This window comes from Hibiscus syriacus, unplaced genomic scaffold (genome assembly GCF_006381635.1).
Source record: "Hibiscus syriacus cultivar Baekdansim isolate YM2019G1 unplaced genomic scaffold, ASM638163v2 tig00000329_pilon, whole genome shotgun sequence".
NCBI lineage: Eukaryota > Viridiplantae > Streptophyta > Magnoliopsida > Malvales > Malvaceae > Hibiscus > Hibiscus syriacus.
Window position 1 is genome coordinate 1,774,988 of NW_024061782.1, and position 144,179 is coordinate 1,919,166.

General features: G+C 34.2%; 3 protein-coding genes, 2 long non-coding RNA genes and 2 pseudogenes across 8 annotated transcripts; 4 read left to right on the forward strand and 3 right to left on the reverse strand.

Moving 5' to 3' along the window:
* Positions 1-7,378: 7,378 nt before the first annotated feature.
* Positions 7,379-8,805, forward strand: LOC120176511 (annotated as a pseudogene).
* A 2,928-nt stretch (positions 8,806-11,733) lies between these two features.
* Positions 11,734-20,850, forward strand: LOC120171690. Of its 2 annotated transcripts, none has more exons than XM_039179437.1 (8): positions 11,734-11,833; positions 12,003-17,158; positions 17,281-17,531; positions 17,610-17,754; positions 18,333-18,507; positions 18,588-18,917; positions 19,010-19,695; positions 20,074-20,850. In XM_039179437.1, exons 2-8 carry the CDS (start codon positions 12,110-12,112, stop codon positions 20,641-20,643), a joined length of 7,206 nt encoding a protein of 2,401 aa, XP_039035368.1. In that variant the 5' UTR covers positions 11,734-11,833; positions 12,003-12,109; the 3' UTR covers positions 20,644-20,850. The 2 variants fall into 2 exon arrangements, with proteins under 2 accessions (XP_039035368.1, XP_039035307.1); XM_039179376.1 differs by having other exon boundaries at positions 11,735-11,833; positions 20,014-20,850.
* A 9,521-nt stretch (positions 20,851-30,371) lies between these two features.
* LOC120176609 (B3 domain-containing protein Os01g0234100-like) lies at positions 30,372-32,406 on the forward strand. Its single transcript, XM_039183036.1, has 2 exons — positions 30,372-30,759; positions 32,066-32,406. Exons 1-2 carry the CDS (start codon positions 30,372-30,374, stop codon positions 32,404-32,406), a joined length of 729 nt encoding a protein of 242 aa, XP_039038967.1.
* Positions 32,407-48,988: 16,582 nt separating this feature from the next.
* On the reverse strand, positions 48,989-49,475 carry LOC120166229. Its single transcript, XR_005519909.1, has 3 exons — positions 49,370-49,475; positions 49,147-49,264; positions 48,989-49,039 (listed from the first exon to the last, which is right to left on the reverse strand). It is a non-coding gene; the product is annotated as an uncharacterized LOC120166229 (long non-coding RNA).
* Positions 49,476-53,454: 3,979 nt separating this feature from the next.
* LOC120176718 lies at positions 53,455-64,968 on the reverse strand (annotated as a pseudogene).
* Positions 64,969-67,781: 2,813 nt separating this feature from the next.
* Positions 67,782-71,629, reverse strand: LOC120171940. Of its 3 annotated transcripts, none has more exons than XR_005520930.1 (11): positions 71,542-71,629; positions 71,316-71,451; positions 70,768-71,159; positions 70,589-70,683; positions 70,004-70,100; positions 69,697-69,748; positions 69,547-69,559; positions 69,252-69,457; positions 69,019-69,182; positions 68,450-68,928; positions 67,782-68,225 (listed from the first exon to the last, which is right to left on the reverse strand). It is a non-coding gene; the product is annotated as an uncharacterized LOC120171940 (long non-coding RNA). The 3 variants fall into 3 exon arrangements; XR_005520923.1 differs by having other exon boundaries at positions 69,252-69,365; positions 69,458-69,559; XR_005520922.1 differs by having other exon boundaries at positions 69,252-69,559.
* A 67,026-nt stretch (positions 71,630-138,655) lies between these two features.
* On the forward strand, positions 138,656-142,747 carry LOC120172061 (BEL1-like homeodomain protein 4). Its single transcript, XM_039179652.1, has 5 exons — positions 138,656-139,925; positions 140,019-140,407; positions 141,322-141,382; positions 142,037-142,336; positions 142,406-142,747. The coding sequence occupies exons 1-5, from the start codon at positions 138,684-138,686 to the stop codon at positions 142,541-142,543; spliced, it is 2,130 nt and encodes a 709-aa protein (XP_039035583.1). The 5' UTR covers positions 138,656-138,683; the 3' UTR covers positions 142,544-142,747.
* Positions 142,748-144,179: the final 1,432 nt, after the last annotated feature.

Here is a 144,179-nt window from a genome sequence, read left to right on the forward strand (position 1 = left end):
ACCCGAACTGTTTACTTTTGTCAGAGTTGACCGTTGACTTTGACAGGTCTGACCTTGACCGTTGACTTTGACTGAAAAAGTCAAATGTTCTGAAAAACTCTATTTTATGTTTTTCGACGTACTGAGTCTGATTTCGAAGTATGTTTTGCCAAATTCACACCCAATAAGCCATTTTTCAAGGTTTTATCTTCGGATTCAATATGGTTTCCAAATTAAGTTCAGTTTTTGATGTTAATTCGGTTGCTTTGTATTCGAGAAATTATTAGAAGTTGGATTCAAGTTCGAGAGTGATCGATTGGAGTTTAAATGTTTGATCGGTGGGGTACAAAAATCGAGGTAATATATTTCTACCTTATGCATGATTTATGGAACATGTTGGAAATTGATAAATATAAGGATTGATATGATTGGTCTCATCTATATAGTAAACTATTCCTAAACTTGATCCGATTACGACAAAAAGTCAGTAAACGAACATGACTCATATGGCTCACGTAAGAAAATGGAAGGTCATTCAGAAATAATAATAATAAGTTCGGTGATTCAATATTAAATGAATTAATTTCAAAATCCGTAAATTTTGATAAAATTTCTTTAAAGGTTAAATATCAGGATTATGTGGATTAGAAATTACCAAAATAGCCTTTTGAGGTAAAATTACGAAAATGTTATTGTACAGTAAAAGACCAAGACTTCCCCGGAAGGTGTAAAATAACTCCGAAAAGACCTACTGGATCAATTATTAGAAAAACTACATAGGATTAAATTGAAAGGAATTACTAAAATAACGTCGAGATTCGTAATAATTATAATAACCCGAATGATCAAAGGAATAAATATCATGAACTCTAAAGAAACTAGAATACTTGAAGCCTAATATATCAGAAGTAATGTCACTAAAAGATTGATATAGATGATAAGTTCAAATTAAATAAAAAGACTGGACATAAGAAAAGGATTAAAGTACCCTGGATCCAAAAAATGACCAAAATACCCTTATAGCCTAGAATAAGTGAATGTCTTCGATTAATTAAGGAATCCAAATAAGAATAGATGTTGTACCAAAATACCCTTATACCAAAATGAACTCTTTCGATAATGATTCTAATTTCTAACATTTTACCTATATACTGAAGATTTGTGTTTCTCTGCCCGATAAGATTATCCTGTATCTCCGAAAAATATCTGGAACATCTAGTGTGTTCCCTGATCACATGGATGTTTTCTTTGATATTTGTTCTGATCTCTGCTCCGACTTCTTATATCTCTATTTACTAACAGAAAATGTGTTATTTGGGGTACTTTGGGATCTGTATGAAGACTCTGGCAGGTTCAGTCGTTGCTGGTAATTCCTTGTATAGGTTCTGCATCGACTGGTAATTCCTATCTCTGACAGGTTTAGTCGATACTGGTAATTCCTTTTATAAGTTCAACACCGACTGATAATTCCTTATAGACCTAAAGCGACTCTTGGGTAGGCTCCTAGGCTTAATGGGCCTAGTGATAAGACCTTATGGACCCTAAGACACTCCCTTATGGTGGCTCCTCTACTGTGTGCATTGGGTAAGTCCTTATGGGCTTTAGGGCACTCCCCTCAGGTAGGCACCTATGCTTCGGCTAGGGTAAGACCTTATGGACCCAATATGCTCCCTTAGGTTAGCACCTACGCCCTTTTGGGCCTAGGGTAAGTCCTTATGGATGCAGTTATGGGAACTACATATTGGCGTTCGGTTGGAGGGACTTACTATGGTTTTTGAAAAAAATAATAATAAATACGTTTTAAACTGTTACTGCTTTAAAAAGAATCTTTACATTTTCACTGGTTTTGCAGGAACACATTATACACCCTTTTCTGATCTCCTGAACCTAGTCCTCTGAACGTTTACTCTGAACTGGAATCTTCCTCTCTTTTACTACCTGAGATATCGGTAAGACTTCCGCTCAGCATAAAAATCTATAGATGCCTGAACCAATAAGAAAATTATACTTACCTATTATCTGTATGTTCTTCAGCATCTGCTGGTAGTTCTATATTACTGAGATTTCCAAAGCTCACTCTGTTACTCACATTTTCAGGTAAAAATGATTGATTGAACCAGTGCAAATATCGACATCAATAAGGGAGTTCCACCGGTATTGCTTGTGGAGTACAATGCATGTGATTAGGGGCATGTAACTTGTATTTTGTTTTTATATCCGAGTCTGAAATATGTTTTATTTTTTAATAATGTTAATATTATTGTTATGTATATAAATTGATTTTATTATTTTTACATGTTTTAATAAAAAAAATTAATTTTGCTGAGATTTTTACGGTGGATCACTTTGGTGGCCCTAATGTGACACACCGGATCGGATCGGGCCACCCACATCGGTCTGAGGGGGTTACATTAGCTAATTGAGTTATTATGTCTGGCAACTCTTTGTTTTTTGACTCGATTTGTCCTAAGATTATTTCGAGTGACATAATAGATGATGTAATTGATTCTTGATATATGGCAGTTGGACACCCTTTTCCCTTTGTTAAGTTTAGAAGAGGTTTTTAACGAGGCCCGTACATGATTCCCTTTAAAAAAATTGTTTAGCATACACAATAATTTAATTTCAAATTTTGTGTATAGTCTAAATTTGTTGGCAAAGTAGTGGTCACACATATTTATCATATCAAATCGTTTTTTTAAGATAAAATCTTGAGTTAGGTCATTTCATATATTGTAATTAAATGATAAATTATTTTTGTATAAATAATTTTATCATTTATAAACTCTATCAAAAATATAATTTTTAATACACGCAAAATCTTTCTGTTTCCAAATCCAGATACTAAAAAAAGAAACTTAAAAAAGATTATATATAATTTATTCTAATAAGATTTCAAATCGTGTAGAATAATGAAATTTCATACTGATTTACATAAAATAAGAAACGGAAGTGTGAGCATGATGGACATGTACAAAGCACATGCATTACCATGCAAACTGATTGGAACCTTCCAAAAATGAACCAACTCAACCAATTACCTAATTCTAAAATCCAAATATATCCCACAATTTTCAATAAAAAGAAAAGCCAACGGCCCAAATGAAAACGAATCATGCATTACCATGTATTTGTATTGCATTTAGGTCCGTTTGATTGATTGTAATTGATTTATTGGAAAATGAATTATTAGAATTTGAATTACTGAAATTTGAATTACTGAAAAATAAATTATTGGAATTTGAATTCTGGAAAATGATTATGGAAAACGTTTTACGGAAAATGTTTTATGTAAAATGAATTACATTTTTTTTGAAAAACATATGAAAAACGTTTTATGATGTTTGGAAGATGTTATTTAAACATTTTTTCCACTAGTTGATGAGTTTTTTTTTAAATTATTTATTACAAATATTAAATACAATAAGTAATATTATTTATCATAAAACTTAATATTATTATTTTAAAATATTAAAATACTTTATTTATTATTAAATATTATTTTTATAATTTTATTAATGAAAATATTAATATTGGTATATTTTAGTGATATAAAAATATTATAAATTATATTAATTAGTGTTATATTATATTTTTAAAATATTAATTAGTATATTTTAAATATCTTTATTAAAATATTATTAGATTATATTAATTAAATATAAATAATATTATTCATTATTAAATATATAAAAATTATTATATATTTATTAAAATAAAAATATAATATCTTATATTATAATATAATTAATTATTTTATTATAATATTAAAAATATAATATTATATATTATAAATATTAATAAATATATTTTAAATATTTTAATAATTAATATTTTGATGAAAATGATATTAAAATATTTTATTAATATTAAATTCATAAAATAAAATTATTTTGAGTATTTATTTTTTGAAGTGAAAAGTTCGGAAAATGACTTACGGAAAATCAGACCGTAAGTCATTTTCTAGAAAACACAAAGGAAATTATGTTGACCAGGAAAATGAATTACGTTGACTAACCAGTTTTCCTCCAACTAAACACCAGAAAACATTTTTCGGAAAACGAATTACATGAAACAAACACGGGATTTCAGGAAAAACTAATTCCGTAATTCATTTTACGGTAAACAAACAAACCCTTATTGTAATTTCAAATATAATGAATACTATTGCAATCACTTAGGTATCATTAAGGACGGGCGTAAGATTTTATATTAGAATTGTGAACTTTTAAAATTTTAAGAATTGACAAACTTATAAAATTTCATGAGGGCGAAAACATATTTTTAATATAAATTACGTAAAAAAATCTAAAATATATGATAAATTTTAAATTTTCAGGGGGCGACTGCCCCTACCTGCCTCCCCCTAGGTCGATCTTTGGATATCACAATCATACAATAACGATTTCAAACAACGTTACCATTATATAAAGATCGCCATTTCTTGTAAAATGAGATAAAGTGCATGAATGGATTGAGAGGTGTCGTTGCGCTCCTAGAAATTTTATTTTCTTATTATATTTTAAATATTTTATTTATATTTTTATTAATTATCTTATTTTATATTTCCTAAAATTTATAATTCCGCATCCCTACATTTTTTAATATAAATTCTTTAAGTTTGTAGACCTTAAAAATTACTGAATCTGCCCCTGATGGAGTGGGTGAGCAAAGCATCACCTCAGCTCTACCCTGTGCGCCTCGAAGCTCGATCTCGTCCTGGTTAGGTTTCCTTTCACTTTCCAATGCCTTATATGTGTTTGATGTTATTCCTCGATGATTTCAATTTCACGCGCCAATGTTTATGTCGTCTGTCAAACTCAAACATTGGGTTTCGCTGCAGTAAGGCAGTGGTGCTTGAACGTTCACATTGTTTTAGTCCTTATATTATGCTCAAATTTGAGATTTAATACTTATTTTTAAATTGACATGATTCGGTCCTCTAATTTTATAATGTCAATTAATCCCTTCAGTTAACTATTTCGTTTCATAATGTTTTTGGGCTCCCGGTGTATGTTTTTTACATTGGTCTTCTTCTTGGTTTGTGGTTCTATGAGATTTCTTGATTGTTTACTTTCTCGATGCATGGTTTCTTTGTTCGTTTGTATATGACATTTTTGTTGGTTTAAATATTTGTGCCAGATGAAACTACAATTAAGGGGGATTTGTTTTTTCATTTGTCTGTTTTGGATATTATTCAGATTCTCCTCCTCTATATTTAGTGTTCGCGGATATCAAAATGTTTCGTCTCTATATGTCGATGCCTCAACTATTCACGCTCTTGCTAATTAACTTATCACTGGTCACTCACCGTTATATTTTTCTTATGATAGTCATGAATGTATTTCTCCGACATGTATATGACCAGACATTGTTGATGGTGCTTTATTTGACTAATAAATATATCACAATCCTACTTTCAAATAGAAAATAAAGATAGAGAGTTAAATTGTACTAAAATGGAATAGAATTACTAAATCTTAAATTGAAATATAATAGAGGAACCAAAGCCAGAATTTGCCGAAAGAAAAGCATGGGGATCTTCCCAAAAAAAATTCTCTGTTGAGCAATGAGAGGAACTGAACTGCCGACACAGGGACAAATTGGCAATTCTCTCATAATATCCCTCTAAACTTGCACCTTTCAATGACAGCAGTCCCATTGAAATTAGGCCGCGACACATTTTTTAATTCCTTTCAATTAATGGACCAGCCCAAACACATTAATGAGCAAATAACACTTTTTTTTTTTACTTTTATTAATATGAGAAGGTGGTGATATCAAAATGACAAAACCTAAATATAATCTTCGAAGTGTAAACAGTAAATCTGAATACATTAACTACTAATTGGTTTAAGAAGATGATGTTAAGTTTTTAAATAAGTTTTGGAGTTTAAATAATGTTATAGAATGAAAAATATTAGGTAACGAAGACCATCTTTATAATGGATTTTTTATATATATAATATGAATTAATCGATTAATATATCTAAAATGATTATACATAAAAATAAATAAATCTTAATACTTGAACGAGTGTAGGTAATTTTGTTTATTTCTACTACTTTTGGTAAAACTTTTGCAATTAACTAGAATTATGCATTCGCTTACGTTGAGGTAAACTTTATATTATATATATTATATTATATTATATTATATTATATTATATTATATTATATTAGGTAAGGCTGACAACTTACCGAAACATGAAGAGCCCGGACCCAATCCAATAGAGTAGAACTGATAAATTTGACCCGTATTCGATTATCCGAATCGATTTATTCGATTCGAGATTTGATATAGACCGGAACAATATGATCTAAAATTGATTCTTCAATGAATCAATTATAACAGTTTTGATCTATTTATCTCCATCAAAAGTTGTAATATATATATAGATTATGGTTATTGTTATATAGGGTGCATGTGGAGGGGAGAAATCTAATTACGAAATGAATGTTTGTCAACGATAAGCATAAAATAGAAGTAAAAATTAAAAATAGATCAAATATAGAACTGATGGTCACGTGTAATGTTGTTATTGAGACTAGTTTGTGAAGATCAATGTGGTTTGCATTTAAGGATAGACCGGGATGAGCCGTGGGAGTTATCCTTCTTTTAAATTTTAAAATTATTATATATTTTATTTTTATTAAAAATTTATTTTCGTTCTCCTAAAATTTTATAAGTTTGTCTATTCTTAAAATTTTAAGAATTTATCCTCTAATATAAAACCGTGAGTTCGTTTGTTGTCATGTGTGCTGTAATGTATATTAGGAGGCGAAAGCGAAGGCTCTTGCGAAAAAAGGATGGATTATGCATCTTGATTCTAGGTGGTGTAGCGTGGAGCGTCTTGCCTTGTGTTACATGGTTATGGGCTATTTGGCGCTGGTCCATTGAGTGATGGGGTATCACTGATGAGCAGTGTGCTGTGGGCGATGTAGTACGGGACTCACGGTAGAGTTGAGTATTCAATCGAATTGAGATGAGTCAAGTTAAAAAAATTGAAGTTAATTAAGTTGACAAGGTCTAGTTATAATTCAAATTTGATTTGACTTTTTTTTAAGTCAAATCGAGTTTATAAAATTGAGTCAAGTTGTTCGAGTTTTTATTTAAATTTAATTATAAATATTTATAATATTATGATATTATTTAATTTTAATTTAAATGTTTTTATATCCATATACAATACATAATTTTGAGTTACTTGAATATTATTCGAGTTATATTTTATAATTCGATTCGATTTTAATTTTTTTCAAATCAAGTTTGTGATTACATTTCAAAATTAAATTAAGTCGAATTAAATAAAAAATTAATTTTTTTCACTCGAGTCAAATTTTGTTACAAATCAAGTTATATTTGGCAATAACGACAGATGCCACAGTTTCAAGATGCCTCAAATCAAAAAACTTGTTAGTACAAGGTTTATGCCAAATTCAGAGTGTGGTTCCAATTATGCTTGCTGTTGGGGTTTGTCAAATTACATGTCATATTAATCTTATATTTCACCCTGCTTCAGTAGAGAAGCTGTTTTTTCTTCCTGTGTTGCAACCGCTACAGTCGAATCCATTATATTTTACTTTTAGATAACTTTTTCTTCATGATGTCGTGTGCTTTCCTCACATTGATAACGAAATGCTATTGGCAGATCTCTCAAATTCTTGACGATCTTAGAGCTGCAAAATTTGTCCCTGATGAATTTGAAGAAGAGGCCGGGAAGGTTGTTAGAGAATTGCTCCAGAGGGGAGCTGCTGCATCAGATTCAATGGAGTATGCTGAAATTAAAGTTCTTCAAACAGCAGCGTCCAAACTTCGTATTACATCTTTAATAGCCATCTTACTAGAGAAAAGATCTATTAAGAAGTTGCTGGAAAAAGTCTGCGACTCCGACCAGAAAAAGAAAAAGATCTTAATATATCTTTTGCATCTATTGAGGAAGTATGCGAATCAGATTATCGAAGTGCGAACAGACACACAATTGTTTGGAATGAAGGAGAATTCGGAAGTAACAACCCTAATACTAATTTTATGCATGCTCACTCCTTTAATGTGGAGTCTCGTATGGAGAATAAGCAGAATGATGCTCCTGATAATAAGTTAAGTATTGCTACTCTTCCTGAGGAGTTTAGATGCCCCATTTCTTCAAGACTGATGTACGATCCTGTTATCATCGCTTCTGGACGAACATTTGAAAGGATTTGGATCCAGAAGTGGCTCGATGATGGTAATGATACGTGCCCGAAAACGGGAGTGAAACTGACCCATCTGTCACTAACTCAAAGTGCTACCATGAAGGATATGATATCAAAATGGTGCATGAAGTATGGAATCACCATTCAGGACCCTAGTATGCAACCTAATTTGCTTCACTTGCTCGAAACTTCTTCCACTTCCATACCTAGTTTTGGCAGTTGTATAAATGGTTCGCGCCTTCCATTGGACATCAGCAATATATCACTTGGTTCTTTAGATGCTAGCTATATTTCGGATGGATCACGTTACAAGAACGGACATGGCTCAAGTTTGGCACCAGAGCAGAACAATGATGATCTTTGCCGAGATCATTCTTCGGGACGTGCAAGTAAGATGGATTTGGAGTCTCTATCCAACCTTGCCGATCTTGATTGGGAATCACAATATAAGATGGTTGAAGTTATGAAAAATAATTTGGAATCCGATGATCTAGCTTGTTTTTCAACGTCATCCGAGAATTTCATCGAGCCTCTAATCAAATTTTTGAGCAGCGGTCATGATTTACATGATATAAGAGCATCAAAAGCTGGATTTCAGTTGTTATCAACATTTCTTAACCAATACAGGTAAATATGCTAACGACTCCTTAAGAGTTACCGACTACAATGAGCAACAATCACGATCCGACAATGTTGCAACTGGAGATGCTAACAACTACGCCAGAGACAAGAAGTCTCACAAGGAATTGTTTGGAGTGAAATTTCCATTATTCTCAAAGAAGAAATGAAACAAGGACTCTTTCTGCTCTCGATTAACATTGGGGTCGACAAATATTCGACCCGGTAACACTCTTTCCCTTTGCCCGGGTGGCTTCTAGGGCCTACAATCTATGTTAGAGAAGGAACCAAAGTTATCGTCGATGTTACAAACCATGCAAAATATAACATTTGTAAGATAAATTGAGTACAGAAAAAGAGCCGATTAGGACTCGCAAGTAAAAATGATAAAGTGGAGGAGATGATGATGTTGCACTGCGGTAGTCTACGGTCCTAGAAGAAAAATTGTATGGCGTAATCGCAAAAACGAACGATTCCAAGATTAACACAATACTCTCTTATTCATATATACGTTCTTATTGCCAATCAACATAAACAAAAGCAATAGAGGTCAATTACATATACGCTAATGATTGTAAGATTAAAAAATTTAAAAATATTAAAAAACTCATAATATATTTTTGGAAGTTATATTTTCTTATCAAAAAATATTATAGTTTTAAATGCTTTTAAAAATAATCTCAAAACTTAAAATGAAAAAAAAATCCTTAAAATTAGAAAATTCTGAAAAAGAGGCTCAAGTTTCTTTTTATACTTTTCTATTTTTTATTTTAAGTAATTTTTTTTTACAATTTTATGGTTTTTATTTTTTAAAAAAGTTAAGTAAAATTATATTTTCAAAAAACATTATAATTTGATAAAATTAATTATGCTTTTTTTTAAAAAAAAATTGTGAAAATTTTAAATATTATCTACAAAAATTTTAGGGTAAACTACGCCAATGGTCACTCATTTTTGTGGTAGTGTTCGTTTTCACCACTAATGTTTAAAAAGTCATAAATCGGTCACTAACGTTATCGTTTGCTACAAAATGATCACTTGACGTTAACAGCCGTTAGTAGACGTAATGGAAATCACACTTGGACCGTTATATGCTAAGTTGGATCGTTGATCGCCACAGCTGAACCATTTTGATCAGTTCTTCTTCTTCTTCTTCCTCAACCTCACCCCATCTTCTTCCTCAACCTAACCAAGAATGCTATCCAAGGTAGCAGAGTTTGGAGTTAAAGGCTGCTGCAATATTTGTCTAAACAAGGCAATAGCCTCCAACCCCTTCCCATTTTTGGTCAATCCCGTTTTCATCGTACCCCACAAAACCACATTCCTTTCACTAGCCTCTTCAAATAATTTCATTCCAAAATCAACCAAACCACATTTCAAAATTCAAGTACATATCCATAATGGAAGTCAGCAAGTAAACATTGGAACAAACGTTGAGCCTGTAACCGAAAATGACGGAGCTGTTGAACCCATAGAGAACGATACACACCAAGAGTTTAGGCCTCTCGCTTTTTCGATATATTTTCATATTTCTTAGATCTAAACAGTAATCGATAACTACCACAAAAAAGAAAAGAGTTCATGCAAAAACACTTCGTAAAAAGTCTTACAACTTCATATTGCTGGTGCAAATTATCTGTCCGCAAAAAATGCACGTCACTGCTCAACAGAAACACAGTATTAGGATTCACACCAAGAGATGAAATTCAACAGAAATAAAACAAAAGTTGATTCCTCGGTTTTAAAAGATATCTACTTTAGTCTTAGATCACACTTAAGAATCAAATTTACATGTATAACACAAGAAACAAACTGAAGTTAATTTATTTAAAACTTGCTTAAATCTGGAGAAAACAGATCCAGACAATCAGCTTCAACTCTGAAATACTTGAGGATTCAATAATGCCAAGGATAAACGAAAAGGACTTAAATAATGAACATGCTTGAATACTGACCTGTCCTCCATCCAAGCGACACTGTACAAATCTCCCAAGCAGGTGTCATATTCTGGGGGAGGACTTGGGTAGTCCGGGACAATAGGTTCCCCAACTACTCTCCTCAGCATTCGATGCTGTAGTGGCATAGATATTCAAACCCTCAGGAAGGAGACCTCAAAGATACTTCCTGACTCACAAGCTTCTAAGTAGAATACCTACAAAGTTACATGTACACATGAAAATTAAGCACGGCAAAAAAGCAATAAGAAATCGAATGTGGTGAGCCTGGAACAAACCTTTGGTTGATTGCGGAGAACCCAGATGGATATAGGCGTCGGTGAGCCTGGAACCGAAAACGACGGAGCCCTTGAACCCATACAGGACGATACACGCGTGGATTTGTTGGGTGAGAGATGGAGTTTTGGTGAGAGGGAAAAGAAGTTGGGGTTGGAGGCATTCTTGGTTAGACAAATGTTGGGTGAGAGATGTTTTACGCCTTGTTTAGACAAATGCTGCAGCAGCCTTTAACTACAAACTCAGCTACCTTGGATAGCATTTTTGGTTAGGTTGAGGAAGATGTAGGTGGGGTTGAAGAAGAAGAAGAGCCGGTCAAAATGGATTAGAACTCAACAAATAATGATACAGTTGTGATTTCCGTTACGTCGAGCTACCATTTTATAACAAACGATAACGTTAGTGACCGATTTGTGATTTTTTAAACATAAATGGTTAAAACGAACATTACCCCAAACATGAGCAACCATTGGCGTAGTTTACCCAAAGTTTTTTTTTAGTTTTTATTATATTTTAAAATATATTATAAATGATAATAATTTATTAGGCATATCATATTTTCCAACAGAAAAATATGAGAGACTAAGGTAGTAATAAGTAAAAATAAAGAGATTAAATAATAAACAAATTAAAGTGAATATTTTAGTATAGTATATGAAAGTTTCATATATTAAGCGTTTTGTTTTCTTCGTTTAATATTGTAAATTGTGTAAAAATTGTGTAAAAGAAAGAAACATAGAGCTAATTTCCTCGTATTCTTTCTTCTCCGTGGTGTTAGCTTCCATCGTCTCTAACCTGCGCCCCCATGAGGTACGCCTTTATCTTTCACTCCAGTTTCTTCCCGTTTCACAGCTTCGCATCAATGCTAAAATCCTAATCAGAAACTGGAATAACTTTCTCGTTTGTTTTCTGCTTTCAAATTGATTTATTTTGTTAATTTATTAACTATTTTGGGTGTTTTTCTTATTATTTATAGCAGGGAGTGTTAGGGTATTGGTTGATCTATTATCTGATCATTTGATTTGCTACGAGAGATCCGTTGAAGGAAGTAAAATCTAGGGTTAGGGATCTATCGGATTCCATTTAATGGGTAAACATGACGGGTCTAACCCTCAGCTGGCATATTCCGGAGTTGGGAATAATTTTGTTTCAGTCAACCTAAACAAGTCCTATGGCCAACAATCATCTAAACATCACTACCCTTCACATTATTCAGGTTCTTATGGGTCGAACAGGGGTCGGACCGCTGCTGGTGGCAGAGGAGGGGGAGGAATGGTGGTTCTTTCGCGACCTCGTAGTTCCCAAAAGGCTGGGCCCAAGTTATCTGTTCCACCCCCCTTGAATTTACCATCCATGAGGAAGGAACATGAAAGATTTGATTCGCTGGGGCCTAGTGGCATACCTGCCGGTGGAGGGATTTCTGGGAATGGGCCAAGACCTACATCATCGGGGATGGGATGGACAAAGTCTGTTATAGTCGCTTTGCAGGAGAAAGAAGGGTGGCATGGCAATCATGTGAATGCTGGGGTTGATCAGGGTTCGAATATCGATGATGGCATGAGTAGGGGAAATTGTGGTGTTTCTGTATCACCTTCGGCTAGGCCAGGTTTCGCAGGGCCAAATATCTCAGTGTCTGCTTCAACTCAAGGCTTTCCGCCTCTGGATAAAGCTACAGTGTTGCGGGGAGAGGATTTTCCTTCATTGAAGGCAGCCTTGCCTATTGTTTCAGGGACTGAAAAGAAACACAAGGATGGTCTGAGTCAGAAACAGAAGCCATTGGCAAGGGAGCTGTCTAATGAGCAAAGAGATGGTTCTTCGGTTATTGATATGCGTCATCAACTGCATTCGGGAAGAATTGCTGCTGACAATGGCTTGAGTGAGAAGGGTAGTGAAGGACATGGTGTAATTGGTTCTCGTTTATTAGAGCAAGGCAAGAAGCCTGATGATTATTTTCCGGGTCCACTTCCACTGGTTCACTTGAATCCAAGATCTGACTGGGCTGACGATGAGCGTGATACAGGTCAGGGTTTTACAGATAGGGGAAGGGATCATGGATATTCAAAAAATGAAGTCTACTGGGATAGAGATATCGATATTCCAAGGGCTGGGGTGCTGCCACACAGGCCAGCACATAGTCCTTTTGACAAGTGGGGACAGCATGATAATGAAACCAGACGAACTCCTTCCTCCGAAGTCTCTAAATTGGACCCTTATAGCAGAAATAGAAAAGTACCAAGCAGAGAAGGGCGTGAAGGAAATTCATGGAGAGTTTCTTCCCCTCTTCGTAAAGAGAGAATTGGTTCTCAGGAAATTGCAAGTGACAAAAATACTTTTGGATCAATGTCTTCAAGTGGGAACAAAGAAAAGGAGAATAAATATATTTCGTCGCCGTCAAGGGACAATGATAGGGATGATATTGGAAAGAGGGATGTCGGTTATGGAAATGTAAAAAAACAAGCTTGGATCAACACAACTGAAAGGAATTTAAGGGATCATTATGACAATGAACAGTACAATAGATACAAAGGCGATGCTTTCTATAATAATTCCTTATCAAAATCTTCTTCTTATGGTGGTAAAAGATTTCCTGCTAATGACACTGGACTAAATCTTGGTATGGCAAAACGTCCTTTGTCCAAGAATGAAAAACCTTATTTAGAAGACCCTTTCTTGAAGGACTTTGGGGCTACTGGATTTGATGGACGGGACCCATTTGCCGGCAATCTTGTTGGGGTCATAAAGAGAAAGAAAGATGTGCGCAAACAAACTGATTTTCTTGACCCTGTCAGAGAATCATTTGAGGCTGAACTCCAGAGAGTGCAGAATATGCAGGAGCAGGAGCGGCAGCGAATTGTTGAAGAACAAGAAAGAGTTTTGGAGCAAGCTCGTAGAGAAGAAGAGGATAGACTGCAGTTGGCAAGGGAACACGAGGAGCAGCAGAGGAAGTTAGAAGAAGAAGCTAGGGAAGCTGCATGGAGAGCTGAACAAGAGCAGTTGGAAGCCTTACAAAGGGAAGAAGAACAGAGGATTGCCAGAGAAGAAGAAAAACACAGGATTCTTATGGAGGAGAAAAGGCGGAAACAGTCTGCTAAACAAAAACTCTTAGAGTTGGAGGAAAAGATTGCCAAGAGGCAGGCTGACACATCTAAGAGTGGTGGTAATATATCTGCTGGAGCAGATGAGAAAATTGCAGGTATGGAAAAAGAAAGAGACGCATCAAAAGCAACGGATGTGAGTGATTGGGAAGATGCTGAAAGGATGGTCGAAAGAATAACAACTTCAGCATCTTCAGAATCTTCTGGTCTAAATAGATCCTTTGAAATGACTTCTCGGCCTCTCTTCTCCAGTGCTTCGGAATTTTCAGATAGAGCTAAGCCCTTTCATTCATGGAGGAGAGATGTATTTGAAAATGGAAACAGCTCTGCTTTCACTGGTCAAGAGACAGAAAACGGTAACCGTAGCCCCAGGCGAGATGGGTCTATTGGTGGTAGACCTTTTCCAAGGAAAGAATTTTATGGAGCACCCCCATACATGTCTTCTAGGCCTTACTATAAACCAAGGGTTCTGGAGTCCCACATGGATGATTTTGGTCAGCCAAAGGTTCTTCAGAGTTTGAATGTTTCTGCTGATGGTGACTGCCATGGCAGAAGTACTGCGATTGAATCTGGATATCATGACAATCTAACTGAGAATTATGGTGATGTGACACGGGGGCAGCATTGTCGTGGTATTATTTATCCTCCTAACCCTGAAAGATTCTATAACAATCCTGAAGTTGATGGGCTTTCTTCCTTTGGGAGGTCACGATATTCTGTGAGGCAGCCTCGTGTATGGCCTCCTCCATCTATGTCTTCAATGCAGAAAACCTCGTATAGAGGTGAGAATGCGTGTCCTGGTCCCTCAACATTCCAAGAAAATGAGGGACAATCTACTCATGCAAGAAGTGGATTTGGCTTGGAGGGAGTTTATGATAGTGGTCGTCAAGATGATCTTGGACAGCATAAAATTATAGTTCGTCAAACTGATAATACCAATAATGAAGCCCAGAAAGTGGGTGACTCTCAGTCATCCCTATCTGTTTCAAGCCCCCCAGATTCCCCAATACATCTTTCTCATGATGAGTTGGATGAGTTTGGAGATTCTATTGTATTATCGGTTGAGGAGGGTAAAGAGGCTGGGTTGTCAGTGCAGGGGATTGAACCCTTTACTGTTGAAGCTGGGAAAGAGAATGTTCAGATTGCATCAAGTTCTATTTCAGCTGGTGAAGATGACGAATGGCCTATTGATAATAAACAGTTGCAGGTGCAAGAAGAATATGATGAGGATGAAGATGGATACCAGGAAGAAGATGATGGCAATGTTGACCTGACGCAAGAGTTCAATGAAATGCATCTAGAGGATAAGCAGTCTCCTGACATGATGGACAACTTGGTGTTAGGCTTTAATGAGGGGGTTGAGGTGGGCATCCCAAATGACGAGTTCAATGAAAGTTCGAGGAAGGAGGACTCTGCATATGCAATATCACAGATTTCTGTTGGCACTGTAGAAGAGAAGATATCTTTTGATGGGATAAATGGTGGTAGAAAACCCCTTCAGTCCATGGATTCATCTTTCCAAGGGAGTTTAGATAATTCTAGAATTTTCCAGGAAACTAAGAAGCCAATGCAGGATCTTGTTATTCAACCTACTGCTGATCCTAAATCATGTGAGGTAATGGATAATGTGGATGCTACTGGTAGCTCCAATGAGTTGGCTGAGCATACTCTCCCCTATTCTGTCGTAACTGCTTCCCATTCATCTTCTGGTCTGAGTGGCACACCTAATGCTTCTATTCCTACTAATAAGGATGAAGTACCTGTAAAACTCCAATTTGGGCTGTTTTCAGGCCCTAATTTAATACCTTCCCCAGTTCCTTCCCTAAAGATTGGTTCAATGCCTCTTAATTTGCATCCTCAGGTTCGAGTTCGACAATCCTCCAACCAAATGCACCCATCACAGTCTCCTCTCTTTCAATTTGGTCAGTTAAGATATACATCTCCTATTTCCCAGGGTATGCTGCCGTTGGCTCCACAATCTCCGTCTTTTGTCCACCCAAATGTTTCAGCTAACTTGCCCCTCAACCAGAACCCTGGAATCCCTTTTCAGCAGTCAAATCAAGATACTTCTGTGCATAACCTAATAAAAAATGAAGTTTCATCTCTTCTGGAAAATCAGTCAGGTCTTCCAAAGTCTTGGGATTTATCACATGGGAATGCGATGAAAGAGGAAAGTTCCCTACCAGCCAGAGAAAGCAGAGAGAATGTTGTGACAAAACATGGTCATGTAGGGATATTAAATATTGGTGAGAATACAACTCGGTCAGACTCAAGTTTCCTTTCAGAATATCAGGGGCACCAGAATTCAGTTTGCAGGGACTCCAAACCCTTGTCTGCTAAACAGGCTGGCGGTGACATTCAAACTGTTCTGGCATCATCCCAGTCAGCTCCAAAAGATAAAAATTTAAGTGGAATAAGAGGTCGAACTTATAATAGGGGGAAAAAGTATGCCTTTACAGTTAAAGGTCCAAGATCTGCTTTTCCATCTTCTGAGGCATCTCGCCAAGAGTCTGCTGGATATCAAAGAAGGGCTCGCCGTCCTCGGTCGGAGTTTAAAATTAAGGAAAATTCTGATAAGAAACAGTCTTCTAGAATGGTTTCTTTAAACCAAGTTAATCAAGTTGAGCTGGCTGAGAAGTCAAGTGCCAATGGGAGTTCTAGATTTTCTACAAGAGAAGGGATGAGGAAAGTCATTGTGAATAAGTCGAAGCAGACAGTTGAATCAGAATATTCTACTTCAGTTCTGGGCAGTTACCTGGAGATAAATTTTGGGAACAGGAATGAAAAGGGGTTGGGAAAAGAATCATTGATGAGGAGTTTGAATGTTCCACACTCTGAAGAAAGTAATCTTAAGAGGGACATTGAAAAGGATGTAGATCCTCCTTTGGAAAGTGGCATTGTGCGCATATTTGAGCAACCTGGAATAGAAGCAGCCAGTGATGGAGATGACTTCATTGAGGTCAGATCAAAGAGGCAAATGCTGAATGACAGGCGTGAGAAGAGAGAAAAAGAAATCAAAGCAAAGTCTCGGATCACAAAGGTTGTAATGCACTTTGAACTAAAACCTTATTCATGACTTTACAGTCAGATGTTCCCTTTCTTTTTGCTGGTTCATTGCAATAGGACCATGTTTTACCATCATATTTTTATTTTATTGGACAGATGCCAAGGAAACCTCGTTCAATTCCACAAAGGTCCACTGTCTCAGCATGCTCCAATAGAACTGCTTCAACCAGTGGCGAAGAAACGAAAAATGTCCGCTCTGACTTTGTCGCCACTGTGGGACGTAATCTGTCAAATAATGAACCAGCAACAGGATTCGTTGCAACCACAGTATCCCAACCCTTGGCTCCAATTGGCACTCCTGCCACTAAAATTGATACACAGGCCGATATAAGAATGCAGGCACTGAAGTATATACCTATCTTGAAATGGTGATGTAGATATAAAAACTATGCATGCAAAGTGCTAAATCTGATGATTTTCTACAGGTCACTCCAGACAAGCTCCCTTCCAGCCATCTCTGGTTGTGGACCCAACCTAGGAGCAGGCTTAATGTTTGGGAGCGATAATAAGGTTCTTGATAATGTTCAGACATCTCTGGGTTTGTGGGGTAATTCATGCACCAATCAGCAGGTACGGTTACAGTTATTGACATGTTAGTTTCTGTAGGAGTTTAGAGTCCCTCTGTTTCCAGATCTCTAGACTCTTTGGATTCAGATTATTTCTCAATTTTGTCTTTTTTGCATCTTCTCACCAGTTTTCATGGGATCTCTATTCTCTTGTTTTATATTCCGACTGATCTGACCTGCATAGCTCCCATGGTCTATGTTATTTTTATCATTACTTTGGAATCAAATTGATTTTACATGCATGCCTTCCTATTATTTTTGGTTGCTTTCTTCTCAACTTCTCTTCAACATCCTTAACTTAGGATTGGAGGAGTTCTGCAATTGTGGTGCCCTAATTTATAATTTTATGCATGTCTCTTGTGATCATCTCCATTCTAGATTGCGAATTATTCAACTTAACATTATGAAACATGATTGAACTGTCATTTATTTTCTCGCTTGTCAGTCTGATTATTTATTTATTGATGTCTTTAGTATGGGTTTATCCTGAATTATTTTGCTTGTAGATGCTGCTATTCTTTCTTTAGTTTTTTGGATGGTAAATCTGAGAAATTCTAAAATGAATTTGGCTGCAACATGTAGGTACTGACACAGGTCCAACATGATGATGCATTGAAGCCTTCTCAAGTTAATACTTGTGCATCTTTTGGAGATCACACTAGCCCCATTACTGATCCTAGCATGTTATCGAAGGGCAAGTCATCTCCTGCTGCAAATCCACTAAATAATTTGCTTGCTGGGGAGAAAATACAATTTGGTTGGTGTATTCTTTTTTTCTGATATTATATAGTTTTTTAGAATTATTGATATGGTCTAAATTGTATGTCATTTATACAGGAGCAGTTACATCTCTGACAGTTCTCCCTTCTGGTGTTCGTGTCGTTTCACACGGTATTGGCCCTCCAGGTCCATCTCGATCAGAAATTCAAATGTCCCACCATGTTTGTGAAGCCGAGAATGATTGTAGCTTTTTCTTTGAGAAAAAGAACTCAAATGAATCTTGTGTTCATTTGGAAGATTGTGGAGCTGAAGCCGAAACAGCTGCTTCTGCTGCTTTTGCAGCCATTACTAGTGATGAGATTGTTGGGAAAGTTACGAGTACCTGCACTGTTTCTGCTTCAGATGATAGAGGTTTTGGAGGTGCAGCCATTGATGTTATCAGTGCAGGTGATTAATTATAATAGTCTGCAGTCACAGGAGCCATGTATGTTTTTGCTTGTGCTGATGTTAATAACTGTGTTGGATTTTTTTCTTTGCAGGTGGTGGTAGTCAGCAATTAGCAAGTCAATCCAAGGCAGGAGAGTCTCTCAGTGTTTCTCTTCCTGCAGATCTTTCTGTTGAGAATCCTCCAATATCTTTTTGGCCACCTTTAACTAGTCCACAGAATTCAAGCCAGATGATTTCTCATATTCCTGGAGGCCATCCTTCACAAGTCCCCTTCTATGAGATGAACCCCATGATTGGGGGTCCAATCTTTGGCTTTGGGCCACACGAGGAATCTTCATCTAGTCAATTGCAGTCCCAGAAGAGTAGCTCTCCGGCTTCAGGTCCCCTAGGGACCTGGCACCAATGTCCTTCTGGAGTAGATTCCTTCTATGGTCCTGCAACAGGATTCACTGGCCATTTTATCCCCCCACCTGTAGGTATCCCTGGGATTCAAGGCCCACCCCATATGTTTGTGTATAACCATTTTGCTCCTGTTGGACAGTTTGGACTAAGTTTCATGGGTGCAACCTACATCCCATCTGGCAAGCAGCCAGACTGGAAGCACGAGCCTGCTTCTTCTGCAATTGGTGAAGGGGATGTGAATAATTCGAACATGGCATCATCACAACATAATTCTTCTAACATGCCTACACAAATCCAGCATCCTGCCCCTGGCCATGGGTCGCCTCTTCTGCACATGGCTTCTCCACTTGCTATGTTTGATGTTTCTCATTTCCAGGTAAAATCACCAAACCTCAAGCTATTAAACTGGCTTCATGAATGCTTAACGGGTGCAATTTTTTTGGGAGGCTAACCCCCCCTTTTTTTCCCCTCAAATTAATTTGTGTTCCCTGCTCAGAAGTGAGTTGCTGATAAGGGATGTTATGGTAGTAATCAATGCTTTTGAACTGAATTTTATTTAATTGGTGTATTTTTAATGCTGGATGATGAGAAATGTCGTAGTTTTTTTCTTTGGCATGTTTTGTTGACGGTTTACGACTCTATTTCCCAACTTCTTCTCTGACCTGGATAATGCACACCACAACTTTTTCTTCAGTCGACTACAGACATGCCAGTCCAAGGTATTTGGTCTCACATTCCTACTTCACCTCTGCAGGCTGTTCCATCATCATTTCCATTGCAGCAACAGGCGGTTGTACTACCTTCTGGGTTCAGACAGGGCCCTCCTGTTGACATGTCATTGGCTAGCGATAGATTCCTAGGGACCCAAACATCAGCACCCTCTGACGCTATTCTGAAATTTCCTGTGACGACAGGAGCAACCGTCACCCAGTTGCCTGATGAACTAGGGTTGGTGGAACCATCTAGCTCCACCATTGCTACCACTTCCGCACAACACGTTTCTAAGAGCTTGTCCCTCACCGAAGTTGCAGATACTGATAGCCAAAATGGTGGTGGTATTAGAAGTAATTGCCAGACTACGATCTCTGCTGTCAAGGCTCCATCTTCCCAGCGAAAGAACATCTCAGCTTCCCAGAATTATTGTAATTCATCTGGGTACGGTCATCAGAGAGGAAGTGGAGTTTCACCAAAGAATGGCTCGGGTGAATGGAGCCATCGAAGAATGGGGTTCCAAGGAAGAAACCAATCCATTGGCGGAGACAAGCACGGCAAGGTAAAGCAGATTTATGTGGCTAAACAAACCAGTAAAGGGACATCAACATGATGATGGGAAAATAAGCAAAAGAAGCTTATCGAAATAAAGTCGAAAAAGGTTGAAGGAGTGGAGCATTTGGTAAATGCTCGGTTTTGGAATTTTACCAGTAGGAGCCAAGCTATAAAATTGCTAAGTTGGTTTCCCAGATGAATATTTGCTATACTGGTTAATAAGTAGCAGTTTTGATTTCTAGCTAGGAAGAGATTTGGGGATTTATTTGATGTGCCTAGTAGACGCTTACCTTTTGTTTCTGTGAAGGAGCCTTCATTTGTTAATCATATTTCAGAGAGTTCCATCAAATTTTATATGAAACATCACTTGTGATGGTGTAGAGCCACACCAGAATAATCCAACAAATTGAATTTTAAACCTTTTGCCGAGCACGAAGGATTGTTGTTATCTTTTGGGGTTTAGGGTTCAAGTGTTATATTTAAGGGTATTTAATTGAGAGTCAAACAAATATTATCTTTATTCGCTGCATACTAGTAAAAAAATATTTTGCTGAGCAAGAAGTGTTCCAACTTAATGTTCAATAAAAGTTTCAATAGAAGTTTAGTAAATTATTATCCCTGCAAGTCATCTAACTATTAGTATGCTTTTGTTTTGGTCCTTGTACTATAAAACTTTCAATTTTATAACTAATGGTTTTAGTTAGTTTTGTTTTGGTCACATTTCGTTAAGTTATTAATGAAATTGTTGATGTCACCATTTTAATTGGTATAATAATATATTTCATCCTCAGTTCGTCAATTTGTTTTTAACTTAATCTAATCATCCATATTTATAAGTTTTTATCAATTTTGCCTTCATTTTACTTTCACCCAGTTTCTCAATCTCTTCGTCTTCCTTTCAATCTGTTTAAATTCTTCAACTAATTTTCTTTTAATGTGAAAGCATTTTGGTGATTCCATTAGGCTTAATATATGTGACTTTTTGCAAATATTATACCTGATATGTTCCAAATTTTCCTAACAGTCGAAAAGTGTCGTGATCGGCAAGTGCTAATTGTCGGAACCGTCTTTCGGTTGGGTCCGAAATTGGGCTTCGACTTGAATGAATTGGGTTAGAGTCGCCACCGACCAGTTTAAAACGAATTTAGGTGGGTCGGACACCATCTTACCTGATATGCGTTGTACCAGAAACTTGTCGGGATCGAGAGTCGGTTACGGTCAAGGAAGGATTATTACCCTTGAACCGGCCTTTCGCTACAATTAATTTTCCGGTTGTCTTAATTGCGAAAATTAGAAATTTAAATTAAAATTTGAAATATTCGATTCGAATTATTACCTTTGATTGATTGAAATTACCACTGAAAATGCCAAAAAAATGTTAGATGATAAAATAAAAATATATACGAGGGAAAAAATTCTAAGATAAAATAAGTAGCATAGATAATTATTTAGTAAAAAAATAAAATAAACAAAAAAAAATAAAGAAATAAAGAAAATAAAATGAATAAAGTAAAAAAAAAAAGGTAAAAGGGTTAGTTAAGAAAAATAAGAATAAGAATAAGAATAAACTAGAAATAAAATAAAATAAAATAAAGTAAATATTTAAACTTAAACTGTGAAAGGAAAAAAATAATAAATAAAACAGAAATGACTAAATTAAAATAAAAGTAAAATAGAGAGTCCAAAGAAAAAACAAATGCAACTAGTGACCAAATTGAAAGAAATAAAAGCATAACTCCATAGCTACAAATGTGGAACTCTATAATGACTAGTGTCATAATTAAACCAAAAAATCTATGAAACTAAAACAAACCCTTATTTCACGCGTGAATTCTGGATTTCAATTGTGCTTTCTCCTCCTCTTTTGTATTCTTCACTGCGGCGTATCTCCACCACTGTTTTTGCACCACAGAAGCTCAGAACGATATGGGAAAGGTCGAAGAAGCTTCGTCGGGAAATGGGTATCTCTCAGGTAAAGAACTGAACCCTTGAAAGTTATTTTGTTCTTCGTTCGAATGTTACAAAACTTCTCTCAAATTTCAACTTGCGTATTTCTTAGCGATTTTCTTATGTAAAAACTCTCTGTGGTATTGAATGTAATATCCCCCTTGGTTTTTCCAAATCGTTGAAATCTCCCTCATTTCTCTCCGTATTTTTTTATTCGAATGAATCCTTTTGGGTAACTTGTTTCGAATCTGCTTGTGCTCTCTCTTCCTCTCATTTTTCTTGTTACCTCTGAGTGTTTTGATTGTAATTTATTGTATATCCCCCTTTTTGAATGTGAGATTACATGAGTATTTATAGTCTAAAAAATAGCCTATTTTTAGTGTTTGATTTTGAGTGGGATTTTAACGTGGTTGTTTGTTGATTTGTGGGTGGTTGATGACGATGAAACTGTCGGTTGTTGTTTGTTGCCGAGAGAATCGACGTGTTGAGCGGGTTGTTGGAGAAGTCATCGGATGAGGGGGGATGTGGCAGCGAATATTTAGTGTCTACAGCTGCCCCTCTTTGTCCTTTTTCGTGAAACGAAAAATAGGACAAAGATAAAATGACACAAATTTTCGTTCGGTGGAGTTGAAGAACAACTCCCTGTCGAATTGAGTTGCGGATGACTCATCTGTCGCGAACTCTAGTCCATCTTGAAATGTACCTCGAGATTTGAATCGGGATGTGGCTTTTTGTTGCCAAATTGTGGTCAACTTCGGCCTTCTTCTCGATTGAAAGACCTTAAAAATTTGACTGGAAAGTAATTATTTGATTCCACCCTGTGGTTGATAGACCTTCGAGCTGGGTGAAATCGAACTCGAAAGGTCTTCGTTGACAGATAACTTTTCTCGACTTAAGTTATGCTGTTGGAAGATGGTTTCTTGTCACAAAGGTACGGTTAACCCAGGTTTTCTTCTCGACTTGAAAAACCTCGATTGCAACCGGAAAGTAGTATGATTGAGGTGTCATTGAGATGAATGGAATCGAACTTGACAATTTTATTGACAGATAGCCCTTCTTGCCTTGAGCTATGCTGTAAATTTGACTTGCCTCTGAGCTGAGTGTAATCGAGCTCAAAGGTTTTTGTTGGCAGATAACCCTTCTAGCCTTGAGTTATGCTGCAAATGATGTGCCCTCGAAGCTGAGTGTAATCGAACTCGAAGGTATTTGGTTGACAGATAGCCCTTCTCGACTTAAGCTATGCTTCAAATGATGTGCCTTGGAGCTGAGCGTAGTCGAACTCGGAGGTCTTTGGTTGGCAGATAGCCCTTATCGACTTAAGTTATGCTGCAAATGATGTACCTTTGAGCTGAGCGTAGTCAAACTCGAAGGTCTTTGTTGGAAGATAACCCTTCTAGCCTTGAGTTATGCTGCAAATGATGTGCCCTCGAAGTTGAGTGTAATCGAACTCGAAGTATTTGGTTGGCAGATAACCCTTCACGACTTAAGATATGCTGCAAATGATGTGTCTTTGAGCTGAGTGTAATCGAACTCAAATGTCTTTGTTGACAGATAACCCTTCTAGCCTTGAGTTATGATGTAAATAATGTGCCCTCGAAGCTGAGCGTAGTCGAACTCGAAGGTCTTTTGTTGGCAGATAACCCTTCTAGCCTTGAGTTATGCTGCAAATGTTGTGCCTTGGAGCTGAGCGTAGTCGAACTCTAAGGTCTTTTGTTGGCAGATAGCCCTTCTAGCCTTGAGCTTTGCTGCAAATGATATGCATTGGAGCTGAGCGTAGTCGAACTCGAAGGTCTTTTGTTGGCAGATAACCCTTCTAGCCTTGAGTTATGCTGCAAATAGAAAAAATTGGCTTCCATTCACAAGTCTAAGTCGGTCTTAATTCTTCAGGTGGTTCCACTGAGCGGGTCTAAACCAAGTGATATGATTTTTGGATGATTCTCCTTCACAGGAAAGCCCACTGATAAATTCTGTCAGCCGGATATCTTCCGTTATGGAATTGAATTCTGGCTGGAAACCTGCTACTCATTGTTGAGTTAAGCTGAAATGGATTCATTCTAAATTAGTTCTCGAACCCATATGAAGTTGATTGTCAATCTTTCAATCTGTTGAGTTGGTTGAGGTGTAACTTCTCACTGCTGAGTTAAGCAACCACCATCAATCTTTAAAGGTGTTTTTGAATCGAGTATCCTTCGTCTTAAAGTTGAAACTTGACTCTAAAAGCTGTAAAAAATCATGTATACGAAAAATAATAAATGTGATGCTCTTAAATATGCCTAAGATGCATACAACATGAATGAGTTATGTTTTATCTCTTGGATTGGAGTCCCATGTTTTGTCTGCCAATCTGGTCCTTGGAATCGATCATGCTCCATTTGCTTCTCGAGCTTTGGCTTTACAAACCTTTCATATTTGAGATTGTCCTATTTGAAAATGTTTTTCTCCTTTTTTCTTGTTTTAGGAGGGAAAATGATAAAAATTCTGTAAAATATTGTTCGCAATTGAATCAAATTGTAAACATGAGTTCAAAGTATATAAAAAGAATCAATAGCTCTTTTTAATGCTTTCAGAGTTATAACTCTTTAACAAATGTTCAGATGGATGAGTTGACTTCTGGTTGACCTAAGGTTTCAGCCATAAAAAGGTCATTTTTTCGGTTATTGCAACATGTTTTTCTTTGGCTTGGCATTTTAATTGGATGCGGACAAAATGACGTAACTAGCATTATCAATTACTAGACCTTCTATTTCGGTTCTCTGAAATCTTCTATTTGTTCAAGTTTTGTAAACTCATCTAACAAAGGTAGTGCAAAAATATCGGTCTAAAAACAAAAACTCCTTATTTAAATAAATTTAATTCGCCATTTTCTGGCTAGCTGAATCCATAAAGCCATGGCGTTTGACCGATTGCTCTAGAGGGACAGCTCAATATGTAAACACCTTTATCAGGTTAGTTGAATATTATCCATAAAGCCGGGGCGTTTAACCAATTACTCTAGAGGGACAACTCAAGCTTTATTGTATATTATAATCACATTTATCAGGCTAGCTGAATCTTATCCATAAAGCCGTGGTGTTTAACCAATTACTTTTGACGGACACCTCAAGCTTTATTATATATATATAATATTATAATATGGGTATACGGGTCCAATTTCTTAAGTATGTCAAGAAGAACCTGTTATAGTCTAGGTGTTGTTAAAAGTCAATGAATCTCATCTTTAGAGTTCAATTTCCAAGCAACTGACCTAAACTAGATTCATCTACTCGACTATTCCATCTGTGAAGATCATTATCATCACGGAACGTCTTAAATAAAAAGTATAGTAATCGTCATATGCAAACGATGCCCCATGTTGTCTGCACCTATGCACATCTAAATACCAAGCCTTATGAAGAGAGAAGGCTACATTGGTTATTTGCAAGAGAATGGTAAGGTGTTTAAGTGTATCTTTCTGAAGTAAGGCCAAAAGTCCTTGTTTGATCAGTTTTTTTATCATGTTAACTTGTCAAAGATCTGTAACTCTGAATTATTTACGAAGTTTTTTAATTCAGTCGATATTCAAAGAATTGCAAGTTTGCAAATGTGATTCATTACTCAGCATAAATTCATTGAAATATCCAAAGAAAGTTCAAAAACAAGTTCCAAATATGAGAAAGTTCAAAAAACAAAATTCAAACAAGATGCCTCAAAATTAAATAGGGCCTCATCAGGATGCCCCACTTGCCATGACTCTTTCCACTTTGGGAGTGTCATTGACTTCATCGTAAAATTTCATCTCTTTTCTGTCCATCATTAGCTGGATCAAGACTCTAAATTCGGCACATTCTTGTAAATTATGTTCATCTTCTTCTTTTTTGAATAGGGGTTATGAAGATGGGGCGTGCCAAAGGCTTGAGGTGGTGTATACAGTATGTGTTCCCTTTTGATGAGACATGCTTTCGTTAGTTAATGCAAATGCAAAGGAATGAAAATAACAAAATGCAAAATATGTCTAAATGCATGATGCATGAAATGTCCAAGGCATTGATCCAAAAATGTGTATGTTATTATGAACAATTTTTATTGGGGAAAAAAGTGTTACGTCTGGAGAGACAAAAAACATTTTGATGGTATAGATCCCGAACAGCTTCTGACAAGTTTATTCGTCTTTCGTCCTTTTTGTTACCGGTTGAATATCCAGTCGAACCGTTTCGACTTTCAGTCTCTGCCGATCTTGTTTATAACGAAAGTTCCATTAGAGCCCTCCATCCAAAGTTTATCGGCTTGTTTCTTGAATTCATCATCTTTTCTTGTAGTTCTTGAAAGGAGCGTTCGGGTCAGTAACATTTTCCTCGTCTTGCCCTTGCGACCTTTGCCTCTGAGTATTCTTTGACCACGACTGGACTTCTGAGTTTTTTTTATCTCTTTGTATTATAACCCCTTTATCCATTAATGCAAATTATTCATGTTTAACAAACACATTTTTGGTGGATCAACACCTCTTTTAAATGATACGAATGATGAAAACAAAAATAAAAAGAATTAGTGAGGTAAATCAAAACAATAATAAAAATAAAAAAGTCCTACCCCACATGATATCTACCCCACATGCTTTAATTCCTACCCAGACATGATTTCTATCCCGCATGCTAATTTCAAACAAATCTTAACCGCATATTTGTCTAGTTCGTATGATTTGAACAGAAAGTAAAACAGGAAATAAAGCAGTCTAGGGTTTGGAATGAGGTTTCGGGGTGGGCTCTAATTCCATGTACTCTCCCGATTTAGGTTCTAAAAAGGTACTCGAGTTCTCCTTGCTGGTGCCCCCTTGGGCTTGCTAGACCCTTAGTCTTAAGCCCATTACAAGCTTATGTGGACTAAGTTAAACTCGAGAGGAAACATTCCCTTATGCCCATACGGAGAATAAATTCACACGGAGGCATAAGGTATATGAATCCTGAAGGTTACTTGCTAGGCCTATACGGAGAATAAATTCCCACGAAGGCATCGCTTTCACCCCCAATTAAAAGGGTTTGGAGCTCGGGTATAGAGTCAGAGATGAAAACTTTGAAAATTTGAAATCATTAAAAAATGTCAGTACAACTATTTATTTGAAAAATAATCAAAGATAAATAATTGGAATCGAATAAATAAATTTAAATTCAAATTTACCATTTTCGCATCAAAAGACAACCGAAATTTAATTTCGGCCTGACTCACTTACCTGTCCCCAGCAGAGTCACCAAGATGTCGGAACCGTCTTTCTGGTGGGCCCGAAATTGAGCTTCGACTTGAATGAATTGAGTTAGACTCGCCACCGACCAGTTTAAAATGAATTTAGGTGGGTCAGACACCATCTTACCTGATATGCGTTGTACCATAAACGTGTCGGAATCGGGAGTCGGTTACGGTCAAGGAAGGATTAGCACCCTTGAACCGCCCTTTCGGTGCCAATTAATTTGTCGGTTATCTTAATTGTGAAAATTAGAAATTAAAATTAAAATTTAAAATATTCGATTCGAATTATTACCTTTGATTGATTGAAATTACCACTGAAAATGCCAAAAAATGTTAGATAATAAGACAAAAATAAATACGAGGGAAAAATTCTAAGATAAAATAATTAGCAGAGATAATTAAAAGTTAGTAAAAAAAGAAAATAAAGAAAAATAAAGAAAATAAAATGAATAAAGTAAAAAAAAAGTAAAAGGGTTAGTTAAAAAATAAGAATAAACTAGAAATAAAATAAAATAAAATAAATATTTAAACTTAAACACTGAAAGGAAAAAATAATAAATAAAACAGAAATGACTAAATTAAAATAAAAGTAAAATAGAGAGTCCAAAGTAAAAACAAATGCAACTAGTGACCAAATTGAAAGAAATAAAAGCATAACTCCAGAGCTACAAATGTGGAACTCTATAATGACTAGTGTCCTAATTAAACCAAAAAATCTATGAAACTAAAACAAACCCTTATTTCACGCGTGAATTCGGGATTTCAATTGTGATTTCTCCTCCTTTTTTGCTTTCTTCACTGCGGCGCATCTCCACCATCGTTTTTGCACCACAGAAGCTCAGAACGACATGGGAAAGGTCGAAGAAGCTTCGTCGGGAAATGGGTATCTCTCAGGTAAAGAACCGAACCCTTGAAAGTTATTTTGTTCTTCGTTCGAATGTTACAAAGCTTCTCTCGAATTTCAACTTGCGTATTTCTCAGCGATTTTCTTGTGTAAAAACTCTCTGTGGTATTGTATGTAATATCCCCCATCGGTTTTTCCAAATCGTTGAAATCTCCCTCCTTTCTCTCTGTATTTTTTGATTCAAATGAATCCTTTCGGATAACTTGTTTCGAATATGCTTGTGCTCTCTTTTCCTCTCATTTTTCTTGTTACCTCTGAGTGTTTTGCATGTAATTTCTTGTATATTCCCCTTTTTTGAATGTGAGATTACATGAGTATTTATAGTCTAAAAAACAACCTATTTTTAGTGTTTGATTTCGATTGGGATTCTAACGTGGTTGTTTGTTGATTTGTGGGTGGTTGATGCCGATGAAATTGTCGGTTGTTGTTTGTTGCCGAGAGAATCGGCGTGTTGAGCGGGTTGTTGGAGAAGTCTTCGAATGAGGGGGATGTGGCAGCAAAATTTTAGTGTCTACACTAATAATCAGTCATTGATAATAGGTTATGAGTCTTAAATTCTTTCATTGTATAGAATGTGTTGAGATTTAGGGTTCAATTGCATTAAACCGAAATAAGAAGGACTAAATTATAAAATGGAGCAAACTTGATGGATAAAGTTGTGAATCAGACTATAACAGTTAATAAATAGCAGTTTTGATTTCTAACTGGGAAGAGATTTGGGGATTTAAGGAGATCATGATTCAAAATTAGCCAAGTTCCAATCAAATTTTATATGAAGCTATGATGATGTAGAGCGGTACTGGAATAATCCAATAAATTGAATTTTAGAGTCTATTAATTTCAAAATTAGCTGACCCTATTCCCATATGTAATGGGATAAGGGGGAGGCAGGGTAGTAAGTTGCCCCCAACACTAGGTTGAGAGCAGCTTCCGTGGAAGATCTCCGTTATGAATTGTTCTCAGTGGAACTCAATCCCACAACCACAAGATTAAGAGCCTTGTGCTCTACCAACTGAGCTAGACGGGCAATTTCTATTAATTTCAAAATAAATTCTGAAAAATAAAAATAAATTATATATTTTTGAAAGTTAATGTTTAAAAATCATTTTATGGAATTTGGATACTGCTATGTAAATTATTTTATATTTATCATATTAGTAGTTTTTTAATAAATTATTTTAATGATGGTTGATATGGGTTGCTTGGATTTACTTGTATGTTCTGCAAGATCATTCCCTTTTGCAGATTGGGGGGTGGTTGGGCGTGGACAAACTTTATACAATATTCAAGTAACATAGATGAGCAAATAAAATTGGAGTGAAAAACAAGAGTAAGATTGCTGGAGCTAATGTGTATGTTGGAGGCAAAATTTAGTTGATCATCTTGAATAAAATTCTATATTGCACATGTTGAAAAGACCTTGAGGAACCATGTTCCGAGTTGAGAATGGTTACAATTGTCGCAACATAAGAGACATTCAGAACATCATACATGAAATGGGGATAGAAGGGTATTTAAAATTATAACCATACTTGATGAGCTAGAAACAAAAGCACTTGCAATTTCTTCGGTTGCTGTTTGAAGAGAACCATCCATTTATTTACCATGCAATTCACAGATTCTTTTTTATAAAGAAAGATAGAAGAGGAAATTAAAGCACCCTTTAGTCTCTCTTATTTGTGTACATCTTGATTCATCACCGACAAAAATCTTTATCGATGCCGCTTAAAAATTCTAGTTCCGACACCAAAAACTTCTTTCGAAGAATCTTACGAAATTTCAAGTCTTTCTTTAACATTGAGATTTTCAATGACGCACTTGCTTCTGTTCGAAAGAAGAACAAGAGGCATGGCCTACAGGGATTCTCTTGTAACATCGGGCAGCCAACAGAACAATCTGAAAATGATGGTGAAGAAGTTGGTTCAGAAGTTTTGGAAGATTTCAAGCGAACCGTGCCGACAGTTCAATTCAAAGACATAAGTTTTGAGAACAACATATCGGTTGATGGCTTGGTTATAGATCCCGAGCTCTCGGAAGATATTCGCAGTAAATACTACCGGCTATGCTTTAGTCAAAATGCTTTCCTGCATGAAAATATCATCCAGGGTATAAGTTTTAAATTTAAAGTTGGAATTATTTCCGAAACTGTCAGAATTGCTGACATCATTCAATACCAAAAAAAAAAAAAAATTCAAATTACCGACAGAAAAATTCCGACGAATTTAAAATCTGTCACAATTTACCGATGAAAATAAATTATTTCGTCACAAAGTTATGATCTGATTGTAGTTTTTGACAGATCCACCTATTCCGTCACAAATTTGTGAAGAGTTTACATGTTTCATCACAATTTTTTTAAGATTTTTTTACCCGCTTCCACTTCCTTCAATTTCCCTTCATTGCACTATAAAATTTTAAATTTATCTATTTTTTAACCTAATTTTTTCCTATTTAAACATTTCTACACTCTTTTTCTCTCTCATTTCTTTCTTCTCATTTAATCTCTTCTTATTAACTCATTTTTCTCCCAAAAGTTCTTTTCTTAATTTCATCCTCTTTCATTATCATTATTATCAATATCGATGTAATTTTTAGTTTTTGTTCAATGTAATTTCTTTTAAAATATACTTTGTTTATTATATTATTTTTAATTAATCACTAACATCTTTCATTATATTTTGTAGGTTGCTTGGAAATTTTTAAATGATAACAATTCTTTAGTATGCAAACTTTGTATTTTACTCTTTTTTTTATTATTGAATATTGTATTTTTTATGTATAGTTTACATTCATATATTTATATTTATTAGAAATACTAAATTATGAAATATATGATGTAAATCCCTATTTAATCTTAGTTAATATGGTGAATTTAATTTTTCATCATATATTATTATTTTCTTATTAAGGAATTGTTATTATTATTATCTATTTTTTTAAATTAATGTAATTATTTTAATTGTATTATTATTAATTTTTGGTACAATAACTAATTAAACAAAAATTTGGATTCATAATATTTTGGAGTGAATGAAATTTTTTCCGGGTATAATCCCGATAAAATTTCCCTCATTTTTTAAAAAAAATTAAGATTTAAATTTCCTACAGAAAACATGTAATTCATCAAAAATTAAAAAATTCATATTTCATTTTATATTTTTAAATATCCCAATGAAAAAGATATGTTCGTCGGAAACATAAAATATAATTTTTTTAATTATATATAACATTCCAACGGATTTTAAATTTTCTGCCAATAAACTTCTGACGGATTACTTTGTTCCCTCGAAAATATTAGTTTCGACCAGTATTTTACTGACCACTCTCTTTTCTCAGAAATTTCGTTAATAAAATCAAATTCAATCACAATTTCTATTGGAAATACGATCAACGATTACACTTGTTTTTTTAGTGATTAGAGGTTGCAAGTTCACAACATCTCGAGATGAATTTGATAGATGGGACAAGACATTGAAAGCCTTTGAGTTGTGTGGCGTAAATGTTGGATTCTTACGATCTCGGCTACAGCGTCTGGTAAACCTTGCATTCGAGTCGGAAGGCGCTGCTGACGCAAGGAGATACTTTGAAGCTAAAACAGAACGAGCTCAGACCGAGAATGAGGTAAGAAACCTTGAAGCAAAAGTCGCTAAGCTGAAGCATGCCTGCAAGACTTTGGATTCGAAATTAGAGTTTGCAATGTACAGCAGAAACAATGAGCCGAGGTTTGAGGAAAAAGTTAAGGATCCATGGTGAGATTGCTGAAAAGATGTAATGGTGATTCATATCTGCAGTTACTTGCTTTTCATGTATGCATAATCTGCAACTCTAGCAAGATGACAACACTAGTTTGTATCAAAGATCTTGTCTGGAGATTGCTAGCTAGTTTTATTATTATTATTATTATTATTATTATTATTATTATTATTATTTTTATTATTATTATTATTATTATCATTATTTATTCTTTAATTTTCTAAAGAGAAAATAACCTCAGTGATCAAAAATGCCTTATAATATACGATTTTAACCAATTTTTTTTGGATTTGCCAAAATGACCAACAAAATCGCAATGCGAAATAAAAATCGCAACGCGATCTCCAGAATCGCAAATCAGTTACCAGAATCGCAACGCGATTATTAAGAATCGCAATGCAATAGTACAAATTCGCATTGCGATTTTCCATAATCGCAACGCGAAAATGAAAATCGCAACGCGAACATATAAATCGCAACGCGATTCTGACTATCGCAACGAGTATCCGTAAATCGCAACGACAATACGTAAAATCGCAACGCGTATCCGTAAATCGCAACGAGAATACGTAAATCGCAACGCGTATCTGTAAATCGCAACGAGAATACGTAAATCGCAATGCGTATCCGTAAATCGCAACGACAATACGTAAAATCGCAACGCGTATCCGTAAATCGCAACACGATTTTTAAAGCGCCATTACAATCGCGACGCGTATTTTATTTTCAAATTCCAAACACGAATATTAATTATCGAAACACTGAACCGTCCACAGTATATCCCGTAATCGCAACTCATAACCTAAAACCTAAAATCACAACTCAGTCCCATCTCCATCTCTCACTCTCTACGGCGAAATCCGTCCCCATCTCCGAAGATTTCCGTCCCCATCTCCGGCGAAATCCCTCACAACCATTCACGGTCAGAAATCCCTCACAATCATTCAGAAATGGAAAATCAACCTCCGAGGGTTAGTTTTTTTAATTATTTTTATTTTGAAATTTTTGCATTATTTTAGGTTTTTCATATTGAAATCGATGATAAGTTTACTGGTAATTTCAATAATAGATTAACCATTTCACTTAGATTTCTTATTAAATTCATTTGATTGCTGCCAATACTGCTAAACTGTTTAGTCTTTAACCCTGTGAAGTTAGTATTTGTCTTTGTTTTGTCTTTTGGTTGAAGTAATGCAATCCATTAAAGTTTCAATTTGCAGAAGAAGAATAGTTTCTAAACTTAAAATCGCAACATAAAAATGAAAATCGCAACACGAAAATGACTATCGCAACGAGAGAAATGAAAATCGCAACGAGATAATCGCAACGCGAAACCAAAATCGCATTCCGATTTTCCTTTCGCGTTGCGATTCTCTAGTTGCGATTTTAATTTCGCGTTGCGATTTTCATTTCGCGTTGCGATTCTCTCGTTGCGATAGTCATTTCCGCGTTGCGATAGTCATTCTCTCGTTGCGATTTTCATTTCAACCAAAAGACAAAACAGTGTTGCAAATTTTAGTTTCAAGAATAAACTACTACTCTTTATGTTTATTGTTTTTGGTATATCTTCACAGTGTAGTTTTTGGTATATCTAACTTGGTATGTTTATTGTTTTTGCAGAAATTTTTTTCGGCTTCATTGACATTAAGGAATAAAGTTAGCCTAGCCACTACAATTGCTTCGAAGTTTTCACCTGCACAAAGAAATTTGTTTGAGGAAACCTGCTTCGGGCCATGGCTGAGAGTATAGCATCCGGGTGGAGATGCTAATTTGACCCATTTGTGGCTTCAGACCATGAATAGCGATCTACTCGACAGTATACAAAGTGGTGAGGAAGAGATATGGTTTCATTTTCCACCAGCGTATACTTGTTTTGGGCGGAAGGAGTTCTGCTTAATCACTGGTCTACGATTCGGACACGATGATGTAGGCCGGTACACTCGTCATATCACCCGCCCATCATGGTTATCCCGGGTTTTTCCTGATTAGTCAATAGAGAAGCCAAATTTACACGTCGAAGACCTGAAGAAATTGTTTAATAAGAAAGATGGTTTTACTCGGATGAATGACGTCGATGTTGTCCGAGTATGCCTTCTAGTACTTTTGTATGCCGACTTTTTAGGCAGAGAGGCCAGACAACCTATTCCTCAGGAGCTAATATTATTGGTAGAGGACCTAAATGCATGGAATCTGTTTCTGTAGGGTTCGTATATATGGAAAGCTACCTGGACTAAGTTGTCGTCTGCCTTTGATGACCGCAAAAGTTTGCGTGGCGATGGGTCGAAATACATTTTGTCAGGCTTTGTTTGGGCCTTTAAGGTAAGAATTTCTATATAATGTTTTCAAAATTATAATTAATTATTTAACAATTACTAATGTTTGTTATTATATTGTTTGTAGATTTGGATATTCGAGGCTTTCTCCAGCATGCAGACATATGCATTAAAAACTTCAAATGATATTCCTAGGGCTATTTCCTGGAAGAGGAAACGTCTGTTGGATTGGGAAGACTTAATACCATATGCGACAATAAATAATGTAAGTTAACACAAATACTATCATATATAAACAAGTTATTAATAGTAGACGTTTAACTTTGTTTGAGTTTTTATATTTTTAGGAGGCCAACACTCCATTACAGAGACTGACACCCACGGAGGCTAAGCTTGCCACTGATTGGTGGTAAGCTAGTCAGCGTTTTTTTGATGGCACGAATGATGAGAAGCCTCCACTTCCTCCACTTCGAGAGCCATCACCTCACCCAGAGCCATCACCTGATCGACCCGACTATACACCTCTACAACGAGAGCCATCACCTATCCCGTCACATCATCGAGCCTCTTCTCCACCATCACCTCATGATAGGCGACCGAAAAAGATGCCACAACTTCTATCTCCCTGTTCTCCACCTCCACGGGATGAGTTAAGGTAGTTACGTGATGAGGTCAATGCCTTGCGTGAGGAGATCGGTACTCTACGCGATAACGATGGTGCATGGCGTGTGGAGGTGTCTACTTTACATAGTGAGGTTGTCGCACTACGTGAGATGGTAGTATCGTTGCAGAATGAGGTTCATACTCTACGCAACGAGGTAAGTTTAAGATTTTCCATATTTAACTTGATGATAAATATCATGTCTGTTTATTTACTGATTTTTGTATTTAATTATTTAGCAGCCCGATAAGGTGGATGCTTTACGTCGGGTTTTTCTTGCACGACGGAGTTCACGCATCAGACGGCGTGCACGTGCTATTAAGTCTCCGTACACCCCAATAGTGCGAAGACACCGCAATAAGAAGCCCGACTCGCCTGTCATCCCTCAAGAGTCCACTCCTATCATTGAAGAGGCCCCTATCATTCCTCGAGAGTCCCCTCCCACCGTTCAAGAGGCTAATGTCATCGTTGAGGTCCCTCCCACCATTCAAGAGCCCGATTCACATGGCGTCATATGTAAGATTCTTGAGAAACCCTCTGATGTGCCGGACATGATGGATAAGAGTTGGCTCTCGTATGAGTTACCGGCCAGTACCATTCTGGTATCTGAAGTGGAGAGGAGACAACTACCGGACACAATTCTGGATAACACCCTTTGGGCTAAGACCGCAGTTGATTTTTATATACATGAGCGGAGCCAGGGGTGTTTCACTGACATATGCAAGCTCAACGATGATATCTATTTGTTGCTTGATCGGTCTTGGTGGGCCATATTATTAGGGGTCGAAGACAATGGCTATTTCGATGGAGAGGTAAGTCTTATATTTTTCTTATATATATTTCAATTTGATTTTTTTTTTTTAAATTTATGTAAGTCACTAATATATGTCTTTTTTTGTAAAACAACATATCGATGCGTGGGTGTCACGTCTTCTAATAATTAGGAAACTTAAGGAAAATAAAACAAATACACGATATACAATTATGCCGACGTCTTTTAACGTCGTTCACTTGAAGAATCAACGAGATGAATCATTTGCGTTGGGCAATGGACAAGCTAAACTTTATCCTGCATGGTGGGAGGTCGATAAGGTTAGTATTTATTTTAGATTGAGTTTAAAGGTATTCATAAATAAGTGCGCAAATGAATGAATTATTACTTATGATTGCAGGTGTTTATCCCTGTTTTGGAACGTAAACATTGGCTTCTCGTCGAGCTTCAGCTCCCATCCCTTAAGGCAATAGTATATGACAGCATGATAAATTACATATCATGGGCTGATTTAAGAGATATTATTAAGGGATGGAGCTCTCATTTGGCTAAATTCTTGGATGCAATAAATTATTGGACTCGTTCTGGAAACAAGAAGCCAAAGAAGCTCAATATTACAGTTAGTAGAGACGAGACCGCACCACAACAAACGGAAGGAGTCAGAGGGGATTGTGGTCCTCTCGTATGCTTGGCGTTGGAGCGTTTGATCACAGGAAGTATAAAGTATCTACCTCCCACCGATAGAGATAGAGTTGCAGTAGGCTTGTGGTTTCGGCATTATATGGCTAGATCGATATATACGAGACGCTGCCTACCTGCATCCGCGTTATAAAAATGTCCATAAACAATTGGTAAGTTTATAGGCTTTTGGTTTGAAAATGTTTGGTTAAGTACCTAGAATTCAATAATTTGTTGTTTATAGGTTTTAGATGTGTAGAAAGTGTTGTTTGAGCAAATGTTTGGTTTCTGCAGGTTAATCTCAGAAGTGAGCTGCGTGAAAATGATGTATGGCTGCAAAAGTTGATTCAATAGTAGATGAGGAAATAAGAATTATTACTTATTTTTTGATTGTTTAATTGATTTGTAAAAGATGATTTGTAAAAGTTGATTTGTAAAAGATGATTTGTAAAAGTTGATTTGTTTAATTGATGTGAACATAATTCTTATTTGTGCTTGTTTAATTGATTGAAATGTAATGGTTGATTTTGTTGATTTCAATCTGCATTATGTTGAAGCCAAAAATGACTATCGTAATGCGAAATGAAAATCGCGAAGACAAAATCGCAACGCGAAACTAAATTCGCGTTGCGATTTTCATTTCGCTTTGCGATTCCCTCGTTGCGATTTTCATTTCGCATTGCGATTCTCTCGTTGCGATTTTCATTTCGCATTGCGATAGTCATTTCCGCGTTGCGATTTTAGTTTCGCGTTGCGATTTTGTCGTTGCGATTTTCATTTCGCATTGCGATTCTCTCGTTGTGATTTTCATTTCCGCGTTGTGATAGATATTAAGATGATTGCGAACGTCATTTCCGTGTTGCGATAGTCAAATGAATGCCTAATAAGTGATAACAACTGAACATATCATAGCAATTTTCAAACTCAAGTTACTAATACATGCCTAACTGAAAATGTTAAAAGTTCACACATAAAATCCACATAATACAACATTTGCATTTAAAAATCACCTAAGTTAACAGTCCCAAAAGGTGAAGCCGGTTGTGATTGGGATTTTAAAGATGATTGCGATTTTGATTGCCTTTTTCTTGACACCATATGAGCTTTGGATTTTGATGAAGATCCATATTTTGGTAGAGGAAAAGATGATTGTGATGGCACTGGTGATCCATATGTCAACTTTATATGACCACTTTCCTTGCACCGACTACATGTCGATCTCTTCTTCTCTTCACCCTTAGACTTTATACGATCGTGACTTTTTGGTCGGCCAGGTAGCCTTCTGTCCATGGCTGGTGGCAAAACTGTTTGTAAGTCATCTGGTATGTCCCACTCAGAAGGATGTAGAATAGGGTACACAATCTCGCCATAAGTCTGTCGATATACTTCTGTAGTGTAGCAATCCATAGCGTATGCGCTTGAATCATCTTGGTTTAGATGAAGAGAAACTTTTATAACATGGCCACACGGATAACCAGATGTTTGCCATTTCATACAACTACACGTCTTTGCATTTAGATCGACAAGGCCATTTAAGTTATTATCCAGTACTTCAAACAAAGTGTTTGAACATGATTAAACTCTCCATGACGTTGACTTCAGAACACGTTTCGTTATCTATTTTTCTGTCCATGGTGTAACACGATGTTCCAATGTTCCTGTAAATTTAAATAAATAATACTTAGTAAAATATATGATAAGTTACAAATTTAAAGAAATAATACCTGCATGGTTTCTTTTCTTGTAGTACCACTGTTGAATAGAGGCTCGAAAAAACTCTATTAACACAGTAATGGGTAATTTCTGGGAATGACGACTTAGAGCGTTGATTGATTCTGCACTATTAGACGTCATGAAACCATATCTTGCTCCAAGTTGATGTACTCTTGACCATCTTTCAAACCCGACATCTTCTAGTATTTGAGCACACTGAGGCAAAACACGTCTTAAACAGTTTATATGCTTATTAAAATCCACTTCCCGATAAGCTTTTACAGTCTTCCAGTATGTCCATTTGTGATTTTTTATACCAGCATACCTTGATTTTAGATTTCTATACAAATGAACACCACAAAGTCCATGAAAAGCATATGGGAAACACCTTCTAACAGCGTTGTCAATTGAGTTTGCCCTATCGGATATGATTGTCAGATTGCTAATAGGACCTATGCAATCCCTAAGATGCCCCATAAACTATGTCCATGGATCAGAGGTTTCAGATTTGCCAACCCCGTAAGCTATTGGCAGTATCCCATTGTTAGCATCCATGGCTACTGCTAATAAGTTTACTCCAAGGTATCGACCTTTTAAATGTGCTCCGTCAACTATAATAACTGGGCGCATACAATTAATAAACGAACGAATCTACAAAATCATATACACAAGAAATATAATCATTTAAATGTGAAATGCATGTAACTAACAAAAATGAGTCAACAAAATTATATTGATTTACTAACCGCAGCACCAATGGCGATAAACAGTAACTCAAAGCGTCCATCTCTATCTGTTTTGATATGAGTTACCGACCCAGGATTTTTCAGCTTTAAATTGTGACAATAAGCCGGCAGTTGGGCAAACGATGCTTCTGGCGACCCCCTCAACAATTCCAAGGCATAACATTTGGCTCTCCAAGCTTGAGAATATGAGATACTAATCTTGAACCGAGCATTCATGTCAGTCATAATTTCATGTCCCCGATATACCCTACCATTCAAAAACATTAACTCAGCCAGAAAACCACCCAACACCTTTTTGTTTGCCTGTCTATGGTGAGGAAAAACTTGGGTTCTTGAACATGTATGTTTATCAATAAAAGTCCTAACTTGAAACATTTCACAATCTTTTATCCTCTTTGCAATCATACGCCACATACAGTTTTTTTCAATCATACACCTTGTTTCGAAACGATCTTTGCTTGATTTGTTAACTTTTAGTTGATAGCCATCTTCCACACATTTCGTATACAAAGCTATCTTCAAGTCTTTCTTTGTATCAAAACAATCATCTTTCTTGATACGAACAATTTTTGTGTGACAATCAACTGCTATCTTTACCAACTCTTCTTTCGGTATCTGAAGTAATTATGGCATATTCCAGTTATACTCCCGTGGCATTTTCTTCGGGGACTTTTCTTTGGGGATTTCTTCTTCTTCTTTTTCTTCTTCAGTGTTATATGAATTACAGAATGGATGTTCAACATGTTCATTTACAGTCGTAACTTCCTCCTCATTATCATCAACAACATCTTCCTCGGCAACGGCTGTTTTATCATCAAAATTCGGGTATTGACCAATATCAAAATCATTACACGCAGGGTCTGTTTCTTCTTCTGAAAAATCATCAAAATCCGAGTATTGACCAAGATCAAAGTCCGGGTATTGACCAAGATCAAATTTCGAATACTGACTAGTACTCACAATTTTTTTGTTGGCTCATCATCGTCTAACTGGTCAATACAAAAACCGAAATTTGGTGCTGAAAGTTGATTGGGATTTGGATTAGGGAAAGGTTGTGGGTTTTGAGATTGTGTTTGGTATTGGAAATGTGGTGAAACAATATTTGCTTGGTGATGAAATTGTGGTGGAACCATTAAATTTTGAGCACCATAAACTGGGGTTGAAAAACTTAGTTGATTACTACCCGCTACTGGCCCAACTTCACTACTTCTAGGTTCAATAACATACAATGTAACATCATCACTTGAAACACTAATGTAAGCAATGAATCGTTCAACATCTTCATTTTCGGTTAACAAATAAAGTTTACCATTTCTCTGATAAGATAGCCTAAATCCACTTAGGGGCTCTAAATTCAATTTATTTACAACACGTAACATTAGAGTTTCATAAGTTAACTTTTTTAATGACAGTTTTAGTTGAAGATTCATGGGTAAAGGCATATATTGTAAAACACCATGAACATTCTCCCATGACCCTCCAAAACACAAATCTATCCAAACATGATCAACATTAGATGATTTCATTATTGTAAATTAATTTACTAAACAAACGACCTGCGAAACTAAAACCTATTGCCGGATGGGGAATGATGTCGTTGGATATAGGAACGGATGTCGCCAGAGAGAGTGATAGATGGAGATGTAATGAGTTGCGATTTAGGGATTTAGGTTATGAGTTGCTGCTGCTACGTAGTTATATACCCAAAACATTTGTGTTGCGAAATTAAAACCTGTTGCGAATTCAGAAATCGAGTTGCGAATTTGAAATTCAGTATTGCGATAGTCAGAATCTAGTTGCGATTTACTAAATCGCAACGTGATTACGTAAATCGCAATGCGATTACGTATTCGCGTTGCGATTTACGTAATCGCGTTGCGATTTTCCAAATTCGCGTTGCGATTTACGTATTCGCATTGCGAATTAGGAAAATCGCAATGCGAATTTGGGAAATCGCAATGCGATAGTCAGAATCGCGTTGCGAATCTGGAAACTGATTTGCGATACCGGAGATCGCGTTGCGAATTATCGATCGCATTGCAATTTAGTTGGTCATTTTGGCAAATCCAAAAAAAGTTGGTTAAAATCGTATATTATAAGGCATTTTTTGTCACTGAGGTTATTTTCTCTTTTCTAAAAGGCTTAAATAGGAAAGTTCATGTTCAAACGTGAAAATGATAATGGATCCAAAAATATATACAAATACATGGATTAATTAAAATGTCGAAAATATCAATATTACTCGCATTTTAAAGAAAATGTGACCCTTTTAATTTAGGGTAAAGTACAAAAATGGTGTTTCGACTAAAGGGTGTTGTTTTATTGAGTCCCCTAATTATTGAAAGTTATAAAATGATCCCCTAACTTTTGGTGCACACTCTGTATCTGCCCATATTAAATGATTTCCATAAGTGTCGTAATACCAGTTGGGGCTCGACGATTTTAGTCTTTTTGTATCGGGAGCTTTGCTAGGCTGCAATCGTTTATCGGGATTGAAAAGTCGATGTAGCAGGCTGTCTAATATTGCTACAATCTTAGACTTGGTTTCGGTTGCCTTTTTGACATCGATTACAATAGCCCCGGTTGAGTTTCCTCTAGTTGCAAGGTAAATTTTTAACTTCGCTTTTATAAATGATTTTTTAAATATATTTTTCTTATGTTTTTAATCTTTTTTTTAATTTTTTAGATTGTGCCATAAAATAATGGAAATGAAGTTGTCGCTATATACAGATAAGGATTGACATTGTCGGTCGACATGCAGTAAATATTAGTTCTTAGTTTTTTTTTTGAATTTTTTTAACTTTATATATACTAACTTTTGTAATTAATATGTACAATTTTATTGGCTTCCGTATTACGACAACGAGATCTACTAGTTATTGCCACAGATTTTTTTAGGGTTTCGATTTATGGTGCACTGTGACGCCTATATTACATTTTCTGATTGTTGAGATTCACGCCATTGATAGAGTGTTGCGACAATTTACGTCTCATCAACTGATTCCTATGTGTTGAGATTTATGATGCTCTATCGATCAACAGAAAAAGTGCAAAGAGGGGGTGAATTGGCTAAATAAATTTTTTTGGGAGTATGGAGAAAAATTATAGAAAATTTGCACAAGTATTTAGAGTGGTTTAAATTTATCAATGAAGTTTACATACACTACCTTAGCTCCACACTAAGAATTTCTAACAAATTCACTAATTGTTCTTTCTTTTTCTAGGCTCAAGAGTAACCTTTTATAACTCCTTAGTTTTCAATGGCTAAACTAGAAATCAACCCCTTTTTCAAAAGGATAAAAAAATGTAAACAACAAACCTCTCAAAGGAAGGTGTTTACAAATTAAGTTCACTAAAAACACATTATTTACAAGAGAAAATGAAGAATAAAGAATGAAAGCGTTTCTCTTGATGATCAATGCTTGGATAGGTTTGTGTAACCTTCTTCAGTGTCTTGAACTTTATTTTATGTGTTTGTGATTGTTTCTAGCCGTTGAAGATGTTTTGGATCCATTGGAGATTTAATTGATGTAAAATAAAACTGCCCAGACCAGGGAATATCGGTACTCATGCTTGGAGTATCGATATTGCACTAATAAAAACTAGTCGTTTTTCAACCGTTGGGTTGGGAGTATCGATACTGAGGTCATGGTATCGATTTTACTATACAAAGTAGTATCGATACTCCTTTGAGTATTGGTACCAAAAATGTCTACTGGAATCTGAACACTTTTAAAACAGATAGGCACTATCGATACTACCATGAGAGTATCAATACTTCCTTTACCTTGAGTATCAATGCTACAAGAACAATATCGATATTATTCATGTGATATCAGTATTGTAAGAACAATATCGATACTTCTTTTCTAGAAAATCATTTTTGTGTTCAAATTCAAGTTTTATGGACTTTGAATTATTTTTAAAATTTTTGAATAAATTCAATTTAGTCAAAAAAAAAAACTTTTTTCCCTTAAAATTGTTATATCAAAATAGGTTCAACAATCTCTCATTTTTTATATAACAAAACATTTGAGAAATGGTTTTGACAAAACTTCCCCTTAATAAAACATTTAATGAAAATGAGTAATATGTTGGAAAGATATTAAAGCTCCCCTTTTTCATTTTTGAAATTGAATTTTTCAAACATATATTTCTCCCCCTTTTTGTTAAATCAAAAATAATTTAAACATTTAAGTTCAAAAACAATAATGGAGAGTAAGTAAAAATTTTAACATAAAGACCATTTGAAAAATCAAAAGCTCTCCCTCAATAAATGCATTCCAAAAAAAAAGTTGACTTTAAAAGTTTGACACTTAAAAACTATTGAATTTCAACAAAGATGAGCAAACATGTTAGTAACACATGAAATTCAATAAATTCAAGTATATACTACGTTATGCAATATTAACATTATACATTTAAAATTCATATGCATAAAGCTATCTAAAAATGTTATGCATTTGAAAAAAAATGATATCAATTGTTAGAAAGACATCATTTGTAATAAAATCACATGCATAAACATTTAAATTTAAGGTCAAAAAGTAAAATTTTGTAAAAACAACACATTAAAAGCAAATTTGACCTCAAAAAAAATATTATGGTGAACTAAAAAAATTATTAAAACTTTAAAATGCTCACCATAACACATTTTAACATACATGATATAGAAAATAACATAAAATCATTTGTTTAAAACTCATGCATGCATAAAACAAAATAGGCAAACAATATACAAAAGCATTAAGCTTCGAGGTTCCTCATTTTGTGTGGTTAGAGCATTTGAATTTCTTCACTTGTGACACCATTGCTCCCACACACCTACAAGAGACATTCATCACCGGAGTTGTCTTCATCACTCAAAGTCATTACAAATGCCTTCTTTTTGCTTGATCCATTCTTCTTTAGAAGAGGTCAAAAATTAAAATTTGTAAAAGCAAAGTATTAAAACTAATTTTGACCAAAATTCATTATGATGAACAAACATTTATGAAAATCATTAAAACTTTAGAAAATGTTCATCACAACACTTTTTAACATACATGAGATAGAAAACATAAATTATTTAAAATCAAAACTCATGCATGCTTACAGAAAATAGGCTACCAATTAATCAAAACAAAAACATTAAGCTTAGAGGCTACCCATTCATTTTCAAGTGTGACTAGAGCATTTGAATATCTTCACTTTCATCACCATTGCTCTCACACACCTTCAAGAGACATTTAAGTGGATTTTGGTATCCAAATTGCTTTGGATCCTTGAACATTAGTTTCAATGTCCCTTGTTCCCTTAGGAACCCATACTTGTCTAATTTTAAAATGTTTTCCTTTCTTTAAAGGATAAATATATTCCTTGTGACCATGATAATGACAATATGAGCATTTTATCATTATGAAATTAGATGAATTATTTAAAATGATTCCTTTTATTTTGTTAAGCATTCAAGCTTAACTTTTAAATCAAAGCATGCTTTTTAAAAAATTTCAATTTTTACTTTTGAAAGCCTAAATACTTTTTCAAAATTTCATTTTGATTTTCAAAATCCATTTTTTGCTTTCAAAAGAAAATCGTTTTCAACTTTAAATTTTGAAATAAATTTTTTATATTTGGAGTTCATGGTCTCAAACTCTAAAAATAATTCATCGTATGCATCTTGTAACTCATTAAAAGAGTATGAATTAGATTCACTAGAGTTAGAAGATACATCGGGCTCTTCAAGAGCCATTAAGCACACCACCTTTGTTGGTTCTTCTTTCTAGTTTCCATGAATCTCATCGAGATTATTCCAAAGCTACTTGGCATTTGAACAAGAAGAAACTTCTTCATAGACATCGGGACCAAATGCACAAAACAACATGTGCATGGCCTTAGCATTTTGTTGAGTTCTCTTCCGTTCTTGGGTACTCCACTCATTTATCTTCTTCTATGGAAAAGAGTAGTCATTCTCGATCATCTCCCATGCATCAAGATCATTGGATTGAATGAATAACTTCATTAATTTCTTCCAATGATGGTAGTTGGTTGTATTGAAGTGTAGAGGCTTGTCGATCGATTGGGAGTCTTCCATGTGGAACAAGTCGGAGGTGGAAGTCATATTCTCAGTTGCTTCGAAAATAGATAGAGTTTCTTTAAGGATCGTCTCAAGGTTGTTAAACCTTCTAATGAGTCAAACTCTGATACCAATTATTGGGATTTCGATAAAGCTTAATGATCAACTGAATGATTTGCCGAGAGGGGGTGAATTGACTTTTTGAGTTTAGGGAGTAAGGAGTAAAAAGACATAGACAATTTACACAAGGATTTATAGTGGTTCGACTTCTCAACCAAGTCTACATCCACTACCTAAGCTCCTCACTTAGGATTTTCTAACAAATTCACTAATTTGTTCTTTCTTTTTACATGATCAATAGATAACCTTTACAACTCTCTAGCTTTTCAAAGGCTAAGCTAGAACCAACCCTTTTACAAAAGGAATACAAGATGTAAACAAGAAAACCTCTAAAAGGTAGGTGTTTACAAGAGTTAAGCTCACAAGAAAACAAATAAAAGATTTACAATGAGCTCAAATACATATGTATAACAGAAAAGGAAAAATAACGAGTGAAAAGCTCTTCTCTCATGTTTGATTGCTTGGATATTTGTTCTAACCCTTCTTCAAGTGTCCTCAACTTGTTTTTATATGTTAGAATGAGTTTGTGGCCATTTCTAGCCATTGGGGATTAATTTTCTATGAAATAAAACTGCCCAAGACATGGAGTATCGGTACTCCTTTAATGAGTATCAATATTTCCTTTGTAATATTTACATAAACTAGTCGTTAAAGACCGTTGGGCTTGACCAATATCGATATTATGTTTCATGGTATTGATACCACTGTGTAAAGTTGTATCGGTACCCCTTCGAAGAATCGGTACCTACACTACAGCAAAACTGTACATTTGCGGCATTTTTTTTACTTATAGCGGCGTTTTTAAGCGCCGCAAAAAACACCTGCGGCGCTATGACAAACGCCGTAAAAAACGCCGCTGAAAATAGCGTCGCTAAAGTTCGCGACGTTTGGTAACAAAAAACGCCGCAATAGGTAATGATATATAGCGGCGTTTGTCCAACAAACGCAGCAATAGGTGTTAATATTTAGCGGCGTTTGTCCAACAAACACCGCAATAGGTGTTGATATTTAGCGGCGTTTTTCCAACAAACGCCGCAATAGGTGTTGAGATTTAGCGGCGTTTTTCCCACAAACGCCGCAATAGGTGTTGAGATTTAGCGGCGTTTTTTTCACAAACGCCGCAATAGGTCTTGAGATTTAGCGGCGTTTTTCCCACAAACACCGCAAAAGATCTGGTATATAGCGGCGTGTTTTATAACAAACGCCGCAAAAGGTCATATCTATAGGAGTTTTAAGATATAAACGCCGCTAATTACCTCTCTATAGCTAAAAGAAATTGATTTTGCAAATTAAAACTAATTTGTCAAATGTTGTTTTCTACTCTTTTATTACCCAAATTTAACCTGTAGCATTTTCCAATAAACTTGACATCATAACAACAAACTTAAAATCCATAACAAGAAAAATGAAATCCATAATAATAAATCAAAGTTTACATTAACGTAAAATATAATGTAGTTCAACATTATTAACTATAATAAACAATAATATCTAAGATATTTTGCTTCTAATCTTACACATTCTTCAAAACTCTTCTTCACAATGAGGCGCTTAAATTCAAAGAGATAAATCCAGTTTATATGGGAAAACAATGATACAGAGCTAGTATCGTCCTGTCATTTCTTGCACAGATATTTTGCTTCATGAGGTCTTACTCCAATTGGCATACCACTTGAAAAGGCCCCATCCATGGCAATGCAAACCCGATCTCTAGTTTCATATCCAAATAAATCATCAGTTTATATGAAAATTCATTATATCTTACGTTAAAAAAGTTAACAACACATTTCTGCATAGTCAGTCCCAGCAGTCAACAACTCTATGGCATGGGCAACCATTATGATGATAAGCAAAATATAGAGATAGATTTTAATAATTGTGCAGAAACATCCAAGCTTGAATTTCATGATAACTTCTAACAGCTTATCGGACCAAACATATTTTAAATCAATAGCACCCAGAAAAAGGCTCCAAAACTATATTCCTAACAAACAGAAAGATATAAAGATGGAAATATGACAGCTTACCAAGGACCAAATCCTTTCAAGCATTCTTCTAAAACAACCTGAGAACAGACAAAAGCACAATCTAACTTAAAGATAAGGAAGCAAAAAGAGAATTTAACGGAGATTGTAAATTAATATTTTATCCCCATTTGTCACCTCAGTATTTTCCCCAATAATTTCAATTATAAGCCCCATCAACTTATGTGCAGAGGCCATTGGTTTCAATTGAATGCTTTTCTGTGCCAAACTGTACATGCTTTCTAACCCCTAACAGAAGAAAATAAATAAACGAGATATGTAATACAAGGAAAGTACATACCACTGTGAATGGCCTGATGTATAACAAGTGAGAAATATATAATTCTATCCAATGGCATGTTGCAGAGCAGAGACTATTAGCATTACCCAACATTATTTGTAACATACTTCTCAAACCCTGATGAGTCTGCTGGTGATTACATTGAACATTATTTGTAACGAGTAGCAGCATTTGTAACATACCTCTATTGTTTTTATCAGCCACATTCCACAAGTTCATCTATTCAATGGAACATCTCAGAGATTAAAATTTCTACAGTTCTTGAACAATTAATTATATAGATTATTCCATTAGAAGAAAAAAAAATACATTCAGCACCTACTAATATAAATCAATTTTATCTTTGTTACTACCTCATGTTTGCAATAGATTTAGCAGTAACATCAAATCCATATCTCATATTCCATTTCGTACAGAAAAAACATGAAAATCTATCCATAAAAAAGTTTTGCAATACTAGAAAGGAACTCAAATATATTATTTTCACAGTTGCTAATTAAAGGTTTTGCAAAGATCCTACCAGTAGTTGAGGGTTCAGGTCAAAACCCCACACAATATCGGACCAACCGAGGCGGATCTAGCAGACTTATCTTGTGTCCATAATGAGAAAATATTTTCTTCTATTGAAACATCCTTTGAACCGAATGAAAGCTGACAAAATAATCTCCAGAGCCCCTACTAGCAAAACCGGGTTCTTCCAACGAATACAAAGTAAATTATATTTATCATAATAATGATCATTATTTCATCAACATCCTATGCAAAAAAGAGCAAGCAGATTTACATGTTGGAAAGGGTGGTAATGTACCACATGGCACACTTCTAAATGATGATCTAAAACAGTTTACCATGATTAATGCATAATAATGTACTGATTCAATGGACTTGCAAGTGAAACATATATGCCTCCAAAAGAAAGATTTTTAAATGTTACAGTATGGTTCCATGCAAGAAATAAAAAAGTGACAATGAAAAGAAAGGAAAAAGAAGTCATGAATCCTAATACCCACCATGCACATAAACATGAGTTGATGGCTTATAAAAAAATTCGAACTCCTGGAGTAAAGGACCCACTCCCCATCAGGGTACATGATGTGATCTTGACTAGCAATACCCAACCCAAATTTTGTAATGGTCTCTGTGTTTCTTTTGAGCCATCTTTATCTTAGATGATAGGATGCACTAAGGACCTAATTTATACGTGGATCAGGATGCAAGCCCACGTACCAATCTTTACGAACTTTTATACGTGGTACCTCTAATTTATCAGTCATCAAGTACCCTAAAGCCCTAAAAAACCAACCCTTGGATAAATTAGCATTCCAACACCACAATAATGAGTTCCTCTACCAAATAGAGATCATTTTCGCTAAAGTGCCATAATTAAGAAAAACAACCTGAAAAAAAGCACTTCACCATTGTAGATAGCTAGAGCGATTTCCCTCACACCATCTTTATCAATATCATACAAGAGAGGACTAGAATGCACGGTTGACTGTTGAAAAGCAGGCCAACCTGACAAATTATTGAAAACTCAATGACATCAACTTCGATCGGATTGCTATAGATTCATCGATAAGTTCGATTTAACATGATCTAGGGAAAGCGAAGCACTAGTACCTGGCATTTTATCGCCATCAGAACCTTCTAAAACTTCAAGGTAGTGAAGAAATGAGGGAACCACTATGACAAGCTTCCCATCACTAAAAATTACACAATCTGGCGGGAGTTAGTTAAATTATTCTGTATGATGAGTTTACTCAAAAAAGATGAGCAGATTTTCGAAAGGGGAAATGAAAAGAATTGAGATTTTTAACATAGTCAAAGCATAGATGCGATGAAAACACGAACTCAAAAGGTAAGAGTAAACTACCTATTGATATCAGAAATTAAGGGAGTTGTATAAATGCTGGAGCTGACCTCCGTTTGCCATCTAAGTTCTAAATTCTTTGGGCACTGTGTATTCAACAACGCATCCTCATCCCTACACATTCATATACACAAAATTTGTTTTAAAATAACAATAACTCCTGTGATTGAATCGAAAATGAAAAATAATAAAAATAAAATTGAGATAGAAAGGACTTACAGTTCGGGATAACCAAGCTCGTCGTCGGTGTCCTTTCGTTGACGAAATTTATTATTGGAGTCATCTCCGAGCAGTAGTATGAAAGGACCCTTCAAGCAGCAACGAGTAGCAGCAGTTGTTTTCGATAAAATTAGGTTTAGAATTCAATTTCAAGGGGGGAAATGCTCTCGCAGGATTTAAGTAACACCTATTGCGGCGTTTGTAACAAAACGCCGCTAATGTACTTATCATTAGCGGCGTTTTTGGATATAAACACCGTAAAAGGATAGATATATATCGGCGTTTTTAGATACAAACGCCGCTAAATACCTTTATTTATATAAGATTAATATATTTTAAATATTTCATTTCTTCTATAGATAACCTAAAGTTACAACCATACATTTTAATTAAGACATAAGTACTTATGCATAAAACTACTTAACAACAAAATACATTATAATTTAGAAACATTAAAGTACTTATGCATAAACAGTCTTCACTATACATTATAATTTAGAAACATTAAAGTACTTATGCATAAACAGTCTTCAACATATATTATAATTTAGAAACATTAAAGTACTTATGCATAAACAGTCTTCACTATATTGTTCAGTACAATTTAGTCTTCATTGCTCCTTCGTGGGGAAAGGACGTAGGAAAGATGTTTTCCTTGTTTGACGACACATCGTTAAGTTTTTCCTCCGTGTAAATTCTATATGGAGAAACTCTTCATCCATTTCACAAAATAAATCTCCTACCTCCGGTTCACCAATAAGACTCCTTGCGCGCTTCAGTGCTTCACTTGAAATAGATAACGACCCTCCACCTACAGTATAAAACTTGATTGGAGGTGCTTGGGAATTGAATCAAACATTAAAATATATTTAAACAGATGATATAAACGTTTACTTGGAGTAACTGTAGAGGCAACATCGTCTTCATTGAGGATCGATACTGCTTTTGCAATTGAAGATTCTTTCAACGCCACAGAGGTACCAAATTCGTTTCTAAACATAGGGTATTTATCCATTTCTCTATCATCATTCTCAATAAGCTTCGAAGATCCTACATGCGTACGATCTATGAAATTTGAGTGACCGTACAAAAAGGGAAATATAGCGGCATAAAGATTCATAGAATTTTACCTTCAAGTAGGAGATCGGCCATGGAAGGGTATGGAGCAATATGAGTTCCTGTCGAGTCATCATCGAGTTTCGACGGCGAAACCGGACCGATAGCCTCCCAGCGATAATTTGATCCATCGTCAGAGCAAATACGCCACGTAGACATTCCGACGATAATTTCTCTTACTCAAGGCAAGACCTGTTCTTTTTTTCTCAAATATGTTAGCTGTTAGCTTTCTGGGTTTTCCTCATTTTCAGAATACCAACCAAAACAAAATTGAAAAAGATCATTAGTGATAAGAGGGATCAAACCGTGGAATTGTGTTATAGTTCGTCGGTGAGAGGGCCGATTTGGTCGCCGGGATAGACAAAAGACGACGTCGCTTGGAATCGTGTGAGGGTCGTTGTTGTACCAGAGAAGAAACTATGAGGGAAGAAGAGTTGAAATGATTTTAAGGACAATATATTTAACATTTTGCGGCGTTTTTAAAAAACGCCACTATATCACATGTTTTTTACGGCGTTTATACAAAAAACGCCGCTAATTTACCACTCTATTGCGGCGTTTTTGGTATAAACGCCGCTAAATGTTAAATATATTGCGACGTTTTAGCTAAAACGCCGCTACATGTCTACTATATTGCGGCGTTTTTACTATAAACGCCGCTACATGTCTACTATATTGCGACATTTTTACTATAAATGCCGCTATTGTTTAACCTTTCTGTGGCGTTTGTCTAAAAACGATGCAAAAACTATTATTAATTACGGCGTTTGTTGAAAAAACGCCACTATATACCATCCTATGGCGGCGTTTTAACAAAAACGCCGCTATATTTATACTCTATTGCAGCGTTTTCACAAAAAACGCCGCTAAAGTCTCAATTTGTGGCGTTTGGATTGAAAACGCTGCTATATGTAATACTTTTGTGGCATTTTATCAACAAACGCCGCTAAAAACGCCACTACAGAACAGTTTTGCTGTAGTGCTATTTTGCATTATAGAATTTGAGCAATTTGGAAAACACATGGTAGTATCGATACTATCTAGAGAGTATTGATACTTCTCTTACATTCAATATCTGTACCACGTGAATAATATTGGTACTGTTCATGCAGTATTGATATTGTAAGAACAGTATCGGTACTACGTATCCAAAAAAACTATTTTGTGCTCAAATTCTAGTTTAATGGACTTTGAATTATTTTTGAAAACTTTGAATAGATTCAATCAAGTCTAAAAACATTTTGCCTTATTTTGTTATACCAAAATATTATATAACACGGTTCAACATGATCATACCATATATGGTAAACAAGGTAGCCAAGTCGATTCAATAACGACAATGATGACGTCAAATACCATAAGTCCATCCACGTATTTCGAAGGTGGATCTCAGAGTGTGTTAAGTACACCTCCTTTTTTTCAACAACCAACACAAGATGAGAATGATGAAGATGACGACAACGGCGATCAAGGCCAACGATCCCAACTTACTCGACGAGCCCCATGCCATTATCATTCGACCACTCCTTGACATCGTCAAGAACTTAGGAAATATAAATAAATTTTATTAGTTTGTAAACACTGTTATTTTAATAAAATTATTAATATACTTTGTAATTAATTTATTTTTTTAATTTAATCCGGAAGAACTAGTCACATCGAGGTGACGAGTTTCCTGTGACAGTTGCTCAAATGACTGTTGACAACATCTACAAAATAACTAATTATTTTTTTTGAATTCGAAAGAACTCATCACCTCGATGTGGTATATTATCTTTTAAAAAAATTAAAATTTTTTCCCAACACTTAAAACAAATAATAACAATTTTTTAATAGACTCGTCATCTAGAAGTGACAAGTCCTTATAAATCAATAAATTAATGGTCTATGTGGGGTCCACTTATCCAAATCTATTAAAATAATATATCTCAAGAAACTCGTCATCTCAAGATGACAAGTTCACCTTACACTGTAACAAATATCATAAATCCTAAATTAAAATACAAGGTGTCCCGTTTCCGTATTTTTTTTCCAGACTGCCCTATCGAGGAAAAAAACCACATCCATCAGTTGCAGATGGTGGTAGGCTAAGGATGAAGAATTGTATAATGAGGCTTAATGAATTGTTTGCATTAAACCGGCCACATTGCAACTGATCAATCAATTCAAGTACACAAATCAAAATTTACTTTTTCAATTGTGTATTATTACACGAGAATGAACCAAAAAACAGAAAAAAAACGAAAATAAGAGACTGTGGAAACCTGTTCATGTCACTGTACAATAGCATCCTTCCAGGAACTATCTAAAAACCACAAACAAAATACGATTATTCATGACTGAAATCTGATATACGAAACAACAAAGAAGGGAGGAGAAGAGTACGAAGAGAGGGAATAGAATCATATACAAACAGATGAACAAGAGAAATTATTTACCTTGTAGATGCTGTTAAATCCTCAGGAGAGTTTGATAGGCTATAGAAATGACAGATATGAAGTCAGCCAAATAGTGAAGGTACTGGGGTTGCACTTCCTAGTGCATCTGATCTTTTAATATGCTTCCCATACCACAGATGACGCATCCGGGAGTTGAAAGAGCTGAAAATTTGGCACCACGGAGATCGCAAACATCATATCCGATAGTGGACAGACGGCTGAGAATGGCGGCACAGAAATGAGAGGGATCTTCCAGTGGATCAATTGACTTGTTGGTTAAACCCCTCTGAACACAAATGTCAATAAGGCTCCTCAATTCCTCTTGCTTACTTGGAGGTGCCTTAGACAGCAGAAGTTCAAGCATCTGCTTCGCGTAAGCATACTTCTGAACATCCATATTTCGTTTTATGGCGGTACGAATGCAATTTATTCGGTGCTTTGCCTGCAGAGGCAAAGAACCTAGATATCTCGATAGTCTCCCATCTCATCTTTTGCACTAAGTGCTCTTGGGCCATGAACTTTCTGCATCTTCATAATTTCCTGGAGTAGAACCAAAGCTACATCCAATCATGAAAGAAAATTTTATATTTGAAACTACAGAAATATGGTCGAAGGTTATTAGTATTATTATCTTTTGGAGAATATGGGAACAAAGTAAGCAAAAACTACCCAGCTTGTTTTTTTTTACAATAGTAATTGATTTATCTACATATGCTGAATAGGTTCATTATTGTTCCATAGATATCATAGATCAGATCATTTAACTTTTATGATCTTTAGTACAGTGAGTGATTTAATATATTCAACCTATATTGATATTTTGAAAACCTATACGAAGCTTATTACTCTTAGCTCCTAAAGCAGTAGTTTGCCTATTGAATATTTTGCCAAAACAAAAAGTCCACACAAGATGATAAACTGCTTAATATTTGAAAAGTCATAAAATATTATCTTCAATGGTCCATTCTACGATTTAGTCTCTAGTACAAATAAAAGACATGCAGTTATCTCTGATGCTTAGCTCAAGTTCAAAGGTAAATGGTGCAGGGAAAAAAAAATTCCTTACCTGCAGAAGGTTTACTGCTATCCTGTTCTGAGCACAAATTGTAGCTTGAGCTTTAATATCAGCTTCACGAGAGTTATCTTTAGCCAGAGCCAGAAAAGCTTCATCAAAACAGGATAATGAATCTGGAAGTTGATTCTGCTCAAGGTGAGCAAGTCCAGCCTTAAAACATACGGAAGATGGAGCCCCACGTGGAACCTATCAAGAGAAAAAATACGGTAAATTTAAGAACAAAGGAAACTGCAAAATAAACCCATTCCAGAGAATCAAAAGTATAGATTATTGTTACAAAACAAAATATGTCAAAAGAACATTTATTCCAAATACTATTAGAAATTATTTTGTATTTTCTCAGGGAAATAAGTTAAAGGACTTGAAGTTATTAAAAACAATCAGCTATGTTTAATATGTTCAAAATGCAATGGCCTTCTAAAACCAGGAGCAAAAAGGAACAGTGAAAAAGATGATATAATGCGCATGTTTTCCTGTCCAGGGCGTATAGATGCTGGAGCAGCTGCAGAGGGAGTAGGTTTTCCAGACTCAGGAGAGTTTGGAACTTCGAGAGCACTAAGATCAAGAGGCTGCGTGGATAGATGAGTCTGACGAGGTTGAACTTGAGGCCGTGGCATACCAGCAGCCAGAACCGAGAATTGTGGAGGAACACCGCCATCAGGAAGTGCAAAAGACTCGGGAGAAATAGATTGTTCAATGGCTTGAGGTGGAACCCCATCCTCAGGGAGACCAGTATTAGCTCCAGGTGTATTTACCTTGTCAGGTTGCACCTTTCCGCTAACTTCAACCTGTTGAGAAGTTTGATCCAACTTTGAAAGATAAGTTCCTGGAGGAGGTAAAGCAGCTGCAACCTGGAGGGATGGTATTGTGTTCTGGAAGAAGTCCTCCGGTATAGGTCCACCGGAAATTCCCACACCTTTGGTGGGCGCAGGAGTTGCTTTTGATGCTAATGTAGGTTTTGCCCATGACTCAGTTCCAAAGAGATCTCCAGGGGCAGAATAAATTTGTTGTTGACTCTGACCAAGATCCTGAGAAACACCGGACAATAATTTTGTCCTAGGTCTAGGTAGGGGCAAGCCATCACCAGGTCACTTTGTTGCTTCTTTAATCTTATCGACATCCACTGTGCCCCATGTCGGCTTGTCTCGTATTCTGATCTGTAACTTCTTAGTTTTTGATACCCCCTCATCATCACTGCTGCTATCATTATCAGCTGTGCTATACATTGTTTTCTTAAACTCTTCTGCTGCTTTAGCCTGTTTATCAGAGGTAGTGGAACTGTCATGTGATTTAATTAAAGTTTCAATACCCATCAAGGAATCATCCTTGATTCCACCACCCGAAACTCCCATAGAGTTGTCGACAAATTTTGCCACAGAAGTATGGACTCCATTTGGCTTATTGTCAGCAGCTGCAGGTAAGACCATGCTACCTTTCCTTCAACAACTTTACATCTTCCTTTGATTGAACCAAGGTAAACACTAATGGAACCGTTATCGGTCTTCATGTATGGCATAACTTCTGCAGCAAGATCCCATTTGGGTATACTCTTTAAGGTCATCGTGATTTCCCAGTTTCCACCACCCCATTCAGGTCCTTTAGGAACCATACTTTCTGCAGCAAAGCTGGCAAAAATGCCTTGTGTCCAACCGCTTGAGCGGATTCATAAAATCCTCTCACTATATTGCCTCATTTCTGAATCAGAACCTTCTTCCTCCAGCCGCTGAGCAAGACGTCGCATTGCACTGGGGTTGAGGTGGCATATAAACAGGTCAAGCACTCAAGCATGCTTTCATAGTCTGCTACGACTTCAAAAGTTTCCTTGGCACTGTCAAACTGACCATACCTGAAATTTAAAACTTCAGTCTCATGATAAATATTTACATCTTTTAAAAAGAGTTACTATCTTCTCAACCTTATAAACATTATTTTACTGGCAAGAAGTTCATTAAGAATGTTTATAAATCCCAGAACCCAAGCAGTGAGAGTAGTGGTCGACGACTATGATTGTTTACTTGATACAGGCATGTCCCAAATCGCGGAATCGGTGGAACAAATGAGAGGTTGGTGGACATTTTGGATAATCTCTAGAACGCACAAACTCATCCTTCAAAACAGATAAAGCAGTAGAGAAACTAAGTGCCTTGATTGCATAAACTCCTCGCAGCACCTAAGTTTGTTTATAGCAAATTCAGAATCAAAAGTACTAAAAGGGTACTGAGATGTTAAAATAGCATATAACCATTCATCTACCTGAGTGAACTGTGGACCTGCTTGGGATAATGACACTGCAAGATCTCCGCAGACAGGAGGACCTCTAGCTAGAATATCAAGTGACTGACGAGTAATACGTAAGCTGTCAAACCTTTAAAAAGGTAAAGCAGTAGAAAAGTCGCATATAAGTTTCATGTACCAGCCGAATTTGATATAATATAATGCAAAGATGGTAACTGAAGAAGCTAAAATTTTACACATCAAACGTGAGCAAGACTTAAAGGCATAATACATACAAAAGAAACCAAAAGGGAGAATAAAACCTTGATGTTATTTGGTACAATATTTCAGAAAGGTCTAGCTTCGGCTGATTCCACGAGATAATGTTCTCGAATTTTTTTTTTCACGAGATAATGATTTGGACATATTATTTACTGAGATAGGGTTAATTCTACAGTGACCAAAGAGGTCGCCATGCACGCCCAACGACCAAGGAGGTCGCCATGCACGCCCAACGACCAAGGAGGTCGCCATGCACACTCGGGGCGACCAAGGAGCGGGAGCTGCATGGTGTGCATGGGGGGGGGGAGATCGGTGCATGCATGGGGAGATCGTGTATGCATGGGGAGATCGGTGCATAGGGAGATCAGTGACCAAAGAGCGGGAGCTGCATGGTGTGCATAGGGGGTGGGGTGTAGGTCGCCATGGAGTCCCGGCGACCAAGCTGTGGAGTCCTGCACCACGACCAAACTTTAACCCTATCCCTCATGCATGCGTTGCATCCATAGCTGGGAGATTCCTGCATCGTGACCAAGCTTTAACCCTATCACTCATGCATGCATTGCATCCATAGTTGGGAGATTCCTGCATCTGTAGCTGCATGCGCTGCATCCATAGCTGCATGATTGCAGCATTAATTTAGCTGCTAAATTCAGCAAATATTGATGTTCAATTGAAGCCTTTCAATTCTCAATAGTTATACGATTCAATCCTAATATTATTTTCTTCGATAGTCAAATTTAATGACTCTGTACAACGCTTTTTTGCTTTATATAAATGACATGGGGTTTAGGGTAGAAGCAGAAGCAGAACCAGGAGCATAAGCATAAGCACATATAAACTTTGCCGAGAGAAAGAAAAGGAAGAAGAAGAAAAGAAGACAAAGGATCAAACATAGTTCGTGAGGTAATTTTTTATTGTTTAATTTAGTTTATTATATGAAATTATTAGTTTGTTAGTTTAGGGTTTAGGGTAAAACTAAAATCTAGTTAATTAGTTTGTTAGTATAAATTATTAGTTTGTTAGTTTAAGTTATATATTATAATATATAAAAAATTAGTTAATTAGTTTATTAGTTTAAGTTATTAAATATAAAAAAATTAATTAATTTGTTAGTGTCTTTAAACGTATATTAGGCTGTTCTTTGAAGTTGAAGTTATATTATAAAAAAAATTAATTAGTGCTTAATTATTGTGTTATTTTAACTAAGTTATATTATAATAAAGAAATAGTTTATTAGTTTAAGTTATATTATAATATATTAGATTATATAAAATTAATTTGTGGGAGCTATTGTTGTTTAAATAAATTAAACGGTTTACATGTACAGGGCATTATTCCACAACATTTGCCCATGTTCAAATTGATTCGAAAAAAGAAACAAAGAAGGAAAAGAAAGGAAAGGAGGAAGGCATAAATACATGAGTAATTTATTATTTTTTGTTGTCCATTTTTTGTTGTTGTGTATGTGTAAATTAGTTAGTTAGTAAGTTTATATTAGATTATATAAACTAATTTGTGCTAGATAATTTCTGTTTAAAAAAATATTGTGTTTAAAAATATTTAGTGTTGTTTTAAAAAAATATTTTGTTTAATTTATATTGTATGTGTAAATTAGTAGGGAGTAAAAATTAATTGAATGAAATAATCCGGCCAACGCATTATCACGATATTTTGCCTAACAAATTTGTTTAATATTTTTAAAAAATAAAAACTATTATCAAACTAATCATGATTATTAGTAATAATTACTAAATGATTAGTATCAAATCTAAATCATTAAATATTTATAATAAATAATTATTAGTAATCATGACTAAATCATATTATTATTAAATCATTAAATATCAAATCATTAGATTAATAATAATTATTAAATCATTATTAGTAATATTAGTAATCAATCAATTAATCAAGTTAAATAACAAATTTTATTTGATCATTAATATAATATTATATTATATTATATTTAATGATTTAATGTTTTATGAAATTATCTTATCTAATATTTTAATCTAAATTAATTTATTTTTTTATTTGTAGAGAAAATGAGCAACAACTTTTTCACGATTGTCCATTATAATGGACAGATTATGGAAAATGATGTCGGAGTAGTTTTTCAGTCTGAAAAACCAATAAATTTGATGTTCAAAAAAGACATCACATTTATAGAAATGAAGCATAAGATAGAAAGAAAAATTCGAGCTGCAGTTGATGGTTTGAGGTATAGGTTTATGATATGCCCCAACCCAGTCAGATATGCTGCAGTTCCACTTGAAGAAGATGATGATATTAGAACTATGGTTGGATTACATGAGTCAACCAATATAGCATTTATTGAGTTATTTGTTGATGTGCGTAACATATGTTATGTTCCTAGATCATCAAGAGGTGTGGCTCAAAATCCATCTGAAATGGCTTTATATAGTCAGTTTGAGGAGCCGACATACAGGCTCCTGAACAGTTTTATGGCACTATTGGAAAGTGTAAATGAAGTCGGGGGACATCTGCAACAGCAGAGTATGAGACGAGAAACATACCGAAATTGGTAATGATTTCTCGCACATAACTAATTTACCAAGATATAGGCCTCATCATTAGTAATCATATATGTATTTCTATGTATTTATCCGGATTATGTGTGGTTCAATTAACGCCATTTTCGTTACATAACTAATATTGTCCTGGCATACATACCAGCGTTTGTGCAGTCTGAGGCACCCATTTATTATTAATATTTAATGATTTGATAGTAATGATTAGTAATAATGAAATTATTATTAATATTTAATTATTTGATAGTAATGATTAGTAATTATTAATAATAATAAAATTATTATAATAATGATTTAGTAATAATCATTATAATAATGATTTAATAATGATTTAAATATTTAATGATTTGATGATTTAGTAATGATTTGATAATAATCATTATAATAATGATTTGATAATAATCATTATAATAATGATTTAGTAATAATCATTATATAATGATTTAATAATATTTAATGATTTGATGATTTAGTAATGATTTGATAATAATCATTATAATAATGATTTGATAATAATCATTATAATAATGATTTAGTAATAATCATTATATAATGATTTAAATATTTAATGATTTGATGATTTAATAATGATTTGATAATAATCATTATAATAATGATTTAGTAATAATTATTATAATAATGATTTAATAATGATTTAAATATTTAATGATTTGATGATTTAGTAATGATTTGATAATAATCATTATAATAATGATTTAATAATAATCATTATAATAATGATTTAATAATAATGATGATAATAATGATTTAATAGTAATTATTTAGTAATGATTTTATAATAATAATTTAATATTAATGATTTAATAATTATTACTAAAAATTATAGAATAATAACAAATGAGTGTACAAGTGTGGACTACTCGAGTTTAAATTTATACATAGTCGAATTTATTAATAATATTTAAATATTTAATGATTTGATACTAATGATTTACTAATTATTATTAATAATGATTTATTATTAATATTTAATTATTTGATACTAATGATTTAAAATAGTCGAATTACTAAATATTTAATTATTTGATACTAATGATACTAGTAATGATTTGATACTAAAAATCATTGTTAAGGTTAAAAAACTAGTCTCATTTCAATATATAATTTGTAATAAATAGCAAACGAGTTTACAATTCTTGTCTATGCCGGGGTGTTGTTGAATGATAATATCGGGGCGGACGTCTGATACGTTTGGCCGTTGGGGTTGCTCAGGAGTATTGTACCCATCCTCCTCATTCATTGGGGGCATTTGAACTTCCATGTGTTCAAAGTCATACATCGACGAAAACGTAGGAGAATAGATGGGTGCCTCAGGATGCACAAACTCTGGTATATATGCCGGGACAGTAGAATCATCAACTGCATGATGCAACGATTCCGCATCGCTGAACGGTTGTGGTGCGCTATTATCCACATCGGTCATTTCCGCTTCAGGTTGTAGAGATGAACTCCCACTCGGTAGAGAGTATTCATCTTTACCAAATCTTTTCTTAAACCTCAAAAATAGTCGCCTCTCTACCATTGTTGTGAGGAACGGCTTTCCATTATCCCAAAAATAAGCAAGGTAAGCCGAAGTCTCAAAATTAAAGTCGTCGTCTTGAATGGCATCAAGAGTTGACATGAATGAAGCCCTATTGTTCCAAGCATTAATGTAGGTTGCATGCTTCTCAATCCAATTAATGCCTTCTTTACGACGACCATCAAATCTGTGCAGGTCGTCATACGTCTCAACCCAATTCACCGGACGACAACCATCTAAGTTTTGGAGGAGGTCATGATCCCATGGACTCCACGGAATAGGTTGATGGAAGTGGAATTGCCTCAGCACTCTATCCCCAAATTGGATCTCAACAAAAGCAAAATTGATCAATGGTGTAACAGCACATCAATATTAAAACCCATCTAAAATATCGTGCGGTATCAACGCAAATAATTCTTCATTCATGTATGATCTCCAATTAAACTGTAAAATTACAAAAACAATAAAATTGATTTAAATCAAATAATATAGTTAATTTAAATAATAATTAAAAAATACAGATTATACATACCTCCTTTTTGGCCTTAATGTCGATCTTCAGCCTGAACTCTTTAATGTTGTTGTGCACCAACCCCGTGCCTTCAATTTTATACCTCCATCTGTATATCAATCAAAACAAAAATAGAGACATTTTGTTCAATAATTTTAATCAAAATAAATTTTTCTAATTAATATTTTATATTAAAATAGAGGATTCATATTACCTTCCGGCAAATGGAAAGTCAACCGTTGTCCGACTAATCGGTGTCAAAAACGGAAGTCTATGCCAAGCCCATGATTGTAGCAGCAACAGACATCCACCAATTTCTGCTGTATTATTATCATTCACGACTAATGACGCCTTGCACATCTCACGATACAAGAACGCCAATATCGCCGAACCCCAACTATATTACCTACAATTCTCAAAATTTGTTAAAAAAAGAAGATATTGAGTGTGAACATAACTACCGGATTTATCAGGCATCAAAATTCCCCCAATCAACTGTAATATATATGCTCGTGTTGCATATATAATTTCGTGCTCCGTACTATTTGGTTGAAGTTGAAATTCATTCTTCAACCATGACAACCTCACCCGCCACCCTTTACACTCTGGTGGTATGGGCGCTTTCCCAAGAAGCAAGTTGCAAAGTTGTGCCACATTTTTAAACTCATGTGACATTACCACCGGTATCCCATTAGTTTGGACCCCGAGTTGCATTGCCACATCCTCCAAAGTTATCGTGCATTCGCCACAAGGCAAATGAAACGTGTGCGTTTCTGGTCTCCAACGTTCAATCAACGCACTGATCAAACCTGGGACCAACTTGTAATCTCGCACAAATGTTACATACCAAAATCCAGCCTCTTGCAAGTTTTCTTCTATTAATGGGTGTGGCTTGGGCACTTTATGTAGCCGAAGACGAAGGACTCGCTGCTCGTCCTCCTACAATTAAATAATGCAAAACATTTATCACAATCACCATAAAATAATATTCAAATATTTATTAATTATAATTCATTAAACAAATATTTTTTCACCATTATTCCCAAATGACTTGAAATATGTTCATTGTCAAGTCTCAGCAGTGGAATTTGGTCAGCCATTGGAATGAATCTGTAAAAAAATTAAACAACAGTATTTAAAAATTTATTTAATATAATCTAATGTTAAGTAACTAACTAACTAACTAATTTACAACCCAACAAAAAAATTTAATATAATAACTTATAATATAATAAACTTATAAAGTAACAAACTAAACTTTTTAAAATATAACTTAAACGTGAATTTTCTTTAAACAACTAATAAACTATTATTTAATATAACTTCAACTAATAAACTATTCTTTAATATAACTTAAACTAATAAACGATTTTTTAATTATAATTCACTACTAAAAAACTAATTAACTAAATTTTTTATATAATATAAATTCAACAAATCATATGGCAACTTAACTATTTAACTGACACAAACTAATTACATATTTTTATATATAACTAACTACTAACAAACTAACTAATTAAGTAAATTTTTACCCTAACCCTAAACTAACAAACTAATAATTTAAAATAATAAACTAATTTAGATTAAATAAAATGAAAATTTACCTCGATGTTTGCTTGTCGGACTCCCTTTCTTCTTCTTCCTCTTATTCTTTTCCTTTCTCTCGACACTCTTCTCCCTTTCTTTCTTATGCTCCCTTAACCCCATATCATACCCCCTATATATTAAAGGGTCGGCTGCCATGCACCAATAATTGAAGAATCATGAGCCGTTGATTCTCGTGGATTGCAGCAATAATTGCTGCATGAAGTAGCAAAAATTATGCTGCAATAATGCAGTGAATAAAGGTGCATGGAGTAGCGGGAGAAGGCGAGCATGCAGTGGGGAGCAGGCGAGCATGCAGCGGGGAGTCGGGCCAAAGACAAGGTCGCGGGGTGTGCATGGCGACCTACCATGTCGCCTGGCGTGCATGGCGACCTCCTTGGTCGCCCGGAGGGCATGGCGACCTATGTTTTGGGTTGTGCATGTCCCATGCGACGTTAATTCATGCGACGTTAATTCGATCTTTGATCGTTTTGAAGATGTCACGTCGTAGGTCGCCCGGAGTGCATGGCGACCTGCGGCCAACACTGTGCAATTCGCCCTATTTGAGCAATTAATCTTGAGAGTACGTTATCTCGTGAAATAAAAAACTTGATAACATTATCTCGAAAGTTTTACCTCTAGCTTCTGCTCAAAATTTTGCTTCATGGTAGCAAAACGAATAAGAAGAGGTTCGAGGAGCCCAACAAGGCATCTCTTAATCTCAATCCCCTTCTTTTGTCTTGGATTTATATCTGTAGGGTTAGCGAGCAACAACCGGTCATTTAGAACCCCAAGCAGAGCTGCAGAGTAGAAGATCATCTTAGTAACTCCATAATATGGTTTAAAAAGAGACCTGCAGAGAGTTATCTTTCATATAATAAAATGGTGTAAAAAGAGAAAAATAATTCAAGGCTGTATTTGGCATAAAAATGGAGAGTACAGTCCTCACTTTTCCATCCCATCTTAAAATACAAACCGCAGTTGCAGTAGAAAACAGAAGTGAAGGTCCAACCCCCAAAAGGGATCTAAAGTGTACAGGAGTTAAGAAGTAAAACGAATTTATTAACCTTGACTAAATACATTTCATACCTGAAATAGTAAAAGCATGCATGCAAAACATATATGAGTTTAACCTCATTTTTTTATTTATAAAAAGAAAATAAAAACCTTGCATCACTTGAAAGATAAATGAGAGCTGAATTTACATTGGTCAAGTTCTGACATATTTTTATCCTTCAAGCAACATTGGTGCATATTCAATGGGGAAATGGTAGGAAGAATCAAAAGAGTACAAACAAATCAAAGGGAAAATTCTCAAGGTATCAGCAGCATGCACGCCATGTATGTATTTTGTGCTAAATCTTATGTTCCATTATGCATTTAGCATATTTGAGGATTTTGTTATGGTTCGAGGTAAGTAGAAGAGAAATTGAGAAGTAGGTAATAGGAATAGAGAGAATTTAGAGAAGGAAAAACTTATTCATTCTTAACATACTGGAAAATATTTACTCAGCCAATTTATTTAGTTACAATGATAACCGAAGGATTGCCAGCTGGCTGTCCTTTCTAACAAAATATAACAACTCCTAATAATTTGTCTTCTTCTGCAGATATTGGTCTAGTGGACTTGGGGTGCTCTCATTCTTCTTGGGCCTGCTCCAACCACGTCTGATCTGAATCAGCCTGCTCCACTTCAGGTAAATCATTAGCCCCTTTCTTAAGTGCCTTAATCCCTAATTTCTCTTGCTTAATCCCTAACATTCGTGTTTCTTCCCCAAATTCTTCCTCGTGTTCTCGCCCTTCTCTTCCAACCATGACAATACCCACCCCTCGAGAGGATCCTTGTCCCCAAGGATTAAAAGAGGGAAACTGGCCACGTAGAACAGAGTAATCCTCTCAAGTGTCGTTCGAGTCATCGAGGTTAGTCCATCTCACCAACAATTGAGTAACTGGTCGATTATTACGATTGACAATTCTTCTTCCCAAAATTTTACTTGGCTCTATGCGAAACTGACCCACTTTATCTACCACAGGAGGCGCTGTTGAGGCTATTACTGTAGTGCCAATATGCTTCTTCAACAGACTGACATGGAAGACAGGGTATAATCGAGACGATTCAAGTAAGTCAAGTTTATATGCCACTTCCCCAATTCTTTCTAAGTTTTTGTAAGGCCCGTAAAATTTGGCTGCTAACTTCAGATTCTTCCTCAGGGCAAGGGATGTTTGACGATACGGTTGTAGTTTTAGGTAAACCCAATCCCCTATTACAAAGTTTCGTTCAGATCATTTTTTATTTTCCTGCTGTTTCATTCTGTTTGTAGCATTTTCTAATTGTTGTTTCACAATCTGCCTGGCCTCTTCCCTGCTCCTCTTTAGTTCCCCAACAGATTGTACTGTTGTTTCAGTCTGCCAAACCATTTTAGGAGGCTTATAGCCATATAGAGCTTGAAAAGGTGTTAGGTTTAGTGATGTATGATAGGTAGTATTGTACCACCATTCAGCATATGGCAACCATTTAACCTATTGCTTTGGTTGAAAAAAACACAGCCCTCTGAGATACTGCTCAAGGCATTGATTCACCCTTTTTGTTTGACCATCAGTCTCAGGATGGTAAGTAGTGCTGAATAGTGTAGTAGTGCCAAGCTGCTTCATTAGTTCACTCCAAAAGAGACTAGTGAATGTCTTGTCCCTATCTGAAATAGCTAGTTTAGGCTGACCATGTAGCTTGTAGACATTATCCAAATACAACTTAGCTACCTCAGCTACAGTGTAGGGGTGGGACAATGCCATAAAATGGTTGTACTTTGTAAACTTATCTACCACCACCAATATACAGTTTTTCCTTAATGAAGTAGGCAAGCCATCAATAAAATCCATAGTAACCACCTCCCAAGCCTGTTGAGGAATAGGTAATGGCTGTAGCAATCCTAGTTTAGGCACATGTTCTACCTTAGTTTGTTGACAAACTTTACAACATCTGGCATAAGTGGCTACCATAGATTTAAGCCCAGGCCAATAAAAATAGGATCTTATCCTCTGATAAGTAGCCTGAATTCCTGAATGACCTCCATGAGGAGAATCATGTAATGCTTGCAGAATTTGAAGCCTAAGAGACCCAATAGGACCAATGTAAACTCTGCCTTTAAATCTTAGTATTTCTCTGGAAAATTTCCATTTAGGATCAGAAGTAGCATTCACAATTAATATATTGATCTAATCAATAGCCAATTTGTCATCCTTATAACTGCCTTCAACTTTTGTCACCCAACTAGGAATTATCAAAGTAGTCCCCATAGCCAACAGTTGACTATGATCTTCCCATTGCCTAGACAAAGCACCTGCCACCATGTTTGACTTACCTTTTCTGTATTGGATAGAGTAATCAAGCCCCAGTAATTTAGTTAGCCCTTTCTTTTGAATTGTGGTGGTCAGTTTCTGCTCCAATAGATACTTTAAAGGAAGGTCTCAACTTTTTGTTTTCAAACTCCACAGATAACTCATAGATCTTAGCTTGTTTGCATGCCTTAGATAAATTTTTAGGATCTAGAGCTTTTACTCTATGCTTGTTGTCTTCTCTAAGTCCACTTATAAAAAGTGACACAAAAAAATCCTCACTCAAGGTAGGATTTTGTAACAACATGTGTGGTTGTAACTCCTCAAACATTTCTTGATAGTCTTCAACAGATCCTTTCTGTGTAAGCTTAGTGAATTCCTCCACAATGTCAAAAAATGACCTATCATTGAATCTATGGCACAAATCAGCTTCAAACTCATGCCAATTTACATGATGTTTCTGCATAATATAGCCATCAAACCATATTTCTGCTTTTCCTGTAAGATACATAGTAGCCACTTCTACCCTTTGATCTACAGGAACATTGCATAAGGAAAAATACTTGAGACACTTCTGCAGCCACCCCCTAGGATTTATCCCCTCAAAAAATTGCAATTCTATTTTGGGTCTATGCCACATAGTCCCTGAACTGCTAAATGAACCCCCTGGTCCCCTATTTTCAGTTTCCAATCCCATCATAACAGGTTTATTATTACTGTTGTCACCCATTTGGTTCTCAAGCCTAGAACTGTTCTTAAGGGCTAAACAAGCATCATGCTTATCCTTCAAAATCCCAGGTTCATCAGTCTTATAAGAAAATCTAGATTTATCCTTAACTACAGTCACCAAAACAGGATTTTTCTCCCCATTTTTAGAACTATTAAGAGTATATACCTGATCCCCTGCAGACTGTTCTTGTTCACCATTTCTTCGAGTTAAGATCTTCAGTATATCTTCCACGTAACTGTGATTCGTGGTCACCCTTACCTCCAATGCAGTAATCCTTGTTTCCTGCGTCTCCCCCCATTTAGGTGGATTAGTCTCGTTCTGACCTTGTTTTACCAAAGCAGCAAGGTTTTCAATATGTTTATGAATTCCAGCTAAATCAGAATCTGCCATAGATTGGTTCTTCTTTGGCATGCCCTCAAAAAAAATTGCCAGAATCGTAGCTCTGATTACCAATTGTTATGGTTCGAGGTAAGTAGAAGAGAAATTGAAAAGTAGGTAATAGGATTAGAGAGAATTTTGAGAGAATTTAGAGAAGGAAAAACTTGTTCATTCATAACATACTGGAAAATATTTACTCAACCAATTTATTTAGTTACAAAGATTACCGAAGGATTGCCAGCTGGCTGTCCTTTCTAACAAAATATAACAACTCCTAATAATTTGTCTTCTTCTGCAGATATTGGTCTAGCGGACTTGGGGTGCTCTCATTCTTCTTGGGCCTGCTCCAACCACGTCTGATCTGAATCAGCCTGCTCCACTTCAGGTAAATCATTAGCCCCTTTCTTACGTGTCTTAATCCCTAATTTCTCTTGCTCAATCCCTAACATTCGCGTTTCTTCCCCCAATTCTTCCTCGTGTTCTCGCCCTTCTCCTCCAACCATGACAGATTTCCTTTGTCAAATTTAGAGGAATTGCTAGCAAGTACATCAATATCTGCTGAAACTATAAGCACTCTTTGAGTAGTTAATACTCCAGCAGCATAGCCTCTCAGAGTTTGTTGCCAATGGACCTATGGATATTGAAACAACATATATTGTTAGAAATCATACCCATTAGCATATTGTTTTCACGAAACGTGCAGTCAAACTAGAATACTAGATATATGGAAATATAATATCTTAAGCATATACGTCATATTCACTATTTAGTTGCAACAAACAAACAAATTTTCTTTTGCCCCGAAAAATGCAAGTGTTTTATAGACCATATCTACAGAAAAGTTGAATTACACACCTGAAGCACAATCTCATTTGCGTTTAACCTTACGTACTTTTTCCCTTCTGTTTTTGTCGATATATAGTGACCATCAGAATTTGGAAGCCAGGACCCTTGAAACAACTTTGTCAAACCAATTTGCTTCCCATTACAAGCAAACATCAAAGTGGACTCTACAATCGTATAAGATATTGATCACAGTATGTGTGACAAATGATGGCATCCGATATGTAGAAACAAATGTCACCAATCACCTATAGAAGTGGAAAATATACGACCGACTTCTGTGTCAAACATAAATGGAATAGGACCCTGAACAGAATTAGCTTTTGCATCCACAGGTTCATCAGGTAAAAGATTTGGTTCATATGCACCAATTTTGTCATTAGCTTCTTGTAAAGCTGCACCAGGAAGAATATACAGAGCCATTCCGGAGTTATATTCATCAAGAATAGCAAATTTATTGTCATTGGGACCGATGAAAGCTGCATCACATCCTACATATTCGAAAGGAAAATATCATAAGTAAATAATCTTTGGGCATATACAATGAGAAAATAGCAGGTAAAACAGCCAAAGAAAAATACCTTGGATTGTGCTTCCTTTTTCTGTTTGAGAACTTGAAATCATTATTTTCCCAATAAAGGACCACTTCGTTTGTACTTCCTCTAAACTCATAAATAATGAGAAACAGATTCCGCTTCTTACCATAAATCATATGTTTAGGATAGTATTCCACATTCCCTGGGAACTGAAAGCAAAATCTATTGTTAAGATCACAACCTCATTATAGCATTAAAAAATCTCTTTAAGCATTTACCGATGTTCAAACTTTCTTGTAAACACTATGTGCTCCAGAACAAAGATTGTAAGCCATGATGTTCATGCCATCTACATAAAAAGCCCCGACAGGGTAATGAAGAACTCGATTCTCCTTGTTGAAAAAATTGAGCTCCAATAAAAGTCAGCCAGGTGAGATAAAGTTAAACTAAAGGGCACATAGATATTGATGCAGAACCAATTCACCTGGAAAACAGGAATATCCTTCAGTTTATTTTTAGAATCCATAATAGTGATGAGAGGCAGCCTAGATATAGGGGCAATTTTAGCATGACCTTCCATGAAATGCTGCAATAACTGATAAAGAGTTAAAAAGCAAATCAAACAGTTAAGAGCTCTTGAAAATGTATTTAACATATAATTTAGAAAATAATATATCAGATAAATAACACCATTTGAAATGAATCAATTTGAAAGAAGCATACACTATAGAGGAATGCCTTCCGAGCAATGTCAGAAATTGTAAGACGACTTTGGCTGTCATGAAATACATAAATTGTCAAGAATGATGCATGATTAAATAAAAATTCTAAGATCGTATCATCAAATAGAATCATATCGAGGTAGGAATTTATCCAGAACCCTAAAGAATACCTCTATTTGTGTGATCATTAATCCGAATTAAACATTTCAACATCCAATCTAAATATGTTTATCTGCATCCAGATTCCTAAACCCCAAAGTGCTTATTAAAATCCTGTACACTTGCTTGAGAGAAGAAACTTAACTCACCCCTTCATGTGTTGTTCTTGCAGTTTCACTTGAAGATGATGATCAGCTAAAATACCAGAGGAATCCATGGATGAGAGCTTCTCCTTTAAGATAGATGCTGCACATTTATCACCTTTTCAGCAGATATAGTCAAAGAATTAAGTAGACTAACACCACAAACAACAATCATAGTGATCTTCAGAAATATAACATAATGCAAAGAGAAATTTTTTAAAAAGAATAAACAGCTCTCCTTTTTTTCTAATCGGAAAGTTAGGAAATGTAACCAACATTATCAACATAAAAACTGAGCAACTGCTCAAGAAAACATGAATATAGATTCTTTAAGAAAAGCACCCAAGAAATAATACATTTGATTCTATTTCGATCACATCAACAAGGTGCAACTACTAACTTTGCTTAAGCTTGTTCCAATAAGAAATCAAACGTCATCCTATATCGGAACCATTTTTATAACATTCTGTATGACTTCACACTTGTCATCGAGGTATATTAAGGAATATAGAACTGGAATAAATTACATAAAATAGAATACTTTCTCTGTATGAAACAATGTAAGTGTAGGAAGATTAATTAAACAACCACCTGAAGATCCCCGGCACTTTGCAGAACAGCAAAGAGCTGTTTCCTTCCCTAGCATAAGCAGCTCTATTCTTTAAGTTGTTGCCACTGATCATACTCTGTAACAAAAAATGCACATTATTCATCAGAAATTAACAAACAATTTATATAGCAATGAAATAGGTGAGGCGAGTGCCCTTAACTGCGAAAAGCAAAGCTGCTAAGTTCAATTTTGATTGAACTTCAAAAGCTCTGATTCTTGGTAGGGGATAAACTGCTTCCCCACCCTGCTGAGAAAGAAGGCGTGGGATTTCCAATGATTCAATTGCTGCAAAGGAAACATCTAAAGACCAGCATATGTGATTTTTAATTAGGATACATATATATAATATATAGGTATATCCTCCTACTCCCTTCCTAGAAAGTCTGTCCGTAAGCAGGCTCAAAGGAATTTACTTGCGCTGGAAATATATTATGATTAACTTCCAATCGTGTTTTCCAAACTTGTAGAGTTACATCTTTGGAAAGAATGACAAGTAAACCCAGCGGTGAAAGCCAAGCAACTGATGCGATAGGCTGAGAACCCACCTGAGTACTTCATGGCAAAAACATAGTACCTCAAAAAATGTGCCTAGAAAGGCTAGAATTTCTTCCTCTACCTTATCAACACACATAACACATAGGCTTGCAAACAAGGAAAATTGGTGATGAAATAGCATACTAAATAAAAATGACAGAAAAAGTTGCTCACATTCCAATCATAATAGGTCTTTCTGTTGATACGTCCCATGCAAGAAGCGTACCACGTCCATCACCAACAAAAGTCCATTCCAGCATCGGGTGAAAAGCAAATGCACCAGCACCAAGGAGCTTAATGGTACAATCAACTGAAGGAAGCAAGACAGAAAAGGCAATATGGTATAGTGCAGGAGTAATATAATAGATTAAAGAAAGGATTCATTTTTTCCTCGACTTACGTTGTAGTGTATAAAGAACCGCATATGTATGAATGTTGTATGCCCGAATCAAACCTTCTGCACATGCTACATACTATTTTTTTTAGAAAGAAAGATACAAGAACCAGAAAACAAACAACTGTTCAGTACATTCTTAATCATAATTTAGCAGTTATATAATGACTGATGTAGAAAGATAAATAAACCAGCTATTGGTATAACAGCAATCTGATTAGCTGGATATGTCGCAACAAAAAGATAGGGGGTAGTTATTCAGAATTTCAGAGGATATGGATAGAGTAGGTTTTTTTGACTGTTTGCAACATGATTTAATTTGATATTTTGGAGATTCAGTTCCAGCCAAAATGAAAAGGTCCATTTCCACAATTATTTCATTAGAATTAAATGTAACAAGCATTCTGTAAACACCATTTTTTATCCAGCATTGCAACAACCATCTCGTGCCCATACTCTGCTGTTCCCCACGCCAATGCTCTGCCCAACCACAGCTAGCACACCACCAAATGCCAGCCCATACCCTGTTGTTTCTGCACTAATATTATAGTAATGCAGCACTAACTCTATTATGCTGCCACCACTAATATTTGTTGGCCACTCATGCTAGTAGTGCTCTATTATAGATTGTTTATTTTTCTTTGTAATGGGTATTTAACCCACACGAGAAAGCAATGAAGTGGGGGGAGTTCAGATTCGAAAAATGTGAGAGGGGATTAGAACTAAACAGCAGATTGTAGGGGATTTTCTCCCCATTTTTTCAAGAAATCAATACAACATTCAGAGGTGAATTTTTCTTTTTTTTTTTTCTGTGAATTTTGTTAAAGCCTTAGCTCTATATATTATATTTAGGGTTAATTACCACATAGGTCCCTTTTATTAGACCGTGTATATGCTTTTTAGTAATTGGTTTGAGCTGTTTTGATCTTTAGTTCGAATTTCTGGATCTAATGTGCTATTTACCTTTATTTAGTTTGTTTAGAAGATGCTCAGGTTTAAAATAGGGTGAATCTCGTTTCCGTCCCTCATAGTTAGCCGCATATTTATATTTGGTCACTAATTCCATCTTTTATCTATTAGTTTCGATTTATGCTACATGTTTTGTTTTATTTTATTTCGGTCATTTCTCATATTGTTATGGTTCTGCTGGTTTTTATTATTTATATTTTGGTCACTATTTTAGTCATACTTTATTTGTTTTTTATTTCATTGTAGTCACATTCTGATACGCCATTTATTCGAATATAGCAATGAACTTTACTTTATTTAATTGTAGCCACTAATGAAATTTATTTTCTTGTGATTTGGGCATGTAATGATTATTTTATTTATTTTGGTCCTTGTTACTACCGTGTATGTAATTTACTACACGTGTGATTCCTTTTGGCTTTGGTATTTATATTTATTTTTTTAATTAATTATTATTGATTTATAAAATACTTATTTTTCTTCAATAATATTTTAAATTCACTCGAATATTTTCAAGACTAACGATTTGTAAAAATGGGCGTGGAAAATATCGCTTGATTGAAGTGGTGTAATCTGATACGACATTCGAACAAATGTGAATTTAAAATAAAATTGATTTTTATTTTGCTAATTAATTCTTTTATTTAAGTTGAACAATGTGATGCATGTTACTAAATAGCAATTTAATTTCACGCAAATGTCGATTTTCATTTTATATTCGATTCACATTTTTTAATATTAATGAGGAGGGAATATTCTTTAACTGATAATAAATATTCGAGTTAGCTTTCCCGACGGAGGATTGCTAATTTTGAGATTTCTTTTCAAGTTAAAGAATTTTCTCTAATTATTTAATTTAAGTAAATTAATCAATGTTCTCTAAATAGATCATATTTTAATTTTATATTCGATTTGTAATTTCCACCATTTACGACAATGTGTAAACGACACAGTGCCAATTTTGGGCATTGTGGGGGTGCTTACCCTTCCCCACAAGTAATCGACTCCCGAATCCATTTAAATGAATCTTTGGTAATGCAGACCGAATTTTGTCTTAAAAAATTATTTTTCTTAAAATTGTTTTTAAAGACGTTTTTAGGTATTCGACCTACCTACCCAAAGGTTGATGGCGACTCCCTTTTCCATTTTATTTCAATCAATTCAAAATCACCAAATTTTCCAAATTAAAGTCGTAATCGTTTTTTAAAACTATAAATAATGGTTTCACCTAAAAATGGTTATGACAGCTTGGCGACTCCGTTGGAGACGACTTTTACAGAGTCAGACTGTAGGTCGTTTACACATTGTCGTTGTGGTGGAAATTATGAGTTCGATTCTTTAGTTACTTATGATCGTTTTATTGAAGTTTTTAATTGCTTTATTTTTAATTGTCATACTAACATTTGAATTTTGGCTTTCATAGATCTTTCCAAGTTTTTGTCGAATGTTTTCTTTTCAGTCTTTTGAGTCGAAGGTAAGTACGCTCATCCTCACACACATCACGTGCAATTGCATGACATGAGCTCTAGATACGAGCTCTGAACCCTTTTAAGTGGGGGTGAAAATGACACCTTCGTGGGAATTTATTCTCCGTATGGGTCTAGCAAGTAACCTTCGGGATTCATATACCTTATGTCTTCATGTGAATTTATTCTCCATATGGGCATAAGGAAATGTATCCCCTCGAATTGAACTCAATCCGTTTAATCCTATAATGGATGAGGATTGAGGGTTTGGCAGCCCATGGAGGCACCGACATCAAGGACAATTTGAGTACCTTTTTTCCGCGTTAGAGTCGAAACCATACATATAGTGAACCGTAGAACGGTCAACATAGGTATAGTCATATCGAGCCTCTGTCCGTCAGTAGGTAGCCAAATTAAGTATACACAAAGGAGGAGCGTTTCTGAACCTTTCCTTTTGCTTTAATTTTTGAATAATAACATGCGAACTAGATACCATGTGGTTAGGATTAATTTCTTGTAAATACATCTTTGTGGGTAGATAGAATGTTTGGTTAGGAATGTTATCTAATAAAAGCATGCTCGGGTATATATCATGATGGGGTAGGTGTTATATTCATCTTTGAATAACACTTTTATCTGTATCAATTGTCTTACCTATACTAACTATTTTCCACTTCTTTTGTTTGTGTACACTAACCTATTTTTTCTTTTGTCTATATCATATTTCATAATTTTTTGCATTACATTGCATCGTCATAACATAATGCAAAAGTGTTGATCAGCAAGGGGATATTCATGAGAAAATCTTCACAAGAAGAGATAAAAGTTTTCAATTAAGCAATCACATACACAGACATACACCAAGGGCTAAAAGAAGTTCTGAGTACAAGAATGAGACTTGGTCGAAGATCGTGCAACAGTCAAGACTGAAGTGATGATTCACTGATCCAAGGAGTAATACAACAGAGGAGTCTTATCTAAAATCATCTCATCACTTATCACCAAAGAGCAACGCATTGGCTTCAGTACAACTGAGGCATTAACGGAGTTAGTATACAGAGCATTGATGGACATCAGATCCAAATACGAAGATCCTAGACGAAGCAGTGAGCTCGAAGATTGCGCAACATTCGAGACTAAAATGATGATCCATCGATCCAAGGAGTAACCCAGCAGTAAATTCTCATCTACAATCATCTTATCGCTAGTTATCAAGTAGCGACGCACTGACTTCCGCACCGCTGGGGCATTAACAAAGTTAGGATACAGAATACTTGAGGGGTATTTTCAAGGAAGAAGGTCCAAGATGAAGCGGCGATCCACTTCAGAATCAATATCTAATCGAAGGCATGTCTGTAAAGTGAATGTCTTGTAATGTGAAAGCTTTTATTTCTGGTGAAAATTATTCTAAGTTATTCATCGTAGGGATCAACATTTTTGCATTTTTGCATCTTTGCATCTTTGCATTTTGCATATGCATTTCATTTTAAGCATTTCCACATAAATAAGGAATTAATGTCATGCACATATCCCATATCCCAAGGACTACGATGTTAATCTCGTGCACAGTCACCACATAGAAATCTCCAGACATTCCTCTGAGAAATGTAAGGAACTGAAGCGCAAGATCTAGAACCTGATAAATTCAGGGGCAATGACAATCAAAGAAGAATGGGGGCATTGCATTTACCATTTTCATTGAGAGCATTATTTTGTTTGAACACGTTTTTGTTCTAGCTTTCATATTTGTTTGATCTTTTAAACGAATGAATTTATGTTACCTTCTAAGGTGGAATAATTGAACGAGTTTTAATCTTTATTTCTTTGAATATCGAATGAATTAAGGATTCTTTTAATTCTTCAAGAATTATAGATTTTTTGACATATGACAAGATTAGACCTTTCTTATCCTGTCCAAAGCCAAAATAAAATACCTTGATTCTTTACCCATAATAATTCATAGAGATACAAAGAGTCATACCCTTACCTTTATTTGAACCAATAAAGTCACACCATTGTCTTCTTAGACGCAAAACCAACATTTTTTCTACCAATAAAACCTGTAGACATTGAGCACAAAATGTTCACTGGAACATGAACCTTCTTACCATAAGACACAACTTGGGGCGTCTCTCATCAATTTTTTGAAGTTGAGCTTGAACAATTGAGACATGTTGGGAGAAAGAAGCAAAAAAAAATAATTCGAAATAATTCTATCATGCATTAATTACTTTGTTTTCATGTGAATAAAATTTAATCCTGAAAATCTATCCACCTGGGGATACCTCTTTTGCAAAGACTCCTGTGTATGAGATGATGAGCGTCTTTGTTTCATTTATCCATATATATATATATGTATATCCCTTGTTGTCCCCTTTTGAGCCTATAGTATTTTTCTTCTGATTCAACCCTAACCAAGGATCACCCTCCACACTAAGGGCATTGTGAATGAAATCTGCTCGCGTGAGTAAAGACATAGATTCAGATGAAATACCGAAAGGTGAACCAAATGCCAAGTGCGAAGATCCAATCAAAACAAAAAGAAAAGAAGCAAAGAAAAAAAAGAGGAAAACAAAGAAAAAAACAAAGATCAAAGATAAAAAAAACAAAAGAAAAAGAAAGGACAAGAAGAACATGCAAAGCTCCCTCGACTCAAGTGACACATAGAGTTTCAAACCATGAGATTGATCAACCATAATTATTCCAGAATCACTTCACTCGAAGATCATGGAGCATCCAAAGAAAGTCAAGAGAAGCACATAGGAGCAGATTCAAATCGAGCACGACAGGATTGAAAGCACCAGAAGGAATTGATCCTTGGTTCAATACCCGGAAACACTTGTTTGAGCCTATTTATCCTTTTCTTTTATAACCATGAACCATGGCCTACATTACGTGCCTTAAAAAGTCCCTTTTAATCATACGTGGATTTCTAAACAAAAGAGGCTATCTTCATATTTTATCGCGAACATCAGGATTAATGTTTATTTGCAATCAAGACGTAAATTTTGAATGACGTTTTGAAACCAAATGAGGATTCGAGTTGAAAACCTGAAAAGGCGATTCGAATATAAAAATTGTGCAGCTGAGACGATCACACAAATTTCTTGATAAGGCATTGCACAATCCGAGTGTGACCATGAGAGCTGAAAGTCGGAGAACACTTCCAATAGATGAGCATACAAGCTACCCCATCAGATCTGTGAACATCAAAGAAACAAGAAGGCTAAACCATTGACCAAAAATAACAACCTGAGACATTTTACCATTTCCTCACCTAATCATTTCCCAAAGATAGCTTTGATCTTAACACATGTCAAATAGTTATAATTTATTGAAGGATTAACAGTGTAATTAATTCTTTGATATCCAATGAACTCTAATTTTATGATTTGTCTCAATTGTTAAACCTAGAAAAGGGCAATATTTTCAAAAACTTTTGATTAAACATTTTTCAAAACTCTTCTAATTGATATTTTCATAAATTTTGAAAATAAAAAAGGAAGAAGAAAAACACTTTTCAAACAAGACAATCTCTAGAGTGGATCTTGGTAGATGACATGTGGTATTGGAGCAATAGAGGACATCTTTGAAGATTCAACATCAAATGTTAGGGCATATTTGGAGATTCAACATTGAATATTGGGGCATGCTTGGGGATTCAACATCCTGGTGCGAACAATCAGATCTTCTGAAGGCTTTTCCTCCACATAGAAGATTGGCAGACAAAGCACGAGTCTTCATTCAGATATTCGATTCAAAAGCACATTTGAAGACTGATGGTGGTTGCTTAACTCAACAGTGAGAAGCTACATCTCAACCAATTTGACATATCGACAGATATTAGAATCAACTTCAATGGTTTTGAGAGCCAATTCAGAATGAATCCAGTTCAGCTTAACTCAATGAAGAGTGGCTATTTTGCAGTTAAAAGCCAGATTTCAACTCAACGATAGATGATAACTCAAGGCGAGAAGGGTCATCTACCAACAAAATACCTTCGAGTTCGATTACACTCAGCTCAAATGCATATCATTTGCAGCATAGCTCAAGGCAAGAATGATTATCTTTCAACAAAGACCTTCGAGATCGATTACACTCAGCTTAAAGGCACATCATTTACAGAATAACTTAAGGCTAGAAGAGTTATTTGTCAACAAAGACCTTCGAGTTTGATTACACTCATCTCAAAGGCACATCATTTACAGCATAACTCAAGTCTAAAAGGGTTATCTGTCAATAAAGACCTTCGAGTTCGATTATACTCAGCTCAAAGGCATATCAAATTTACAGTATAACTCAAGGCGAGAAGAGTTGTCTATCAAAACCTTCGAGTTCGATTTCATTCAGCTCAAGGACAACCAAATTCACAGCATAGCTCAAGGCAAAAAGGACTATTGTCAACACAAACCTTCTAGTTCAATTACATTCAGCTCAAGGACATGTCAAATTTACAGCATAACTCAAGGCGATAAGGGTTATCTGTCAACAAACATCTTCGAGTTCGATTCCATTCAACTCGATGACATATCAACCGTATGGTAGCAACGAGGAACTACTTTCTGGTTGAAGCTGAGGTCTTCAAGTCAAGAAGAAGATATGGGGCAATCTTTCAGCTCAGTGCAACATAGCTTAAGTCGAGAAAAGTTATTTGTCAACGAAAACTTTTGAGTTCGATTCCATTTGGCTCGAGGAACTACTTTCAGTTTAATTTTCAAACCAAGGTCTTTAAACCGAAAAGAATACCAAGGTTGACCATGATCGAGTAACAAGAAGTCACCCACGATTTCAACTTCATGAAGAAGGATATCGTGCCCAATAGATCGATTTAGTGTCACAACAAACATCGTCAACATTAGATAACCAGCCATCCCCAGTAGAGAGGAACCGTGTTATCAGCATTTCAAATCGACCAGATCTCCTCATCATGGAGGAGCAGTGTCACCCTTAGACAATCAGACTTCCTCATCACGAAGGAATCGTATTGTCCCCAGATTGACCCGATTTCCTCATCACGAATGAAATGTGTCATAATAAAAAACCCGATCTCTTCATCGCGGATGAGCAGTGTCGTCTTCAACATCAAACCGACCAGATCTCCTCATCACGAAGGAGCAATGTCACCCTCAGACAATCATACTTCCTCATCACGAAAAAAACTGTATTGTCCCCAGATTTACCCGATTTCCACATCACGAAGGAACAGTGTCATAATCGAAAATGACCCGATCTTTTCATCGCGGATAAGCAGTGTTATCTTCAACATCAAACCGACCAGATCTCCTCATCACGAAGGAGCAGTGCCACTCTCAGACAATCAGACTTCCTCATCACGAAGGAACCGTATTGTCCCCAGATTGACTCGATTTCCTCATCATGAAGGAACAACGTCATTATCGAAAATGACCCAATCTCTTCATCGCAGATGAGCAGTGTCGTCTTCAACATCAAATGACCAGATCTCCTCATCACGAAGGACTAGTGACACCCTCAGACAATCAGACTTCCTCATCACGAAGGAATCGTATTGTCCCCATATTGACCCGATTTCCTCATCACGAAGGAACAACGTCATTATTAAAAACGACCCGATATCTTCATCGCGGATGAGCAATGTCGTCTTCAACATCAAACCGACCAGATCTCCTCATCACGAAGGAGTAGTGTCACCCTCAGACAATCAGAATTTCTCATCACGAAAGAATCGTATTTTCCCCAGATTGACCTGATTTTCTCATCACGAAGGAACAGTGACATAATCGAAAATGATTCGATCTCTTCATCGCGATGAGCAGTGTCATCTTCAACATCAAACCAACCAGATCTCCTCATTACGAAGGAGCAGTGTCACCCTCAGACAATCAGACTTCCTCATCACGAAGGAATCGTATTGTCTCCTAAATTATCTCTTGATTACATGATTTCCTCATCACGAAAGAACAAAGTCATAATCGAAAACGACCCGATCTCTTCATCGCGGATTAGCAGTGTCGTCTTCAACATCAAACCGACCAGATCTCTCATCATGAAGAAGTAGTGTCACCCTCATACAATCAGACTTCCTCATCACGAAGGAATCGTATTGTCCCTAGATTGACCCGATTTCCTCATCTCGAATGAACAACGTCATAATAAAAAATGACCCGATCTCTTCATCGCGGATGAGCATTGTCGTCTTCAACATTAAACCGACCAGATCTCCTCATCACGAAGGAGCAGTGTCACCCTCAGACAATCAGGCTTCCTCATCATGAAGGAATCATATTGTCCCCAAATTATCTCTTGATTGGCCCAATTTCCTCATCACGAAAGAACAACGTCATAATTTATCGAAAACGACCCGATCTCTTCAACACAAATGAGCAGTGTCGTCTTCAGCATCAAATTAACCTGATCTCCTCAACGTGAATGAGCAGTGTCATCTTCAGACAATCAGACTTCCTCATCACGAAGGAACCGTATTGTCCCAAATTATCCTCCGATTGACCGGATTTCCTTAACACGAAGGAACTGTGTTATCTCTAAATTACCTCCAAAAGAATTTCATCAATAAAAAATGATTATTCGAATAAAATGGGGTTGATCAAAGAGAGAAAACAACTCGTTTGAAGAGAAATAAGAATTTCAGAAAGAAAAGAACGGATGGCTAGAGAATTTAAGTAATTCAAGCAAAAATGGTGTTTTAAATCTTTACTCCATTCCTGTTTTACAACAACGAACAAAGAGGGGCAACTGTGAACACCATTTTTTATCTAGCATTGCAACAACCATCTCATGCCCATGCTCTGTTATTCCCAACGCTAATGCTCTGCCCAACCACAGCTAGCACACCACCAAATGCCAACCCATACCCTGTTGTTTCTGCACTAATATTATACTAATGCAACACTAACTCTTATGTTGCCACCACTAATATTTGTTGGCCACTCATGCTAGTAGTGCTCTATTACAGATTGTTTATTTTTCCTTTGTAATGGGTATTTAACCCGCACAATAAATCAATGAAGTGGGGGGAGTTCAGATTCGAAAAATGTAAGAGAATGGATTAGAACTAAATAGCAGATTGTAGGGGATTTTCTCCCCATTTTTTCAAGAAATCAATACAACATTCAGAGGTGAATTTTCTTTTTTTTTTTCTGTGAATTTTGTTAAAGCCTTAGGTCTATATATTATATTTAGGGTTAATTACCACATAGGTCCCTTTTATTAGACCGTGTATAGCTTTTTAGTCATTGGTTTGAGCTGTTTTGATCTTTAGTTCGAATTTCTGGATCTAATGTGCTATTTACCCTTATTTAGTTTGTTTAGAAGATGCTTAGGTTTAAAATAGGGTGAATCTCATTTTAGTCCCTCATAGTTAGCCGCATATTTATATTTTGGTCACTAATTCCATCTTTTATCTATTAGTTTCGATTTATGCTACATTTTTTGTTTTGTTTTATTTCGGTCACTTCTCATGTTGTCATGGTTCTGCTAGTTTTTATTATTTATATTTTGGTCACTATTTTGTCATACTTTATTTGTTTTTTATTTCATTGTAGTCACATTCTGATACGCCATTTATTCGAATATAGGTAATGAACTTTACTTTATTTTATTGTAGCCACTAATGAAATTTATTTTCTTGTGATTTGGGCATGTAATGGTTATTTTATTTATTTTGGTCCTTGTTACTACCATGTATGTAATTTACTACATGTGATTCCTTTTGGCATTGGTATTTATATTTATTTTTTTAATTAATTATTTATTGATTTATAAAATACTTATTTTTCTTCAATAATATTTTAAATTCACTCGAATATTTTCAAGACTAACGGTTTGTAAAAATTGGCGTGAAAATATCGCTTGATCGAAGTGGTGTAATCTGATACGACTTCGAACAAATGTGAACTTGAAATAAAATTGATTTTTATTTTGCTAATTAATTCTTTTATTTTAAGTTGAACAATGTGATGCATGTTACTAAATAAAATTTAATTTCACGCAAATGTTGATTTTCATTTTATATTCGATTCACGTTTTTTAATATTAATGAGGAGGGAATATTCTTTAACTGATAAGAAATATTCGAGTTAGTTTTCCCGACGGAGGATTTCTAATTTTGAGATTTCTTTTCAAGTTAAAATTTTCTCTAATTATTTAATTCGAAACAAATTAATCAATGTTCGATAAATAAATCATATTTTAACTTTATATTCGATTTGTAATTTCCACCATTTAAGACAATGTATAAACGACACAGTACCAATTTTAGGCGTTGTGATGGGTTTTTACCCTTCCCCACACGTAATCGACTTCTGAATCCATTTAAATGAATATTTGGTAATGCAGACCGAATTTTGTCTTAAAAAATGATTTTTCTTAAAATTGTTTTTAAAGGCGTTTTTAGGTATTCGACCTACCTAACCCAAAGGTCGATGGCGACTCCCTTTTCCATTTTATTTCAATCAATTCAAAATTACCAAATTTTCCAAATTAAAGTCGTAACCGTTTTTTAAAGCTATAAATAATGGTTTTACCTAAAAATGGTTATGACACATCCCACATCTACCACCTAAATACTAACAATGATAAGAAGAAACCTATCCGACGCATATGAAATGTACCAGAACAGGTAGTCGAGGATGACAAGCAAGATTCACAATAGGTTTCTTCAAGTCCGTCTTTATTTTTGTAGTAGCTCTCCCACCTTCAACGGTCCCAACAACTTCATGCATGAGAGTACAAGAATAGAAAGGTTATTATGACTTCCATAGAAGTATAGGATGATGCAAGCACAAAAAGAATTTCTAAAATTAGAATAAGTGGCAAACCAACCTGTTACACTCATTCTCTTGTGAAAACCAAATCAAAACAAACAAACAAAAAACAATTGGTTGGAGAGGTGTCAAAGCAAGATGGAATTCTGCATCAGAAGAAATATGCTCCGTTTTCTTTTCAGGTGAATGCAAAACACAAGTTTGTTCAGCATCAAAGTCACAAGAACGTATTGTACAATCCTGCAACATGAAATTTCGAGGAAAAGAGAGCAAGGTTATGATTAACATAGAATGCATTCATATAGAGAGGAACTAGATGAAAAGAAAATAATAGTGATCCATTTACGCAAAAACAGAAAGTGCTTAAAGACAACAGTAATCATACTCTCATTGCACAGAATAAAAATGTCAGAAAGGATATGTACTTCTTTCTTCAAAATGTAATATAATTCAAGTAAAATAAAAGAGAAATATAATGGTGGCAGCAAACTTCAGGAAAACATCAAAAAAGGGGAAAACCGCATGAATATTAAAATTTCATTATCAGAGGTAGGTTCTAATAACTGGCGACTGGAAGCAAATATAGAGTTGAACTTAGCTATATATAAGATCAATGCACATGCAGGAACAACACACTAAATTTAAAATACCAAGACACTTTTAGAAACGAGAAAAATTCAAACTGTCTCCTCGTTGCATTATTCCTTTTCAAGAAATAATGCTTAATGGCAATGTAATCAAAAATTAAACTGATACCAATCTCCGAATGCTTTTCCAGTTACATTAACTGATTTAAATCTTGTACTAATACCAGCCTTGAAAAGTAGTAATTCCAAGCATATGAATATTTTAACTTTTTTTTTTGCCATAACGATCTGCGCAGAAATTCAAATTCCTGGACCAACCTCAAGAATAGCAATAACGGATTGACCACTTGAAGGACTATAAGACATTCGAACCACGGGTGAGCCAATGTCCACAGTAGATAACCTGCTTCCAGTTAAAGCATCAAATTCTGAAACAGAAAAAGCTTCTCCTTCATTTTGTGTAGATTCAACTTCTAAATCATTAAAAATATTCAAATCTATCAAAAACAATTGACGAGGTTCGTAGTTGGTATTACCGATGATATAAGAGCTGATGGCTAGGGGTGTGCAAAAAAATCTGATCCGACCGATCCGTTGATCTAATCAAAAATTCGGATATCCAATTGTTTTTTAATTTTGGGATAGTTCGGATCGGGTATCCGAAAAATATTTCGGATTATCGGATTAGATACAGATCAATAAAAATTCATGTTCGAATTATCCGAAAACCCGATAAAAAAATTTGGCCCTTAAATTAATAATTTCTAAAATTGGGCCCTCAAATAACCCAACAATTATAGTCAGCCCACCCAACCACCCCAAGACCCCTAAAATTTTATTCTAATTTTAAGTTAATAATTTCTAACATTCTCTTATATCTTGTAGTGTTGTCATTCTCACTCTCATCTCATAGTTCACAACTTCACACCTAAATAGCCAAAGTGTCAAATTCATCTCCCACAAAATTCACCATCACACTCAAATTTCTATTATTGGGTTTCAATTCACTACTCAGTGTTTATATTCACGAATCATTCCTTTAGACTCCATAAACAGTGGTCAATTCTCCCTCTCAACGTTTGAAGATGACGAGCCAAAATCCTAACCAATCTCCATTTCAATCTCATGTAAGGGCTATATTTTTTGGGTAAATAACGAAACAAACTAATCTAGTAAACTAAATTACTCTGCCACCTTTTCCTCTATCCAGAGGTTATAAATTGTTCCAATTGGTACATCAATTGAAATTCTTCTCATCCTAGTTTGACCATATTAATTAATGGGTTTTTGTTGCACAAAAAATGTTTAATAAAATAACTAACTGAATTAAAAGTTGGCCTGTAATGAAGCTATACACATTTGGGTTGTTTTAATATATTATGTAATATGTTCTGTAATGCACCGTAGCCACTGTTAAATATTTTGTAACATAGAATTAAAGGTGAAATAATTAACCATATTTTTTTATTTAATATAAAAAAATTGAAATGTAATGCATACATTATGTAATATAGAATTAGAAGTGAAAAAACTATCTTAAAGTTGATGCACCGTAACCATACTTTCTTTAACCTTTTAGAGGTAAAATAACTAACCAGATTTTTGATTTAATGTATAAAAATTGAAATGTAATGCATATATTCTATAATGCATATATTCTATAATGCATATATTTTTTTTATTTTTTGATTTAGACATATTTTATGGCTGGTTTACAGAATATGTAATCTTTTGATGAGAATGGAGATGTTAATTCCGTATTTATTGACTCGATGATGGAGTCTGATGAGGATGGAAGATAAAATTCAGCAGCAAAAAAATCTTTTGTCGATATAAATACCGGAAAGAGGAAGAGAAAGTCCAAGTGGTGGAGTCATTTTTCAGTTGATGAGGAGGATCCCACTTTTGCTTCCTGTAAGTATTGTCAAAAATTTATTGGTTGTAAAACCAAAAATGACACTACACCTTTAGCAAATCACATTAGTAGGTGCAAAAAATATCCTCCAAATTAGGATAAGAAACAAAAACTGATTGGTTTTGAAAGTGAAACATTGCTAAATGAAGATGGAATTACTGAAATAGTTAGTGTTCCAAAATGATGGAAATTTGATCATGATTTGTGTAGGAAAAAGCTTGTTAAAATGCTTATTGTGGATGAATTTCCTTTTGCTTTTTCGAACATGAAGGTTTCATTAAATTCTGAAAGGCTTTAAATCCTCTCTTTAAGCTTCCTTCTCGTACAACTGCCACTAGAGATTGTTATGCTCTTTTCATTGAACAAAGAAATGAGTTGAAAAAGACTTTTAAGAACTTACATTATAGGGTTTGTCTAAGCACAGACACTTGGACATCGGGTCAAAATTTAAGCTATATGTGTTTGACAACCCATTTTATTGATGATGAATGGAATTTGCATAAGATGATAATTAATTTTTGTCCAATTGTTGGTCATTCCGGACAACTTGTTGGCAGGGTTGTTGAAAAATGCTTGATTGAATGGGGTTTGAAAAACATTATGTCTGTAACTGTAGACAATTCTAGCTCAAATGATTTAGCAATTTAATACTTGAGAAAAGACTTACCATTTGGGAGTCTAGTTTATTGGAGGGTCGATATTTACATATGAGATGTGCGTCCTATATTTTGAATTTGATTGTGAAAGTGGGTTTGAAAGAACTTGATTTGTCCATTATGAAAGTTTGAACTCTTGTGAGATATGTTAGATCTTCTCCCGCTAGACTTCAAAAATTTAAAACTTGCATAAAAGAGGAGCAAGAGGATAGCAAAAGTCTTGTTACTTAGATATTGATACTAGATGGAATTCAAATTTTCCTAATGCTCGAATCTGCTATCAAGTTTAAAAAGGCATTTGCTAGTTTATACATGAAAGACTCTTCTTGTTTCAAGGAACTTAGAAAGGTTGGTGGTTGTCCCATTGATGATGATTGGAAGAGGGTGAGTAGTTTCTTACCTCTCTTGAGCATTTTTTATGATGCAACATTAAGGTTTTCTGGTTCTCGTTATATGACTTGTAACCATTATGCACACGAAATTTACGGGACTAGATTAATGATTTCCAACATAAGTGATGATGATGAGTGTATTAAGAAAATGACAGCTCAAATGATGTATAAGTATGAAAAGTATTATGGAACATTGATAATATCAATATTATGATGTTTGTGGTTGTGATCCTTGACCCTAGGCACAAGTTGAATTATGTTAATTGGATTGTGCATGATTCTTATGATGAAACACAAATCACTCTTTTGTGCCTCGAAATTAAGATGGTTTTGCAATCTCTATTTGACTCATATGCTTCTTCAATGCCTCCTTCAAAAACAAGTGATATGTCTTCCTCCACTTCTACTTCTTTATCTAATTTCACTCAAGGTGGGACTCAAAGTGGAGGTAAGATTGATCTTCAACAACTTATGGCTTTAAAATTTCAAAGGGATACAGGTTGTTTGTTAATTAGTGCCAACAAAAATGAGTTGGAGAAGTATTTAGAAGATGCTTGTGAGTCTCATGTTTCAAATTTTGATATCTTACAATGGTGGAAAGATCGACAAAAAAGATTCATGATTCTTCATATGATGGCTAAAGATGTGCTTGCCATACATATCTCGACTGTAGCTTCTGAGTCGACTTTAGTACAGGGGGTCGTGTCCTTGATTCTTTTCGCACTCATTGACTCCAAAAATGGTTGAAGCACTTGTTTGCACTCAAGATTGGTTACGTACCTCTCGGCCACCTATTATAATAGAGGAAAGTTTAATTGCCTTGGAAGAGTTGCAGGAAGGTAAGTTTATTTTTACTTTTGATTGCTTCTTTTTTGTTTATTCAATATTTAAAATTTAAACATAAATGTATATTTTAATCTTTTTTATTTTATTTCGTGTGATGTAGCCATGAAGGATCTAACTTTAGAGCAACCGGAGATCATAATTGACGAGATAATTAATACTTTGGATGATTTGTAAAATTTGTATTTTGAAATTTTGAAGTACTTAGTGATCCTACTATATCTTTTATTATTTTGTTAAGACTAGAAACTCTTGTGTGGTATTTTATTTTGAACATCTCGTGTTGATTTCATTGTGTTGTTGAGATTTGATACTCTTGTGTGGTATTTTTAATTTGAAGATCTTGTGTTGATTTGAGACTTGATACTCTTATGTAATATTTTTATTTTGAACATCTTGTGTTGGTTTATTGTGTTGTTAATGTACACTACTTTATGTTATTTAACATTTAGGGGACTATTTTATTGTACTATGTTATTTAAAATTTTAATTGTAGTGGGGCATGTAATTACATAAACAAATTGTTGGAAAACAAGTAAATTTGAATATTTAATTTCTGTTATTTTTTTTAGATTGTTTGCAAAAAATATTGGATTTGGATATTTGGATATCCGATCCGAAATTTCAGTTATATGAATTTAAGAATATCTGATTTTTTCGGATCGGATACGGATCATTTTTTAGGTATCTGAAATTTTCGGATATCCGAAAATTCGAACAGATAATATTCGATATCCGAAAATGTACACCCCTACCGATGGCGGCGGCAACGAGAGCCTGAGTGGATTGAAAAGCAGCGGCGTGTGGCTGCAACGGTTGGAGAACGCATCGAGCAACATGCTGTAGGTCCAAGTGTTGCAACGTGGTCCACCCCATCGATTCTTCTCATGAAATCTCTCAACTTATAAACACATAAAACTAGTTTGATCTCCAAATAAAATATCAATTCTTTTAAAATGTAAGCTTACGAATGAATAAATTTTAGACGTAAAATGCGGTATCTGATCTGGAGTGGAAGTTGGCAAGTGAATGGAATGTTAATGTTAATTTGTTTGCCTTTCTTTCACTGGTAAATGAGAATTCATCCGTCATCGTTTCCAGAGGAAAATCTTGCGAAAATATTATTAGAAAATTAAGAACATGGATGAACTTGAATCGGAAAGCTCGGAGGAAACGAATCAACGGAAACAAAGATGATGCTGGAAGCGCATTTCAGGAGATTTGGGCCCAAAACTTGGCTGATATTGGGCTTTTGTTTAACATTTTCAATCCTTTGTTTGGTTTATGGTCAATTATTTTTAAAAATAAAATAAGACTCCTATATACACCTATTAATTTATTAGTTTTATTTTCAAACAAAGGGAAGAAGTAAGGAAAAATGAAGTTTTTATTTATCCAATTCCTTCACCCTAGTCATTCCTATATACACATAGATTTGTTGATAAAAATAAATAAATTGTGTCAGTCGTTGGCAATTTCAAATGTTTTTCTTTGTCTTAGTCAAGAAGTATTATGTGACCTTTAGAGTTGATGTCAAAAAGAATATATGAAGAATTAATGTTAAGTCTAGTTAGGAACATTTGAATTGAGAATTATGGTGATCGAGTTGGAAAATTATTTTTCAAGGCACCGAGGTTGAGATATTCTCATTGAGCTAGATGTTAGTTGGGCCAAGAATGAGATATTGAGGAATCGTGTAAAGGAACTCGAAGACTTTCTCCAGGGATATAAAGACTATATTGAAAACTTCGAAAGCTTCAACAAGCATAACAAATTATTTAAGAAAGAGATGATAATACAAATCAAACAATCTCAGTGATTAAGAGATTTATTGTTATCTTTTGAGGCCTTGGATTTGAGCACTGCATAATTATAAGTGTTCTATTTTGACCAAAATTATAATCTTAATTAGATTCCTGATTGTTTTCTATTTAGGAATTACTTTGTTTTACTTGGTGGATGTATGTGTTTTACAGGGGATGATTGTATTTTAGTGTGGTTTGTAGTATCTTAAAGGGCATTACGTGTCCTGGACCTTTGTATTTGGTGGGCACTTACAAATAAATGTTTTATTGGGCACTATTTTTCTCCATCTATTGTTCGATGTGAAGCTTCTGCTTATGTCAAAAATGAGGGAGGTTTTTAACGATGACTTACTTTTCTTTCAAAAAAATTGGTAATTAAGTTAAATTTTATTGTAATTCTAGTGATTACTTTTCTTTCAAAAAATAATTGATACTTAAGTTAAATTTTATTGTAATTCTAGTTATTGAAAATTTCTTGGTAATTGACTCTATTTAATAAAGTAAATATTTATTTTATGCAATGATTATTTTGGTATAAGAATTCTTGGTGACTAAATATGTGGCTCTATAAATAGAGAATATGTCTTAACCTTTAGGGTTATGTGAGAGAGAATTATTTTAGAGAGATGTAGTCCTTTTTGGGATCTTTGTATTTGAGGTTTCTGTTACAGAGATAGCTTTGTAGGAACCAGATTTTAGTATTTATATCGGGTTTTAAGATATATGTGATATTATGTATTTGTACTCATCGTGTTCTCCTTATTGTTGTTCATCTTGTCCGTGGAGGTAGGCAAGGTTGAACCATGCTAAATCTCGTCTCCTTTGCATGTCTTATTTTATGTTGATATCGTTTTAGTTATTTTTCCGCTCTCAAACTTCTAACAAGTTATATCAGAGTTATAGTTCGGGCTGTGAAGTTTTGAAGGAATTTGTTGCGAATTTTGTTAGTAATTTTGGAGGAATGCAAGATGAATTTGTTGCGATGAATTTTCAGTTACAGATGAGTAATTCTCGATTGATCAGATACTTCAATGTATATTGTGTAAGAATTGAAATTGTTGAGGATTTGACAGTGATGCTTCAACAAATATGTAGCTTACGTAAAGATTAAAGTTGTTGAAAATTTGAAGACAAATTTTCAATGAAATGTGGATCAAAAGAGAGATTTGTTATATTTTGACCCAAAGTATAATTGATAATTAAGTTAAATTTTATTATAATTTCAATGATTGAAGATTTTTTGGTAATTGAATTTATTTAATAAAATAAATATTTATTTTAGACAAGAATTATTGTATAATAAGAATTCTTGGTGACCAAGTATTTGGCTCTATGTCTTAACCTTTAGGGTTATTAATTGAGAATTATTTTAGAAAAATGTAATCTTTTTTGAGATGTCTATAATTTTTAGGGTTTATGTTTGAGAGATAGTTTTGTAAGGATGTTGGAAGAGTATTTGGGGATATAAGTGTTTTTGATATCTATATCGGGTTTTAAGATACATAGGCTATGGGGAACCATATTAAATCTCGTCTCCTTTGCATATCTTATTTTATGTTAGATATTGCTTTGGTTATTTTTTCGCTCTCAAATTCTTAATAATAAGGATATGAGCATTAATTGTCAAATGATTGAGAATGTTTGAACATATACTATTTCATATTCACCCCAAATTAATCCAAAAGAAATAGAAAGGAAGATACAACATAAGTGACAGCGTTGTTCAAGTGCAACAGGAAGCTCAACATTAAAGGCATTGGCTGGTGCAGTGGCAGCTCTGAGTAGAAAAATTGATCTAGTATTAGATCATGGGAAGAAGTAAACTTATCTCTTAGAAGAAATTAAAATGATGAATGTTAAAACTCGTCCTTATTTATAAAATTTAATTATAAGGTGTAATGAAACTTTGTTGGCGGGTCATTCTTGGAATCAATGCGTTATGCATACATTTTCTTTGCATTCAGGATCATACATTTATTGACATACATTCTCATCATAATTAGTTTTGATTTGAAAATTTTCTCAATTTTCACAGGTGATATTAAGCCTAACCTGAAATAGTGCTCAGGTTTCTCGTCGGTATAGCTTTGGTATCGTAGATGACCTGGTAGCACGAATGGATAGAATTGAGAGACTTCAGGAGCAATTGGCTAGAATTCAACAAGAGATGAGTGATGAAGCAAACAAATTCTAAAATGAGTCATGGGGAAAAAATGACCAAGTCAACAAAAGAGGAGTAGGTGACGCAAAAATGCCACCCGAGAATGATCATCTTGATCCCTATAACATACATTGAGCCAATTTAATGCCAAAAAGCATTGCAAATACCATATTAGAAATCATGGTCATCCAACAGAGAATTTTCATATTCTGCAACACAAAGTTAATAATCTCGTTAAGGGTTGGTATGCTAAGTTTTGAGGAAGGAAAACCTTAATTCCCCTAAAACCCACACTTATAACTCATTGTTAAAGTGGGTATGGAAAAAGATGTTTAAGGTGGGTCTCATAAGTCAAGGCTTAGATGCTAATTTAGATGAAGAAAATAGTGTATGTGAGATTCATGCTGAAGTGGAGCATGATATTTGACACTATGAAGAGTTCAAAGCTAAGAGACAGAAAATGTAGGACTTCAAAGAAATTGAATTCTTTACGGAAACAAAAGATGTTGAAGTAGAATTGGATATGATTGAAGAGGGATCAGTCTATACCTGCTAAAATTCAAAGCAAGTGTTAATTGCTAGAAGTGAAACTTCATGCCATAAGAGAAAATAGTTCAATCAAGAATTTAGAAGCAAAAGAACTCAATTTACTCCCTAACTTGGTTATCTTGCCTGAATTTAAAGTTCTAACTTCGAAAAATATGACGGTAACATTTTCCCTCTTATCTATATGATAATTTTATATAAAATATGGAATGCTATCTTAATGATAATAATTTATTAATGTAATATTTCCGTGATGGTATGGCTGCAGCTACATGTTTATGGTATAAGAGATTAATAATATAAGTCTGTCACAGACATGACTATAGATCGTTAATTTCTTTATAATATGAGGATGAGAACTACTAAAAGTTTCAAGGAATATACGTTAAGATGGCGAAGAGTAACAATTCAAGTTCAACCTCCCATAATAGGGAAGGAAATGCCTTCTACATTTCTGGACTATATGAGTATCTATCATGTTGATCAATAATAATCACATGCTTAAATCTTCTTTTAATACATCTAAATGTGTAAATTTTAGATATTATTACTGAGAAAATAAGTTGTAAACTCCAAAACTTAAATAGCAGCCAGCGTTTTGGCTGTCTCTAATACCTATGGAAGATCATTGTATTTTAGAACAAGGAAATTATTCCATTGAAGAAATCAATGTTTTAAACGGGATTTTTTTTACCCAAATATCATCATCAGACTCATTAATTATCTGTCAGACACTATCTCTGCTAATGTTACCAATCTAGCACCATTTCTAACAAAGTGGCAATAAAGCGCAGATCACCATCCGAACCTTCACGGGGTTCTGTCCAAGTTGGCGCTACATAAGGGAAGGCGCGGATCATCATCCGTGCCTTCGTTGAACCTCCAACATATACGAAATGCACAAATCATGAAGCGCCTTCCATGGGAAATGTTGACATGGCGCCACGTGAGTTTCTAAGGTCTACACCATCCCTTAAAGCATTTTAAAAAATATATTTTAAAAAATTTTAAAATAAAACTATAGGAACTAACATCGTAATTTAATACATATTAGTTTCATGAGTTAAAGAGCTTAATGGAGTTAGCTTATATAGACATATTGGAGTGTTTAGATTATGTTTATTGACAATGCAGGATAAAAACTAAAAGGTGTATTCCTTAACTTTTTTATCTTTATATCTAATGAATCTATTTATACACTATTGTTAAATTACATTAGGTTAATATTTATTATTAAGGTTTATATTAATTAAATTTTGAAGGTGATATATATTAAAGGGGAAACGATATACTCATGTAAGATCGAATGTAATATTAATTATATTCATGCAGCTTAAACACCTTAAAATATTTTATGTTCTTTTGTTTTAAATCTAGATTATGAGATAATGGGTAATTTTCATGTAATTTATTTAATTATATGTTTTTGATGTGGTAATTTGAGATGGAATAAGCTACAAGATGTTATTCCTTCTGAAATTGGTGAGCTTAAGAGTCTAAAACATCTGTAAGAAGCACTTGGTAGTATTTTCACGATATGATAATCAAGATTGTTGTTTTCTACTAACCAAAAAATTGATTAGGTATCTGAGCTTCAACAATTTTAAAGGGAGGATCTCGAATGAGTTAACAATAGTATATAAGTAAATTCATTACATATAAAGATAAAAAAGTTAAGAATACACCTTTTAAATTCTATTCCACATTGTCAATAAACATAACATAAATACTCAAATATGCCTATATAAGCTCGCCAATTTAAGAATGAAGAACATCTTGTAACTTATTCCATCTAAAATTACTATAGCAAAGCATATAATTAAATAAATTACATGAAAATTACCTATTATCTCATAATATAGATTTAAAACAAAAGAACATACAATATTTTAAGGCGTTTGAGCCGCTCGAATATAATTAATCTTGTACTCAATCTTACATGAGTATATTGTTTCCCCTTTGATATATATCAGATTCAAAATTTAATTTAATATAAACCTTAATAATAAATATTAACCCAATGTAATTATTTAAATATATTAACATATAAAAAATATCTAATCTTAATTAATATAAACCTTAAAATAAATATTAACATAATGTAATTTAACAATAGTGTATAAGTAGATTATTAGATAAAGAGATAAAAAATTTAAGGAATACACATTTTAGATTTTATCCCACATTGTCAAGAAACATAACTTAAACACTCTAATATACCTATATAAGCTCTTTAACACATGGAACTAATATGTATTAAATTACGATGTTAGTTTCTATAGTTTTATTTTTTAAAATTTTTTAAAGCATATTTTTTAAAAAGAAAATAACCTCAGTGACCGAAAAGGCTTATAATATATGATTTTAACCAACTTTTTTTGGATTTGCGAAAATGACCAACAAATTTACAACGCGAACTCCAATTTCGCAACCCAGTTTCCAAATTCGTAACGCGAATATGTAAATCGCATTGCGATTTTCCAAATTCGCAACGCGAATCTGTAAATCGCAACGCGAATTTGTAAATCGCAACACAGAAGTCAAATTCGCAACGCGATAGTCAAATTCGCAACACTGAGTCAAATTCGCAACACTGAATTTCAAATTCGCAACTGAATTTCAAATTTGCAACTCGATTTTTGAATTCGCAACACGAATTTAATTTCGTAACAGGTTTTAGTTTCGTAACACAAATATTTTGGGTATATAACTATGCAGCAGCAGCAACTCATAACCTAAATCCCTAAATCGCAACTCATTCCATCTTCATCTATCACTCTCTCCGGCGATATTCGTTCCTATATCCAACAACATCCTTCCCCATCTCTAATTTTTTTTACATAATTTTATTTCTATATAATTTTCAATGATTTCTATCCCAAATTATCAACTATCAACTTAGTAAAGGTATGTTTTTCTCTAAGTTAGTGATGATATGTAGTTTATAGCTCGTTTGTAGTAAATTAATTTACAATTTGTAGAATGAAATCATTTAATGTTGATCATGTTTGGATAGATTTGTGTTTTGGAGGGTCATGGGAGAATGTTCATGGTGTTTTACAATATGTGCCTTTACCCATGAATCTTCAATTAAAACTGTCATTAAAAAAGTTAATTATGAAGCTCTAATGTTACGTGTTACAAAGAAATTGAATTTAGAGCCTCTAAGTGGATTTAGGTTATCTTATCAGAGAAAATGTAAAGTTTATTTGTTAACCAAAAATGAAGATGTTGAACGATTCATTGCTGACATTAGTGTTTCGCAAGAAGATGATGTTTCATTGTTTATTGTTGAACCTAGAAGTAGTGAAGTTGGGTCAGTAGCGGGTAGTAATCAACTAAGTTATTCAACCACAGTTTATGGTGCTCACAATGTACAACGTTGTTATCAATCTCAAAATTTAATGGTTCCACCACAATTTCATCACCAAGAAAATTTTGTTTCACCACATTTCCAATATCAAACACAATCTCAAAACCCACAACATTTTCCTAATCCAAATCCAATCAACTTTCAGCACCAAATTTCGATTTTCGTATTGACCAGTTAGACGATTATGAGCCAACAGAAAAAATTGAGTACTAGTCAGTATTCGAAATTTGATCTTGGTCAATACCCGGACTTTGATCTTGGTCAATACTCGGATTTTGATGATGTTTCAGAAGAAGAAACAGACCTTGCATGTAATGATTTTGATATTGGTCAATACCTGAATTTTGATGATGAAACAACCGCTGCCGAGGAAGATGTTGTTGATGATAATGAGGAGGAAGTTATGACTATGAATGAACATGTTGAACATCTATTCTGTAATTCATATAACCCTGAAGAAGAAAAAGAAGAAGAAGAAGTCCCCGAAGAAAAGAAAAAGAAGAAAATGCCATGGGAGTATAACTGGAATATGCTAGAATTACTTCAGATACCGGAAGAAGAGTTGGTAAAGATAGCAGTTGATTGTTACAAAAGTTATTCGTATCAAGAAAGATTATTGTTTTGATACAAATGAAAACTTGAAGATAGCTTTGTATACGAAATGTGTGGAAGATGACTATCAACTAAAAGTTAACAAATCAAGCAAAGATCGTTTCGAAACAAAGTGTATGATTGACAAAAACTGTACGTGGAGTATAATTGCAAAGAGGATAAAAGATTGCGAAATGTTTCAAGTTAGGACTTTTATTGATAAACATACATGTTCAAGAACCCAAGTTTTTCCTCACCATAGACATGCAAACAAAAAGGTGTTTGGTGGTTTTCTGGCTGAGTTAATGTTTTTGAATAGAATGGTATATCGGGGATATGAAATTATGACTGACATAAATGCTCGGTTCAAGATTAGTATCTCATATTCTCAAGCTTGGAGAGCCAAATTTTATGCCTTGGAATTGTTGAGGGGGTCGCCAGAAGCATCGTTTGCCCAACTGCCGGCTTATTGTCACAATTTAAAGCTGAAAAAAACTGGGCAACTCATATCAAACAGATAGAGATGGACGCTTTGAGTTGTTGTTTATCGCCATTGGTGCTACGGTTAGTAAATCATTATAATTTTGTTGACTCATTTTTGTTAGTTGCATGCATTTCACATTTAAATGATTATATTTCTTGTGTATATGATTTTGTAGATTCGTTCGTTTATTACTTGCATGCGCCCAGTTATTATAGTTGACGGAGCACATTTGAAAAGTCGATACCTTGGAGTAAACTTATTAGCAGTAGCAATGGATGCTAACAATGGGATACTGCCAATAGCTTATGGGGTTGGCAAATATGAAACCTTGATTCATGGACATGGTTTATGGGGCATGTTAGGGATTGCATAGGTCCTATTAGCAATCTGACAATCATATTCGATAGGGCAAACTCAATTGATAACGCTGTTAGAAGTGTTTCCCATATGCTTTTCATGGACTTTGTGGTGTTCATTTGTACAGAATCTAAAATCAAGGTCTGCTGGTATAAAAATCACGAATGGACATACTGGAAGGTTGTAAAAGTTTATCGGGAAGTGGATTTTAATAAGCATATAAATTGTTTAAGACGTGTTTTGCCTTAATGTGCTCAAACACTAGAAGATGTCGGGTTTGAAAGATAGTCAAGAGTACATCAACTTGGAGCAAAATATGGTTTCATGACGTCTAATAGTGCAGAATCAATCAACGCTCTAAGTCGTCATTCCCGAAAATTACTCATTACTATGTTAATAGAGTTTTTTCGAGCCTCTATTCAACAGTGATACTACAAGAAAAGAAACCATGCATGTATTATTTCTTTAAATTTGTAACTTATCATATTTAATATATTTTACTAAGTATTATTTATTTAAATTTACAGGAACATTGGAACGTCGTGTTACACCATGGACTGAAAAAAAGATAACGAAACGTGTTGTGAAGTCAACGTCATGGAGAGTTGAACCATGTTCAAACACTTTGTTTGAAGTATTGGATAATAACTTAAATGGGCTTGTCGATCTAAATGCAAAGACGTGCAGTTGTAAGAAATGGCAAACATCTGGTTATCCGTGTGGCCATGTTATAAAAGTTGCTCTTCATCTAAACCAAGATGATTCAAGCGCATACGCTATGGATAGCTACACTACAGAAGTATATCGACAGACTTATGCCGAGATTGTCTACCCTATTCCACATCCTTCTGAGTAGGACATACCAGATGACTTACAAATAGTTTTTCCACCAGTCATGGACAACAGGCTACCTGCCGATCAAAAAAACACGATCGTATACCATCTAAGGGTGAGAGAAGAGGATATCGACATGTAGTCAGTGCAAAGAAAGTGGTCATACAAGGTTGACCTGTGGATCACCAGATTCATCACAATCATCTTTTCCTCTACCAAAATATGGATCCTCATCAAAATCCAAAGCTCATATGGTGCCAAGCAAAAGGAAATCAAAATCGCAATCAAAATCAAAATCCCAATCACAACCGGCTTCACCTTTTGGGACTTATTAACTTAGGTGATTTTTAAATACAAACGTTGTATTATGTGTATTTTATGTGTGAATGCATACATTTTCAGTTAGACATTCATTAGTAACTTGAGTTTGAACATTGCTATGATTGTTTAGTTGTTATCACTTATCAGATTATTGTCTGTTATCTTTTTGAAGGTGTTTTCCTTAAATTCGCAACGCGAAAGTCAATTCGCAACGAGAAAGTCAAATTCGCAATGCGAAATCGCAAACTGAAAATCACAACGCGAATTTCACTATCGCAACGCTTATTTTGCGTTGCGAATTTGACTATCGCAACGATAAAGTCGCAACGCGAATTTGACTTTCGCGTTGTGAATTTGTACCTTCAACAGGTCTTTTTTGCCTTCAACATAATGCAGATTGAATTTAAAACAAAAAATCAACTTTTACAAATCAATTAAATAAGCAAAAAAATAATTCTTATTTACACATCAAATTAAACAAATTAACTTTTACAAATCAATTAAACAAGCAAAAAATAATTCTTATTTCCTCATCAATTAAACAAATCAACTTTCAATGTAAAATTCAATTAAACAAGCAAAAAAAGTGTACCCCAGACTATTGTTTATGCACAAATATATCAATTTCACGCAGCTCACTTCAGATTAACCTGCAGAAACCAAACATTTGCTCAAACAACACTTTCTACACATCTAAAACCAACAAACAACAAATTACTAAATTCTAGGTACTTAACCAAATATTTTCAAACCAATTAAAGAGTATATATGTTAACAACACTTGCTCAAACTTACCAATTGTTTATGCACACTTTCAGCACACGGATGCAGGTAGACAGCGTCTCGCATATATCGATCTAGCCATAAAATACCAAACCACAAGCCTACTGCACCTCTATCTCTATCTATGGGAGGTAGAAACTTTTTACTTCCTGTCGTTAAATTCCAAGCACATGCATACGAGAGGACCACAATCCCCTCTGGCTCCCTGTTTGTTGTGGCGCAGTCTCGTCTCTGATCATTGTAACTTTGAACTTCTTTGGCTTCTTGTTTCCAGAATTAGTCCAATAATCAATCGCAGCCAAGTATTTATCCAAATGAGCGCACCATCCCTTTGTAATAATATCTCTCAAATCAGACAATGGTATGTAATTCAACATGTTATCATATACCATTGTCTTTAGGGATGGGAGCTAAAGCTCGACAAGAAGTCAATGACGACGTTCCAAAATAGGGATAAACACCTGCAATCATAAATAATTGCGCACATCAAATAAAAATTATGAATACCTTTAAAATATTCAAAAAATAAATACTAACCTTATCGACCTCCCACCACGCAAGATAAAGTTTAGTTTTTCCATTACCCAACGTATATGAAGAATCTCTCGGATCCTTCAAGTGATCTACGTGAAAAGACGTCGGCATAATAGTCCATCGAGTATTTTTTATTTTCTTCATTTCCTTATTACTAGAAGACATGACACCCATGCATCAATATGTTGTTTTATAAAAAAAAATACATATATTAGTGAATTTATTAATAAATTTAAAAAAATTAATCAAAATGCAATATAAGAAGAATATAAGACTTAACCCCTTCGAAATAGCCATTATCTTCAACCCCTAATAAAATACCCGACCAAGGCAGATCAAGAAACAAATATATCGTCGAGTTTGCATAAGTCAGAATAATACCCTTGGCTCCGCTCATGTAGATAAAAATCAACTACGATCTTAGCCCAAAGGGTATTATCTGTAATTGTGTCCGGTAGTGTTTCCCTCTCCTCTTGATGAATGGTACTGGCCGGTAACTCATACGAAAGCCAACACGCATCCATCATATCGAGCACGAGAGGGGGTTTATCAATATGTCGACAAATGATGTGTTGTGAATCGGGCTCTTGAACGGTGGGAGGGACCCATTGAACGATGACAAGGGCCTCTTGAACGGTGGGAGGGGCCTCTTGAACGATGAGAGGAGCCTCTTGAACGATAAGAGGCACATCTTGAACGATGACAGGTGAATCGGGCTTCTTCTTACGGAGTCTTGGCACTAGTGGGGTGAAAGGAGACGTAATGGCACGTGCACGATGTCTGATGCGTGAACCCTGTCGTGCAAGAAAAACTCGACATAAAGCATCTACCTTATCGGGCCGCTGAAAATAAATTAATACATAAATCAGTAAATAAATAAATAAATAATGCCGAAAAAATGTTTTTTGCATTTTTAGTATAGTATTAAACAAATTTACCTCATTGCGTAGAGTATGAACCTATTTTGCAACGATGAAACAATCTCATGTAGAGCAGCTACCTCATCACGTAAAGTAGATACCTCATCATGTAGCGCACCATTGTCTTCACGTAAAGTACCAACCTCATGACGTAAAGCACTGACTCATCACGTAACTCATCCCTGAGTGGAGAACATGGAGATAAATGTCGTGGCCTCTTTGCCGGTCGCCTATCATGAGTGATGGTGGAGAAGAGGCTCGATCAGGCGATGGCTCCGGGTGTCGAGCTGTAGAATCGGCCCGATCAGGTGATGGCTCTCGAAGTGGGGGGTGCTCATCATCGTCCCATCAAAAAACCGCTTACTAGCTTGCCACCAATCAGTGGCAAGCTCAGCCTCTGTGGGTGTCAGCCTCTGTAATAGATAGTTGGCCTCCTAACAATAGAAAAGCTCAAACAAAGTTAAACGTGTACTAATAATAACTTGTTTAACTATATGGTAGTATTTGTGTGTTAACTTACATAATTCATCATCGTATATGGTAGTAACTCTTCCCAATCCAATATGCGGATCCTCTTCCAGGTAATAGACCTAGGAATATCATTTGAATTTTTTATCGCATATGTCTGCATGCTGGGAAAAGCCTCAAATATCCAAATCTACAAACAATATAATACATAAACATCAGTAATTGTTAAATAATTAATTATAAATTTGGAAACATTATATAGAAATTCTAACCTTAAAGGCCAAATAAAGCCTGCCAAAGTGTATTTAGAACTATCGCCCCGCAAACTTTTTCGGTCCTTAAAGGCAGATAACTTCTTCCAGGTAGCTTTCCACATATATGAACCCCACGGAAACAGGTTCCATGCATTTAGGTCCTCTACCAATATTAGGTCCTCAGAAATATGTTGTCTGCCTTCTTTGCCTAAAAAGTCGGCATGCAAAAGTAATAAATGAATACTCTGACAACATCAAGGTCATACATCCGAGTAAAACCATCTTTAACAAATAATATCTTCAAGTCGTCGACGTGTAAACTCGGCTTCGACTTTTCCATATTAGGAAAAACCCGAGATAACCATGATGGGCGAGAGATATGACTAGTGTATCGGGTTACTTCATCGTGTCCGAAGCGTAGACCAGTGATTAAGCAAAACTCCTCCCGCCCAAAACAAGTATATGCCGGAGGAAAATAAAACCATATCTCTTCATCACCACGTTGTATCTTCTCGGGTAGATCGTTAGTCATAGTCTGAAGAAACAAATGTGTCAACATAGCATCTCCACTCGAATGTTGTACTTTCAGCCATGGCCCAAAGCAAGTATCCTCAGACAATTTTCTTTGAGAGGTGTAAGCGTCGACGCAATTTTAGTGGCTAGGCTTAATTTATTCCTTAAGGTCAATTAGCCGAAAAAAATTTCTACAAAAACAATAAACATATCAAGTTAGATATACCAAAAACTACAAATTATACACTATAAACAGACATGATATTAAACAGTGAAAACAAAGCCAAATATGTTTCAAACTAGCACGTATTCACCCAAATCATTATTCCATCATAGTTCATAAAATGCATTAGATAACATTCCAGAAGTAAGCACTTATATAAACATAAAAGGATAACATATAGGTTTACTGCAGGTTCAAGGACAACATAAAGAGTAGTAGTTTATTCTTGAAACTTAAATTAGCAACACTGTGAAGTTAGTATTTGTCTTTGTTTTTTGGTTGAAGTAATGCAATTCATTCAAGTTTCAATTTGCAGAATAAGAGTAGTTTCTGAAACTTAAATTCGCAACGCGAAAATGAAAATCACAACACGAAAATGAAAATCGCAACGAGAAAATGAAAATCGCAACTAGAAAATCGCAACGCGAAACTAAAATCGCGTTGCAATTTTCATTTTCACGTTGCAAATTTAAGTTTCAGAAACTACTCTTATTCTGCAAATTGAAACTTGAATGAATTGCATTACTTCAACCAAAAAACAAAGACAAATACTAACTTCACAGGGTTAAAGACTAAACAGTTTAGCAGTATTGGCAGCAACCGAATGAATTTACTAAGCAATCTCAGTGAAATGGTTAATCTATATATATTGAAATTACCAGTAAATTTATCATCAATATAAGAAAAATCTAATAATAATACAAAAATTTCAAAATAAAAATAAGAGATTAAAAAAACTAACCCTCGGTGGTTGATTTTCCATTTCTGACCGTGAATGGTTGTGAGGGTTGCTTTGAGAGATGGAGATAGACGGATTTCGTAGGAGATGGGGACGGATGTCGCTGTAGAGAGTGAGAGATGGAGATGGGATTGAGTTGTGATTTAGGTTTTAGGTTATGATTTGCAATAATAATGTTTACATTTGTGTTGCGAAATTAATATTGTGTTTCGAATTCGAAAATAAAATAAAATTCGCGTTGCGAAAATAAACAAGCTTTGCGAATTTGACTTTCGCGTTGCGAATTTGACTATCGCGTTGCGAATTTGACTATCGCGTTGCGAATTTGACTTCTGTGTTGCGATTTACAGATTCGCGTTGCGAATTTGACTTCAGTGTTGCGAATTTGACTTTTGTGTTGCGATTTATAGATTCGCGTTGCGAATTTGGAAACTGGGTTGCGAAATTGGAGTTCGCGTTGCGAATTTGTTGGTCATTTTCGCAAATCCAAAAAAAATTAGTTAAAATCGTATATTATAAGGCATTTTCGGTCAGTGAGGTTATTTTCTCTTCTTTAAAATGGTTTGAGAGATGATGTGGACTTTGAAAGGTATGTCTCTTGAATCACACTTTCTCATGACATCATGTCAACATTTCCCATAGAATGCGCACTTCATAATTTGCGCATTCTATATGTGTCAGAGGTTTAGCGAATGCGCAGATGATGATTCGCGTCTTTCTTTACGTAGTGCCAGTTCGGACAAAATCCCGCGAAAGCGCGATGGTAATTTGCGTTTTTTCCACTTTGTCAGAAAATATGTTAGATCAATAATATTAAGAGAAAGGGTACGTAATAGGTAATTAATGAGTTTGATCGTGATATTTAGATAAAAACGCCATTTTAAACCTGTGAGTTAATCATTAAAGTAGAAAACGACTGAAATCTGTACTGATATTCAACCATCAGTGTCTTCGAAAGTCACATCTATTAGCAGTACTGTCCCCCATGCAACAGCAATAAGTTCCTTTTAGCCATCATTGTCATGAACTAATGTAATAAAAATGTGTCTATGATCTGCAACAATCACCCTTCACGTTTGCATCTGTCTGTGTCCGTAGCCATGTTCATTAAAAATGATTTGTCTATGCACGTTCTGGGATTTCCACATCAAATGAAACAATTATTAACCCTAACCCTAAGTCTAGAAAGATTCGCAAATTTACTCTCTTTTCTACTACCAAACATGATTCATTTCAGCTTTAACTTGGCATATTCCATTGTTGATCAAGACTAGAGCGTATTGAGTAATTAATGAGGTCCGCAATCAAATATGAATGAATAACGCCAACGTCATGCATGTATTATTATATTACAGAGTTTCTTTCAGCGTGGAAAATGCAAATGTTTTGATACTTCTCTCTTTGATTTGACCTGTTTCGTTTCTGCTGCATTTGTTTAAAATGTAATGCAGCCCGAATCTGGTATGTTTCTGCAAATAATCTCTCTGATTCCAACCCTAAAAGCTGCATCACGAACCAATACTGAAAGTAACATCAATTAATACTATACTATAAGGTCTCTCTTTCTCTCTCTATATATTGTTAGAGTTGTCTAACACAATTTTTTTCATCGGACCCAAGATAACTAAAAGGAAATTCACGAGATTAAAATGAGGATATGTGGTGTTGGACAGAGAAGTTTAATCCATATAGAACTCTATTTTCTTCTCTTTGCAAGCTGATGAGTAGGAAACTTGAAGTAGATTTCTTTTTATGTAAGTTTCTTTTGTGAACAAGAAATTTATCTCTATAAATGGATATTACAAATCAAGGTTTAGAAGTAAATTGTTTAAGTCTTAAATCACGCTTAGACTCATCTTCTTGCAGTCTCTTTTTTATATAGTAAAATTTTCCTCTTATACTTATGATTTTTTACGAAATATCTTTTCACCTTAAATTTTGGTTTCTTTATTTTGCAATCGTTTTATATTAATTATTTTTTTTTTTGATAAATTTTAAATTTAATCCTAATCCTACACAGGGGAGAGAGAAGATAGATTCTAGGAAAAAAAAATGAGTGCTCTTAATGGGTCTAGAGACTATGACTTAAGGGAATATGATAAAACAAAGATAGTATATATCATTCGATTGGACATCATATCGAAAAATGTGGAATGGTGGATCTAGTGTTGCAATCAATTATGAGGAAAACGAGAAAACAATGCAGATAGAAGTAAAATGATGTTTTATTATGACGTTAATGTTGTTTGATGTTGGCTTGATCTCATTATGTTTGCACGATGAGTTTGTGGGATAATTTCCATTCTTTTTGTTGATAATAAGAGTCGAGACAGTGCAGCTAGGCTTGTAAAAGGAGCTGGGAAAGAGAGGTTTTAAATATATGAAGGTGGTTTTTGTCTGCTACAGATTAATTTCAGATTCTCCAATTGATATTGCCAGTTTACGTCCATAAATTCACAACGATAATAGCAAAGCATGTTCACATACATCAACAGATTAAAGTTCCATTTTTAAAAGAAATAAATGAAATTCACCTTGAAGTTAGTTCGACAGATACGTACATTGTTTTGTACCACATTGGCAGAAGAGAATTCAATTCTCTCGATACATCTGTTTCACTTTTGGAACATTTTTTTTTTTTAATTCAGAAGATTATTTGGAAAAGGCTCGTGCGCTCAAACTTTTGAAAACAAAATTTATGTGACCCTTGAATTTATTTTGTATTTAATATAGTCTTTAAATTTAGAAAAACTTTAATTTGGTTCTTCAATCAATGAAATCTATCGTTGACTGTTGTGATACTGATGAGATGATTGACGAAGTTTATGTGGCAATCTATGATGTTTAAATGACAATATAAACACATGATGATATGACAAATGAGCTTAATTGATTCTTTTAGTCAGTTCGAGGACTTAATTGATTTTTTATTGTTGAACTATATTTTGATATAACAATTTAAGACAAAATGTTTTTTGGAATTGAATTAAATTATTCAAAGTTTTCAAAGTTCTCAAAAATAATTCAAAGTCCAATAAAAATGAATTTGAGCACAAAACTAATTTTCACGTATGAAGTACCGATACTGTTCTTACAGTATCGATACTATATGCACAGTACCAATATTGTTCATGTGGTACGATATCCTAGGTAAGAGAAGCATCGATACTCTCTAGGAAGTACTGATACTACCAGCATTGCTTAAATTCCAGAATGCAAAAATAGTACTGATACCCAAAAGGGCACCGATACTACGTTACATAGTAGTATCGATACCATAGGCTTAGTATCGATAACATCAGGTCCAACAGCTGGTAACAACTAGTTTTATTTAAAAATAACACAGTAGTACCGATACTCCCTATAGGAGTATCTTTACCCTCAGTACTGGGCAGTTTTATTTCGCAGAGAAAAATATTCCCAACGGTTCCAAATCACTCCTAACGGCTAGAAGCGGCCACAAACACATTCCAACATATAAATACAAGTTCAAGACACTTGAAGAAGGGTCAGAACACCTATCCAAGCATTCAAACACAAGAGAAGAGTTTTTCCTTCCTATTTTACTTTCTCTTGTAAATATTTTTTCTTGTGAGCTAAATTATTGTAAACACCCTACCTTTAAGAGGTTTTATTTTTTACATCTTTTTTTCCTTGTAAAGGGATTTTGGTTCTAGCTGAGTCTGTTAAAAGCTAGGGAGTTTTGTAAAGGTTATCTCTTTGTCCTTGAAAAATAAAGAACAAATTAGTGGATTTGTTGGAAAATCCTTAGTGAGGAGCTAAGGTAGTAGAGGTAGACTTAGTTGTGAAGTCGATCACTATAAATCGTTGTGTCAATTTGTCTATCTTTTCTTTCTCCTTACTCCCTAAACAATATTATCCAATTCACTCCCTTGTACACTTTTCGGTTGTTCAAATTGAGCTTCAAAAATCCTAACAATTGGTATCAGAGCTATGACGGATAAATTTTTCATGATTGTCAACGGTCTCAAGGGATTTGGAGAAGTAATCTAATGAGAAGTTTGTGAGAAGATGATATACTCTCTTCCAAAGTCTTGGCAATCGAAGAAGACGAAGATCATTGAGGCTAATAATCTAAAGTTTCTCACTCTTGATGAGCTTATTGGTTCTCTTCTCACTCATGAGTTGATGGTGAAGGGAGAGGAAGAAGATGAGGAGAAGCAAAACAAGAAGAAGAATAAGGAGGTAGGCATTGCCTTAAAATCCACCAATGAAAGCAATCAGGATTCAAATTAAGAAATGGATGAAGATGATGATGAAGAAGAATATATGAACAAGCTCTTCAAAAGATTCAAGAGATTTATGACTTCTAAGAAAGTGAAGCATGAATCGAGCAAGAAGAAAAGTCCCTCGGTGTGGTTCAATTATCAAAGAACGAGGTATGTCAAGTATGAATATCTCCTCCTAAAGAAGAAGTAATCAAGCAAGAAAAGGCATTTGTGGCAGCTTAGAGTGATGAAGATGACTCCAATGATAAAGATGAAGTAGCCAACCTATGCCTCATGGCCATCCAAGAAGATTTAATGGTAACTTCTAACTCAAATGAATTATATTCTTATTCTTTTGATGAGTTACAAGTTGCTTATAATGAGTTGTATTTGGAATTTGAGACCATTAATTCCAAATATAAGAAATTAATTTCAAATCTTAAAGTTGAAAATGATTTAGAGTTTTGAAAATTCAAAATCAATGATTTAGAAAAGAAAATTTTGATTTGAAAGTTAAGCTTGAGAGCTTAACAAAAGAAAAAGAATTAATTTCTAAAAACAACTCATTATGTTTAAAAATGGCAAAATGCTCACATTTTCATTTTCATGGTCACTTGGAACGTACTTTGCCTTTGAAGAAAGGAAAACATTTTAAAATTAGACAAATATGGGTTCCTAAAGGAACAAGGGGCATTGAAACTAACGCCCAAGGATCCAAAGCAATTTGGATATCAAAATCAACTTAAATGTCTCTTATAGGTGTGGGAGCAATGGTGATGAAAATGAAGATATTTAAATGCTCTAGCCACACTTGAAAAAGGAATAGGTAACCTCTAAGCTTAATGCTTTTGTTTTTTATTATTTGATTGCTCATTTAGGTTTATGCATACATGAGTTTTGATTTTAAGTGATTTCATGTTTTCTATCTCATGTATGTTGAAAAATGTGTTATGATGAACATTCTCTAAAGTTTTAATAATTTTTCATAATTTTTCAATTCATCATAATGAATTTTGGTTAAAATTAATTTTAAATGCAAATGATATCTCTAACAATTGATATCAAATTTTCAAATGCTTTAATTTTACAAACTTTAATTTTGACCTAAATTTAAATGTTTGTGCATGTGATTTAAAATACAAATGATATCTCTCTAACAATTGATAACAATTTTTTAAATGCATAACATTTTTGAATAACTTTATGCATAAGCACTTGATTTCAACAATTGGTATTGCATAAAGTATTTTAGACTTGGATATATTGAATTTCATGTTTTATTAACATGTTTGTTATTTTCGTTGAAATTCAATTTCTTTTAAGTGTCAAGCTTTTAAAGTCAATTTTTTGTTTGGAATGTTTTTACTAAGGGAGGAGCTTTTTATTTTTCAAATGATTTTAATGCTAAAATTACCACTTACTCTCCAATGTTATTTTTGAACTTTAAAGTTGAATTATTTTTTATATAACAAAAAGGGGGGAAGTAAAAAATTCAATTTCTCAATGAAAATAGGGGAACTGAACATTTTCCAACAAATAGTATATTTTTCATTAAATATTTTATTAAGGGGGAGTTTTTCCAAAAACAATTTTTCAGATGTTTTGTTATATCAAAAAGAGGGAGATTGTTGAACTATATTTTGATATAACAATTTAAGGTAAAATGTTTTTGGACTTGGATTGAATTTATTCAATGTTTTCAAAAATAATTCAAAGTCCATTAAAAAATGAATTTGAGCACAAAACTAATTTTCACGTATGAAGTATCGATATTGTTCTTACAGTATCGATACTATATGAACAATACTGATATTGTTCATGTGGTACTAATACCCTAGGTAAGAGAAGCACTGATACTCTCTAGGTAGTACCGATACTACCAGCATTGCTCAAATTCCAGAATGCAAAAATGGTATCGATACTACTTTACATAGTAGTATGGATACCATAGGTTTAGTATCGATACCATCAGGCCCAACGGCTAGTAACGACTAGTTTTACTTAAAAATAACAAAGGTAGTACCGATACTCCCTATAGGAGTACTGATACCTTCTGTACTAGGCAGTTTTATTTTGTAGAGAAAAACATCTCCAACGGCTAGAAACGGCCACAAACACATTCCAACATATAAACACAAGTTCAAGACACTTGAAGAAGGGTTATAACACCTATCTAAGCATTCAAACACAAGAGAAGAGTTTTTCATTCCTATTTTACTTTCTCTTGTAAATATTGTGTTCTTGTGAGCTAAATTCTTGTAAACACCCTACCTATTAGAGGTTTTATTTGTTTATATCTTTTTCCTTGTAAAGGGGTTTTGGTTCTAGTTGAGACTATTAAAAGCTAGGGAGTTTTTTAAAGGTTATCACTTTGTCCTTGAAAAAGAAAGAATAAATTAGTGGATTTGTTACAAAATCTTTAGTGAGGAGCTAAGTAGTGGAGGTAGACTTAGTTGTGAAGTCGAACTACTATAAATCGCTATGTCAATATGTCTATATTTTCTTTCTCCTTACTCCCTAAACAATATTTTCCAATTCACCCCCTTGTACACTTTTGGTTGTTCAAATTGAGCTTCGAAAATCCTAACATTTATAAAGTTTGAGCGTTTATTTAATTTTTAATAACAATAAAAATATTGAAGTTTAAAATATAAAAAAATTTAAAAGAATATTGACCCCCTAAAAAATTTTCATAAAATTTTTAAATTTGACACCCTAGAATAAAAATATTAAAATAATAATAAGGGGTGCTACATGATACCCAAAATATTGAGGGGGAAATCTTTATAAATTTAATATTAAAATATTAAAAAAAATTTAATATTTTTTAAAGAATATTGACACCCTCAAAAATAATTTGACACTCATTATTTATTTTTATTCATTTAAATTAAAAGTTTCATATAATTTCTAAATTTAACACCTGATAAAAATAAATTTTTTAACTCCATTTCTAATATTTTGAGACATTTTTTTGTATATAGGTCAAAAGATTACTTTTAAAAGGTTTGTAGCACTCAAACTTTTGAAAAACAAAATTTGTGTCTTGAATTTATTTTGCATTTAATGTAGTCTTTAAATTCATAAAAGAATTAATTTGGTCCTTTGACCAACAAAATTGTCATTGACTATTATAATATTGTTATGATTATTGATAATATTGATGTGACAGTTTACTATACTTATATGACAATCTATAGTAGATGATGATCTTATAGATGACCTTAATTCTTTTGGATAATTTGAGAGCTCAATTACTTTTAGTAAAGTTTGAGTGTTTATTTACTTTTTAATATAAAATAAAATATGTAAATTTAAAATATAAAATAATAATAATTTTAATAATATAAAATATTAAAAATTAAATAAAATATTGAAAAGTGTTAAAAACACAATTAATATTTGAAAAATGTAGCATTAAAAGTTATAAAATAATAAACTATAAATTATTAAAAAATAAATATTTAAAAATTTAATCAATATCATTGAAAAAATCTTGAAGTATGTCTTCAATTTGAGTTATTGTTCTTTATTCAACATATTTTCAGTAATTTGACTTGAAAATCACCTAAAAAAATAGAAAATATCGATTTGGTATCCTTTCTCGAATATGTACCAAACTAGCATCCTTTATGATAGAATAAGGGGGAGGCGTATTTCACAAAACGCGTCTTGCTGATATGGAGGAAAGCCACGTTGTAGGGGATGTTTTCCATGAGTTTTTGCTAATTTGGAGCATTGCAGGGCATGCATCTTTTAATATCGATTTAGAGTTATATTTTAGTGGTTTAGGGTTCTTTTAGGTTAAAAGGGTATATAAAAACAAAATAAAGAAAAAGTAGATAACATTACATTAAGCATAAACAAATATTAAAAACATTACATAAAACATAAAAAAAAATATTAAAAACATTACATAAAAACATTACAATTAATATACATTTAATGATGTATTCTTCTTGAATGTGTTCCACAGGATGATTGTTGTCTATTTCGATGAGGGTTTCTTCGTATCTGTTGGTCTTCCTCTTCACTCTCTTCATTTTCAGTATAATAATCATCATCATCATCGATACCATTTATATTTTCTTGATTACGAATGGATGATGATGAAGGACCTCTATAGAATAAAGAGTCTAGAGGTGTATCATTAACTATCCCATTACTCAAAGAGAACTACGAAAATTGTGGAAAAAATTGACGTTGATGTATGCTATCCATAAAAGGTGGAGGTGTTTGTGGAGGAGCACCACCCGCCAGATAAGAAGCATATGAAGCAATTATTGGATCAATAGGCATAGGTGTATAATAACCTTCAAGAGGTGTCATAAAACTATGCTGGCAGGGATATACCTAGGTAGGGGTGGGTGGGGGCGGTTGCCTCTTCTAAAAATTTGAAATTACCATATATTTTATATTTATATATGTATTTTCTATTAAAAATATGTTTCGTCCCCTAGAATTTTTTAACTTCAAGTTTGCTCTCTCTGAAATTTTCTAAGTTAAAGTTCGCCCCATAACATAAAATATTTTGTATGTCCCTACTTGTAGGCTCAGAATGTAACCCTATGGGCTCAATATGGAACCCTATAATGTGGCATCTAAACCGGTAGGTTGGGGTGGGTGTTGTGATGATTCTTGTGGTGATACTAAGGACGAGTTAAAAGCGCATGCTATTCATCCACGAGTCAGGGGATGATGATATTGTGAAGGTGGACGTTTTTCTATGTGTCGATGAATTGTCCCTCCTCATGCTTTCTTAGAAAGTAAGAACGAATTCTTGTTTCCATTGAACCACTCAATATAATCATCCGTAACCAAAGAAACAATTTTATACATATACTACCAATAGGGCATGCGTTGATTCTGGTTATCCCACATCAGTATCCAATCTCTGTGCTTCACCACCCAATTAACCTCTCTTTTTCCTAGTCTATTAATGTTATGCATATTGTCAAGATTCATATGTTCTTCAGGAACATATTGTGTGAAACCAAACTGATGAAGCACACGGTCAATCAGATGCCACTCAACAATAGAAGAACACATAAGAGGCACAACCTCCACCCATACATCTAGTAGACCACTCAAGTGAGGTGGTATGCAAGCCCTTATTTCATTGGTCGAATAGGGTAACCATTGGAACTAAAACAAAAATATATATTTCTTATCAAAATAATATTCTAATTATATAAAGATAATTAAATAAAAATATTAAAATTTAAAAGTACACATCTAAACTAATTTTTTATCAATGAGTAATCAGATATCTTCTAATTCAACTGGGATATCACGATGTTTTTTTTCTTGTTGATGACCACCTATTTAATATAAAAATATATTTCATTATATAGTCAAAAAAATTATTTATAAACGAATCCAGTATTAAAATTACCTTAATAATAACAGGAAGACAAATAGCTCATTCACGACAAACATAAAAAGCATGTGAAACAACGCCCATGATTAGAGAAGCAGGAGACAATTGCCAATAGTAGTTTGACTATAATTCGTTGCCTGATATATTTCTCTAAACAGAAATGTCAAAACTGCGAAGTCCTAACTCAATGTGACGGCTACTTCAAAATCAGTGAGGTGATACAACCACATACAATGAACTTGGTTGTGAGATTTGTCGGGCATCAAGATTCCTCCTATGATTCGTAATATGTATGCTCGGGCAAATTTTTTTACCTCATCATCGGAATAATTTTGTTCAACTCTTCAAAAGTGGATTTCAGCCATGATAACAGTATTCAACCACTATTGAACTCAATTGGGCCCCATTCACCAAATATGCCAATCACCATATTTCAAACCACAAATAATAGTTTCATCTATCGAAAGTCCTAAATACATTTAAACATCCTCTAGAGTAATAGTGCACTCCTCACATGAAATATGAAATGTGTATGCTTTTTTGTCTCCGCCTCTCGATTAGTGTAGAGGTGGGTTCAAGTTTGCAAACTCCAACAATTTTGGCTATGTAACCAAATCCAGCCTTAGATAAATACCTCTAAATACGACGCTATGTGTTTATCTTAGTATTACAAATAAATGCTTCTAATATACGATTATTTCCCTAATTAATAAACATTTTACGAGTTATAATTTGAAATAATATTCTAAAATTTTAAATTAAAAAATATTCAAAAAAAATTAATAAAATAACATAATTTAATATTTTTACCATATCGATAAAATGACTTGTGATATAATTTACATCCAATTGTAGCATTCCACCTTCCATTTTATGATTGCTTAAATAAAAAAATAATAATTACAAATAATTAATAAAATAAAAAATATTCAATAAATATAGTAAAAAATAAAATAAAACTTACTCTTTCAAAAAATTTGACAAACCTACTAAATGGAAATTCGAATAAGAATAATGAGAGAAAGATAAGACTTTTGGTGTGATATGTTTGAAGATGGAAAAGAGTTTATATAAGGGGAGGGGGAGAGAGTTTAGGTAGGAGTAGGGGCCAAAGATATGGGTGTGCCCCTTACAACGCGCCTTCCCACATGGCGCCAACTTAGCTGGAAAGTGTGCCCTAAAAAACACGCCTTATTGCCAACTTAGCAAGACGCGTTTCACACAGTGCGCCTCCTCCCATTTTATCATAAAGGATGTTAGTTCGGTACATATTCAAAAAAGGGTGTTAAATTGATATTTTTATTATTATTTTGGGTATTTTTTAGATAAAATTACCTATATTTTTAGTTGAAAATATAATAATGTTTTTATATATTTTATATTTTTTGAATATTTTATACATAAATGTAGGCAAAATGGGAATGTTATTTTTCATATAATCATACTCATGTCACTTAATTAATAAGTTAAGACAAATATATTTAATTTTTCTTGTAATTATATCTCGTTCATTTAAATATATAAACATGTAAAACTTATACATATAGTCACTTTAGTATACAATTCATATTTTAATCAAATGATGCATGCAAACAAACATGATTTCATATCGAGTGTATTTGAAATAAATCATTTAGCTCAAATATCATATAATAACACTATCTAGGGGTGTGTAAAAAAATCCGATCCGTTGATCCGATCAAAAAATTCAGATATCCGATCCGTTTTACAATTTTCGGATATTTTGGATCTGATATCCGAATTTTTTTCCAGATTATCGGATAGGATACGGATCGATAAAAAACCATGTTCGGATTATCCGAAAACCCGAAAAAAAATTTGGGCAGTATCGGTACTGCCTTAGAAGTATCAATACTACTTAGTTAAAATTGAGTTTTTGACTCAATTAAAGTTCGAAACCTTTTGTAAAAATTATTTCAAAAAATTTCCAGTATAGATCTCAATTTTTCATTTGACTAAGGAGTAAAAATTGACGTTTTAAACTTTAAGTAATAAATATATATATTCGAATAATTGAATCAAATATAATCTTAAAATTTATAAAAATTAATTAACAAATTTGTTTGGTATATCAAAATGTTTTAAAAAATTGTATTGTTAATGTACACTACTTTATGTTATTTAACATTTAGGGAACTATTTTATTGTACTATGTTATTTAAAATTTTAATTGTAGTGGGGCATGTAATTACATAAACAAATTGTGGAAACAAGTAAATATGAATATTTTAATTTCCATTAATTTTTTTGAATTTTTTGAAAAAAAATCCAGATATTTGGATATCCGATCCGAAATTTCGGATATCTGAATTTTTGGAATATCCGATTTTTTTAGATCGGATACGAATCATTACTTTAGGTATCTATAACTTTTGGATATCCGAAAATTCGGATAAGATAATATCCGATATCCGATAATGCACACCCTAACACTATCAATCTATCACTACACATGTCATGCACTTTTTTATCTAATACATTTATAGATACGAAACATACGTTCATTATCATACATTCATATCATTAACACTTATATAAAATATTCTTATTATATTAGTCGTGACTTAAGAATTTTGTATTCAAATATAATTAAGAAATATTGTAAGTCATTTAAATCAATCGTACACTCATCTAATCATATTTCATACCATTGAAAGGCTCTTCACAAGTCCTAACACATCGTATAATAAGCTAGTTTATAAAAGGTAAAGACAAAATTATCTCACTACGTTTACTAAAATGGTCATTTTGATCTCTATTCTTTTATTGGAACATTTTGGCCCCAACATTTATTCTGTGACAAAAAGCTCCCTCCATAGATGAAAACCCGTTCATTATCACATGTTTAGCACCCTAAAATAGGAGCATTTTTATTCTAAAATGTATAATACTCTAAATATAAAAGAATAAGGATTAAAGTTACTATCCTATCAAATGTTAAGGATCCTTTTAACTTAAAATAAAATGTTATGTGTCAAAATACTCCAAACTATAGAAAGTAAAATAACCATTTTGATCAACGTTGAGATAATTTTAACATTATGCCTTTATAAGACACACTCATCTTACTTCAAAAATTTTAAATTCATATTTTTATGGTTTTATAATTAAAAATAATACTATTATATATTTTAACTAAAATGTGATCAATAAAGGGCAAATTACTTAATTGACCACTTAACTATGTAGCCCTTTTACTTTTGTCACTGATCTTTCAATTTTATCAATCACACCACTTAACTATTTAACTTGTTCAATCAGACCACTAATCGTTAGTATTTGACAGAATGTTGACATGGCAGTTAAAAGAATTGGAATATTTATACATTTAGTCTTTAATATTTTTTATTCTGTTAATTTGGTCATAATTTAAATTTAATTTAATAAATTAACTATTCAATCAGGATATGACATGTGTCAGCATAGGAACATGACACATGTCGTTAGTGACACATGTCAATACATGAATTAACTATTATTTAATTAAAAAATTAAATTAATAAAAAATTATCTTCCAATCATGTATTGACATGTGTCACTAACGAGATGTGTTATGTTCCTATGCTGACACATGTCAGATTAAATGTAGAAATATACAAATTCTTTTAAATGTCACGTCAACATTTTTCGTCAAATACTAACGGCTAATGGTCTGATTAAACAATTAAATAGTTAAGTGGTGTGATTGACAAAATTAAAAGATCGGTGACAAAAATAAAATGCTACATAGTTAAGTGGTCAACCGATTAGTTTACCCACCAATAAATAGTAATAGATTTACATTGAAAGATTAGAGTTGAATATTTTTATGATGAAATTGTCTAAAATATTTAATACTTTTTAAAAGAGAAAAGAAAATCTTTAAGAGAAAGCTTAAAGAAACATGTCCATCTTGACATTGCCAAACCAGAAAGCAGTTACGTGTGCTTTTCATACCTTTACAACCCCAACATAAAACCCAACTTGTCTTTATCGCCAGCTAACCCCTGCGCCAGAGCCCTTCATTTGACACGTGTCATTATACCAAATAATATTTAACATTTGAAATAAAATTTAACATCCCAATATTTGATTCAATAACTATTATATATTTGTTTTAAAGGTGTTTCTATCTTTGTATTTGATCTAAATTATTAATATTTTTATTTGTGAAAAGTTTAATAATGTGACCCTTCAATTACTCCCAAATTATATCAATGCTATTTTTTAACCTATAAACATCATCATTGATTTTTACATTATTTATATAATAGTTAATAATATTGATGTGATAGTTAATACTATAGACATATTGGTTCGTTGTTTAATATTACAATCTATATATACATGATTATTAGGGATGATTTTTTCATTGGAATTCGATAAATTTCAACTTGAATCAATCCTATAGGATCGATATTTTTTAAATTTAGGGTTGAAATAAATTTTGTAAAGGATAAAAAGTAAGATTATAACATAGTTAGATTTATAAAAGATCTATAATCCAACTCGAGTAACTAATGTATATTATTTACCATATTTATAAAAATGTATATATGTTATTTAGATTTAAGATTTCTTTTCTTTTCTTTCTCATTTTACTTTTACGATTTTCTATTGCATCGTTCATTCGTATTGCCTTTATTTTCCTTATTTTCTCACCCGTTTGTTCATTTTCATTAAATTTAAGATAATCATTGTTTCTCTCTCTCTTTTTTTTGATTTTTTTTATTTTTTCATTTGAAACTTACTTTTTGTTTTTTTTTTTATCTTTTTTGTTTTTTTTTTATGTTCTCTACATAACTTTTTATTACAAAGTAGTAGTATTCTATATATTTTTTTACCATTTTATAATGAGCGTTCAATCATTCATGCTGCAGTTGCTGGTACTCGAGCCTATGACCTCTAGTAATGTGTGAGAGTTTTGTAGTTGAAATTTGACAGAGAATAGAAAGCAAGGGTATTATTATTCTTGTCTCTCGAAAATAAAATTAGAGAATCTTAAAGAAAATTTTAAAAAATGAGTATTGAGAAGTAAAGAGAAATACCAGCGGAGCTCAAACGGTAAAACAAACAAAAGATCAAACACCAGCGGGTGGGACACCATTATTGTTAGGGTTGGACGGCTTTCGGTGGAGGTTACGATTTTATTGATCGGGCGAATAAGAATTTAATCTTACTCTACCCATACTCATATATAAATTGAAATAGATTTAATTAACTTTTTAATAAACTTAAGGACTGAATTGATTTTTTTTTTAAAAATTGAAAATAAAAAATTAAATTATTAAATTATTAATATTTAAAAACTATTAAAATTATAAAAAAAATAAAAAGTTCAAACATATTAAATTATAAAGTTCAAAAATTATAAAATGGTTTATATATTAAAATTCATTTTAATTTACAAGCACTAATGTATTCTTTTGTAATATTATTTTTGTCAAAACAAGTATTTAAATTACTATTTCATAATAACTTTATGTCAACATGTTATAAAATATTGATAATATATTTTTAATAAATATTTTATTTATAAAAATATTTTAAGATATTATTAATGAGTTATCTTAAAATATTTTTTTTGTATTTTTATTATAGTTTAAGTTGATATAACATAGTATTAATAAGTTAAAATATAATTTAAATTATATTTTTTTAATTTATAACATAATATCTATAATGAATATTTTATCTTTTCCTACTCATTTTTAAAATCAGTCTGAATTAGTTAAATTTTAAACAACATTTTTAAAAGTATTTTTCTATCGTATAGTTGAAAGTCATTTTTCAAAAGTTATACTAAACTCACTCTTAAATTATAAGAGAAAGTCTCATAGTTCATATATTTGAGAAAAAAAAATGATTAAAAGTTTATCTAAAGGAAATATTTATTTTTCATTTTTAATGATATAATTAAAAAAATACATTTTTATAATAGTAAATACTTTTCAATATCTCTATTTCTTTTTCACTGTTGTTTCTATTCTTTTGTTTTTATCCTCCTCCACTTAAGGGTGGGCACGTGACTCGAATTCGGTAGTTTTCGATTTTATTCGATTTGAAAAATATAATTTTACCTTATATATTTAGAGACAAATGCAATAATACCCTTTAATATATTATTTTTAATTAAATTTTTATTTTTATTGAATAAAATTAATAAATATATTAATTCGGGTCGAGTCGGGTTTGGATTTAATCTTAAAAATACATGTCGGACTCGAATTTGATGGAAGGTGTATATTTTCAAGTTGAATTCGAATAAAATATATATAATTTTCTAATTCAGTCAGGTGGATCGAGAATTTGACCCGACCCATGTCTATCCCTACCTCCACTTTCTTGTTTCTCTCTTCTTTTTTTTTTTTTTTTTTTTTTTTTGCATTTTTTAAAATAAACTAACAGAACACTATAGGTAAGAGGAAGCAAACAAGATGGCAGCGAAAAAATATCACTTTGTGTCTACTATTAAATGCAAACATGAGTTTGATCGAGTTGAGTTAAATGGAAAAAAAATGGATTTGATGAGTTTTACTGTACTCAACAACAGTTTGAATCGGTCACTTACAAAAGTGAAAAAAAGAAAACAAATAATATAAAATACTATAAGACACATAAAATAAAACGAAATTATTTTTAATAAATTTTGTCAAAGAAAATATTTTAAATAAAATTATATATTTAACAAAATTTATTTATAAAATTATGATCGGATCTTTGATTCATTAATAATACTTAGATTTATAAATTGATTATTACATTAAATATAATTGATATTAGGGTAAAGTACTGCAATGACTATTTAGTTTGTCAGAGTAGCTGATGGGGTAATTAATAAATTAATATAATAATCAATTTTTTTTTAAAAATTAAGTTATTCATATTTTTGTTTACAATTATTTATAAATATTTGTAATATTATAATATTATTTAATTTTAATTTAAACTATTTTTTATAATTATATATAATATACATATATCATATAGAATCAAAAAATTAAAAGGTCTGATGCAAATTTAAAAATTAATTAATTAATTATTAAAAATTAAATTATTATTTAATTTATTCAAATTTATTTTATAATTTGACACAAATTTAAGAAAAGTTCTATAGAGTGACACTTTTAATATAATGCTAAAAAAAGACGTTACTAGTTTTGTTATTATTTAAACAGAAAAATCGGTAGAAATATAACTAAAACGTAAAGTAATAATAAAAACAGTAAAAAAATAATATTTTTGATAATTTTTTATTAATTTTTTATTTAAATAATAACAAAACTAATAATATTTTTTTGTCATATATTAAGACGAACATGATTATTTCCTCAAATTTAAAATCTTTTACAAACACGGTGATGGTGAGCCTTTGGATAATTGAGATGACTTTGTACTGACCTTATCTCTATTTTATTTTGTAGTTTGCGTGTCTATCAAAATTACAATATTAGCCGCCAGTTTCAACATTATTTTTACCTTTTGTTAATGATTTCTACATCTACCAAAAAATGGAAATTTTATTTTATCTTGTTTTTATCCACAAATCATAAAATGAAAATAAAAATAAAAAGACGACAACCTCCGTTGAATAATTATTTGGACAAAATACATAAATAATTATTTTTTATATAACTATTTGTATTCAATCTATTGATCGAATAATCCAAATCAAGTACTGTATAAGCAACGAAGACCCTCCCAACCTAATTTATTCTATTCGCAATCGTCAGAATTTAAACCCCTAACCTTACTTAATGAATCTAATACCTTATCTCACTATATCAATTAGTTGTTAGTAAATTACATAAATAATTATTAAATCATATTAAAATAACTTTTTAGTCATTAAAATTAATTTTTAAAAGTATTTAAACCTATAGAATATTTATAAAATAAATATTATATGTTAAAGATTTTGCTAAATTTCAAGATCATTTTACAACAGTTCAATAAATTTTAATGATTACTTTATATTAATTTAATGAAATTTAATAATCATTTTATTATAATTTAGTATGATTAATTATTACTTTATAATTTTAAAAAATTTAATGGTTTAAGAAATTATGTTATATAATTTAATGCTAATTTATGTATTTTATCATAAATTTAAATCAGAATATATAAGCATATTTATATTTTTTGGATAAAATTATTTTTGTAAATTGAGAATTAATCCAATAATTTATAACTCAATCTGCTAATAATAATAATTTAATTTATTTTTTATAATATAGGATAATTATAAAATAAAATATATCACAAGATAATATATCTTATAAACATAATTATTAAAATCTAGATCTTAAAAAATATATATTCTACAGTTGATATCGTTTAATATATTGAATTTATTAATAAAAAATAGACCTAATTTTCAATTATTGTCAATTTGAAGAATGAACATTAGAGAAAAAAGAGTATAAAAGTATTGGCAAAGTGAAAGGTGGTGAATAAGAAAGAATAACGACCTCTTTTGAAGATATTAATTTTTTATCCATATTATTATTATTAATATTATTATTATTATTATTATTATTATTATTATCATTATTATTATTATTATTATTATTAAATATATATTAAACATATATATATAAATAATAATTACAGACCAATTACAACTGGACCGGCCCAGTTACAAACAAACTAGAATCGGTCCAAATCAAACCAGAAACCCTAAACATTTGGGTTTCCAATTAGGGTTTCCTAACCCTAATCTAAACCAGCCGCCTCATCACAACCGTTGGATCTGGCACGATCCAACGGTCCAGATGGCTCCAGAGGGAAACCCTAGGGTTTGATACCCTAGGGCCACGCGGCGCCGCCCCAGTTTCCACGCGGCTGCCGACACTTTCTCGCCGCCTCCGCCGCTGCCACGTCCCAAATGAAGACTCTAGAAGATCAACGCCAGCCGTCCATGCAAGGCTACGGGGTGAGTCACCACTGGTAGTCCGGTGACTCACCGAGACCCCCTCTTCGGACCGGTCCGACGGCTACAACGGTGGTGGCTATAAAAGCCACCACCCGAACCTGAAAAAAAAACCCGGAGAGAGACAGAGAGACACAGAGACAAAAAAAAGGGAAAAGAAAAAGAAACAACAGAAACAGAGAGAGATACAAAACTACCAACGATCCCAGTCCACAACAATCAGTAGCAAAGAAACAGAAGAGAAAGAAAAAGGAAGAGAAGCTTACCAAGGAAGCCTTGACCATCGCCGGAAGCACTAAACATCGCCGGAGAACCGAAAATACCGAAGGTATTTTCATAGATTTACTCTGATTAGGAGTCTTTTTGGGGAAACAAAGGTTGGATTCGGTCTTAGGGTGTTTAGATCTACGTTTTAGGTGAATTTGGGGAATTTCCGACCACCGGAGGCGGTGGTCGGCGGCAGAATTCACGGCGGCAGACGGCTGCCGGATTCCCTCCGGTGAGGGAATCTAGAGAGAGGCCAGAGAGAATTCTGGCTCTCTCTCTGCTTGAGAGAAAAAAAAAAAGGAAATGAAATGGCTGGCCCGAAGGGCCAGCCGGTTTGGACTATATATAGTCCTTCCCGAACGACGTCGTTTCGGGAAGGACTATGCGCGTAATTATGAAATAGTTAAACCCCGTCCGCAGTCCCCCGTATTTGTAAACTTTACATTTTAGTCACTAAATTGAATTTATAATATTTTTAATTCAGTCTTCGAATTTTAATTTCTTTTATTTTAGTCCTTCATATTAAAATAATATATTTAGGATAAATTACAGATTTAATCCCTTAATTTTAATAAATAATATTTTAATCCCTAGTTTATATTTTTAATTTATTTGATTCTAATATCTGAATTTTAGATAATTTTATTTTAGTCACCAAAAAAATAAAATAAGGAAATAACATATTAAATCCCTATAATTTTGATTAATTATGAATTAGATTTTTAATTTTATTTTTATTATAATTTAGTCAGTTGTTTTATATGTTTTCATTTATTTTATTGTTTTTAAATATATTGTTTTAATAGTATTTGTATTTTTATTTTATTATATTGTTAAATATTTTATATTCATAATATATAATAAATAGTAATTTTTAAATATTTTTTTTAACATCAAAGAAAAGGACATTCTTAATACAACTGGATGTCCTATTCTGATATTTTAAAATTAAAAAGTAAACAATATTATTTAAATTAATATTTATCAATATCAAAGAAAAGAGCTGTCTTAAGGCACCTAGAAGTTCTTTTCGGATATTTTTAAATAAATAAATATTTTTTTTATATAATTTTGAAATAATAGAATTATAAATTAAATATATTTTTGAATTTTTAAAATTTTAATAATAGAGACAATTTATAATTAAAAAGTACCAATTTTGGGCGTTGTAGGGGTGCTAATCCTTCCCTAAACGTAACCGACCACGAATCCCTTTTTATTATTAAAAAGAATGAATTTTTGGTTATAAACGCAGATCAGTTTATTTTTTTAATTGGTGTTTTATTAAAACTCTTTAAAAAAATAATTTTTAGGTATTCGACCTACCTGACCCAAAAGGCCGATGGCGACTCCCAAATTATTTTCAAAACCATTTATTCACATCACTTTTCCCGCCAAACAAATAAATTCGTGCCCGGACGAAAACCGGTTACGACAGCTTGGCGACTCCGCTGGGGACCGTCAAACTTTTAAAAATCAATTATAAATTGTCTCTATTAATTAAAAATTAAAAATTCATATATTTAATTTTTAATTCTTTCTTTTCAAATTTTTATATACTTATTATTTTTATAGTTTTTATATATTTTCTTATTAATATTTCATTTTATTTGCAAGTATTTTATTTTATTATTTATTTTTCTGTTAGAGGTTTGAACATTTCTCCTCACACACAACACTTGCATTGCATAACATAAAGCTCTATAATTGAGTTTGTCCCTTTTAAGTGAGAGTGAAAGCGACGTCTTCGTGAGAATTTATTCTCCGTGTCAGACCTAGCAAGTAACTTTCGGGGTTCATATGCTTTATGTCTTCGTGAGAATTTATTCTCCGTGTCAGGCATAGAGAAATGTATCCCCTCGAATTGAACTCGATCCACTTTAGTCTGTGATGGACTAGGATTGAGGGTTAGCAGCCTAAGGGGGCACTAACAAGGACAATTCGGGTACCTTTACTCCTAGATCTGAAACCCTGCATATAAAAAACCTTAGAAACTCTTCCAATCCGAAGTCATGCCGAAATTTTGTCCAAAATAGGTGTACACACAGGAGAAATGAATTCTGTCTTTTCTGTTAATTTATTTATTGTTTAAATTACATGTTTATTTAAATTATTTAAATTCAGAAAAGCATGTTTAAATAAAGAATATTTATGTAAATGTTATTATTAAATTTCTTTATTATGTAAACTAATTTATTTTCTTGTTGTGTGTTCTTTATTTTTCTGTTTGCATTGCATCATACAGGATAAAAGACATTGATCCTTGTGTTAATTGTCTCATTGGAAAGCCTTCATCTATGGATAAAAAGTGTTCAAGTCAAGTAATTCTAAACTCAGAAGTAAGACAGTGGGCTGAAGATTTACAAAGACAAGAAGGAGACAGTCTGCAGGATGATTATGTATCTGACTTGGCCAGTTATGCTTCAGTTTCACTAAAAAGAAATGATATGCAAGATTTGCTAAGCATTTGGGAAAGTTGGGATTCAAACAAAAAATTGCAGTTTTATCAGATTTACGGAGACATCCCATATTTGCTCTATGTTGAAGTTGATGATGAATTACTCAGAGCCCTAGTTCAATTCTGGAATCCAGGGTACAATTGCTTCACTTTCAATAAGGAGGACTTGGTCCCTACTATTGAAGAATATACAACTTTGTTACATCTTGAAGGTGCTTTGGAGAATCGAATATATTCAAAGTCAATTAAAACTCAACCCTTTCGAGTTAAATTAGCAAAGATTGTCGGGGTACGAGAAGAATGGGTAGCATCCCGTACAAAACAAAAAGGCGAAAGCGAAGGCATTGCTTGGACCAACATCAGAGAACTTATTCAGAACCATCCAGATATTAAAGTACGATTCGATCTATTTGCTCTGGGTATATATGGTATGGTCATCTTCCCAAAAGTATTGGGATATGTTGAAGCTGCAGTGGTAGACTTGTTTGAACAGCTACCGAAGAAGATTAATCCTGCTTCTGCAATTCTAGCAGAAACCTTCAGATCATTAAATTCTTGTAGAAGGCTAGGAGGTGGACGATTCTCAGGGTGTATCCAGTTGTTATATGTTTGGATCCGTAGTCATTTCTGGAGAACAGAAAAGGTTTCATACCGACGCTTTAATACGGATTATTCACCATTAAAGGAATTTCTGGAGCAGGAATGGCCTAAAGAAATTAAGAAAGATATGTGGATTAATGCCTTTCGAAATCTGCAAAGCAATGACGTTGTTTGGCGAGCCCCGTGGCAAATACAAAGGGAATTCTTTTACAGGTGTGGTGATTACAACTGGATAATGCTGCTCGGATTATGGGGAGGAATTGGATATGCACCACTTTTGGTTATAAGATAGTATGAAGGTCGTCAATTTGTACCTGTCACTGCTGGACTACAGTCATCTGAGTTCGCATTCCACAGCAAAAATTATAAAAGAAATATCATGGAAGCCGTTACAGCTTGGAAAACAACTTTTTGTATCCGAGCTAAAGCAGCAAAAGAAATGCTAACTCCTGATTATGAAGATTGGAGATCTGTCAGAAAAAACGAAAATATTCCTCTACCAGATCAAAATGAGGATATTCTATGGAAGATCGCATTAAGGTGGTTCCATCAGAGATTGAAATCTTGAGAGCTGAGTTTGAAGCAGAAAGAGATGGTTGGTCGAAAGAGTTAGAGCAAATGAGACAAGATAAAGCTATGTTGGGGGTTGACATTGAATTTCATTCATCACAATGTGCAATGTTGAGAAAATATAAAGAAAAAGGTGAGGATGAGTACAGATCCTTACAGAAAAATTACCAAGAGTTATATAAATCCCGAAAAGCATCAGGACCCAGCCAATCGACGGTACAGATGACCAGAGAATTGAACATTGAGAAAAGACGAGTTGAAGATCTGAAAGGAAAGAATAACCGTCTACTCAAAAGCCTGGAAAAAGGAAAGCAAAAAATGGAAGATTTGGAGGTCGACAGAAGAGAGCGAATTATAAAACACAAGACTGAACACCGTGAGATCATGAATGAAATGCAAAGAGAAAGGGATCGAGCCAAAGATTTAGAAGAAATGGAGAATGACATCTTTAGTAAATTTGAAGGTGAGAAAAATATCATGTTCAAGGGATTTGAATCTGAAATGAACCAGCTGATTGCTGAACTTGAAGTCAGAGGCCAAAAGATGGAAGAATCCAATATTGAAAAGGAAAAATGGGAATTAGAAAGAAAAAACTTCAACACCAGACTTGAGGTAGAACAAGAAGTGGCTAGCAATTGGATGCAAAGATGCAGAAACAAAGATGTTCAAATCCAGAAGCTTAATCAAAGAACACAAGAAGCACGAACAAAACTTGAAGAAGATCTGGATCAGTCTAGAAACAAAAACTCAGAGTTTAATGCTTACATTTTGCAACTGGAAGAATCATTGTTTCAAGAAAAGGTTCGTCTAGGACCTAATGATCTCAAGGAAAGTAATGAGGAAAATGCTTCACTGCGAAGACGCATTAGAGATCTTGAAAAAATTCTGCACAATTGCCAAGTCAGAATCACTGAGTTAGAGCAAACTCTTGAAGGAACGAATGAGCAATGGCAAAAGTCAACTGAGTTCTATGTCGAAAGAAGTGAAGAAAGAAGTAATATGGTGTTCGAGGCCATGGTTCAAATGAGCGAAGTTGCCAGATATGTTGGGGAACTAGCTGTTGAAGCCGAAATAATTGAGCATCAAGTTAATCCAGTTTCTAAGTGCGGAAAGAAGGTGTCATGGTTAATGAAAGAAATTATAGAGCTTAATAGGAAAGCTATGCCTTATCTGTAGTTATGAAATATTATAAAGAAATTTTTGTATGCCGATGAAAGTTGTTCTATGACAGTTAACTTTTTGGGATCAATGTTTTTTTACATACATGCATTTTGCATACATTCATCATTCATTTCATAATTTTCGCTATGAATTATTTTATTCATTAAGTTAAAATTCATTAATTAAAATTTGAAAAAATAATATTAAAAGATTTTTCAATCGCAGTTACTCTGGCCAAAGAGAAATACTACATCACTACGGTACTAGACAAGCTACAAAGAGAATTATGGAGGATAAAATACAGCGTATTGAGGAACAACATCATAAAGAACAAGAAGAAATGAGAATGAAGCTGGAAAAAATTGAAGCCAGTATTGCAAATTCACAAGACAGTATGATGAAGAAGATAGAGGACATGTTTAAAAGGCAGGCTATCAGTGGAAAAATGCATGAAAATCCTGTATCTTTTGACCAAGAACCCATATATCCTCTAGGTTTTCCACCAGAACCAATTTATCACTCTGGTACTATACCTATACAAATCAATGCTCGTACATCTGCATTACAAGAAGCCAAACCACATGAAGATCAACAAGTGGATCCTACCTCTTCAAGCAAAATTCCGCTTATATCAGATGTGAAAATAGGAGATATGAATACTGAGCATTTGATCCCAGATTTGAATGAGCTGAATGAGAAACAAAAAGTAAATGAAGAACTGACCAGACAGATCAAGAGCTTAGAAGAACGAATGAAATCCGTGGAAATAACTGAATCATTCTATGGGTTTGATGCTAGTGAGTTGAGTTTGGTTCCAGACCTAATCCTTCCCATCAAGTTCAAGGCTCCCGAATTTGATAAATATGACGGTAATACATGCCCTTCATCCCACATTACTATGTTTTGTCGAAGAATGGCAGGATATGTGAAGGACGAGAAATTGTTAATTCACTGCTTTCAGGATAGTTTAACAGGACCGGCTTTAAAATGGTATACTCAATTGACTAAAGCCAACATTAGATCCTGGAAAGATCTGGCTAAAGCATTCTTAGAACAGTATCGCCATGTAACAGACATGGTTCCTGATAGATGGACTCTCCAAAACTTGGAGAAAAAGAATAATGAAACATTCAGACAGTATGCCCAGAGATGGCGTGACATAGCGGCCCAAGTTCAACCACCTTTGTCAGAAAAAGAGGCCACAGTAATGTTTGTCCATACATTGAAAGCTCCTTATTTAAACCATCCAATGGGGAATGCAACCAGAAATTTTGCAGATTTGGTCATTTCTGGAGAACTCATTGAAAATGTCTTGAAAAGTGGCAAGATTGAATCAAATGATGGGTCTAGTTCCAAAAGACCTACGTACCGGAAAAAGGAGAATGAAGTCAACAATGCCAATTCTTACAGCAAAGATTCATCGAAAAGTGTTACAATAACCCAGCCAAGGGTTAAGAAAGAGGAAATAAACACTAATCGAACAGAGTCCAGAGGATCTCGAAAGGAAAATGAAAGGTTGTCTTTTACACCTTTACCAGTACCGTATGCAGAGATCTATGATTCGATGTTAAAAGCAGATGTTATACGGCCTTATCCCTTGGTTCCCATGCAACCACCATTCCCTCCTTGGTATGATACAAAGGCACACTGTGTTTACCATGAAGGAATTACGGGTCATTCCATTGAAAACTGTTTAGCATTCAAAAGGGTGGTTCAAAATTTGATCAACACTGGGAAGTTGGAATTCAATACACCATCTGCATCAAATCATCCATTGCCAAATCATGGAGATAAAAACGTAAATGCAATTCAGGAAGAGAACAAAAAGAAAGCAAAGATTGACATTTCTGAAATTAAATCTCTGTTTGTGTGGATATTCCAACAACTTTCTTTAGCCGGTATAATTCCACAACTATTCATGCCAAAGTAGAATGAAGGCAAGAATTATTGTGAATATCATCAGGAGAAAGGGCATAAAATTCAACTATGTCCTGAGTTTAGGGATTTGGTGCAAAAATTAATGAACAACAGAGAAATAGAATTCTTTGAAGAAGAACCCGGGAAAAAAGAAGATGATGTTTGCTCATCAGAGGATTCTAAACCAAATCAAAGAATAAGTGATCCTGTGATCATTAATGTGAAATCATCTACAGTGATTCCTGCACCAATAAGGCCAAAAGTAGTTATCACCACTCCTCTACCATTTCCATATAAAGATACCCGCAGGGTACCTTGGAATTATACTACCAATGTTTCAATGGTAGGAGGATCTGTTTCTCTAGAAAAAAACAGAAGAGAAAATACAAAGTCTGAGTACCACATCGACGTCTGAAGCAGTGAGCGAGGTCGGTTTCTTTACAAGAAGTGGGAGATGTTACTCTCCCGAAACATCCAATGCTTCAGAACAAGTGAAAGCAAAAGGAAAAGCCATGGCAATACCTCAGAAGGTATTTGAGGATGAATCCCTTCCAGCATTTAATGAGCCTGTAACAGAAAAACAAACTCAAGAATTTTTGAAATTTTTGAAACATAGTGAGTATAGTGTGGTTGAACAACTACACAAACAACAAGCGAGAATTTCTATTCTTGATCTCTTGATGAATTCAGAAGCACATAGAAATGCTTTGATGAAAATCCTCAATCAAACATTTATCCCCGAAGATATATCCCTCAATAAACTTGACAGAATTGTGGGACATATAGCCGCTGACAATTACATAACGTTCACGGATGATGAAATACCAGAAGGCGGAATGGGGTCAGTAAAAGCTTTGAACATCACGACACATTGTCATGGTCATGTGTTGCCAGGAGTATTGATTGACAATGGATCCGCTCTCAACTTGATGCCTCTAGTTACACTTCAAAGAATGCCTCTGGATCAATCACACATGAAGAGTTATCAGAATGTGGTACGAGCATTTGATGGTACTAAAAAAGAAGTGCTTGGGAAAATGGAAATACCGTTATTAATTGGCCCAGTCATGTACAATATTGATTTTGTGGTGATGGACATCCACCCCACATATAATTGTCTATTAGGGAGGCCATGGATTCATTCAGCAGGAGCCGTTCCTTCTTCATTACATCAGAAATTGAAATTTGTTGTTGATGGACAACTAATATGCGTCAGTGCTGAAGAAGAAATCATTGCGTCTGTAACAAGCGATGTTCCATATATCGACACCAATGATGATGCTCTTGAATGCTCTTTTCGAGCTCTTGAATTTGTAAATGCAACCTTTATTGCAGAAGGAAGCAAAATTCCATATCCCAGATTGTCTGATTGCACCAAGATGACGGTACAACAAACTTTAGGCATCGGAGCTAAAGCTGGGAGAGGTCTAGGAAAGAATCTTCAAGGGATTTCAGTTCCTGTCAGTATAAAGATGAAAAAAGACCGTTTTGGGCTAGGGTTTAAGCCCAATCTTCAGCAAAGGAACAAAGAGATGAAAAGAAGATGTGAAGACAGAAAGGCAAAATTGAAAGGGGGAGAAATCCTTTGGAAACACATGTCATTCCCACAGTTGAAGACCATATTCAGATCAGGGGGAACAATTAATGTAGAACAACAGCTTGTTGAAGCCTTTAAAGAAGAAAAGTTGACGAAAGATCAAGACATAGTTGAAGAAGCTATGAATGGATTATTTATCAACATGATCATGAATGACAACGAAACTGGCAAATACTTGGATAGGATTCGACCATGTCTTCCTGGAGAAACACTCACCAATTGGACCACTGAAGATCTTCCTATAGTTTTTAATATTAATACAGAGTAATATTCAGAACTAATCTTTATGTTTAGCTCAAAAATATGAAAACTTTTTGTTATCTTGTAAAGGAAATTATGTTTAAATATAAGAAAGTTTCTTGAAAATTTTCATATGGCAATCATTCTTTACATTTTCTTACATTTTTACATTTATTTATTTCATAAATTTACTATATTCTTTCGGAAATATGTCCGATTTAAATTTGCAGGTGTCACAGTGTTAATAGCATGTTTATTCCTAGATTTAATCCAGTGATAAATTTAGAGCAGCCTATATGTCTGGAAGAAATCAATGGTTGTGTGGATGAACTGGAATGTGATGTTCCTACTGAACTATTAAGATTGGTAGAAAAAGAGGACAAACAAATTCTACCACACAAGGAAGAGGTTGAAACTGTGAATTTGGGAACAGATGAAGAAATAAAAGAGGTGAAAATTGGTACCAATCTGACAGTCCAGATAAAACAAGAATTGATAAATCTCCTTCAAGAGTTCAAAGATATATTTGCCTGGTCTTATCAAGATATGCCTGGTTTGAGCACAGATATAGTGATACACAAGCTTCCAATCAATCCAGAATATAAACCGGTTCAACAAAAGCTCAGAAGAATGAGGCCAGAAATGTTGTTGCAAATCAAAGAAGAAGTGATGAAACAGATCAATGCAGGTTTCCTACAGGCATCTAAATACCCAGAATGGGTAGCCAACATTGTTCCCGTACCAAAGAAAAATGGAAAAGTTCGAATGTGCGTGGATTACAGAGATCTCAACAAAGCTAGTCCGAAAGATAGCTTTCCATTACCCCACATAGACACATTGGTAGACAATACTGCAGGACACGCATGGTTTTCATTTATGGATGGCTTTTCAGGATATAATCAGATAAAAATGAATCCTGAAGACATGGAAAAAACAACATTTGTAACCATGTGGGGCACATTATGCTATAAAGTGATGCCATTTGGATTGAAAAATGCAGGGGCAACGTATCAAAGAGCCATGGTAACTTTGTTTCATGACATGATGCACAAAGAGATTGAAGTATACGTGGATGACATGATTGCCAAGTCCAGGACTGAAGAAGAACATATTCAAAATCTGAGAAATCTTTTCCAGAGATTGAGGAGATATCAATTAAAGCTCAACCCCGCTAAATGCACTTTTGGGGTAACTTCCGGAAAACTCTTGGGATTTGTGGTCAGCAAAAAAGGAATCGAGATTGATCCAGATAAAGTAAAAGCAATTCAAGATCTTCCACCACCCAATACAAAAAAAGAAGTTCGAGGCTTTTTGGGAAGATTAAATTATATATCTCGGTTCATTTCTCAATTAACTGACAAATGTGATCCAGTGTTCAAATTACTTCGAAAGAACAATCCTGAAGTCTGGAATGAAGAATGTCAAGAAACTTTGGATATTATTAAGAAATATTTATCCAATGCCCCAATTTTAGTATCACCAATGCCTAATAGACCATTAATTCTCTACTTGACGGTCTTCGAAAATTCGATGGGATGTGTACTAGGACAGCATGATGAATCTGGAAGAAAAGAAAAAGCTATTTATTATCTGAGCAAGAAATTTACTGATTGTGAAATTCGATATCCACCAATACAAAAATTATGTTGTGCCTTGGTATGGGCTACTCGAAGACTCAGACAATATATGTTATACCATACTACTTGGTTGATATCCAAACTTGATCCTTTGAAATTCTTGATGGAATCACCAGCTTTGACAGGCAGAATGGCTAGATGGCAGATGTTATTATCTGAGTTTGATATTGTATATGTCAACCAAAAAGCGATAAAAGGAAGTGTCATAGCTGATTTTCTGGCCAGTCGTGTATCAAATGATTATCAGCCTTTGAACTTCAATTTTCCTGATGAAGATTTGTTGTGCATATCCATGAATGAAGAAGTCAGAACAAAGGATGAATTTGCAACTTGGAAGCTTTATTTTGACGGAGCATCTAATGCTTTGGGACGAGGAATTGGGGCAGTGTTAATTTCTCCAGAAAATATTTATTATCCCTTTACGAGTAGACTGGAGTTCTTTTGCACCAATAATATGGCAGAATATGAAGCTTGTGTCATGGGGTTGAAAGCAGCTATAGAAAGAAAAATCAAATTTCTCAAGATATATGGAGATTCATCGTTAGTGGTGTATCAATTGCGAGGAGAATGGGAAACAAAAGATCCCAAATTGTTGGAATACCGAAATTTTACCCTCGAATTAGTAAAAGAATTTGAGAGAGTTACCTTCAATTATCTCCCTCGAGAAGAAAATCAAATGGCAGATGCTTTGGCTACATTAGCTGCTATGTTTCAGGCAACTAAGAAAGTTGATATGATGCCAATCAAAATGCAAGTATATGAAATTCCTGCACATTGTTATAGTGTGGAAGAAGAGGTAGATGGTAAACCGTGGTATCATGATATTCTGCAATATATCAAAAATCAAAGTTATCCACCAAATGCATCGGAAATTGATAAAAGAACTTTGAGAAGAATGGCTGCTGGATATTTTCTTGATGGAGAGATTATGTATAGAAGAAGCAGTGATCAAATGCTATTGAGATGTTTAAATACTAGCGAAGCTCGAAATGTCATTGAAGAAGTACACAGTGGAATATGTGGAACACATGCAAATGGTCTTTCCATGGCCAGAAAAATAATGAGATATGGATACTATTGGGCTACTATGTACACAGATTGCATTGATTATGCAAGGAAATGTCATAAATGCCAGATATATGCAGACAAGATTCATGTACCCCCATCTCCTTTACATGTAATGACAGCACCCTGGCCATTTTCTATGTGGGGAATAGATGTCATTGGAGCAATCACACCAAAAGCATCGAATGGACATTGTTTCATCCTTGTGGCAATTGATTATTTTACCAAATGGGTTGAAGCTGCTTCATATACCAATATTAAGAGGTCCACAGTCTGCAAATTCATAAAGAAAGAGATAGTTTGCCGATATGGTCTACCAGAGAGGATCATTACAGATAATGCTCTGAACCTGAACAACCAAATGATGACCGAACTTTGTGCACAGTTTAAGATCAAACATTCAAATTCAGTGGCATATCGTCCAAAGATGAATGGGGCAGTTGAAGCAGCAAATAAGAACATCAAGAGAATCATTACAAAGACCACTGAAACTTACAAAGATTGGCACGAGAAGTTATATTTTGCTCTATATCCATATCGAACTACTGTTCAAACATCTACTGGGGCAACGCCTTTTTCTTTAGTCTACGGGATGAAAGCAGTCTTACCAATTGAAGTTGAGATTCCATCGCTCCGAATATTGAGAGAAATAAAATTGGATGAATCTGAATGGATCCAAGCTAGATTTGATCAATTGAACCTTATTGAGGAGAAAAGATTGAAAGCTATTTGCCATGGACAGATGTATCAAAAACGGATGATGAAGTCTCATGATAAAAAAGTACATCCAAGAGAATTCCAAGAGGGTGATCTAGTACTAAAAAAGATCTTGCCTATACATAAAGATTTCCGTGGGAAATGGATGCCTAATTGGGAAGGGCCATACGTTGTGAAAAAGGCCTTTTCCGGAGGAGCATTGATCTTGGCAGAAATGGATGGAAAAATTCTGAGAAATCCAATAAACTCAGATTCTGTCAAGAAATATTATGCTTGAAGAAAAAAGAAAAAAAAAAGAAAAGGAAAAAATTGAAAGAAAAAAAAAAGAGAAGAAAAAAAAAGGGGGTCAAGGTGAAAACCCGCAAAGGGCATCTTGTAACCAAAGGAAGGATTTGAGTTGAAAACCTGAAAAGGCGGCTCAAATGCAGGTTGATATTAGGCATCTGGCAATTGAACTTTCTTAAGATTTTGATAGTTTGGGAGAAACTTCACATCTACAAGCATTTTGACAACGTTTGAGATCTTCCAGACAAAAGCTTACATCATTACTCTAAATTGTGTCAACTTGATTAATTTAGAAATATTTATGCTTATAATTTGTTGGGACATTTGAATTTTTATCATTCTTATGCTTGCCATAACTTTGAATACAATTCTATCTATTTCAAGTTCAATTTATTTGAGATTCAATTTATTTTTGAAAATTCAATTTATTCTTTTCTATTGAATTAACATAATTTTGAAATAAGTTAAAGATTTCTGAATATCACTTTATGTTAATACTTTTAAATACATGGAATACAAAGTAAGCAAATCATCACCATCTTAAACAATAAGATTGTTATGCTAGATATAACCGACAACAAGGTCGAATCCGCCAAATCTACTCATCAATTGCTCCAACCGATCACCATTCAGTTCTTGCACATCTGTTTTCAAAAATATACTAAGACAATAGAAGGTGATCTTTGCAGCACTGATTCCAGCAAAAAGAAACAAGACATTGATATCACTGGGAAATATGTCTCTATACAGATCCTTGTATATGGTTTTTTAAGGAAACATAGAAGCATTTCCACCTCATCAGGTTCAAGTGGAGCAACTTTATTCCTTCCAACCCATACTGAATTACATTCTCAGCATTCATCAAGAACATACTTCTGGATACTCGAAGGTGGCTCATTGTCATAAGCTTCAAGAGCCTTACAGATCCTTTCTGTCAATTTGGCACTTCCTGTACATGTTTATAAACAGTTCAACTTTGTTCTTGGATCCCATGAAAGCCACCATTTCTTTGTCAATGGAAAAACATCAGCACATGGAGGAAGCAGAATAAGAGAAAATCTGTTCTTAATTGGCAGAATTATGAATATAGCCCTTTTCAGTATAGTAGCATGGAAATGCTTCGAATCTACAAATTCTGGCTCTACATCGAATAAGCACTGTGATCCTAGTCCAAACATTAACTGGAACAAATGTAATGTGCTCCATAACATTTTCTGGAAGTGTTCTTTGAGTTATCTGATCTGGTTGGACAGAACCAATCATTGAATTTAGAAGATGAATTTGCCAATAGCATCTTCTGGAAGTGTTCTTTGAGTTATCTGATCTGGTTGGACAGAACCAATCATTGAATTTGGAAGATGAATGTGCTCATAGCATCTTCTGGAGGTGTTCTTTGAGTTATCTGATCTGGTTTGGCAGAACCAATCATTGAATTTGGAGGATGAATGTGCTCATAGCATCTTCTGGAAGTGTTCTTTGAGTTATCTGATCTGGTTTGGTTTGGTAAGAACTACAGAACCAATCATTGGAATTAAAAGATGAACTGCATGATCGTCTTCATTAAAAAGCTTCTTTTCAAGCTTCTTTTGCTTATTCCTTTCCCAAAAATCATAGCCCAAGTTTCGCCTTTTCTTGTAATTGTGATCATTGCATAATGGCTTCCTATCTTATACTGAAAGAAGTACGTCAGCAGCTTTAGCCATTTGAGCAGCACATATAAAATCTGGCAATTCTGCAGTTGATGAATCTGAACCACATCTCTCCAGGGTTATTTGAAGCCTCAGCCTCTGAGAATCTCATTTTTGTCAAGTATAACAGTTTACTCTCCTCATCAGAATCAGAATTCATGATTTCCTCGATATCAGAAGAACTAACAATATCTGTGAAATCATCCTGAAAGATTGCTTCATAATCAGATGAGTTTGTTATCAGAATCAACATGTTGCCTGAATGCAAGCTTTTCAAGAGCTTATACTATTGAGTTTTATTCTCAAGAGGTTTTGTGACATTATATCTACATCCACATTTGTCAAAGATGATAGATTCTCTGATTTGAAGAAGACAGATCTATTGGGTTTTTACAATTGAAGAAATACTCAATTCACCAGTCTGAAATCAAAACAACTTAATATTCATGCATCATATTTAGGCATTTGCAAAAATAGATGCATTTTCATTCATTTTTATTCTTGTTGAATTTTTAACAGGAATTTCAAAGATTTTAGCAAAGATTCAAATATATCATTTGAAAGATTAGCTTTTCCAGAGAAGTTCATAATGAGAAGAACTCATCTGAAAAAGGAAGAAGAAGTTCATAATGAGAAGAATTTGTTCAACCTTTTACCTGAATTCATCAATTGATGGATTGACATTTCCAGAGAAGTTCATAATGAGAAGAACTCATCTGAAGAAGGAAGAAGAAGTTTATAATAAGAAGAATTTGTTCAACCTTTAATCTGAATTCATCACTGGATGGATTATTTTTTCCAGAGAAAGTTCATAATGAGAAGAACTCATCTGAAGAAGGAAGAAGAAGTTCATAATGAGAAGAATTTGTTCAACCTTTCACCTGAATTCATCAATTGATGGATCAGCCTTTCCAGAGAAAGTTCATAATGAGAAGAACTCATCTGAAGAAGGAAGAAGAAGTTCATAATGAGAAGAGCTTGTTCAACCTTTGTTTGATGCTATCACAGAAGGAGATAGATTAGCATCAGCCTTTCTAGAAAAAGTTTATAATGAGAAGAACTCATCAAGAGCTTATTCAACCTTTTGAATGACTCTATCACAGAAAGGAGGTCATCATCATCCCCAGCAGAAAGTTCATAATAAGAAGAACTTATCTGGAGAGAGAGAAGAATTTATTCAATATCTTCATTATGATCATAGTAAAGTCAAAATGGATAAAAAAATTTTATTATCTTTTCATCTTTGCCCTATTCTTGTTAACACAAGAATGAGCAAAGAGGGGCAGCTGAAGATATTAATTTTTTATCCATATTATTATTATTAATATTATTATTATTATTATTATTATTATTATTATTATTATTATCATTATTATTATTATTATTATTAAATATATATTAAACATATATATATAAATAATAATTACAGACCAATTACAACTGGACCGGCCCAGTTACAAACAAACTAGAACCGGTCCAAATCAAACCAGAAACCCTAAACATTTGGGTTTCCAGTTAGGGTTTCCTAACCCTAATCTAAACCAGCCGCCTCATCACAACCGTTGGATCTGGCACGATCCAACGGTCCAGATGGCTCCAGAGGGAAACCCTAGGGTTTGATACCATAGGGCCACGCGGCGTCGCCCCAGTTTTCACGCGGCTGCCGACACTTTCTCGCCGCCGCTGCCACGTCCCAAATGAAGACTCTAGAAGATCAACGCCAGCCGTCCATGCAAGGCTACGGGGTGAGTCACCACTGGTAGTCCGGTGACTCACCGAGACCCCCTCTTCGGACCGGTCTGACGGCTACAACGGTGGTGGCTATAAAAGCCACCACCCGAACCTGAAAAAAAAAACCCGGAGAGAGACAGAGAGACACAGAGACAAAAAAAAAGGGAAAAGAAAAACAAAACAGAGAGAGATACAAAACTACCAACGATCCCAGTCCACAACAATCAGTAGCAAAGAAACAGAAGAGAAAGAAAAGGAAGAGAAGCTTACCAAGGAAGCCTTGACCATCGCCGGAAGCACTAAACATCGCCGGAGAACCGAAAATACCGAAGGTATTTTCATAGATTTACTCCGATTAGGAGTCTTTTTGGGGAAACAAAGGTTGGATTCGGTCTTAGGGTGTTTAGATCTACGTTTTAGGTGAATTTGGGGAATTTCCGACCACCGGAGGCGGTGGTCGGCGGCAGAATTCACGGCGGCAGACGGCTGCCGGATTCCCTCCGGTGAGGGAATCTAGAGAGAGGCCAGAGAGAATTCTGGCTCTCTCTCTGCTTGAGAGAAAAAAAAAAAGGAAATGAAATGGCTGGCCCGAAGGGCCAGCCGGTTTGGACTATATATAGTCCTTCCCGAACGACGTCGTTTCAGGAAGGACTATGCGCGTAATTATGAAATAGTTAAACCTCGTCCGCAGTCCCCCGTATTTGTAAACTTTACATTTTAGTCACTAAATTGAATTTATAATATTTTTAATTCAGTCTTCGAATTTTAATTTCTTTTATTTTAGTCCTTCATATTAAAATAATATATTTAGGATAAATTACAGATTTAATCCCTTAATTTTAATAAATAATATTTTAATCCCTAGTTTATATTTTTAATTTATTTGATTCTAATATCTGAATTTTAGATAATTTTATTTTAGTCACCAAAAAAATAAAATAAGGAAATAACATATTAAATCCCTATAATTTTGATTAATTATGAATTAGATTTTTAATTTTATTTTTATTATAATTTAGTCAGTTGTTTTATATGTTTTCATTTATTTTATTGTTTTTAAATATATTGTTTTAATAGTATTTGTATTTTTATTTTATTATATTGTTAAATATTTTTATATTCATAAATATATAATAAATAGTAATTTTTAAATATTTATTTTTAACATCAAAGAAAAGGACAGTCTTAATACAACTGGATGTCCTATTCTGATATTTTAAAATTAAAAAGTAAACAATATTATTTAAATTAATATTTATCAATATCAAAGAAAAGAGCTGTCTTAAGGCACCTAGAAGTTCTTTTCGGATATTTTTAAATAAATAAATATTTTTTTATATAATTTTGAAATAATAGAATTATAAATTAAATATATTTTTGAATTTTTAAAATTTTAATAATAGAGACAATTTATAATTAAAAAGTACCAATTTTGGGCGTTGTAGGGGTGCTAATCCTTCCCTAAACGTAACCGACCACGAATCCCTTTTTATTATTAAAAGAATGAATTTTGGTTATAAACGCAGATAAGTTTATTTTTTTAATTGGTGTTTTATTAAAACTCTTTTAAAAAAATAATTTTTAGGTATTCGACCTACCTGACCCAAAAGGCCGATGGCGACTCCCAAATTATTTTCAAAACCATTTATTCACATCACTTTTCCCGCCAAACAAATAAATTCGTGCCCGGACGAAAACCGATTACGACATCTTTGGTTTTCTATCTTTTCCGGTTTCTCTCTCTGCCTGTGGAGGCTAAAGTTATTTGCAGTGAGAAAGTGAATTTATCTGCTTTTTCTCTCTCAGACCGCCCTCCGTTTTCATTCCTCCTCTTTCCTTATATTCATAAATTTGAAAAGGAATAATTAATGGAATAATAAATCTGCAGAGAGAGAAAGGAAATGAAAGGAAAAGAGAGGAGGCAATTGAAGAAGCTTTCAATTACACAAGAGCCATGTGTGTGTGTATATATATATATACATGAACAAGAAACTTGAATATGAAAACCAAAGTTGAAACTGAGAGAATTTGATCTCTCTTTTTTTTTTTTATGATAGGTGTTGTTTTTGTTTGTGGGTTACCGATCCATGAATATTGAATTGAACAGCAAGAAGGTGAAGGGAATTGACAAACGGATATGATGATGATGATGATGATGATGAGGAAGATACTGATATGGAAATAGCAACGCCACCACCCGTCGAATCAATTCTTTCTCAAGAATCTCAACGCTTCAGAAAGGTTCCCCATCAAATTCCATTATTCCAAGACAACAGCAATTATTCTGCTATGTCTCAAGATTACCACCAAGCAGCTGGCATCTTCAGAGCCAAAAGCCACCAAGAAGAGCAGCAGCAACACTCAGAACAGCAGATCCGGAGAGATAAACTAAGAGTTGAAGGCTTTGAGCCGCCATCTCCACCATTAGTAGGGATCGAAGAGGAAGAATCAAGTGCTCACCCGGTTTATGAAACATCAGGTATGTTATCAGAAATGTTCAATTTCCCTTCAGGTGCTGGAGCCGCCGCCTCCGCTGCATCGACCCAGTTACTAGACCACCATGTACAGCCAATCCCAGGTAATACCAACGACTGGTATAGCAACAAGAAAGCTGTAGTTGGGGGTTTGGGCCCTGTGGGACAGTTAGATGAAGCAAAGAGTACCATTAACCGTGACAGTTTAGCTCAGCAGCAGCTACCAAGCATTAATGGCGACTCGGCAGCTGCCATGCATCTTTTCTTGATGAATCCGCAGCAAAGATCACCATCTCCTCCTCCCACTGCAGCAACTTCTTCTAATACTCTTCACATGTTGCTTCCAAATCCACCTACTTCCCTTCAAGGGTTTAATGTATCAGGTCCTCAGTTTACTTGGGTTCCTGATACTGCTCATGGAGGAGGAAGCGACACTGATTTCCAACTCAACAATCTAAACGAAATTGGAATTGTTGTAGAAAGTCAAGGCCTTTCACTATCTTTATCATCTTCCTTGCAACACTTGGAGGTTGCCAAGGCTGAAAGATTGAGAATGGGAGATGGCGGTTTACTGTATTATAATCAGCAGTACATGAATTTGGGCGGTCATCATCATCAGGCAATGCATTTGCAAGGTGGAGCTGGACAAAACAATGAGGTTCATGTTGGGTTCGGATCCTCATTAGGGATGGTCAATGTATTAAGAAATTCAAAGTATGTCAAAGCAGCTCAAGAATTGTTGGAAGAATTCTGCAGTGTTGGAAGAGGCCAGTTGAAGAAGAACAAGTCCGGTAGAAATAACACAAACCCTAATTCTAATCCTGGTAGTAGCGGCGGTGGAGGTGGTTCTTCTTCATTAACAAAGGATCTCCCTCTTGTATCAGCAGCTGATAGAATTGAACATCAAAGAAGGAAGGTCAAGCTTTTATCCATGCTTGAAGAGGCATGTAATCTCTTCCTCTACTTCCTTCTGATTGATTGTATATTCATTGACTTTATCTTGAACTTATGGTGTGATGTTTTTATGGTTTGGCAGGTGGAGAGGAGATACAATCATTACAGTGAACAAATGCAAATGGTGGTGAACTCATTTGATCTGGTGATGGGGTTTGGGGCAGCAGTGCCTTACACTGCCCTTGCACACAAGGCAATGTCAAGGCACTTTAGGTGCTTGAAAGATGCAATATCAGCACAATTGAGACACAGTTGTGAGATGGTTGGGGAGAAAGATGGAGCAGGAAGCTCAGGCGTAATAACCAAAGGAGAGACACCGAGGCTGAGGATGTTGGACCAAAGCTTACGACAGCAAAGATCGTTCCATCAAATGGGTATGATGGAACATGAAGCTTGGAGACCCCAAAGGGGCCTGCCTGAACGTTCGGTCAACATCTTAAGGGCCTGGCTTTTCGAGCATTTTCTTCACCCGTACGTTACCTAGTTTAATTAAATAATCACTTTAATTTTTATTTATTTTCTAAAAATATTTTGATTTTTAATATTTTATTTTTAGAATGAAAAGACTTGAAAATAGATTAGGAGTCAAAATAACTATTTAATCAAATATTAATGTTTTTTTGGTCATAAAATAAAAGATAAAGTAAAAATGTTTCAAAAAAATAACAATTAAAGTATTATATAGTTAAATATTAGAAGTTATTTTACACTGATCTAACACTAGATATGTATCTTCTTAATGAATATAGATAAGTGAGGGGAGGGGTTTAATAAATTCATCTTTTTTTCTATTGTCATACTTGTCAGCCATTAAAAAGATGTTAAAAGACCTTCATTTTCCTCATGATATAACACTATATATCAATTACACACCCCGAAAATAGTTGCTCAAAAACAAGTTTTATTAAAGCATAATTTAACAGATGACAGGCATTCTTCATGCTTTCCCTCTCATACAGAGTGTCTCATAAATATACCCAAACAAAAAATCTTCTTTTTTCCTTTTCTGTTAAAGGAAGTTATATGCACATAAATAGTGAGAGGAAGTTGTCCACTTGATTACTTCTGCAAAACTGCTGCTGATATTTATTCTTTAGATTCTCACGCCCAAAGGTTCAATCAGGATAGACTTAAACGGGCTGACCCGATAATCCTTTTTTTTTAAATTTTAATTTTTTATATAATTTATATATTTTTTATATTTTTATTAAATAATCAATTTTTGTCCTTATAATTATATAAATTCATCAAATCTTTATAAGTTGAATCTTAACCTAAAATAATGTGAATGGCGTGTGAAGCTGAGTATAAAAGAGATGGCATGGGAGAGTGTTTACATGGTTTAGGGCAAGAATTCTGATGTCATTTTCTGGTCTCTATCTCAGGTACCCAAGCGATGCAGATAAGCACCTGTTGGCTCGACAGACTGGATTATCCAGAAATCAGGTAATGTATTAGTCCTCTCTTTCACTTCTAAGTCCACCTCAAGATATATGATTATGGGGACTTGTAAGAAGAATAAGAGAAAAAACATGTGTAAGCTTAGAAGAACTTGCATGGATTTGAGTTATCTTATTCATTCACTGTTTTGACATAAAGATCACTCTTTTTCTTTAAGATTCTGATTTCTGAGTAAAAGACACAAATACTGAAACTTAACAGATCAAGGGCAGAGACAAAGTACACAAAGAGATGGGACGTCAAAGTTTGCAGCTTTAACCTATCCCTCTCTGTCCCTTTCTCTGTCATATTGACATCCTCCAGGCTCCAACCACACGATAAAGCCCATGCTAAAGCTGGATTAATTTTGTTGTACCATGCTTATATTGATTTCATGCATGCATGAAAAAGACAAAATGGTGGCTGCAAAAGTATGATAGATAGGAAAAGACAAACACCTAATTCTAGTACCATGTCTTTCATAATTTATGTCTCAGTAAGAAAAAGAAAAAGACAGTGATTCGGAACTCTTAAATGCAGCTTCCCCCACATATGATAGAGATGAAGATATTTTTTTCACATTAACTAAGCTATCCATAATGAATACGTGCTTAATCTTGGCATCGAAATATTTAACTTTGGTTATGTGTTTGATTGCAGGTCTCGAATTGGTTCATAAATGCCAGGGTTCGGTTGTGGAAACCCATGGTGGAGGAGATGTACCAACAAGAAACAAAACAGGGGGAAGATGATAATAATAACAACAGTAATAGAGAAAGGAACCCAGACGAGAGCAACAATGCACAAATATCGACGCTTTCAACCACACCAGCAGGCATAAGATCCCAAATCGATGCCACTAAAAGCGACCCTTCATTCCAAAACTTCTCGGAAAACCAAGCCAACCCCACCACCACCACTGCTTCCGACGTGGCGCCACCCATTTCCCAGCCTTTCACCACCACCAGTAACGAGAGGAAAGATGACGCTGAGGACACGTGTCGTGTTGCTGCAGATTGTGGGACCACAACCGGTGGTAACACTGACATTGGTTATACTCTCATAAGGTTGGGGACCGCGGCTGGTGATGTATCACTCTCTCTAGGGCTACGCCATGCTCCCCATAATACTTCTTTTTCTTCATTAAGAGACTTGGGAGGCTGTTAGTTAATCCCCAATTACACATTTCAATTTCATTTTATTCTCTTAACATATAAAACAATAATCCCACTTTGATTCATTTGTTTCAGTCTATTTTTCTTCAGTTTTATTAAGAAAAAGATAAATGCACGATGATTAACCGTGGCATTATTTTCGCTACTCGTATCTTGTTTTATTATTGTAATTGCATAGTAGATTGTTTGATTTCTAAAGTAAAGCGAGCAAATGATATTGATTATAGAACGTTACTTTGTTCAATCTCGTGACTATTAAAAGTTATAAAATGATCATCTAACTATTTATATATTCTAAATTCTTCATTTTCTGTTTAAAAATTGATGATTGTCTAAGTTAGATGTTAACCTATCAATTGAAATATGATAAAATCATATTTTAATGATGTCTACGGAAAGTGTATAAAACGTGAAAACAACCATTACTTACCTAAAAGGAAATTGGTTGACAACAAGTCATTGAAACGTAAACTAATTGATTTTTTTGAATAATTTAAAGTGATTATAAGAGTAGTATATGTTCAAAAAATGCACGCACTCTTTACAAATATAAATATCTAAATCCAAGATCTCAAATGAGAAAAAACTCCCTTTAACGTTGAGACCGCTAGATGGATTCATAAACCAATCGATTCTCATTTTTTTATTTTGTCTTATTTTGCATTTCAGCTAAAAGACTGGTGGTTTTTTGTTTCTTCTTTCCGTTGCTACATTGGTTTACCTGATAATCAAAATTATGTACCACCCCCAACCCGTATCCGACCCGAATACGAGTTCGAGCTGTCACATTAACTTTTCAAACGTTTTTCTTTACAAATAACTAAAATTCAAATTCATAATTCAAAAAAATGATTACTTTTCATTTATTTAAAATCAATTGGTTTTACAAAACATATCAGAGCGTATTCAACTCAATTCTATAGTATATGTCAACTATATTCAATATAACAAAATATATAATCATTTCCATTTCTTTTCTGATCTGAACTTCGTAAAGGAGATGCTAACCCGTCTTACTCCTCTTAGCTTCTCTTCTCGTTTTCCGGAACCTACGTGTGAAACATTCACACGCTAAATCTGTGACTTAGTGAGGCGAATAAACATATAATGTAAACTCTAACTTGTAATCATGCATGAACAATTACTATTATCATATCATACACAAGCATATATTCGTTCAAACATCAAATCCACACATGCATATAATTATCTTCATTCCTATCATTATCATATTACTATCCTTAATTCCTTTTAGCGTATAATCCTATATTTATCATTTATACATATCATATCATATCACCACACAAACACATAACATCACATAGAATTTACTCATATAATATCTTTTAGATAACCCATGTACACATGTGAAAACTACAGATATGTAAGTCTATAGAGGTTATGCACATATGTTATCACCACAGCTCGTATAAGGTCCCACTAGGGCATATGAATTTGTCCCGAAAGACCGCGTAGAAATGTCCCGAAGGACCACTATGTCCCGAATGACCACATAGAAATTCCTTAAGAATAATATACATAATCCAAGGACCAAGTATGTGTCTCAAAGGACCTCATAGATGTTCCAAAGGATACATATATGTCCCGAATGACCGCGTAGACCCTCG

What these genes read in the sequence shown, in the direction of transcription:
- LOC120176609 (XM_039183036.1), top strand. Translation starts at nt 30,372, where the DNA reads ATGCCGCTTAAAAATTCTAGTTCCGACACCAAAAACTTCTTTCGAAGA. An exon ending in GCATGAAAATATCATCCAGG is followed by an intron (nt 30,760 to 32,065) that starts GTATAAGTTTTA and finishes TTGTTTTTTTAG; the next exon opens with TGATTAGAGGTTGCAAGTTC.
- LOC120171690 (XM_039179376.1), top strand. Translation starts at nt 12,110, where the DNA reads ATGGGTAAACATGACGGGTCTAACCCTCAGCTGGCATATTCCGGAGTT. An exon ending in ATAAGAATGCAGGCACTGAA is followed by an intron (nt 17,532 to 17,609) that starts GTATATACCTAT and finishes GATTTTCTACAG; the next exon opens with GTCACTCCAGACAAGCTCCC. An exon ending in TGGGGAGAAAATACAATTTG is followed by an intron (nt 18,508 to 18,587) that starts GTTGGTGTATTC and finishes TCATTTATACAG; the next exon opens with GAGCAGTTACATCTCTGACA.
- LOC120172061 (XM_039179652.1), top strand. Translation starts at nt 138,684, where the DNA reads ATGGAAATAGCAACGCCACCACCCGTCGAATCAATTCTTTCTCAAGAA. An exon ending in TTTTATCCATGCTTGAAGAG is followed by an intron (nt 139,926 to 140,018) that starts GCATGTAATCTC and finishes ATGGTTTGGCAG; the next exon opens with GTGGAGAGGAGATACAATCA. An exon ending in CCATTTCCCAGCCTTTCACC is followed by an intron (nt 142,337 to 142,405) that starts ACCACCAGTAAC and finishes TGTGGGACCACA; the next exon opens with ACCGGTGGTAACACTGACAT.